This window comes from Oncorhynchus tshawytscha, linkage group LG31, assembly GCF_018296145.1.
Source record: "Oncorhynchus tshawytscha isolate Ot180627B linkage group LG31, Otsh_v2.0, whole genome shotgun sequence".
Taxonomy (NCBI): Eukaryota; Metazoa; Chordata; class Actinopteri; order Salmoniformes; family Salmonidae; genus Oncorhynchus; species Oncorhynchus tshawytscha.
In genome coordinates, this window is record NC_056459.1 from 8,149,169 (window position 1) to 8,291,133 (window position 141,965).

Genomic DNA, 141,965 nt, shown 5'->3' on the forward strand with positions numbered 1-141,965 from the left:
GCTCTGTCAAAAATGTTTACATTTTTGTCATTAGAAGAATTCTGGGATTCATTTTTACAGGGGTATAAAAAAAGTTACTCAGATATCAGTGTGCGCTCATTCCTTTTGGGCATGGTAATCTTAATGTATTTCATGAATCATCATAATGCCTTTTCCCTTAGTCCACCAAGTTATCTTAGATATTATCTCTGTCTCTGGTTCTTAGGCCAAAGAGGCATGCATGCACTATGCAGTCATCAATACTATAAATTGCCTCTTGGGCCAGCTAAGGCTAAATCCTGGCTTTTAAATCTAATTTAAATGCACGTGTAACAGGGGTCAGTCTGCTGCTAACAGCTTAGCTTCCTCCACTGTCCGACTGCCCCATACTGGGCTCGAACCAGTGATCCTCTGCTTCGCAACACACGTGACCGCCCTGCGTGACAACGTTCCAACGTGCTGAGCCTCCCAAAAGGTATCAATTGGATGGCTCCATCCGCAACATTTCAAGCTAGCTGTGGAGTGAGCTTACGGTACGTTCTTAACTCCATTACACATGCATTTCCTGTATGCACAGAATTAATGTATTCTAATGAGCTAGGGTCTTGTATTTTTTCTTTAGGGATTAAGTCGAGTGCATTTAGACTGGCAATTTTTACACCAAGCATTTTTGTGTAGTTTTAGTTTATAAAAGCAGTGATCAGGATTTGGGTTATGTCTGCGTGGGGGGAGTAATTGAGGTTGAAGAGTAAAGATTGTCAGGGTGTCCGGTGGTTTGCGCTCAGGTGGTGGTGCTCTCTGCAGTGGCATTGGGAACTGACGGGCTGATAGCTTTATCGGCTGCCTCAAGTGCTGCAGACAGCTCGGCGCCACTGGATGCCCTTTCTGGCGTGGTGACACCCATCAGGTCTTCTTCAGGGGCGTCGGCCTCAGACCGGGCCTGGGTCACGTAGCTGGGGCTCATGGCCGAGTCGGGGGTCCGGTTGGCACTCTGGTCTCCCTCTGGGATGATGGTGGCGGCCACACTGTCAGAGTTGTTGAGGAGCAGCTTGTGGGAGGTGAAGGTCTGGGGCACGTCCGTCTCACATTCGCTGTCCAACGGGAGGGTGGAGGAGTTGAACTCTACCCCCGAGTCGCTCATCTCCAGGAAGTTCTTGTCCGAGGAGAGAGTGTGGTAGCGACCTGCTTTGGATACCTCCAGACCCTGTGGGAGGAAAGTAACGTGGAACATGAATAATTCATTTCGTATGTGTCTGCAAATGTAGTCTAGGTACTGCTTGGCGCGGAGACTGGTTATTTTCAGCCTCTTATAGAAACATTACCCCAGCATTTCTGTTTGTTCATCTACAGTTAAAACATTTGCAATTATAATGGTGGGATGTGTTTTCCTCTTGCACTTTAACATGCTCACCGGTAGACCACTTCCCACCACATTATGTGTCCCGAGCCCTGCTTACCTTAATGGTGACCTCCGTGCTCTCTGTAGCATTGCTGTTGTCCCACGTAGACGTCAAAGTGGATTCCTCAGCGAACCGTGTATAGGCCTCTTGAACAACCTACCGACGACAACACACGAGGGTCGTATTTTAGCAGGAAGCCGCGGCAAGCACATTACAGTAGCAATCACAGGTTCACTTCACCATGTACGCTGCGAGTCATAACGAATACATACGGGTAAATAGGAGTTGGCACACAAAAAGCACATGTACTGCACGCGAAGCTCTTATATGGATTTATAAGATCATCAGGTGTATATATAGTGACACATTGAGAGACTGGAGTTGTTGGCTCGAAAATAACACCCTGGAAGTTTAGAGGAAAAGGCTTCAGGGAACCATCGTTCTTGAAGGACAGGGAATCGCATACTAGAGTGTGTCAGGAGAGAGATCGAGGTAGATCAATCGATTTTCATGTCGGAACACGCCGGAAACTGCTGTTGCAACCGCAAAGCCAATCAGACAAGCTGTCCAGGTTTGTCGCTTAGTCTCCAGAAATCTCTGGCTAAATCCATAATGAAGTGGGACATGAAGCCTCGCTGCATTTGAATAGTTTTGTCTAAACCTCCAGAGGGAACACCTTACAGGGGGATTAGAACAGTAGAGGCCCCTCACATCATGTCACAATATATTCAATACATGTAAATTATCTACGGTACACCACGCTCAAACACAAAAATGTATAGCATCAGGTGTACAAAAATTACACCGACACACACATAGACACAGACAAAGACGAACAAACATAGAAACGGCACACCTTTGACACAAATTCTGTTGGGCTAGTAGCTGATTAAGCAATATACGCCCCCCAAAAAAAATACATAATAATAATAATTGTAATCAAGAATAAGATCTTACATGGATGTACAGTGCCGCGAACTTTGAATAATTACTACAGTGCTTGAATTGGCCCGGATTTCCAAACCCAGATTAAGACAGTAACTGGACTAAAAATCACCCTCAACAGAGATACTCCATTGAGCATGCATTTTAGACCAGGAGTAATCTGTGTCCAGGAAACCCATCCAATGCACAATACTCTTGGTGCAGTAATTAATGTGTAGGTCTATACACTCACTCCACAGTATTCCAATACTAGAGAACACTAATTGCTATTATGCCAGAGTGTACGGCTGTGATAATCTTAGTCCAGGTGGCAACTTAATCCAGTGTACTATACAGCCTAATCCCACATTATGTCTGTGTACTCTGCATGTACTGTATGTGTGCTACTAACTACGTGTAAAAATCCTGCAATTCACAACGTACCACAGCATATAATCAAGAAAATAAGTGGTAGATCTAGTCCAGTATCACCATCCCAATTAATATGTTAATCGCTACTGCCCCGATCTTAGACAAACGCACAGCAAATACACACACACACACACACACACATCAGCACATACTCACACATACACATAAATACATGTTTACCTTGTAACTCCGCCTCCAACAACAATATATGTGCATGTGTGCTTGAAAATAGCTGAATCGTATTGGACGGCTGCATCTGTATGCTTATTTGCACTGAGGCTAGGACTGCAGTTATCATGAATAAGTAACTGCTGCAGTTATTTGTCCGTTTGGAGATTAGCGAAAGGAGGGAGGGGTGAGGAATGGATGGCACAGACAAATAATCACTGACGGTGGTAGGAGGCCCACACAGCATAGTGACGCTATGACCATCCTCTGAGCGTTAGTACAAACACCAATACAGATTCATCCACTTAACACTACGGAATGAAGCCAGAACACAGTTCTCTCACCAAGCAGAGGCTCCGTCGGAGGCTCCTTTAAGAGGGAGAAACGTAACGCAAAGGCAAAACGTTAACTAGATTTTCCCCCCAATTTGTAATTAGGCCGACATCTATTGTGTGGACCAATTGAGATTGAGATTAAGATGACGGGTGGACAATGGCAACATTGTGGGCTGCAGACAAAACATTTGAAATTACAACTATGATGGAATCTGCCATATGGAGAGAGTGATGACTGATGATATATGGGTGATCTCATTTTGTGTGATTCAAAGCACCACACATGCAGGAAGCCGACATTGGGCAGACCGGTTTTGTTCCTTGGTGAATTCCAGCAAATTAATCAAAGTAAATTAGGACCTGAAGTCTAATTAAAGCTAATTATCTGAGGTTTATAGGTCAAGACTAAAGACGAACACAGGAACGCACACTGCTGGAGGAAAAGAGAGCGGGACAGGCAAAGGTACACACAAACACACACAAATACAGTTAGATGTACACTGGCATCTTTCGTTGACCATACTTAAAAGGATAGTGCAACATTTTACAAAATTCCGTACTGGTTACCTTACCCTGTAAGCAGTCTATGGACAAGGTATGACAGCAACCCATGCTTTGGTTTGGTTGAACTTTTTAGCATTTGTGGCACAAATCCAATGCAAGTCAATGGGTACAACATTACAATTTTCCCGCTTCATCTTCAAATCATCTCTCAGTAACTACATTCATTTTCAAAACCAATTTTAAGATACTTTAGGATGGATTGGACATGAAGAGCGGAAAATACTAATGTTGTTCCCATTGACTTGCATTGGGTTTGTGCCACTGATGCTAAAGGGTTAGCAGTTGAAACAGTGGCCAGGTAAACAAAAGAAAAGCATGAATTGCTGTCATACCTTGTCCATAGACTGCATACAGGGTAAGGAAGCCAATAGGTCATTTTGTAAAATGTCTCACTATCCCTTTAAGAGGTCTTACCATCACCATTATTTATCTAACAATCACTTTGCAATCTGCAACTTGTGTAATAGGAATATGGCATTATCATTTTGGCATCATATTGAGCCATTGTCACAGTGTGCGATGGTCTACGAGTATATTAGGCCTGGAATCATAGTAACAGGGTTCCAAAATACATGAAAATGGCCGATAATTGTTCGTAAATTAAGTGTTTCGACGTGAGAATAGCATACATATATGATAAAGCAGATGCTGTTTAACTATAGTACAGGGGTTGGATCATGGTGTCTTAACGTTTCCCCCCCCCCGTTGAGGAGGCGTTAGGGTGAGTTACCTTGACGAATGCATCTCCATCCCCCTTGCCCGCCTGCTGGGCGATGAGGGCAATTTGCCGCGCCTTCTCCGCCCGACGGCGCACATTTATCAGGCAGGAGAGCAGACACACCAGCAAGAGGAGGACCAGGAAGCCCAGTAAGGAGAGGATTGCAACATACAGCGTGGGTAACTTATAGGCTAGAAGAGAGAGGAAAGAAGAGAGAGAGGATGGAGAAAGGAAAGACATAAGGGTAGAGGATGGACAGGAATATGATAAGGAAGATAGGAGAAAGACAAGCAGGCAGAAAGGAACACAAAGAAAAGAGGAAAGATGGATGAGAGGCGAATGTGGAGCATTACAACATCAAAACAAGAGAGTGAAATATACAGTGCCATCGATGACAAGAAGAAGAAAGGGAATGGAAAGACCATTAATAGAGGTGATAGATGGATCTATATGCTAAAGCCCTAGTCTCCTCCCTGACCCACGGTTTACCTTCCACCTCCAGGTAGATGTTGGTCACAGGGAACCCCAACAGGTCTGTCACTCTGAAGAGGCCCATGTCACTAACCCGGACCCTCTCCAGAATGCACACGGAGCCTTCTACAGTCAGCCTGCCGTCCAGTGAAGGGTCCAACGGCACCACCAGCTCTCCTTGCTCTAGTATGACCCGGTCCTTCCGGTCCCAGTCTGGAGTGTACATGAGGTTGACTTTGGTGTGGTCCACAAACAGGTTGATCTTCAAAGTACTGCCATATGATAGGTGGACGAAGTTCTGGTGCTCTTTGGAACAAAGTGGAAAGAGAAAAGGTTGTCAAATAATTCTGGTTGCTCTTATTTTGACTTGTGTCTTCAAGCTTTGTCAATCCTATTTTACCCACACCACTAACCACAATTTCAAACCCCCTAGATCAAGCATTATCTCCCTCTGAGATTGACCACTGCCTCTCAGACTATGGTCTTCCTCATCTCACCTTTCACGTTCAGGCATGACCTCCTCCTGACTTTCCCATCGCGGTCCAGTACGGTGAAACTTCCCTCGTCTGTCCCCCGCACCATGCCTAGAGTCACCCTTTTCTCGGACACACTCAGACGACCCTTGTACTCCTCTGGGGGGGTGGAAGTCTGGTTGAGCAATACCACTGCCGGGGGCTCCGTGGTCTGATTGGCCTGAGCTTGACTGGACCTGAACTCCAGGGTGATAGGGCCCAAGATGTCACTGAGTGGGATGTGGTATGTCTCACCGTACTTGACCACCTGCTCCAGCGCGCAATCTGCCAGAGAGCACACAACAGCACAGCACTATCACTCAGGGCTCTTTGGGAGTATTTTCTTCCTATACAGTTGCATTCGCATCAGAACAACGATCGTAATCGATTGCAGACCAAATGCAACTACGTCAATAATGCAAAGAAACGTTCATTTCGATTGACGTCTGCCTCTAAGGGTTACACAGTTGGCGCAGAGTTAGGATACAACCTTAGATAGTGAATGTGTTGGATAAACAATGGTTTTAAGAAGTATAGAAACAAGTCGATTTGCAACGTTGAAAAGTTTGAAGAATTAGAAGAGCTGAAGATGAATGAACTGTGCAGCAAGAAGAAGAACAGTACCCCTGACGATGAGGATGATGTGTTTGACATCGGCAGGCGCCTCAGTGTTCTTGATCACGTACATGCCCTCATGCTCCTCCCCCACATCCTCCAGGATGAGGTGCTTGAGGGAGTTGAGCTGGGCCCGGTGGCCCACCACCCGCCCGTCCCTCATCAGGACCACCTCGGCGGTGCGGTTGGAGGCGGGCTTGAACAGAACATCAGTGCTGACTAGGGATGGGAGTGGGATGTGCACATCCTCGCCGAAAAAAGCAATCTTGTGTTCTTCTTTGACTGAAGAGAGAGAATGTAAAAGAGGTAGAGATTGACAAGGGTATGCAGAGTTTAAGGAACAATATGTCAGAATCAGGGTAAAGTTACTGATGGTATTCATACTTCATCTTCAGGTTTTGACAGTCCCTGAAAAAAATCAGTAGATCATGCGTGACTTTACCTTTCAGGGATGCAGTCAGAACTGTAAAATAAAAGATAGGTTTATTTTAGCATTTCTTTACGTTCTATGGCAATGTTTCCGAAGATCCTTCAAGAAGTTAGAAATCATTTGTACTACTGGATGAGAAACTACTAAACCTTGCAAATAACACAAAACGTTTGCAATGTAAACAGCCTACATTCTCACTGCAAAAATAGAACTGCTGTCAACATCAAACCCTCCATAAATTATAAATTAGTGAGGGGGGAAAAAAAGGAGTAGATAATAAATGACTCGAACCATTTTGTACTCATTTCAATAAAATCTGATATAATCATGTGACTGTGTCAAACATTCTTTATGATCTTTCAGCCTCTCAACCTAAATCACTGGTGACTAATCCACCAATATGCTTACCAGTGCAGAACACGACTCCAAACACGGCAACACCAATTGCTTTCATCTTGATTGAATCTCTGAAAACACATAATACATTTTTTTTTTTACAGCAGGATATTCCTTATCTAAATATGGATTTAATTATTGTACATGCATGCACAGTATACAAATACCTTTCAAACTAAATTGTAGAGATACAGTATGAAGATTAACAACACCTAATAGGGAATAGTTTAAATCTGGACAAGCAGAGCTCAAATGTAATAATCTACTCCTAGTAAATTCTACTGTAACTGGGAGTCTGCCATGGTAATGACATCATTTCCTGAGGTTAATTAACAGGAGTGGTGTGTAGTTCCTCAGGGCATTAGTCAGCTCTTTTGTGTGATGAGGCTGACCACTATTAGACTAGAGTGGACATGAGCCTAGGCTTGAGCCACCATTCTGCCTACAGCGACAGGAGATGGGGAGTAGGAGAGGGGGAGGATCTAAGTGGCTCCAAGGATCCTAGTGTACAACCATGAAAGAACACAGAGTGATGTTTAATAAGCATTGTCTCTTTCAGTGGTATAAATGAAGAAATTACAGAACTGTCTATTTGCATCTCATTTTCGGGACACAGGCTGAAAAGGCAATGGGTTTCCAATGGGTTGTATTTAGTACACTAAAAACTAGGGGTTCAACAAGGGTTCTTCTAAGATGCTCAAAGTTCTTTGAAGAACCTTAGGGTTCTTGGGATTGAAAATGGCCCAAATGAGGAGGTGGGGTTCATTGAGGAACCTCCTTAGTTGGTGGGGGTTCTTGCAGGAACCTAACAGCCCAGATGAAACATTTGGATTCAAGATTGAAAGGACAGCAGGCACAGGTACTCAATTTAAGGTAAGGTCTGCCCCTCGTATGATCTAAATTCATATTGTTTTATGATGATACCATCTATCTTTTCATATTTGTGCAAATCTTTCTAAAACAGAAAAAGGTCACAATTCAATGGATATCAATGAACAAAGAGGTAAGAATATGTAGGCTATAAGAATATGTTGACGGCTAGCTGTGTAGATGCAGATGACTGAACTGCTCACTTTTGTGTCTGTGTCTTCAGGTATATAGTGGAGGAGGCACACAAAGGTATGTCAATTGGTATTGGTATGTTATACAGACCACATGTACCAGCTTCCTCCCTTACCTCTTCAATGAATATCCCACAGGCCTCTACATTATGGACAAGATGTGCGTATAAAAACCATTATCAAAACTGTTTTTTCATTCACATCTACCACAAAAACCAAGGTATGAATACTGTCGTATGCATGTTTTGTTAATCATCTGTATAATTACTCTTTTTTGGATTCACAGACTTCACCCTCCCTACAACTCTGATGAATATAACAGGAAACATGTTCGATCACCATGCACTGCAAAATCATTCTGGCTATGGATACGGAGAACATCAACACATTAACATCAACACGCCAGAGGATATACCCATTGGACTTGGGACTCTTCTGGGAGTTTACCTCATATTGAACATTTTTTATTTTGCCTTGCCTCTAAAATCATAATTAACACTGACAACTAAAATATTGTGTTATTGTTGTTATTGTTATGCATATTATTATTGTTAATAATAATAATAGGTGAGGGGAAGTAGTTCAGAAATGAACCCCAAAAGGTTCTCAAATGGTTCTTCGAGGATCCTTTAAAAGGGGTTCTTTGAAGAACCCTTTCAAATGTTTCGGGTAGCCTTCCACAAGCTTCCCACAATAAGTTGGGTGAATTTTGGCCCATTCCTCCTGACAGAGCTGGTGTAACTGAGTCTGGTTTGTAGGCCTCCTTGCTCGCACACATTTTTTCAGTTCTGCCCACAAATGTTCTATGGGATTGAGGTCAGGGCTTTGTGATGGCCACTCCAATACCTTGACTTTGTTGTCCTTAAGCCATTTTGCCACAACTTTGGAAGTATGCTTGGGATCATTGTCCATTTGGAAGACCCATTTGCGACCAAGCTTTAACTTCCTGACTGATGTCTTGAGATGTTGCTTCAATATATCCACATCATTTCCCCCTTCCTCATGATGCCATCTATTTTGTGAAGTGCACCAGTCCCTCCTGCAGCAAAGCAGCTCCACAGCATGATGCTGCCACCCCCGTGCTTCACAGTTGGGATGGTGTTCTTTAGCTGGCAAGCCTCCCCTTTTTCCTCCAAACATAACAATGGTCATTATGGCCAAACAGTTCTATTTTGTTTCATCAGACCAGAGGACATTTCTTCAAAAAGTACAATATTTGTCCCCATGTGCAGTTGCAAACCGTAGTCTGGCTTTTTTATGGCGCTTTTGGAGCAGTGGCTTCTTCCTAGCTGAGCGGCCTTTCAGGTTATGTTGATATAGGACTCATTTTACTGTGGATATAGATAATTTTGTACCTGTTTCCTCCAGCATCTTCACAAGGACTTTTGCTGTTGTTCTGGGATTGATTTGCACTTTTCGCACTAAAGTACGTTCATCTCTAGGAGACAGAACACTTCTCCTTCCTGAGCGGTTTGATAGCTGCCTGGTCTCTTGGTGTTTATACTTGCGTACTATTGTTTGTACAGATTAACGTGGTACCTTCAGATGTTTGGAAATAGCTCCCAAGTATGAACCAGACTTGTGGAGGTCTACAATTTTCTTTCTGAGGTCTTGGCTGAGTTCTCTTGATTTTCCCATGATGTCAAGCAAAGAGGCACTGAGATTGAAGGTAGGCCTTGAAATACATCCACAGGTACACCTCCAATTGACTCAAATGATGTCAATTAGCCTATCAGAAGCTTCTAAAGCCATGACATAATTTTCTGGAATTTTCGAAGCTGTTTAAAGGCACAGTCAACTTAGTGTATGTAAACTTCTGACCCACTGGAATTGTGTTACAGTGAATTATAAGTGAAATAATCTGTCTGTAAACAATTGTTGGAAAAATGACTTGTGTCATGCACAAAGTAGATGTTCTAACCTACTTGCCAAAACTATAGTTTGTTAACAAGAAATTTGTGGATTGGTTGAAAAACGAGTTTTAATGACTCCAACCAAAGTGTATGTAAACTTCCGACTTCAACTGTATCTCTTCAGTTTCACATCCCGTGTCGCTCTTCCTCACATACTCGCGCGCGGCATCTTTTTTTCTTCTTCTATCGCTCGGCGGTAAAACAGTGTACAGTCTGTACACCCCTGGTGCGACAAGGGCGTGTCACGCTTCGCTGCATGGGCTATCCTAACATGATAAAACACAGCTTTGGTAATGATGAGGAATATACTGCACTGAGGAATTTGGAAGACCTGGAGAGACCCCTTCTCGTTCCAGCTACGATTTCTGTCATCCATGTGGATTTTGGCAACGCTCGCACTCTCTTTTTTTTGCGCGCATCACACGCGCACAAATGCTCCCTTTCTCGCGTCCCCCGTTCACCCCTTCGCACGAGACCAAGTGCCATTGAAAAACCTGTATTCTCTCTTCAGTACATTGAGTATGTGACCAGACCAAACACTTACTTTTCGACTATGCAAAATTTGCCATCTGTCGTTCCCATTAATTACGTAGCCTAACGATTGGGTGTCCTGGCAGGGTATCCACGCATGAACGCATTGGGCAGGACGTCAAACAAATATTGAAGAATAACCCATTTCACATTCAACTACTTACCATTCGTTCATCAATTACATAAACGATTGAGGGGGAGGGTGGATCAAATGTAATAGGCTTATGATTTGTCTTTTTTATTCCCAGACCTATAATAAACTGCACCTTTGATGGGGAGAAGAATAGCCTAGAAAAAACGAACCCTCCTCATATTGTCTGTTCTGGTGTTCATTGTAAGGATATAGGCTAGAATCTGATAGGTGCAGAGACGCCGTTTAAGCTTTCGAAATAGCATAAATAGCCTATGAAATGCTGCCTGGTGTCCAACAATAGTCATTGTCCCCGTTTCAAATGTTCTATTATTAGCCTTTGTTTATGGGAAGTGCTGTACTTTACATGTAAAATAATCATGAGATTTTATGTTTTGTAGGTGAAGATGACGGTAATTACTGTCCTCCTACCCGTCTCTGCTGCATTACCGGTATCACGCCCTAAATGACCCATATTAGATATAGCTGTTAGACATGCATAAAAAACAACCAGATAACCTGCCAGCAAACGAAAAAACTGCAAAATTTAACCCATACATTTCTCGGTGAAATAAAAAACCAGTAGAACTGAGTAGATATAGACGCATCATAATTGCTGGTAATTACCTTTCAGACAGGCTTGGATCCGAAAACAGCAGATGGGATTTACGGGGTACAGAAAGTAAGGTTTTCTACAAAATGTTGTTTTTTTCCTTCTTAATATCTTCCCCCTCTCCCTCACCCCCAACCCGTCAAAGAAAGGGACTTCAATGGTGTTACGAATCGGGATTATCTGGAGAGCTTCGGTAGCTGTCGGCTTGTGGTCTGTTAATGATCGGTGGAGCTCGTGCCATTTCGTTAGAATCCGGATGTTCGGCTCTGGAATGCCGCCACTCATATTCATGTGGGATTATGATATGGTATTATGATTTCACATCTTGTTTGCCTTGATGTTTGATTAAATAACAACAAATATAACACATTTATTCCAGGAAAGTACCAACAAATTGAATATATATATATATATATATATATATATAAATATAATTCTACAATTTTAGATATCCTGTAAACTACAATATCTCAGGTATACAGTGCCTTGCTAAAGTATTCGGCCCCCTTGAACTTTGCGAACTTTTGCCACATTTCAGGCTTCAAACATAAAGATATAAAACTGTATTTTTTTGTGAAGAATCAACAACAAGTGGGACACAATCATAAAGTGGAACGACATTTATTGGATATTTCAAACTATTTTAACAAATCAAAAACTGAAAGATTGGGCGTGCAAAATTATTCAGCCCCTTTACTTTCAGTGCAGAAAACTCTTTCCAGAAGTTCAGTGAGGATCTCTGAATGATCCAATGTTGACCTAAATGACTAATGATGATAAATACAAATCCACCTGTGTGTAATCAAGTCTCCGTATAAATGCACCTGCACTGTGATAGTCTCAGAGGTCCGTTAAAAGCGCAGAGAGCATCATGAAGAACAAGGAACACACCAGGCAGGTCCGAGATACTGTTGTGAAGAAGTTTAAAGCCGGATTTGGATACAAAAAGATTTCCCAATCTTTAAACATCCCAAGGAGCACTGTGCAAGCGATAATATTGAAATGGAAGGAGTATCAGACCACTGCAAATCTACCAAGACCTGGCCGTCCCTCTAAACTTTCAGCTCATACAAGGAGAAGACTGATCAGAGATGCAGCCAAGAGGCCCATGATCACTCTGGATGAACTGCAGAGATCTACAGCTGAGGTGGGAGACTCTGTCCATAGGACAACAATCAGTCGTATATTGCACAAATCTGGCCTTTATGGAAGAGTGGCAAGAAGAAAGCCATTTCTTAAAGATATCCATAAAAAAGTGTTGTTTAAAGTTTGCCACAAGCCACCTGGGAGACACACCAAACATGTGGAAGAAGGTGCTCTGGTCAGATGAAACCAAAATGGAACTTTTTGGCAACAATGCAAAACATTATGTTTGGTGTAAAAGCAACACAGCTCATCACCCTGAACACACCATCCCCACTGTCAAACATGGTGGTGGCAGCATCATGGTTTGGGCCTGCTTTTCTTCAGCAGGGACAGGGAAGATGGTTAAAATTGATGGGAAGATGGATGGAGCCAAATACAGGACCATTCTGGAAGAAAACCTGATGAAGTCTGCAAAAGACCTGAGACTGGGACGGAGATTTGTCTTCCAACAAGACAATGATCCAAAACATAAAGCAAAATCTACAATGGAATGGTTCAAAAATAAACATATCCAGGTGTTAGAATGGCCAGGTCAAAGTCCAGACCTGAATCCAATCGAGAATCTGTGGAAAGAACTGAAAACTGCTGTTCACAAATGCTCTCCATCCAACCTCACTGAGCTCGAGCTGTTTTGCAAGGAGGAATGGGAAAAAATTTCAGTCTCTCGATGTGCAAAACTGATAGAGACATACCCCAAGCGACTTACAGCTGTAATTGCAGCAAAAGGTGGCGCTACAAAGTATTAACTTAAGGGGGCTGAATAATTTTGCACGCCCAATTTCAGTTTTTGATTTGTTAAAAAAGTTTGAAATATCCAATAAATGTCGTTCCACTTCATGATTGTGTCCCACTTGTTGTTGATTCTTCACAAAAAAATACAGCTTTATATCTTTATGTTTGAAGCCTGAAATGTGGCAAAAGGTCGCAAAGGTCAAGGGGGCCGAATACTTTCGCAAGGCACTGTAGGTGGGTTAGTTACAGTGGTGACTGATGAATTAAACAAATTCAAAATGGCCCTCCATTCACAACCTAATTAGTTTTTCTTTTATCTGTTTTGACTCCCCCCCCCCCCTTCTCCTCCTCCTGAGCTCTTTCCCCGCTGGTGGTGAACTGCTTGTACTAGCATCATTGGAGCCAAGGGATACTCCAATTCCATACCTGTTGTTTAAGAAGTACGATGTGACAAATACAATCTGATTTGTCTGTCACTGCTTATGCCTTTTTTTGGGCCCCATCACAGATCCAGGCGGAGGAATCCACATATTCTAATCTAGTGCTGGACAAGGTAGCAATATTTTTGGAAGAGCATTTGGGGTTGTCTGCTGTTTTCAAGTGCTTATTCATATTCACACTCTTCTATAATCACATTTGACTATTTTCTTTGCCTTTGCCCAACAGTTTATTGATTTAATATTTGTTTCTATTGACCTGATTTTCAAAATGTTGCAATGCAACGGTGTTACAGTAAGTGTTTCTTATAGATTCCTTGTTAGTGTATTTTTGCTTCATTATACCACACTAATATCAATATTTTCCTTCCAATAATAACAACAGAGAGAGGTTTTCTAAAAATGCCTTTTTATTTCTCCCCGGTGGCACCTTGCTTTTCACTTTCTCAAGGATCAAAACAATTATAATACTTTTTTTTTTAAACATGCAAGAAGGTTGCAGTTTCAGCCCTTCATAGTGCAGTACAGATGTCAACAATACCTGACACTATAGCAGGGTTTGGACATATAGACGAACTGGCTTGACCTAAAATAACAATGGCTTCTATTTGAAAATTTGTTCAATGTGTAAACATTTACTAAAATGTTCTGTACACACAAATTTGCTGAGGTTCTTTCAGATAATCTTGTTTCAAAACCTTGCTATTGTCTAATGGGATTAAATTCCTAGACCTCTCCATATTGTGTTCCAGGTCATTTTCAGATATGATCCTCCATTTATGGGTGTGCAATTGGGCTCCTCCTCTTCTCAGCTACGTATACTATTCCTCCGGTTTTCTTTTCGTACTTTTCTTGTTTTTCACTTTTTGTGGTATTTTGAATTTTTTTCTGAATTTTTGGAGGACTTTTCGTCATTCTTCCTCCACGCTCGTGTTGCTTCACTCCGTCTTTAAGCGTCCTCCTCAGCCTCCTCCTCAAACTCACCTTCCTCCTCGGCGGTGGCGTCCTGGTACTGCTGGTACTCAGACACCAGGTCGTTCATGTTGCTCTCTGCCTCAGTGAACTCCATCTCGTCCATGCCCTCTCCGGTGTACCAATGGAGGAAGGCCTTGCGGCGGAACATGGCGGTGAACTGCTCAGAGATACGCTTGAACAGCTCCTGGATTGCCGTGCTGTTGCCGATGAAGGTGACGGCCATTTTGAGGCCTCTTGGAGGAATGTCGCAGACAGCGGTCTTGACGTTGTTGGGGATCCATTCAACAAAGTAGCTGCTGTTCTTGTTCTGGACGTTGAGCATCTGCTCGTCCACCTCCTTCATGGACATGCGGCCACGGAAGACAGCGGCGACAGTGAGGTAGCGACCGTGGCGCGGGTCACATGCGGCCATCATGTTCTTGGCGTCGAACACTTGCTGAGTGAGCTCAGGCACGGTGAGGGCACGGTACTGCTGGCTCCCCCTGCTGGTGAGTGGTGCAAAGCCGGGGATGAAGAAGTGGAGACGTGGGAAAGGCACCATGTTGACGGCCAGTTTACGGAGGTCGGCGTTGAGCTGACCGGGGAAACGCAGGCAAGTGGTGACTCCGCTCATGGTGGCCGACACCAGGTGGTTGAGGTCTCCGTAAGTCGGCGTGGTGAGTTTGAGGGTCCGGAAGCAGATGTCGTAGAGAGCCTCGTTGTCAATGCAGAAGGTCTCGTCTGTGTTCTCCACTAGCTGGTGGACTGACAGGGTGGCATTGTAGGGCTCCACCACAGTGTCTGACACTTTAGGGGAGGGCACCACGCTGAAGGTGTTCATGATGCGGTCGGGGTACTCTTCACGGATCTTGCTGATGAGCAGGGTGCCCATGCCCGAGCCAGTGCCCCCACCCAGGGAGTGGGTGAGCTGGAAACCCTGGAGGCAGTCACAGCTCTCCGCCTCTTTCCTCACCACATCCAGGACTGAGTCCACCAGCTCTGCTCCCTCAGTGTAGTGGCCCTTTGCCCAGTTGTTTCCTGCACCGCTCTGACCTAGAAACATCAGAGGAAAGGAGGGACATAAAGACCTCAAACACCTGAAATGACAGGACTGTTTCATAATGACTTTTTTCCTTGTGTTTCATTATCCTATGTGCCAACTAAAAGTGATATGTCCCTTCAATGTCCAAGCAGTACTAAACCCAAACCCCTCTAGTTCCTTACCAAACACAAAGTTGTCTGGTCTGAAGATCTGCCCGAACGGTCCGGATCTGACAGAGTCCATGGTGCCGGGCTCCAGGTCCACTAAGACCGCTCTGGGTACATACTTGCCACCTCCATGAGAGACAACGATAGAGAGACACACACCAGCTCAATACTGCAGGGAACAATGGGTTATTTGATGTCAAGGGGAGAGGAGCTCCTGTCTGTCCACCAGGGGGAGGACAAAATACATCACGTCCTGCACACCACCACTAGTCCACGAATTGTGTGACCCTATCCAGTATCCCCTGCCACATTGAGATGTTCACCCATTACGTTACATTATGGATAGAATTGAAATTAATCTCAATTTCAATAGAATAAATGCATATATGTACATGTATGTTTGCATATATGTACATGTCCGTGTAAGCACCAAAGATGTTCTTTGGGTTGAAAAGTTCTTTGTAACTGTAGAGGGTAGAGATGTGCTACCTGAAGCCTCGTTGTAGTAGACACTGATCCTGTCCAGCTGCAGGTCACTGTCTCCATGGTAGGTGCCTGTGGGGTCGATGCCATGTTCGTCGCTGATCACCTCCCAGAACTAAAGAAGTCGAGACATGTCAACCGAGAGGCTTGAATTGACACAGGCCAGCACTGCTAAAATGCAGGTTGCGCTCAGTGGCTGAACTACCAACAGAATGTGGGGTGGTGTGAGGTCAAGTGGTTGGGAAGCTAGTGGTAGTACATTTGGTTATTGTTGTTACTATATTATTACATTAGAAATGTCATGAAAAAATGACTATTGCTGTAAAGGTGAACAAGACCCTATACCATACAAGGTATCCTCTACAACACATAACATACAAAACATCATGCAATACACTCTATTATGTTAAGTTGAATCATATACCATATGGATATTCAATACACAACATAATTCCCAAACTATTCAAAATGTTATCCGGTTGGGTTGTCTATCCTGGCACAGATGTGTGCTCCTGACCTCCCAGCTACCACAGGTGGAGGAAAACACTCCCTGAGATTTCTCTCAGGGAGTATAGAGGCAAATCCAAGAAATAATTGCCTTTGCAGTCACAAGGCATTGAGCAGCACATTCAAAATCGCATTTCTATAGCTGAATTGGTGCTTTTCAAGCTAGGCTACAGAGTCCCCCCCCCTTGTGCAACGTACAGTGCAATGACAGTTGTGGCGTGCTCGGCGTATTCGTTAGCTCAGCTTCGCAGTCACACTGCAAAGCTATGGTGTGTGTGTGGTATTTCGAAGTCTGAGAAGTGTGTGTAGATGCATGAGTGTGGATGTGATGCCTGCACACATCCATGCGTGCATGGTCGTGTCACTACTACTGATGTCACTTTTGTGACCTGGGAGGGCTGCAGTAACAACAAGGGTTTGGAGTAATGTGGAGAAACATCTAGCCTTGGAGTGAAAGACCAGCTCAAGAGATGGGCGTAAAGAGCTTCTTAAAACAACTCTATACTTACATTAGAATATCTACCGTCCATGAATACGTGTTATAAACGGCTGAACAAGAGAGAGAGAGAGAGAAGCAATACTCTGTAGGCTACCACGTGAGCGGGCAAAGTGGAACCATCCCAGAGGAATTAGCCTACTGGGACAGATTGATGCGAACTCAACTGACCCTAATCTGAAATAGAGAGAGCGAGAACCTTGTTCTATATGAAACACCTCTTTGAGCTTTCACCCCACTTTACCATCTATTCTTGAACCCCTCTGAATATCAAGAAATATTAGTGAAATGGCCCATTCTTGTTCACCGTGCTGTCTGGTAATACACATTTGCATTTAACACATCAACATAGACAGCATATTTAAAGAGAGTTATTGAGGCCTTGTGGATATTACATTATGTTGATGACGTTTCGCTGGTCCACTGGACATGGCTGGTGTTGCCAAATGGGGTTGTGTAAAATAACTAAAGTTGTGGATAAAAACATATAGGCTACACTTAAGTGTGTACTCGACTCCTTATCACAAGCATGAGTCATTTAAACGATGTCATGTGCTCTCATAGACCACAGCCTGCTCATATCCCACCACAGAAGTCCCCTTCACAGTTGTTGGCGTTTTAAATGTATTATTTAACTAGGCAAGTATGTTACAAAAAACAAAAATCGTATTTACAATCACGGCCAAAACTGAACGACGCTGGACCAATTGTGCACCACCCTATGGAATTTACAATCACAGCAGGATGTGATAGAGCCTGGATTCGAACTAGGGACTGTAGTGACGCCTCTTGCATTGAGATGTTGTGCCTTAGACCGCTGCGCCACTCGGGAGCCCGATCATTAATCTCTCCCTTGCCTGCTTCAGCAACTTTCCCCTTTTTTCCCCTTAAATGAAAGGACGTTGATTCAGCCCCAATAAGAAAGCTGTAGTGTCCCCGCTATTCTCTTTAAATCACCATCGCGTTAATAATGGTTTATTTTACTGGTCTATTATGCGTACTCAGCCAAGATGCGACGTGTCAATGCGCAAAAGGGCATGCGTTTTTGTTGTAAAAAGCCCATTACTCTTTTACAAGTTATGTTTAAAGTTTGACTCGTGCCACTGCCTAAAGATGACTCAATAGTATTATAGGAGGCTACCTAGAGACATAGCCTACTTAACTAAATGTGTAATGCAAGGGGATACACACCACAAAAAAAAAAGTCTCGAAAATGCAATCTTTGCGCGTCAACATCTGTAAACCGCGGGGGGTGAACTAGCCTTTGTGAAGCTATAGTTTTTCTACCGTGTCATAACTTTAGGACTAAGTGTCTTGTGTACAAATGTCTAGCTGTTTTTTCATCTGTGTTTTAAAGTCTTCATTTTAGACATCTCTTTTTCGTAGTCTATTGAAGAAAAGGCTATTCCAGACACGAAACAATGAGCGTGGCAGAAAAAGCAGACAGACGCCCAGCGATATCACGTCTCAATAGTCCCGGGGATATCTTACCATAATAAAATAACTGTCAGCGTTTTTCCAGTTGTGCTTTCTTCTAAGACTAGTTTACATTGGCAAAAGATAAATGTATATCCCATAAAGAACAAAAACGACGTAGAAGCTTTACAACTGGACTGAAAAGCAGACAACAAAAGGCATATTCATTCCGGCACTCTTCATCCATTGAGAACTTTAAATGGCCTCATGTTATAAAAAGACACCATAACCGAATATACTGCATTGAATGTTCATAATTTAGGCTAAGTGGATTTTTTAAAACTTAAAATACCCATAGCCTAGAATACAACTTTTTGAGAAGCAACAAATAGTTTTTACAAGACATTTTTTATTAATTCCCAAATGTAAGCCTAGACATTGTTCGTTTAAGTTTTTAATATTCTTACCTTGGCCCCAATCTGGTTACCGCACTGCCCGGCCTGAATGTGTACAATTTCCCTCATTCTGTAAGCGTGTAGTAATAGAAAATACAAGAGAATAAATTGAAGTGCTGTTATGTCGACGCTGTTGACACACTCACCACTTTGAAATATGTGGATGCCACCTTTGAGTAAGGCGGGACAACAAATGTAAAAGTCTGGACAGTGGCCAACCCGAAGTTTGCGATAATGATTGGTCAAGGACTTTGGAAACCCAATCTTGATTGGCTGAGGAAAGAAAATCAACGGGGTTTCTCTACGGTAAAGAAAGGGGCCGGAAGTCGAGAGGGAGTGCCGCGTCCCGTCCTGTTACACTGCCCTGTTGGAGCTGGCAGGACATGGAGCCAGCGCAATCGCTATCAAATATTTTCTAATCTAGATGATCATGAACAGTATGACTTGCCTCGAATCCTGTAAGACTCATATAAAATTGTCTATTAATGCAAAAAGGTATTGTTGGAAAATACCCCCCCCCCCTATTAGATGTGAAAGTAGTTCCTAGAATAAAACAATAAAACAGTGATATTATGTACAGCAATTGATTCCCTTAAATCAGATCAGCCAAGACAAATGACGTACATATTGATAACCTTACTACAATAAATCCAAAATGATGTTCATCATCCTACATTTTGACTTGAAAACAGATATAGTGATTATGCAGAATACTATCTTCTGCTGTTTGGTTATAACATCCAATGGCCAAATATATATATGTAACCATGCTACGTGTTGTGCTGATTACCCCGGTCACTGCGTCTGAGGCCTTAATAAGACAAACATTCAACGGGGTGGTTGTATGAAGCAACACATTTAAGCTCCACACCAGTCAAATGTATATATAAACCCTTTTTTTTTTATTCTTTTTTTTTTTTTTTACATAAGCAGATGTCACTAAGGGCTTATACAGAAACCACGCCTAAAACCCCAAACAGCAAGCAATGCAGATGTAGAAACGCGGTGGCTAGAAAAAAAACTCCCTAGAAAGGCAGGAACCTAGGAGGAAACCTAGAGAGGAACCAGGCTCTGAGGTGTTGTCAGTCCTCTTCTGGCTGTGGCGGTGAAGATTATAAGAGTACATGGTCCTTAAAGGCCAGATCGCTCTTCAAGATGTTAAAATGTTCATAGACGACCAGCAGGGTCAAATAATAATCACAGTGGTTATAGAGGGTGCAACAGGTCAACACCTCAGGAGTAAATGTCAGTTGGCTTTTCATAGCAGAGCATTCAGAGAGGTTGAGACAGCAGGTGCGGTAGAGAGAGAGGGGCGGGGTCACATCAAATAAACAACAAATAAAAAAGTGCAACTAAAGAGCAGAAATGCAATACTTTTGTTGATCTAGCTAAGTAATTCGATATTGTATCCTAAATACTGAAGTATTTCACACTGATCATTGAATGAAGTTAAATTCACCACCGCAACACCAGATGGCGACAGCACATTTTGTAATGGGCGTGAGACGATGGATAGACTCTTTTGACGGGAAGGGCTATAACGGGACAAACGCTTCATATATACATACAGTCATTGGACAGACGATAGCAAGAATAACGCTGCTGTATTTTGAAAGCAAAAACAAGTATCTATACATTTGCATTCTGCATTAGTTCATTCTGTCAAATTGGTAAGTGATTGGACATACTTCGCCTAATCATTCGATTGATTTGATGCATCTCGGATTGCAATGTATGTAAACAGCAGTGGGGTCTGGCAAAAAGGATAGTGGAATTGGACACATTTGTATCATTTGGTAACGAGTTGCTACACCCTTGCATGTTTTATTTATATCCTATTTCCATGTGTGTTGATACATTTGTTGATTCATATATTAGCTTATGCTCTTTATCAGCAAAATGTCCTGAGTGATGATGCGCAACATTTACGCAAATTAAATTAGCTATCAGTGTTGTCTCGAGAACTTTCTCAAGGCTCCTGCCCCCTTGGATTTTCATGGAGAAGATCACAATAGTTCTAATACTGACTACCAGCTCAAATTCGGATTCAATCTGAATTGAAATATAGAAAACGTTTAGTCACATGTTACTTAATGTAGCTATATGAAATTATTATTAGGCCTACTAATATAGATTCCAGTCAAAGCTGTCAAGCATGACTGATGAATAAAGCTAGAAATGTTTGGGCAATAGGCCAATGTAGGACTCTTAAGTAGCCCACTGTCAGGCCCATTGCCAAGCATTGAAGCTTGGTATATGAAATTGTTTAATTCAATTGTGTGTGTTGTTTTTTGTCTTTCTAGAATCTGAGGGAGAAAAAAAACATGTTCTACACATGTGGTCCAAATGAGGCTATGGTGGTGTCAGGTCCATTCTCTAATCAATACAATTCTATTCTCCATTTATAAACATATTACATTAAAGAGCTGTAAGATGGTAGAAATACTCGCATGTGTATCTCACCATCCTCTCGCTCTCTCTCGCTCTTCTTCTCTCGCTCTTTTGCTCTCTCTCGCTCTCCCTCTCTCGCTCTCCCTCTCTCGCTCTCTCGCTCTCCCTCTCTTGCTCTCTCTCTCGCTCTCCCTCTCTCGCTCTCTTCCTCTCCCTCTCTCGCTCTCTGTTTCTCAGGGCTCTGCCGTTCTCCTCCAGTAATGATTTCTGGAGGCAGAGTGTTTGTGCTTCCCTGTGTTCAGAAGATCCAGAGGTGTGGTCTCTTTTCCTGTTCACGTCTGCAAACACATATATTGGCCGTGCGTTGCCATTTGCCATTGTTTTGGGATATCATACTACAGCATTGTGGAATGACTATATCTCTCCCTCATTTCCCCTCCTCTCTCCCAGGATCTCCCTGAACACTCTGACGCTGAACGTGAAGAGTGATAAAGTCTACACCCGGCATGGGGTTCCCATCTCGGTCACTGGTATTGCCCAGGTTTGTCTCTCCATCTTTCTCTGTCTCCATTTCTTCCTGAGCCAATGTAACGGCACTATTCTGTTACATCACCTTTAAGCCTTGTATCAACGACCGCAGCACAGCTGTGCTCAAAAGTTTACCTCCACAGTCAGGTGGGCAATAATGGCCCTAGTTTTGAACACAAATGTAAAGGCTCTCTTTAAGTAAGTAGGTATCAAGTAGCTAATTAAAACATGCCAACTGTTTTGCTTATATCATTCATTTATACACAGGTCTTAAATGATTAAATACCTCACTCGCTTGTGCTTTGGACAGAACTGAGTAACCTTGCCTGTTGGGAGTGTTAGTACTCCTACTACTGCTGTGTAGTCGGGTAGTATTACAGCAGATGCTTCTGTTTGTTTAGCAATGTGCACACCTGAGTCATGCTCATTAATCACCAACAACAGACTAAAACAGGGAGGGGCTACCTGAACTTTCTCATAAAATGCACATTGTCTGTTTCAAAACATTTAAAAATGTTTTCGGTTGCGTGCCCTAATGAACTATTAACCTGTGTGCTCTCCTCCCTCCAGATGAAGATCCAGGGGCAGAACAAGCAAATGCTGGCCGCAGCCTGTCAGATGTTCATGGGGAAGTCGGAGGGCGAGATCGCCCAAATCGCTCTGGAGACGCTGGAGGGTCACCAGAGGGCCATTATTGCCCACCTGACTGTGGAGGTAAACTTGACCTTTTTAGCACAGCTGTGCTGCGGTCGTTGGTCCAAGGCGAAGTCGAGTACCTGCCGAGTACCCAATTACAATGCTTGTTTTGACCAACCTGTTGTAGAACATCTGTTTTGCAAGATGTCACAAACAGATCTGGGATCAGGCTACATTATAGCAACTCACTCATTTTAGTGCAATATAGAAACATTTTGGCACCATTTGCATTCTTCATGGTTGCATGAGGTTAACTGGATAGCACTCTTACTGGCCACATCCACAGTTACAGATAAACAAACAGCACATTATAGCAGATCACTGATTTCAATGCCAAAATACCAGCAACAGTGTGTGCAAACCTTGTGAAGACTTACAGAAAACATTTGACCTCTGTCAGTGCAAACAAAGGGTATATAACAAAGTATTGAGATAAACTTTTGTTATTGACCAAATACTTATTTTCCACCATAATTTGCGAATAAATTCATTAAAAATCCTACAATGTGATTTTCTGGATTTTTTTCTTCTCATTTTGTCTGTCATAGTTGAAGTGTACCTATGATGATAATTACAGGCCTCTCTCATCTTTTTAAGTGGGAGAACTTGCACAATTGGTGGCTGACTAAATACTTTTTTGCCCCACTGTATCAACATAGGCCCTAACTCTGTTATTTCCCCCCCATCAGGAGATCTATAGGGACCGCAAGAAGTTCTCAGAGGAGGTGTTCAAGGTGGCCTCGTCTGACCTGGTCAACATGGGCATCAGCGTGGTCAGCTACACGCTCAAAGACGTTCACGATGACCAGGTGTGCTTTCTCTCTCTACTTTCAATGGAGACTCCATTTTTCCGCTGATGCTCCAATAAAAGGTAAATAATGGACACTAGATGGATGCCAGGTAAATAATCGACCCTAAACTAAAAGCATGCTGTCGTCTTCCTCTCTGTGGTTCAGGACTACCTCCACTCCCTGGGGAAGTCCAGGACCGCCCAGGTGCAGAAAGACGCCCGCATCGGAGAGGCCCAGTTCAAGAGGGATGCTGTGATCAGGGTGAGCCACCTCTCCCTTCTCTCTAGTCTCTCATTCTTTCTACCTTCTCTTCCTCAACCCGTTATCCTTTACCTTGCTCTTGTTTATTTCGGAATTCACCATCATATTTTCTTTTGCTTGGTTTTCCTTATCCGTTCTTACTTGATTTTTTTTTTGGGGGGGGGGTAGACTAACTTGAATATTGCAGATAGATTGTAGTTTCCATCAATGTAATTGTCTGCATCATTTACAATCCCCCATATATATATATTTATATATATAGAAATATCTATATACATATATACATCTCCTTCCAGACTCACATTAAGCATCTCCAATCTAAAATTAAATCTAGAATCGGCTTCCTTTTTCGCAACAAAGCATCCTTCACTCATGCTGCCAAACATACCCTCGTAAAACTGACTATCACAGTGCCATCTGTTTTGTCACCAAAGCCCCATATACTACCCACCACTGCAACCTGTATGCTCATGTTGGCTGGCCCTCGCTTCATATTCGTCACCAAACCCACTGGCTCCAGGTCATCTATTTAAAAACATTTTTTTACATTGTACCTTTATTTAACTAGGCAAGTTAGTTAAGAACAAATTTGTATTTTCAATGACTGCCTAGAAACAGTGGGTTAACTGCCTGTTCAGGGGCAGAACGACAGATTTGTACCTTGTCAGCTCGGGGGTTTGAACTTGCAACCTTCCAGTTACTAGTCCAACACTCTAACTCTCTAACCACTAGGCTACCCTGCCGCCCCAGATCTAGAAGTCTTTGCTAGGTAAAGCCCCGACTTATCTCAGCTCACTGGTCACCATAGCAGCACCCACCCATAGCACGCACTCCAGCAGGTATATTTCACTGGTCACACCCAAAGCCAATTCCTACCTTGGCCGCCTTTCCTTCCAGTTCTCTGCTGCCAATGACTGGAAGAACTGCAAAAATCAATGAAGCTAGAGACTCATACCTCCCTCACTAGCTTTAAGCACCAGCTGTCAGAGCAGCTCACAGATCACTGCACCTTTACATAGCCAATCTGTAAACAGCCCATCCAACTACCTCATCCCCATACTGTTATTTATTTGATTTATTTTGCTCCTTTGCACCCCAGTATCTCTACTTGCACACTCATCTTCTGCACATCTATATCACTCCAGTGTTTAATTGATAAATTGTAATTATTTTACCACTATAGCCTATTTATTGCCTTACCTCCCTTATCCTACCTCATTTGCACACACTGTATATAGACTTTTTCTATTGTATTATTGACTGTACGTTTGTTTATCCCATGTGTAATTCTGTGTTGTTGTATGTGTCGCACTGCTTTGCTTTATCTTGGCCAGGTCGCAGTTGTAAATGAGAACTTGTTCTCAACTAGCCTACCTGGTTAAATAAAGGTGAAATAAATAGATACATTACTTTTCTCTTTCCTGGTACTCCATCTCAACCTTTCCTTGTCCAAACTCCTCTTGTTTCTTTTTCCCCTCTCTCTGTGTCTCTCGCTGTAGGAGGCCCATGCCATGCAGGAGAAGATCTCAGCCCAGTATGTAAATGAGATCCAGATGGCCAAGGCTCAGAGGGACTATGAGCTGAAGAAAGCATCCTATGACATCGAAGTCAACACCAAGAAGGCGGAGTCCGAGATGGCCTACCAGCTACAGGTATGTCCATGATATTACGCTAAGACACGGATGTATTGTAATGCACACCCAATCTCGTTATTTGTTTGTTCTCAAAATGGAAAGCAGCTCACCAAACCAATTGAAACAAAACAACACAAGAGATCTTGGTCTTACCGTTTGAACCCTCCCTGTCAGGTGGCCAAGACCAAGCAGCGCATCGAGGAGGAGAAGATGCAGGTGAAGGTGGTGGAGCGCTCTCAGCAGATCATGCTCCAGGAGCAGGAGATCACCCGCAGGGAGAAGGAGCTGGAGGCCAAGGTCAAGAAGCCCGCTGAGGCCGAGAGATACCGCCTGGAGAAGCTGGCCGAGGCCCAGCGGTGAGTAACGGCCACAGGGTCTCCAAATGACCTTTCACAGAGTATATATTGTAGTTTGTGATAGATGTATTGCATAGACAATGAAAATATACTAGATAATTAATGCGTTCTATGGAGTATGAGACAGACAAAAAAAAACACATATATAAACTATACTGAATATGTACAATGTACTATATCCGTAATGTATACCTCACTGGCCAACCAAGGTGTATGAGATCAAATAAATGTTTCTCTTCCCACAGTGCACAGCTCATCATGGAGGCAGAGGCTGAAGCAGAGTCCATTAGGGTCAGTGAGCATCACATTGTTCGAGATAGATTCTGAAAACGACATTGTTAGTATAGGACTGTTACTGTTCCAAGCTTGTTTTACCCCTAAAAGCAGCTCATTCTTGTGTCTGTGACTTGTATAAGCAGAGAGAACTTTAATGGTAATAGGAGAGGTCCACGTTCACCACACTCAAGCCATTTTGCTTGCTCAAATCAATACTACTAAATATTGCAGTCAACTTACGATAAGTTACACCCAAGGAGGCTGGAACAACATAGTTTGACCGTCATAACAAAATGTTCTTCTCTCTTTCTCTCTCTCTCTCTCTCTCTCAGATTAAGGGAGATGCAGAGGCCTTTGCTGTGGAGGCGAAGGGGAGAGCCGAGGCGGAGCAGATGGCCAAGAAGGCCGAAGCCTTCCAGCAGTACAAGGAGGGAGCCATGGTGGACATGCTGCTGGAGCAACTACCACTAGTGAGAAACAAACCTTTGAAGAGACGGAGCTCAAATACACATATGAGATGTGGACGTTTAACGATCACGTAAAATCCTGCATGGAATCGAAGATTTGCATGAAAAAGTCATAACACTGATAGAAAGTTAGTTCGTGCACATAGTTGTAGAGCCCAAAATCGGATCACCGGGCATAGAAACTGGACGGACACCTCTCGTATGTGCCTGTGTCCTCCTCTAGATGGCGGAAGAGATCAGCAGGCCTCTGGCACAGGCTCAGAAGATCACCATGATATCCAGCGGCGGCGGCGAGGTGGGCGCGGCCCAGCTCACAGGGGAGGTGCTAGACATCATGACCCGCCTACCAGCGGCGGTGGAGAAACTGACCGGAATCAACATCTCACAGGTGAGACAGCCTAACCAACGATGTGCGTGATGTATTATATTACAGGATGACTTCTATTTGTCTGCGTAACAACATTCTCAGTCGGTCTCCAATTAATTATACCAGTTGTTACCCCCCAAAATGATAATAATAATGTTTTATTGTCACATACGCCGGAGAGGTGCAGAGAAATGTGTTGTTTTACAAGGTCAGTCATGGTAGTACAGCGCCCTCGGAGCAAATTAGGGTTAAGTGGCTAACTCAAGGATATATCAACAGATCGGGTATTCGAACTAGCGACCTTTCAGCTACTAGCCCAACGCTCTAGAGTTATATTTCACAGGATAGGATATATGAATAACTTGCCAGATAACTGTGACAAACACGCATGTACATGTATAACTCTTCATTTGGCGGTTTATGAAGAATGCTAAAGGTTAGTATGTGTCATCGTAAGTACCATGTACAAGATAGCATAGCATATGCCGACTGCAGGTTAGTAATGTTTGTATTGTTGGTAAACCTAGTTGGCTAGCTCACTGATCCTACTTTGTGAGTCCTTACTCCTTCATTTCTCTCTCTCTCCAAACCCCCCCCAACCCCACCCTCTCGCTCTCTGTCTCTCCATCTCCCTCTCTCTCAACCTGTCCCTCCATCCTCTAGGTGGCGACTCGTATGGGCTGAGGAGAGGCTCCGGGTGCTCAGGTAGACCTATCATCATACCCCTGCCTGGCTGTAGTGTCTGCGTATGTGTCTACTGTCACAGCCTTACCTTCTCTCCTCAAGTACGTTATGCCAACGACATATCTGTTTCTATGATCAACCCTTTCTATCGATCCCCTCTTCTTTCCATGTGTCTTAGTGCCCCTTTTCTCTGCCTGTCTCACCTTTCACCTCTAACCCGTTTTCTATTTGGCCCTGGATTCCTCCTCCTAACTGCCTGTGTCCACTGCCTTGCTGCCAAGCCCTAAGTGCATCTTAACTGGCGAGTTCAATGCAAGCGCGCAATCAACTCGTCCATCCAGTATTGTCATTCTCAGCGCTCGGTCTTACTCATCAGAAGAAAAGGGGACCTGACCAAATCCATGTTTCAGTCTTTCATTGTTTTTAATGTTACTGGTTGTCGTTTTAGTCTGACAAAATGTAATTGGTTAAGAGAAAATGTCATGGCTCTGTGGGCACTAAGTTTGAGTAACAGTGAATGTAAAAAATATTCACCATTCAAAGTATCCAATATTCTAATCTATACCTGCAAAGGCTCTTGGGAGAAGTAGTCTGAATAGGCCAGTCAACTTGTTTCTCAATATATTATTATTTTCTATGGATTTCTATCTGTGAAATGTGTGCTTTCCCCATTGATGTGTGTCTACAGTCACTGTTACGACACATAACGTGCGTGTTTTTTGATGTTGTTTTCATTGTACTTTCTCACACTGAATTATCCTATTTAATCAATATTCGTTAGAAAGGACCTTCTAGTCAAGCAGATTATGTAGCAGTTTTCACAAATGTGACTTGCATTACTTTTGTCCAGAGTGCTAGGGGACTGGTTTACTGCTCTGTTATAGCTGTCAAAATGTAATATGACGTTATAATCTTGGAATTATTGCACTTCTGCCTAACGCTACGTACTGTAATGTCAAGCTGTACTATTTATGTTAATTGAGATGTACTGTTAGCATTGAAGCTACATTATTCTTAAGGTGGTCCTCAGATCAACGGAAATAGTAGCTGTGATAAAGAATAATAAAGGGAGTGATTTTCAGTTAGAAAAATGTTGATTGTCGTCAGAAGTAGAAAGAGAGGAGGTGTCATGTAAAAAGAAGAAATTCGGAAAGCATGTACTCTCTTTTTGGGAACCTTTTGAAGCCCAAACTAAAGCTAGCTGTGTCGTATTGTACTACTAATAGAAATAACTACTAATGGACATAACAGCATGATATACAAGCATTGAGTACATGGCACATACAGAATATACATCCATTGTTGCCCTCAGAACAGCCTAATTTCATCGGGGCATGAACTCCACAAGTTGTTGAAAGCGTTCCACAGGGATGCTGTTGTTGACTCCAATGTTTACCACAGTTGTGTCAAGTTGGCTGGTGGACCATTCTTGATACACACGGGAAACTGTTGAGTGTGAAAAACCCAGCAGCGTTGCAGTTCTTGACACAAACCGGTGCACCTGGCAGGCACCTACTACCATACCTCGTTCAAATGCACTTACATTTTTTGTCTTGCCCATTCACCCTCTGAATGGCACACATACACAATCTATGTCTCAATTGTCTCAAGGCTTAAAAATCCTTCTTTAACATGTCTCCTCCCCTTCATCTACACTGATTGAAGTGGATTTAATGAGTGACATCAATAAGGGATCATAGCTTTCACCTGGATTCACCTGGTCAGTCTATGTCATGGAAAGAGCAGGTGTTCCTAATGTTTTGTATACTCACTGTATTTCATGACACTGCATTTCACCAGAGGAAAGGCAAGTGGTCATTCCTCATCCCCATATGCATTGGCTGGTGCAATCAAGTTTCCCCTCTGGGGGATTAATAAAGTACTATCTTATCTTATCGTCCAATCAATGTCTCAGATCAGTATGTTCAATGGAAATCCTCCAGATAGCATAGCGTGCTAGCCCTGTGTGTCTCATGGCATTGTCGGGTCTAGTGAGATGACTGATTCAGCATAGGAAGTGAGGCTGACTACCAACTTGCCTTATCCCCCACACACTGTCACCCTTGACCTCATTGTCACCACACAAGATCGCGTCTTATGTACTGATGATGTTACACAGAAAAGTCTGGAATGTATTGAATTGTATATTTAATTTAATTGATTTTTCGTTGTTGTATATATATATATATTTTTTTTCTATGTAATTTGTCAGGAGCCTGAAGGCATGACCCATAACAGGTACTCCCGCTATGGATAAGTAACCAAACCAGGGACTGAACCAGAGGTTCAAAATATGTCCAAAGCATCAAAATAAGGGATATTTTGGATGTTGTAATTACTGTAGAAATGCCTCTACAGTACCTGTTTTAGTGAAGTATTTTAAAATGTGTGTTCAATTTAGCTTAAAACATGTTGTACTGTACTCAAAGATAAGAAAATCATATCTAAAATCAGCTGTTTATGTCAAGTTGTCACATTTATCATACTTTCTTAAAGAACCTTCTGAGCTCAGCGTCTTGGCCTGGCTTTGTCAAAAAGGGTTTACCTTCAGTTGCATCACAAGACAAGAGTAATCAAACCTCCTTATCCTGACTAACACAATGTTACCCTGTTTCTGTGTTGCATCTTACTATAACCAGGACATAATCTACTTTCATGGTTGTCTCTTGTTTTACCAAGAAATAATACCAACAGTTGCTGTATTATATATTCTTAAATGGCATGTTTCAGTGAAAACTAAACCAAGCTTGGGAAAAAGTTACATACTATACATTTAATGAAAATAATGAGATGAATTCCATGGCAAGCAGATTGTATCCAGGACTGGTTTCATGTCATTTTCTTTGAGTTATATTAGAATAGTGTGTTGTTTACTTTGTTTTTGAAGACTTGCCAAAATTGTAATGTGTCTCTGTAGTATTGTTTTCAAATGGCTGTGCACTAGTGTCATGAGGAACCTTAGACATTTGTATTTTGTGGGAAACATATACCCTTAAATGATATCAAATACAGAATTCCTTTGATTCTATTAACCACAAGCCTCGTCTTCTTTGGTGCTTGTGTGTAGGAAGGTTGTGAAATGGGCATGGCATAGGGGACACTAATGGCAAATTAGTGTCCCTAATGCAATAACCTAGCATACACAACATTCTACACTATTTCAATGTATAATTTACCTGTGTACTGTACATTGATACAATACCTTCAAACTGACTGGCCACGGCATGCAGGAAAAGGTGAATCGGACAGAAAGATCGTCATCTCCGACTGTCTCACTTTATTGTCCTTACAAGGAGAAACAGTCTGTTCATATGAATGTGTACTGTGCATATACAGCGAGTGTAGCATAAGGGTAGTTAATAACGGCATTAGGAGCGATAACAATAAGAATAATGAGAACTGTGTTATTTCAAAAGACACATAATGAAGTACAAGGAGTATACGTAAGATCACCGGCCAATCACAAGCCAGCTCAATAAATACACAGAGCAGAATAGAGCTCTGTGATTGGACAGGTTACAAATACATGTCAGCGATTCATACTTTAGAAGTTATTTTGTTTTCTTTTTCATATGTATTTAGATCTCTGTTTTTTCTTTACAGAGGCAGTACATCATTCCCTTTTTGAATGAAAAAAAGTCACTTCTATATACATACTCATTCCAGGGTTTTTCTTTATTTTGACTATTTTCTATATTGTAGAATAATAGTGAAGACATCAACACTATGAAATAACACACATGGACTCATGTAGTACCCTAAAAAGTGTTAAACAACAACTCATCCCAAACCATCTCAAATTAGGTTGAGGTCAGGTGATTGTGGAGGCCAGGTCATCTGATGCAGCACTCTATCACTCTCCTTCTTGGTCAAATAGCCCTTACACAGCCTGGAGGTGTTGGGTCATTGTCCTGTCGAAACACAAATCATAGTCCCACTAAGCGCAAACCAGATGGGAAGGCGTATCACTGCAGAATGCTGTGGTAGCTATTCTGGTTTGCCTTGAATTCTAAATAAATCACTGACAGTGTGACCAGCAAAGCACCCCCACACCATAACACCTCCTCCTCCATGCTTTATGGTGGGAAATACACAGGCAGAGATTATCCGTTCACCCACACATCGTCTCACAAAAACACGGAGGAATGGAACCAAAAATCTCCAATTTGGACTCCAGACCAATGGGCACATTTCCACCGGTCTAATGTCCATTGCTCGTGTTTCTTGGCCCAAACAAGTCTCTTCATCTTATTGGTGTCCTTTAGTAGTGGTTTCTTCGCAGCAATTTGACTGTTACTTAAACTCGGTGAAGCATTTATTTGGGCTGCAATTTCTGAGGCTAGTAACTAATGAACTTATCCTCTGCAACAGAGGTAACTCTGGGTCTTCCTTTCCTGTGGCGGTCCTCATGAGAGCCAGTTTTATCATAGCGCTTGATGGTTTTTGGCGACTGCACTTGACTGACCTTCATGTCTTAATAAAGTAATGATGGACTGTCATTTCTCTTTGCTTATTTGAGCTGTTCTTGCTATATTATGGACTTGGTCTTTTATCAAATAGGACCATCTGTATATAGGACCACCATTCTGTATTCCACCCATACCTTGATTGGGTCAATCACATTAAGGAAAAAATAAATTCCACAAATGAACTTTTATCAAGGCACACCTGTTAATTGAAATGCATTTCAGAATGCCAAGAGTGTGCAAATCTGTCATCAAGGCAAAGGGTGGCTACTTTGAAGAATCTAAAATATTAAATATATTTTGATTTGTTTACCACTTTTTAGGTTACTACATGATTCCATTTGTGTTATTTCATAGTTTTGATGTCTTCACTATTATTCTACAATATAGAAAATAGTAAAAATAAAGAAAAACCCTGGAATGAGTAGGCGTGTCCAAACTTTTGAGTGGTACTGCATATCTACATAGATAACAGTATCTTCCAATGGATAATAATGAGGATAACATTGATAGTTGCGTACAATAAGAATAACGAAGGTACTAATACTCTGTATGAAAGGTTAAAAATAAAAAATAAACTGTTAAAAGTACCTCATTGTTTCAACACAATCCGCCTTTCTACCCCATACCCCTTGCTTTGCAAGAATGAGTTGGGAATATAGAAAATGGTCATTCTTAAATACAAAATCTGCTCTGTTACTTGATGTTTCTTCTCACTCACTTTCCTTGCACAATCTTTTTACTTTCCCACGTCGTTCGTTAACACATTCCAATGTTGGTAGAAAAATACATACATATGATAATATACATACAACTAATAAATGAAACAATGAGAAACCATGAGGGTAAAAATACAAGATTGATCAAGTGCCTTCTTTGTATCAGCCCCCCTCCCATCTCTTTTCGATGTCTTCTCCTTTAAGTGCCTTCTTTGAACCATTCATAGATCATCTCTTCATTCAATACTGGACTATATATCCCATACTTCCTCTTCATCTCAGGTTTCCTCTTCACGCCCTCCTTTCCTTCTCTGATTGGGTCTTGCATCGCCAAACCTCATTCTTCCATCCATTCCTTCGCCAACCACAAGGCAGTGTCGCTTTTACTTAGTCCTTTCTCCCTGTCAGTGTAGGCTGGTGGGAGGAGAAATCGGAGAACGGCCTCATTGAAATAGCTGGAATCAAACACATTGATTGTGTTTGACACAGTTCCGTTTATTCCATTCCAGCCATTACAATGAGCCTATCCTCCCATTTAAAGTGACACCAGCCTCCAACTCCCTCCCTCCCTCTCCATTCTGTCTATCTTCTGCTCTGTCCATCCTCCTGCTCTATGAGTTCATGTGCTCCACCTGGATGGCTGAGGTGGACACAGTCAAGCAGAGGTCCTTATGGGCCGATAGATCAGCCACGCTGACTGGCTTGTACTGGATCTCGCCGGCCGACACCGTCTTGTACTGGTGCAGGTCGAAGGAGCATGGCACGCCCTCCGTCTGTGGGTAGCTGCCCTGTTGGGGGTTGTTGGGGTTCTGGGACTGGTTCTGCCCCGGGTTCTGGCCCGCCCCTCCAGGACCACCCACTGCATTTGCCCCGCCTCCTCCTCTCCCACGGCCCCTCCCCCTGCCCCCTCCTCCGGGGGTGTGGCCCTGAGCCTGCTGGGCGGCGATGGCTGCCGCCACCGTGAGGGGGTCAGGGTTGTGCTTCCGCATGTGTTTCATCAGGTAGGTCTCCTGGAGAAGAGAAGTGGGGAGAAAGATGGTGAGGGAGGTGGACAGTGCAGTGAACTCTTACTATGCAGTGGGTCTTGGGGACAAAATGCAAGGGATTGGCAGCACCTACAGCTGAAGTCGGAAGTTTACATACATTTAGGTTGGAGTCATTAAAACTCGTTTCTCAACCACTCCACAAATTTCTTGTTAACAAACTATAGTTTGTCAAGTCGGTTAGGACATCTACTTTGTGCATGACAAGTCATTTTTCCAACAATTGTTTACAGACAGATTACTTCACTTATAATTCACAATTCCAGTGGGTCAGAAGTTTACATACACTAAGTTGACTGTGCCTTTAAACAGCTTGGAATATTCCAGAAAATGATGTCATGGCTTTAGAAGCTTCTAACAGGCTAATTGACATAATTTGAGTCAATTTGGAGGTGTACCTTTGGATGTATTTCAAGGCCTACCTTCAAACTCAGTGCCTCTTTGCTTGACATCATGGGAAAATCAAAAGAAATCAGCCAAGACCTCAGAAAGAAAATTGTGACCTCCACAAATCTGGTTCATCCTTGGTAGCAATTTCCAGACACCTAAACGTACCACATTCATCTTTATAAGCAATAGCACGCAAGTATAAACACCATGGGACCACGCAGCCGTCATACAGCTCAGGAAGGAGGTGCTTTCTGTCTCCTAGAGATGAACATACTTTGGTGCAAAAAGTGCAAATCAATCCCAGAACAACAGCAAAGGATCTTGTGAAGATATCTATATCCACAATAAAACGAGTCCTATATTGATATAACCTGAAAGGCCGCAGAGCAAGAAATAAGCCACTGCTCCAAAACTGCCATAAAAAAGCCAGACTACGGTTTGCAACTGCACATGGGGACAAAGATTGTACTTTTTGGAGAAATGTCCTCTGGTCTGATGAAACAAAAATATAACTGTTTAGCCATAATGACCATCGTTATGTTTGGAGGAAAAAGAGGGAGGCTTGCAAGCCAAAGAACACCATCCCAACCGTGAAGCACGGGGGTGGCAGCATGTTGTGAGGGTGCTTTGCTGCAGGAGGGACTGGTGCACTTCACAAAATAGATGACACCATAAGGAACGAAAATTATGTGGATATATTGAAGCAACATCTCAAGACATCAGTCAGGAAGTTGAAGCTTGGTCACAAATGGGTCTTCCAAATGGACAATGACCCAAAGCATACTTCCAAAGTTGTGGCAAAATGGACAACAAAGTCAAGGTATTGGAGTGGCCATCACAAAGCCCTGACCTCAATCCTATAGAAAATCTGTGGGCAGAACTGAAAAAGCGTGTGCGAGCAAGGAGGCCTACAAACCTGACTCCGTTACACCAGCTCTGTCAGGAGGAATGGGACAAAACTCACCCAACCTAATGTGCGAAGCTTGTGGAAGGCTACCCAAAACATTTGACCCAAGTTAAACAATTTAAAGGCAATGCTACCAAATACATAATTGAGTGTATGTAAACTTCTGATCCACTGGGAATGTGATGAAAGAAATAAAAGCTGAAATAAATCATTCTCTCTACTATTATTCTGATATTTCACATTCTTAAAATAAAGTGGTGATCCCAACTGACCTAAGACAGGGAATTGTTACTAGGATTAAATGTCAGGAATTGTGAAAACTGAGTTTAAATGTATTTGGCTAAGGTGTATGTAAACTTCGACTAACCCAACTGTACATACAAACTCAGTCATTTGTAGTCTATGCAAATTACTGGAAGGAAATATGGGCCAAGCGTATATAAACTACAGTTGAGGGGGGAGAAGTGTTTTTAACTACATAGCCAAACGCCTACCTGTACAGTCCTATACAACACTATAGGTTACCATCGAGCCAAACTACTGGGTGTACTTGTTCATCTACTCTTCTACTGGTTGTTCAACTGTTTTCACTACCAACCAACTTACAGTAACCTGAAGTACTGTAGTCCTTCAAGTAATCTAATATTGCAGTTACTGAAAGAAGCACATACAATGAATTAATCTCCACCCTCACAATGCTCTAGCCCCTCCCCTAAAATATGACATTGCTGAACACCACTTTCATTCACCAGGCCCCTCACAAGTGGAGAGGCCCCGCATCTAGAAAGCAAAAGTGGGTGTGACTCTTTTAAAAAGGGTGGGACTTCATGTAGTTGAGGAGGAGGTAGAGGTTTTAGGGTGATTGGCAGGCGTACCGAGGTGTAGGCGCGGTTGCACAGGCCACAGGAGTAAAGCTTGGCGTGTTTGACCGTGTGAGTGGTCAGGTGCACCTCCAGACTGGCCGCATCTGTGTAACCGCGGTTACAGTTATGGCACTTATACGGCTTGTCTTTGTTGTGCTGCCGGCGGTGAGACTGGGGTAAGCAGCAATGTAAGAGTTAATACATTATGATTATTGTGACTATAACGTTATCATGCCTACATCATATCATTATGCTTATGTTATTAACTGTACATAATTCATTTAAAGATAAGTGAATTTTTGCTATGAGAAACTTACAACCAAATAAATTGAACGTGAGATGACTATTGTCCAAATTTGAGATCTATTGGACTTGTGAATTGGATGTAGAAGTCCTGCCTACCTGTAAGTTGGACAGCTGAGTGAATGCTTTCTCACAGCCAGGATGGATACACTTGTAAGGTCGATCCCCCGTGTGGATCCTATGGAAGTGAAACACAGTCTGTAATGAACTACAGCTCCCCGAAAACCCCAGTAGCCTGACTACTTTCATTACAGTGTCACTCACTCCAAGGAACTGACAGGAAAGATGGAAAGAGAGAGATCCAATCCCAAATCAACCACACTATCCAATGGTCTTTCTTGACGGCCCCTCATAGATAGAGTTTCTACCATAATACTTACTGGTAAATCCAACCAGTTTATTCAGATGTCAAAGTGTAAGGGATAAGTATATTGGCAACAGCCTCATGTCCAAACTGATGCTGACATGAGGGAGGAGCTAGAAAATGTAGAAAACTTTAATGAGACTTGTAATCACATCAATTTATCCTAAACGCTTTATTAAATAACTCTGTGGGTTGTTTTGAAATTGAGCAAGAAGATAAAAGAATGAGAGACAACGATTGAGAAGGAAAGAGAGAAAAAAGCAAAAAAAGAGGAGCAGATGGAACTAGAGAGGGTGTGTGATGACGTGACTGCCCACTGTCCCTGTTTAGTAGTGTTTACCTGTGGTGCTGCTGTAAGTGACTGAGCTGCCTGAATGTTTTCTGGCAGAAGGAGCAGGTGTAGGGCTTGGACCCGCTGTGGATGCGGATGTGCTGGGCAAGGTAGCTGGAGTTGGAGAACGATTTGGAGCAGTGGGGACACTTGTGCGGTTTGCCCTCAGTGTGGTTTCTAACAAGGGGATGGGGAGATGGAGAGAGAAAAAGAGAGAGATTTATAATGTATCAAATCAGCGACAAATTATCCTGAGATCAAATCATAATCAAATCACCCCAAATCAAGTTTAGAGCAGTTTGATTGACAGTGTGCACTTTTTTGTTGTTGCTGTGTCTGAGTTGCAAAACACAGTACGAAAACAGACAGCAGGCAGTCCCCCTTTCCTTTCTCTCTCTCTCTCCACCTATGGTGTGCTAACGATATTGTGTGGTAATTCTACAGAGGCCTACAACTTAGACATTTGAGTGAAGGCATGTGCTCGCCTTTCTCTTTGAAACATAAGGCAAAAAACTGTGAGGGGCATGTGAGGGAGGAAATGCAATAGAGAAGGCAAAGGGAGCACTTTATTCTAACAGAACAGTGAGGGTGGGAGGAAGGGAAAAGCAATTTATTTAATTCCTCAAACATTCAAGAAACCAAAGACTGGTTGAAGAGAACAGATAGAACTGAAAGTGTCAGGGAAAGGCATCCAAATAAAATGAAGAACTCAATATGGAAAGATGTAGTCTTTGGATATCTAAACGTACATATTATTTGTCTGAAATAAAAACATTTACGTTATGATGCTCTTTCAGGGATAGTTTACCAAAAATGACATCCTTTCCCCAAAGATGGACGTGACTTATTAGTCTTTGCTATGGTTCTCCAGCCATCTAAAAGGAAGAATGCAATCTGTCACTTTCAAAGAAGTTAACCCCTCTTCAGATCAAATGTGGTGTTCCACAGGGAGCGATGCTTGGACCTCTATTATTTCTATTTACCAAACGCATAAAAACTACTTTTTCAGATTGTGTTTGTCAATAACATAAGCAACTTTAATTCCCCCCAAAATCTGTAAACTACACATAAAAACTATAGCCTCCAAAATAGCAAACAACGCATACACTTATTGTGATCTCTCTTGAATACAACCACAGCACTCAATCTGTACTACACTTGAAGCCTGAACTGTGCTTTTTGACCTCCCCTACACATTTTGTTTTTAACCTAGCACTGAATGTTGTGTCAAAAATCTTTGTCTACGTCTCTGGTAATGGTTATATACGGTATCACTGTCTTCCATATGTTCCTGCTTGTATGTACAGTACCAGTCAAAAAGTTGGTCACACCTACTCAATCTAGGATTTTTATTTATTTTGACTATTTCCTACATTGTAAAATAATAGTGAAGACATCAAAACTATGAAATAACACATGGAATCATGTAGTATTCAAAAAAGTGTTAAATGAATCAAAAGATATTTTGCAATGATGACTGCTTTGCACACTCTTGGCATTCTCTCAACCAGCTTCACCTGGAATGCTTTTCCAACAGTCTTGAAGGAGTTCCCACATATGCTGAGCACTTGTGGCTGCTTTTCCTTCACTCTGCGGTCCGACTCATCCCAAACCATCACAATTTGGTTGAGGTCGGGGGATTGTGGAGGCCAGGTCATCTGATGCAGCACTCCACCACTCTCCTTCTTGGTCAAATAGCCCTTACACAGCCTGGAGGTGTGTTGGGTCATTGTCCTGTTGAAAAACAAATCATAGTCCTACTAAGCCCAAACCAGATGGGATGGCATATCGCTGCAGAATGCTGTGGTTGCCATGCTGGTTAAGTGTGCCTTGAATTCTAAATAAATCAGACAGTGTCACCAGCAAAGCATCCCCATACCATAACACCTCCTCCATGCTTTATGGTGGAAAATACACATGCAGAGATCATCTGTTCACCCACACCGCGTTTCACAAAGACACAGCGGTTGGAACCAAAAATCTCCAATTTGGACTCCAGACCAAAGAACCAAATTTCCACCAGTCTAATGTCCATTGCTCCCATTTCTTGGCCCAAGCAAGTCTCTTCTACTTATTGGTGTCCATTAGTAGTGGTTTCTTTGCAGCAGTTTGACCATGAGGACCTGATTCACAGTCTCTCTGAATAGGTGATGTTGAGATGTGCTTGTTACTTGAACTCTGTGAAGCATTTATTTGGGCTACAATCTGAGGTGCAGTTAACAGTAATGAACTTATCCTCTGCAACAGAGGTAACTCTGGGTCTTCCTTTCCTGTGGTGGTCCTCATGAGAGTCAGTTTCAACATAGCGATGGTTTTTGCGACTGCACTTGAAGAAATGTTCAAAGTTCTTGACATTTTCCAGATTGACTGATCTTCTTGTCTTAAAGTAATGATGGACTGTCGTTTCTCTTTGCTTATTTGAGCTGTTCTTGCCATAATATAGACTTGGTCTTTTACCAAATAGGGTCTTTTACCAAATATCTTATGTATACCACCCCTACCTCAAGCTGGTTTAGAGAATGCCAAGAGTGTGCAAAGCTGTCATCAAGGCAAAGGCTTTAGGCTACTTTGAAGAACTTGTTTAACACTTATTTGGTTGCTAAATGAATCCATATGTGTTATTTCATCATTTTGATATATTCACTATTATTCTACAATGTAGAAAATAGTAAAAATAAAGAAAACCCCTGGAATGAGGTGTATCCAAACTTTTGACTGGTACTGTAAGTGAACATGTGGAACCGAGAGCGGGGAAGCAGACAGTCAGAAAAGTCAAATGAGGGATAAGGATGAGATAGGAAGAAAAGATGGATACCACAAAATGAAGAGGGCACACGCAAAGAAATCAACAGAAACAAAAACATAACTGAACAAATTCATCAAATTTCACAAAAAGCAATTTGGCAAGACAAAACATGTCAAACAGCACACACTCTGCTTAGAAAAGTGGTGACATTTCGACAAGAGAGGAAAAAGGTGGTGCTGCTTTGTCATACGTCACCAGAAATATCACTATTGGGCTTGTTTATTCTAAATCTGCAGTCATAGATGAAGTACAATAAGACGTTTTTAAATCAGTATTCTTGGGGATAATAATGTATTATTTGCATTGTCAAAATAAAAACCCATGTATCTAATGCAGAGTAGTTACTCATATTGTAATGGTCAAATCCAAAGCCAAATGTGGAAAGGTACATTGGTATCAATATCCCTGAATTTGTAGTGATAGTCTTTACTACCAGCCCTTCATTCTTGTGTGACAGTCTATACTCTGCAGTCACACACCTATTCCCTGAAATCAATCATCACACACACACTCACACACGCCAGGGAGGCAGCAGTACCGTGTGTGCTGCTGTAAGTGACTGAGCTGCCTGAATGTTTTCTGGCAGTAGGAGCAGGTGTAGGGCTTGGCCCCGCTGTGGATGCGGATGTGCTGGGACAGGTAGCTGGAGTTGGCGAACGACTTGGAGCAGTGGGGGCACTTGTGCGGCTTGGCCTCCGTGTGAGACTTGGCGTGGATCTGCATGTCCGACTTGCTGAAGAACGTCACTGCACACATCCGGCACCTGGAATATGGGTATGGCAGAGAGAGTGGCAGGTGGTGGAAATGGAGAGAAAACAAGAAGAACAGAGATACTGTATAGACACAGGGATACGTTGAATGGGGAATAAATTACAGGGTCAACTTGGGTAACAAATTGTGAGAGTTAAGGGGTAAAAAGTATGTAAGCACAAAGCCTCTAATCTACCTGTATGATTTGGTCCCATCTTTGTTCCCATGCTCATCCTCATCATTTGATAAGTCATAATGGTCGGCAGTGTGGTGCTGTGAACAAACAATATTTGTTTTTATAAACAACACTTTGCTTCACTAATCCTGAAATAATGACACTACATTATGTAGTCTTAACCTATTTTATCACTATGGATTGGATTGACTGGGGAGTTGATCTAAACACAACATAATACTCAACATAATTTCTGTAGAGGCTTAGTTCTTATGTGACATCCCTTAGACTCTCAATCACCTGTCCCCCAGCAGCCAGGTGTGCCAGAATCAACGCATCACTTCCTGGGGGGAGGGTGGCGCCCGCCCTCGGCATCATTGACTTCTTCTTCCTGCCCCGCTTCCCGGGCGTTGGCATGACAGCAGGAGGGATGACCAAATCCTCTTTCTTGCCTGAAACGGGTACAAAAAAACGGGGTGGGGAAAGGAGGGAAGGGGAGAGAACGGGGGGATACAGCTTTGATTAAAAGACACCAAACACCACACTACATATCCCTTGGGCCTCTTCTTGGTGAGTATCATCCAAAACGGTGTCTCCTGGTATGCAATGGTGAAAGCAACAACGCGTGAGTGGTATATAACCCCATAACACTGAGGCATTTTAATCTCTTCGCCCATGTCATGACTGTCCTGTGAGGATCCGAATGGGTCATATCAGCTTGGCAAGGGATGACAGTAACCACAGAGGGGGGAGAAGGGAGCTGGTGGGTGGTTGATACCTCACACCCTGTTGTAAATTTAAGGAGAGGAGATCTAGAGTCTCCCTCTCCAAAATTCACACAGGAATGTTAAACGGTCTCTGGAGACAAATTTCCCGCTGAAACTCTTAACATGTTAACATAGAACGTGTGGAATGGTCAGAGATGATCTAAAGAATAATAATGTCATATGGGTTGTTATTTTGTGATGTCATTAAAAAGGTTATAAAGGAAATACTGTAACTTGAAAAGTATATACACTACATGTACGAAGTCTCCATCCTCTACTTTGTATATGAAATATGAAAAACGATTCATGTATATTTGTTAAGATAGGAATGTGATTTTAGGAGCCATAAGAGATCATTTATCTCGAATAAACTTTGCACAGTAAGTAGCCACGCCCCGAGTGAGGTCAGATAGCATGTCAGCTTGACAGAGCCATCCCTTTTGACATGAGTTCATAAAAGGATTGGTAAAGAAATTAACATTTAGTCCAGGAAAGACCAGGAGTTGCAACCCACGTCTAACGTGGTTTGAACCCTGAATCTCAACACGAGGTTGAAACAATAACGTCACCTTCCGGACAATCACTGGTACGGCTGATTAGCTGTTCGGAGTAAAATCTCTTCGAAAGTGAATTTAAGTGAGACTATTCTTTCAAATCACCATAGTGCGCTACTCTCATCACAGCACTGGAACCATCGACACGGCTGGCTAGCCTATCTTCAAAGAAGCTTCAGGAAAAAATGAGAGAACAGAGAAACACCTTTTGGACAATCAGAGCCTTACAAGCGTGCAGAGGAAAAGCCCAACACCCTTCCTAAGGAGGCCTGGTTCAGACAGAGAGATAAACGGCAAACGAAGGCATTCACATGTAAATACATTCATGATTTCTTACTCCAAACGGGCGGCAGTTCGTGTGCAAAGTATATGATTACTGTGAGAGTAGTTCCTAAAATGTATTAACGATAAGTGTCTCTTTCTCTCTCTCCCCCTCCATTCCATCTCCTTTGTAACAAGCCACCATAGGTTGTGTCAGTCCGCTAGGGACCTTTTCCTAATGTAGTAAGTGTGTATGTTTATCCTGTGTTATTTATTTACCAGCTAACTTAATGATAATTAAACCAATTTGTGTAGTACCGAATCAAAAGTAAGGCTGGGGTTTTGCAGATGCAGGAGGTTACGACTGTTCAGAATTACTTTCTTATTTAGCCTTTATTTAACTAGGCAAGTCAGTTAAGAACAAATACTTATTTACAATGATGGCCTACCGGGGAAGAGTGGGTTAACTGCCTTGTTCAGGGGCCGAATGACAGATTCTTACCTTGTCAGCTCGGGAGATTCGATCCAGCAAACTTACTGTCCCAACGCTCTAACCACTAGGCTACCTGCCACCCCTGGCTAGCTTGTCTTCAAAGAAGAATGATGATATGATATGAGGTTATGATTAATACGTTGACTGTTTTATGGTTTTGATAGGAAAAGACCTTTAGAGTTTAATTCGGGAGATGGTAACTCTTTAAATAGTTTACTCTCAACTGCCTATTTCGACAGCATTGCACAGTTACACAATTGCACAGTTACACAACTAAACAAAATTGATTTTGCTTTTTGAATGGGCCAGATACTGTAGTTTATATATTTTGGACATTAATCCAAGACAATGGTTTTGATCAATCTTTGGATGATCACATTCATGAATGGAATAGCACCACCAGAGAACATGGCGGTGTACTCCAGATCACTCCATTGGTCCTCCAGATAACTTGCTTGGACCATTAGTGGATGTGCATCAGATCATATTCCTAGACTTTCAGATATCATTTTTGGAGTCTTGGACTTACACAGTCAGATAACTCTACTAGACCATCAATAGGTCGCAGATCTGATCATCTTCATAATATGTTGTGAGATTTATAGTGTGAGCTTAAGTCCAGTAAAACATTACATCCAATACATTTTCTTTGCAGCTTATAACAGGCCTTTCAGCAGCGTTTCCCAAACTAGGGGGTCGCCTGATTTGAAAATGGTGTGGCGAAAGAAACTCTGAAATAAACTGCACTTGGTTCATAGAACTGGGGTTACGTCAGTAACCTCCGATAGCCGCTAGATGCGGTTGTAATAAACAGAGTGGTTTCTGTTTTCTCCCTACAATTGTGGCTCTATCTTTTGAACGATTTAAGCTACAACATATGACCCCATCACTGAAACATAAGACGTACAGTGGTTCCTCCATTAAAAGTTGTGAGCTTACACCACAGGATTTAAAGGTAATTTGTGGTTTAGTACGGTACCCTCCACGCAGACAAGTCATTTAGAAAGCAACTCAACTGCACATCCAAACCAGCAATCAAACAGTTCAGAGTGCAAGTAAACACAACACAACCACAAGACTGAACCTGGGCTAAGGTTGCAGGGCTTTGCTGCTAAGCAGTAGGGATGGTTGATGGCATATGGGGAGGGAGTAGTCAGCTAGGTGGGGCAGGGTGGAGGGGAGATGGAGGTGGGTACTCACTGTGGCTGTAGAAGTAGAGAGAGGAGTGCTGGCTGCTCTCTGACAGAAACCGAGAGAAGAGAACACACTCAACACACGGAGCTCACTACCCGGCTCGCTCCCTCTCGCTCACACCGCAGGTGGTGGGGGGGGCTGGATCAGGTCATGGGTTAGTGGTTGGCTGCTGGCAACGCGTTGCAGGGGTTAGCGCAAGCAGCAATGAGTGCGTTACTGTGTGTGTAAGTGCATGTCTGTGAGTGTTGAGTCTAAAAGACTTTAGAACGTGGTGCCCCCCTTGCTGGGCAAGCCCATATCAACCATATTTTTTTAATGCTCCAATGAATGTACAGTATGTGTGTATGTGAGTGTGTGCCAGTGAGTCTGCTACGGTTGTTTAATAGCCAGGACAGGTTTGCAAGCTGCTCAGGCACACAACCTATCACAATGTGGGGGGGAAAGGTAAACAGGTTTGGGGGAACGGGGTGGAGGTTTTACCTGTGTTTGTGGGGTGCAGTGAGGACACTATCATGGTGGTGGCAGGGGGTCCAGACACAAAAGATTGTGTGGAGGTGGGTTGAGAGACCAGGGTGCCTTGGGGAGTGGTTATCACTAGCCCCGCTAAGAGGGAGAGAGAGACTGTGACCTGACTGCACCACGCCCCTCCAAGAGAGAGCTGAGGCACACACTAGACACCCAATGAAATACAGAGAACGTTTGACAGTCACTATCACTATAACATGATTAAGCCAGACAGAAACAGGGAAGAGATACACATAGAACAACCACAGAGGATCGCCAGACAAACGGACACTGGTGTTTCGTCTTCTCACCTGCCGTCATGATGCCCGCGGACTGGACGGGCACCACCGTGATATTCTGTGAGGTGTGCGGCTGGTGCAGATGCCCACCTATGGCGTTCAATTGGACGCCTCCACCTTCCTGTTTGGGCACCACCCGGCCTCCAGCGTCCATGGTGAGCACGGCGGTGGGATAGTGCGAGGAGTGAGGGAACGATGGAGAACCCTTATTGTCTGGACTCAACTGCTCCTTCATCTTGTTCAGGAACATGGCGTTTTCAATCTATAGTGGAGGGGGAAGGTGGATAGGAAAGGAGAGGAGGGAAAGAGAAAGACAGGCAATAGAGAGAATGGGTGAGATGCCAAAGGGAAATAAGTAGAGGTGGTAGAGGTTGATAAGGGAAGTGGGAGAGAGGAGGGGTAGAAGTTATCATTTAGGGAGGCTCATTGTTTTGTTACTTACACATGAATTACAGTGAATTTTATGTTTTTCGATCCTCACCTAAGGTGTAAGCTCATTATTAGTGCCAACTAAAATGTATTATGTACAATTCAAGATAAGGTCCAGTAATAAGGTTTCTACCTGTCCTTGTACTGTAGGAACGGGAGACCAAAAGTATGATGAGTTGAAATGGGAATCTTCCATTATTTCTGTAATTGAAAAGCAACATGACTTATAAACACCTGCTCGCTCGTTGTCGTCAGTTGAAATGTGACCATGCCCATCTCAACTGATGTCTGGCAAAAGTTCTTGGTCTCTTGCAACTGCTAAGCATATCCAAGAAGTTGAGTAAAAGAAAGAAACAAATGTTTTTTCTTCACTGGTATGCATTTTTCCCACTGCCAATAATTTTAACTAAGATTTTTAAAAAGTGTGAGCCATATTGTATGGAGCCATATTGTATGTAAGAGTCCGTGGCCCCCGGACAGAGTGTTGCTGTTGGTCAGGATTGTAAATGGCATGTACAAGAAAGTATGTTTCATCAATGGCTACTTAAAACTTATAACAGTCTACAGTTGAGATAACAAAAAATGAGGGATACATTATATTGCATACATAATAGAATATTTAACAGAAATATTTAAATATGCCATGCATGGAGTGGGCACTATACATTTTAAGGAACAATGAATGTCAAGTCTGTCATTGAAAATCATCCAGCTAGTAGGTGTAGAACAGTGGAAGTTATTTATTGTAGATTTGTATCTCAATACACCAGCAACAGAGAGGTGTCTGCTAACCATTCTGAAGTGGAACATTGAGTTCTGTCAAGTTATAGTAAGTCCTATCCCAGGCCAGGGCACACACACACAAGACAGCTTGCCAGCCAACGGGATAGCCGCCGACCGTCACCTAACGTTACAATAAAACACTCGCCTACCCTTTCTTTCAGCTAAATGTCTGGTAGCAAGCTTGATAGACTGCTATTGATGTTATCTAGCGAGTTAATTATCTAGCAACAACAGAGGAGTGAAATCTGAGCTAGTTAGTTAACGTAGAAGCTAGCTAGCTCCTTGATGTTAGCTGGCTAGCTAACTTGCCTCCATTAATTTCAGCTTTTGTTAGCTAGCTTGCTACTATGCGGCCTATTTTTAAAGTCGACAATAAACAAATAAACTCCCGCTTGAAAACAACAATGCCACAACCCCTTAAGCCTCCATCCCTCTCCCTGTTCATCACACTGAGAAAATAAAAAAACAAAAAAAACCTCACGAATAAAAAAAACACAGAAAAAAAACGTCGGCGCCAATGCCCCTGTGCGAGATGCAGCTTCATGCAGACTTCCGGCTGTCCAGATAGAGGAAAGCAGCAGCTCGTATGAGCTGCTCTGTCACACAGAAATAATTAACGATTGAGTAATAACTCGATGTTAATTACCGGTGTTGTCGATTCCCTCTCAACCCCGGGGGTCCCGCGGGTCGGGACAGTTCGGAAACTCAGTCCAAATCCGCCCGAACCCTCAGATTCGCCGATTTTTTTCCACTAGATTTTTTTTCTTTTTCCCTCTTGTGGGTCTGCTCCGCTCTACACTTCCGGTGCCGATACATTGATTTCCGGTCCTTGGAGTCCTGTACAGAACTCTTAAAATGTATATAATCATATATTATATGAATATTTAGTTTAATTTCTGACTATATGGAATTTACTGTTGGTAGCCTTACACTATCAATGATGGCTAATACAGGTATGCCACAGTACAGGCAAAGACACTGGTCCCCAAACTGGAATCCTGGTCCAGTTTCCAACAAGGTGCAAGAAAAAAAAATATGCTCCCCCATCAGATATTGTTCCCCCACTATATTGCAGCGAACAGAGGGAGCGGGAAGTGCACCCTGGTCTCCGGCATGAATATCCTGGTCTCCGCATCAAGTCTATAGGTTTAACCCACTTGGTGGGAAATGTAATGTGGCTCATATAGCGAGGATTGCTACACTGCCCTCTCTGAACGGGAAGCCACGTCCCCTTAATTCGACTAGACTCAGCCCCCTCATGTCCCGGACTGTGTGTTACGATGACCCAACGGCCACCATCCCACTTCTGACACCAATGTAGCGAACGCAAAGAGCAGGAAACAAATCCTGGTCTCTGGCATGAAAGTCAAACACCCTAAGCATCGCCCCAATATGGTTAACCCACTTGGTGTAAATTGTACCATGGCTCATATAGCGAGGATCGCTACAATATACTGTTCTCTATCGGATACTGCTTTCCCATCATAAAGGCCTACAGTTGTTCCCCCATCATGGCCATAATTGATATTGCTGCATGTGAAATGAACAACAGCTGAACATGGCCTTAAACTGCTTAATTCCTGCTGAGACATTACCACGCACCAGGCAACCCTAAATAGCCTGGGATACATGGGTCCAAGTCAAGCAAAATATCACTAAACCCATCCAAATGCAAAACCACCTTCACCAAAAGACCTAAACCCATAATAACCTTACTGTGTATAGAATACGTGCCCCAGGTCACCCACCCAAGGAGCAACCCTGCTTAGCTTCAGGGGCAATCCAGCGGGTGGGGTGGCATGGCTACTGGCAATCTATAGGAAACCAACTCCAAACATTTTTTCCTCTGATGGCTCAAAAGACTAGGAGTTTCCAGGGAGGATCTCACCAATACTACTCTGGGTGCATCCACCTGACACAGTGCATATGCAACCCAAACAGTACATATGCAGCCCCAGCTGGTCTTTGATCCCTGTTATAGCTCCCTAACAAGAGCTCTAACAGAATGTGATAGGAAGTGTAAAGTTGTTATTGGGTATACAGGTATCTTAAACAATAGTAGCCTATCTGATGGGGGAACATAATGGGTGAACAGTATTTGCTAGGGAACAGTATATGATGAGAGAACAATGTATTTTAGGTCCAGTAGGTTTTGATAATTGTGAAAATGTATAGTATTTTATATCCATAACATAATAATCATAATAATTCATTCCCCCCAAAAAAGTTTGCCAATGTGTTGTGGAAATATTGTGGGTAAAAAAGCTAGATTTTAATGAGTTCAAACAGATAATGAAAACTGGTTTACGTAATAATTCAAATGTAGACTAGAAAGTGATTGTGTGAATCCATCTTTGTTTTCTCTCAATTCCTTCGACTGTATCTGACCGAAGTTCCATATTCATTTTGCTCATATGTCCATATTTAATTGAATATTGTTATTTTATAGAGCCAAGCTGATGATTCAGAGCTATATTTCTATTTTATATTCGATATCAGAATATATTTCATTGATCCAACGACTGATCTGATCAATGGATTTTCTGTATTGGGAATGGAATTGGCGAAAAATTGCCCATCCCTTGAACGACTATCATTTACATTGGATTGGGTAGTAAAGCAAAATGAAGGCGGGATTGTGTTTCCTGTAACGGGATGTTATAAAGTCAACCAATTACATTGGACGGTGTAAATTCAAACGGGTGTGGTGTCTGTAGCGAAACCAGTGTGAACGCGCGGATTGGTAAGTAAATATTGCTCAATTCAAATTTGTGAAATGTCTTGTTTATATGTTTGTAAGGCTGTTGAATTTTGTATGTCTGTTATGGCTTTACCGTTCCCTCAACTTTATCACGACTTGCTGGGTGTGTAAAGTTAGCCAACTAAGGTTGGCTATTTAGTTAGCTACTGTAAAGTAAGCCAGTTAATTTTAGTTACTCTAACCACATATTATTATAGTAAACTACACTCCTGCTAGCTTGCTATTTTCACACAACTAAAACATGGATCTCTAGCTACATGAATCTATACGAAGTTGCAGTTCGTAATTCAAACCACCATTCTACTTGGCTTGCTAACGTTAACGAGCCAATGGTTTCTTTTTTAACTAGCCCTATGTCATGCCATTGATTCCATTATGGTTAACGTTACATGTTGACCCCTCTGTTTAGGTACATACAAATGCAAGTCATATGAATAAAGAGGTGAGTGGGACTCTGATATAACTAGCTAACTATCAACCTAACGTTAGCTGTCAGTCTGAATTGGGTGATTTTGGATATCATCAAGCTTAGGCCAGGAACTAGTCAGTTTACTCTCTCTTTCTCTATTGACAACTACAGAAAAACATGTAGCTAAATGGAGTGCCTTCTGCAATCTGTTATCACGTTGTAACATTAGATTTAAAATATATATATATATATTTATTTATTTATTTCACTAACAAATATTCCTCCCTCTGCCGCCTACCAGTCATGTCTGGTAAAAGAGTCCTCCTCTAGCAACAGCAGTGAAAGCATGAACTCTGACCAACAACCTGTTCAGGTGTGGCGATCTTCTGCAAAACTGTAATACAGGCACTGATGACAAACATTCCTTTATACAGCACAAACAGTTAGATGTGTCCGGTTTCCAATGTGTCCTTATTTACCAGTGTAAAAAAAATCCTCCTTTAGAAAAAGATGCGAAGGGTTGATTCTGACCCAAAGATGAGACGGGCAGTTAATGCGATGGGAACAAAGAGGCCCCCTCCATCCAAGCGAACTGTTGGTGACTGGTCCTCTCAAACACTTAATTGACTGGCTTGGTCAATGTCATCACCTCTTGTTTCTTCTAGTTTTAGCACAGTCTTTCTGTAATTCCTGTATGTGGTTTAATTAAAATATATATATATTAGGTCTCTTGCTCCTTCCCTTCCTCTCTTAGCAGTCAAACTGATTCAGCCCACAAGAGCAGCCACTATAGCTGCTGCTCCGTCTAGAGGTGAGGTGCTGTGTATTGAGAAAGATATACATATATTTATAGCTAGCTGTACCAGTCTACTGTCTTGCTTGTAGGGCTGACCCAATTTAGTCGACTGGTGATTGTTTGGTCGATAGGCTGTTGGTCGACTGAGATTTCTTTAGTCGAGCAGTAGGGGGAAAAATCGCTGTGGGGGTGGCACAGGCCATCAGTCTAAGACGTGTTACTGAAATTGTAAACTCAGCAAAAAAATAAACGTCCTCTCACTGTCAACTGCGTTTATTTTCAGCAAACTTAACGTGTGTAAATATTTGAACATAACAAGATTCAACAACTGAGACAAACTGAACAAGTTCCACAGATGTGACTAACAGAAATGGAATAATGTGTCCCTGAATAAAGGGGGGTCAAAATCAAAGTAACAGTCAGTATCTGGTAGAGGTCGACCGATTATGATTTTTCAATACCGATTTATTGGAGTAAAAAAGGCTGATACCGATTAATCGGCCGATTTAAAATATAAAAAAAATATATATAAAAAAAAAAATTTAAAAAACATGTTTTTATATATATTTGTAATAATGACAATTACAACAATACTGAATGAACACTTTTAACTTAATATAATACATCAATAAACTCAATTTGGTCTCAAATAAATAATGAAACATGTTCAATTTGGTTTAAATAATGCAAAAACAAAGTGTTGGAGAAGAAAGTAAAAGTGCAATATGTGCCATGTAAAAAAGCTAACATTTATGTTCCTTGCTCAGAACATATGAACACCAGCTTTCATATGTTCTGAGCAAGGAACATAAATGTTAGCTTTTTTACATGGCACATATTGCACTTTTTAACATGAGTCTTCGATATTCCCAGATAAGAAGTTTTAGGTTGTAGTTATTATAGGACTATTTCTCTCTCTACCATTTGTATTTCATATACCTTTGACTATTGGATGTTCTAATAGGTACTTTAGTATTGCCAGCCAAATCTCGGGAGTTGATAGGCTTGAAGTCATAAACAGCGCAATGCTTGAAGCACAGCGAAGAGCTGCTGGCAAATGCAGGAAAGTGCTGTTTGAATGAATGCTTACGAGCCTGCTGCTGCCTACCACCGTGCTCAGTCAGACTGCTCTATCAAATCATAGGCTTAATTATAATATAATAACACACAGAAATACGAGCCGTAGGTCATTAATATGGTCAAATCCGAAAACTATCATTTCAAAAACAAAACATTTATTCTTTCAGTGAAATACAGAACCTTGCAGAAGGCACTATGAGCAGGAGCTGGCTACCCTGTCTGGTGTCAAAGAGCAGCTGACCATTGTAGCCAGTGAGAAGGCCTCCCTGGAGAAGACCCTTAAACAACCTCACTGAGGAGCACAATGTTCTTCTGGGCTTGAGAAAGAGCCTGAAGGCCGAGCTTCACAATGTGCAGGTAGAACATCTTCTTCGGTGGATTATTATGGCAGACTACAACCCAAAAAGGTGTAATGCCCCGACCAACTGGACAAGGGGGAAAAAATATATTTATAAATCCCGTACGTGACAGGATAAACATACTTAATCCAGCCAAAATAAAGCTATCAAAAAACACATTGACAGAACTTGTTCTCCCACACAAGAAGGGAAATAGCACGCAGGCCTACTCATTGTGACAACTGATCACCTTGACTGCTGTGACATGAGATGAATGGTGTATAGCTGTATTGAATGAGGCAGTCTTGCCTCTGCTCCTTGGTCAGAAATAGGAAGGAAGTCTGGCATAATCATTTTGTCCAGCCTCATTCAAACCCACTGCCATTACGTCTCTTTGCCAGAACCCCCTTTGCAGCCCAATATATATATATATATATTTTTTTTTTATGTGCGTCTGTTGGATCAATGTCTGACTTCTCTCTTCTTACCAGACCCAGCTCTCTGCAGGGCTCTACTCTTTCCCGTTGCTAGACAACCCTGAGGGAGACCCAGGACACGGTCTGCAACTTGGAGGAGACTGTGACCCGCCAGACAGGGGTGATTCACTGTGGAGAGATGGATCGCAGGGAGCTCCACAACGCAATCCAAGAGCTCAAGGCAAGGCAAGTGGGTCATACAGTAGGGCGAATGCTCAATGCCCTGAAGATAGGATTGCATACAATGAAATTGTCAATCTCCCGAGCCTATTGAATTAGTTTTTTTTCTCTTATATTTCTGCTTCAAACATACTATATGTTCTCGTTGGATAGGCCCCTGTCCATTTCAGCTCATAATAGGAACAAAACGTTGCAATGCTCTTCTCAAAATAATAAGACTCTGACCGCTCTATTATTTCTATAGGGAAACATCAGTGTTCTGCAGAGTGCGCCCCCTGCAGACCGGTGGGCAGATTGACCATATTCAGCTCCCGTCCCACAACAACAAGGCTCTCACACTGGCCAAGACTGTGGAGGTAACAATGACACACCTGAAGCACAATCTTGAAATAAGTCACTATATAATATAGTTTTTTGGTAATTGTATGTTTTTCAGTGTGGTCCTATAATCTTACTTTGCAAGTGTCAAAGACGGCAGAATTTATTTTCCTTATCACTCCCCCATTTCCATGTAGTCTCACATAGGGCGCTCTGGAGACACCCAGAAGAGCGACAACTTCACACCGGGTGTTTGGGCCCTCCACACAGCAACAGGATGTATTTGAGAAGATTTACCTCCTGGTGCAGTCAGCCCTGGACGGCTACGTCTACTGCTTCGCCTACGGCCAGACGGGCAGTGACAACCTACACCATGGAGGACATGCGTGAGGTCATCCCCCGGGCCGTGCAGCAGATCTTCCAGGCCTCCAAGAAATTACGGGAGCAGGGATGGCAGGTAGTGATGATACCATTGGTTTTCATCAGTATGCGTGGTAGCTGTCTCTTCACCTGAAACAGTTCTATTACACTGAGCACGGAATTTGAACTTGTTCATTTGACATTTACTGTATCAATGCGTTTCTGTTTTTCAGATTATGTATTTCCCATTGAAGTGGAATGAGTTGATGCTGGTGTAAATGCATGGTACTTGCAACATTTCACTTTTTTGACTGGATTCTTGTTCATTTTTTCCAGTTTACATTTAGTGCCAGTTTCGTTGATCTTCAATGGAACTCTGCGTGATCTCCTCTACACTGGCAAGGCCGACAAGAGACCGGAGCACAAGATTCGCAAAAGTGCCTACAAAGAGGTCACTGTCACCAATCTGACCTACCAGAAGGTCAACTCTGAACATGTGGTCATTTCAACACTCATATTAGCCTAAATTTGACTGTTAGATGTATTGTATTTGTACATTTTAGATTTAAAGGTAGACTCAATATGATGTAGATGCAGAAAAAAAACTCATAGTGGGTCAATTGTTTTGGTCTTGTGGCTACCATGTTGTAAAAGCGTGAAGCGTGCCCATGCACATGCGCAGATGCTGTGTGAAAGCGAAGTTGTGCATCTCACTCATCACAATATCTGCGGTGCTGCTTGTGGCAATGTAATTTTGCTGAGTCTACCTCATTTAGATGGTACATATCCAGAGAGACATGGAGAATTGTCTATAATTAAAGTATAGGTATGTACTAGTGATGGGGAAGTTGGCCTCTTGTTTTCACGACTGGATCATTTCGAAATGTTCCGTAAAAATAACGAATGGCGAATGATGACCTGAACATGAAAGAGTCATGATTCCACGAGCTTCTCGTTCAATATGTCTTTCACCATAGGGAGCTTATTGGAGCTGTCATTTGTGACTGACTTGTAAAATGTGTGCTTTAAACAATGTAGATTTTTTGATTGCTAGGCATACAAATATGATTATTTCTTGGTACATTTGAAACGAGGTCTAGTTTTGGCCGCAGCCGGACTATATTGTAAACCACTCTTGGCAGAATGCATTGCTTGTGAAAAGTAATCTCACGACTCGCACTAAATTATTCTGCTGCTCTGTTGTTCTCAACATGCATCTCATGATGCCGAAAAGAAACTAGCGTATGTGGGCGTGGCGTAGCATTTGGCTGGCTCAAGGAGTCTGGGCAGCCAGGCAAGGTGACGGACACAGTCATTTGCGAACTGCAGCCCCTCCAGGGATTTGTTTTGAGTTTGTTGAACGGAGTTGTGTCCATTATAACATTCAATAATCAATTAATTGCAGTCATCCTTACACCATTCGGTCCATTACCAGTTCTAAACATGTATTTTTTTCTTCTCTACGCTCATGATGTATTTTCCTGCGTGCATATGACAGACTGTTAGTTGGTGATCGGCGCACGTCTTGAGCCTCTGAGCTGGGGGAGGGTGTATCAACCCTGCTGTTGGAGTCACTGCGGCCAGCACTAGCAGGTCAAACGAACGACTAAAATGAACGAGTCAGTCAGAAAAAATGAATCATGACTCAAGTCTGTGAAAAGTAGTTAAAACTGCACATCACTAGTGTGTACAAATGCATACCAGTATTGCTCTACTATATACCATGGCTAACCCTGTAAAAAACCACACATTTCACTGCACGTATCTGGTGTATGGGACAAGAAAACATATATTGCAAAGTGATTTGAACCTCCACTACAGCTTTATCAGAGAACTGCTCTACCTCCCGTGTTTGACATGTAGGAAACTTTAACCACTATTGAGATCATTTATTTATCTATATCTATATCAGTGGGGCAAAAAAGTATTTAGTCAGCCACCAATTGTGCAAGTTATCCCACTTAAAAAGACGAGAGGCCTGTAATTTTCATCATAGGTACACTTTAACTATGACAGACAAAATGAGAAAAAAAAATCCAGAAAATCACATTGTAGGATTTTTTTATGAATTTATTTGCAAATTATGGTGGAAAATAAGTATTTGGTCAATAACAAAAGTTTCTCAAAACTTTGTTATATACCCTTTGTTGGCAATGACAGAGGTCAAATGTTTTCTGTAAGTCTTCACAAGGTTTTCACACACTGTTGCTGGTATTTTGGCCCATTCCTCCATGCAGATCTCCTCTAGAGCAGTGACGTTTTGGGGCTGTTGCTGGGCAACACGGACTTTCAACTCCCTCCAAAGATTTTCTATGGGGTTGAGATCTGGAGACTGGCTAGGCCACTCCAGGACCTTGAAATGCTTCTTACGAAGCCACTCCTTCGTTGCCCGGGCGGTGTGTTTGGGATCATTGTCATGCTGAAAGACCCAGCCACGTTTCATCTTCAATGCCCTTGCTGATGGAAGGAGGTTTTCACTCAAAATCTCACAATACATGGCCCCATTCATTCTTTCCTTTACACGGATGAGTAGTCCTGGTCCCTTTGCAGAAAAACAGCCCCAAAGCATGATGTTTCCACCCCCATGCTTCACAGTAGGTATGGTGTTCTTTGGATGCAACTCAGCATTCTTTGTCCTCCAAACACGATGAGTTGAGTTTTTACCAAAAAGTTCTTTTTTGGTTTCATCTGACCATATGACATTCTCCCAATCTTCTTCTGGATCATCCAAATGCTCTCTAGCAAACTTTAGACGGGCCTGGACATGTACTGGCTTAAGCAGGGGGACATCTGGCACTGCAGAATTTTGAGTCCCTGGCAGCATAGTGTGTTACTGATGGTAGGCTTTGTTACTTTGGTCCCAGCAGGTCATTCACTAGGTTCCCCCGTGTGGTTCTGGGATTTTTGCTCACCGTTCTTGTGATCATTTTAACCCCACGGGGTGAGATCTTGCATGGAGCCCCAGATCGAGAGAGATTATCAGTGATATTGTATGTCTTCCATTTCCTAATAATTGCTCCCACAGTTGATTTCTTCAAACCTATTGCAGAGTCAGTCTTCCCAGCCTGGTGCAGGTCTACAATTTTGTTTGACAGCTTTTCAATGACAGCCTGTGTAATGGGTTAACTGCCTGTTCAGGGGCAGAACAACAGATTTGGACCTTGCCAGCTCGGGGGTTTGAACTTGCAAACTTCTGGTTACTAATCCAACACTCTAACCACTAGGCTACCCTGGCGCCCCTGATAATATTGCATTCCAGACCTGTTGCAGATGTTTAGCTGAAATACTTCATTACATTTAAAAAAAATTAAAAAAAATAGGTAGGTAAGTCGGTTAATAAGGATCAGACCCTTTAAATCACATAGTAGTTTAGGCGCAATTTAGATGTTGTACACTGCTGCCATCTACTGTATGCAGCATTTTAGACTGATCCAATGAACCACTGCATTTCTGTTCAAAAATGTTGTGTCAAGTCTGCCCAAATGTGCCTAATTGGTTTATTGATACATTTTCAAATTCATAAATTTGCATGCTCCTCAAACAATAGCATGGTAATCTATCACTGTAATAGTGACTGTAAATTGGACAGTGTAGTTTAACAATAATTTACATTTTCTGCCCATACCAAATAAGTCTGGGAAATGTTCTTGTTATTTACAACCTCATGCTAATCACAGTAGCCTATGTTAGTTTATGCGTCCCGCCAAGCAGAACGCCGATCCCAAATGCTTATTTTAATGACCGCCTACTCCGGCCAAACCCTGACGACGCTGGGCCAATTGTGCGCCGCCCTAGTGGAAAAGTCGAAGCGAGAGCGCTCACTCTCGCCAAATTATGTCTAGAATAAACCCAATACGTTTCTTTGGGCTTAATATGCAGTCCTAAACTTGTCCCCTGCCTTCCCGTCTATGGTGGAGAGATGAGCATCTCGTCATTATATACACCTCTATGGTTTAATAAACATTTGACCAATTTGACTAAACGCCACAAGAGGTCGTATTTGTCATAGCTTGGTTTTAGTCGGCTGGTCAGTATGTCTGACATTTCGTCAAAGGCGGTGCATGACGGGTTGTCTGCCAAATATGATGGGAAACAAATCATATCATTGGAAATGTATATGTAATCAACGGAGAGACGATAGCTTGTCAGGATAGAGAGAGTCTGGCTTTACGTAATTGTTTCAAAGGTGCACATTCTAAAACGGTAAGTGGTGTTTAGCTTGCTAGCTAGATACATTTTAGCAGGCTAACGTTAGCTAGCTAGAGAGACATTTAAGGCAGTTTTTAGTTGTAGCTAAATTATGCTCTCATGATTGAGAGCTTGAAGCTACTTATCTATGCTTTGTCATGAGAGAAACTCAAAACACTGCCTTTTCAACGCATGTCCACCGTCGCAGACTGCTGACAAACCAGCTTGCTTTGTTATTCGCTATATTTAGCTACAAATGCTGGCTGGTTAGCAGGATTGATTGACTGCAAACATGTGCTAAGCTACCTAACGTTAACTAATTGCATTACAATATGCTATGCATGTGGCAAAATAAAGACTACTACGCATCACGTTTGTCTACTGCCAGTTGCTGTAGGCTGTTGCATTATTTATTAACAATATTGTTTTTTCCCCACAGTGTTCGTAAATGTTTTTGAGTCTCAAGCAAGGTGGTGTCTGTCATTCAGATACATTTGAGTCAGTGCATTATAAGAACGCATCAGTAGTGATTTTTAAAGCTTACATTAAAGGGGTCTTGATTGACCACCTAGAGCAATTTCATATGACTGTTTTGGGAATGTGGTTGACTTTTTTTTTTTTTTGTAGGCAGTAATAAGCACTAATAAAGGGTTGATCTCAGGAAAACAGTTAACTACTTGTAAGTAAATGAAAGGATATACACTTCATCCACCACGTCATGTAATGAATTATTCCTTCACAAACTACATTTTCCATCTCTTCAAAAGCCTAGATGCATTCTCTGTCCATGGGGCAGGGCTGTAGCAGCAGCAGCTCAGGTGCCCCCTCTGGCTCGGTGGTACAGGTGTGCTTCCCCAGCTCCCAGGCGTCTGTACTGGACAGCCTGAACAGGCAGCGCGAGGAGGGCCAGCTCTGTGACCTCTCCATCCAGGTCCAGGGGCAGGTGTTCAAGGCCCACCGCTGTGTGCTAGCTGCATCCTCACCCTACTTTCACGACCAGGTGTGTGTCGTTTTGTTTGCTAGGGCGTTGCATAGCCGGACTGAACAAAAATATAAATGCAACATGTAAAGTGCTGGTCCCATGTTTCATGAGCTGAGGAGGGGTGCCAAACTCTGATATACCCTCCCAGGCCCACCCACTTGGGAGCCAGGCTTTCAATTGACTGATTTCCTTATATGAACTGTAACTCAGTAAAATTGTTGCATATTGCATATATATTTTTGTTCAGTATAGTTTAACTCTAACAGCCACTGATTGTGTCTCATCTAGATGGTTTTCATCCAAGGCCGATTGCAACTTGCTACACTGATGTGAGAGTTTACATCAATAACTTTGATCCTGTGCACTGATGTTGCCAACCATCATTAACAGTCTCATCAACCCCCTCCCCCCAGGTGCTCTTGAAGAACATGTCCACCGTCTCCATCCCTGCCGTCATGGACCCACTGGCGTTCGAGAGCGTCCTGAGCTGCGCCTACACGGGCCAGCTGCGCATGCTCCGCGAAGACATCGTCAACTACCTCACCGTGGGCAGCGTGCTGCAGATGTGGCACATCGTGGACAAGTGCACAGAGCTCCTCAAAGAGGGGCGGGTGACGGGGAGTGGTAGTGCAACCCAGGGTGTCATTGGGGGAGCGCAGGGGAACCCTGGATGCAGTAGCAGTGAAAGCTCCCTAGGGGCTGGGAGTGCCCAAGCTGGGGGAAGCAACACCCAGCCAGCCCCTCCCCCTCCCAGCCGCCCGTCCCTGAGTGAGAGCCAGTCTCCCAGCAGCACCAACTACTTCAGCCCCAGAGACACTAACTTTGGAGGGGGAGCGGCGGCCGCTGGAGCTGCAGGGGAGGGAGGCGTGAACTCCACCCCCAGCTACTGCACCCCTTCTGGGGGCGAAGAATCTTTCCTCATCGAAGAAGAGGATGAAGAAGAGGAAGAAGAGCTCTTATACCATAGGAAGCGAGGGAGCAGCAGGAGGAAGCCGACGGCCTCTGTCTCAGACCAAGAGGTTGGAGTCAGCGACAGCTTCGGGGTGTCGTCCTACCAAGACGGGGATGCCTCCCCTCTCCAGAAGCGGCCCACATACAGCCAGCCCAGCATCATGCCCCGGAAGCAGTGGGTGGTGGTAAAAACAGAGAGGCCCCAGGACGATGACCTGATCGTGGTGTCGGGTGAGGAAGGACCAGATGAGGAAGAGGAGAGAGAGTTGGAGATGCTGAGGGAGAGGGAGAGGACGTTCAACATATCCAACATTAGGACTCTGTCTGGAGAGTTGAGCAGCAAAGCGGACCATGAGATGGAGACACAGGTTAGTCAAGCCCTTGATGTGAAATATGTTTGTCAGTGGACATGGCTAATTACCATTCTAACTTATCAGGAGGACAACTGTATTTGATTGGTGCATTTGGAATGAGTGTCAGTTTCTATATTTTTGGATCGTTACCAAACTGAATTCCTTTCTCTCATAGATGGATTACTGCCAGTCTTCTGAAGACTACCTCAAGTTTGACAGTGGTTTGATGGACCAGACTCCCCCACAGCACCTTCATGACAGCGCTGGTCAGGGTGGTGGCAGAACAGTCTCAGCCCTACTAGGCCAGGTCCAGTCTGCTGCTAGAGCTCAGCTCTTTCCCATAGACATGCAAGGCAACCAGATCCTCATGTACAGACAATCCTCTCTAGATTCCTCTCAACCCATAGGAATGGGAGGTGGTATGGCCGGGGCACCATTTAAAGGGCCAAACCTGGAGCATGGAGCAGTCCATTTGTCAGCACAGGGGGGTTTGGGCGGTGGCTTAGATGGACTGGACGGGGGTGGTGGCGGGAGTTCAGGGAAGGTGTTCATGTGCCACTGTGGAAAGACCTTCACCCACAAGAGCATGCGCGACCGTCACATCAACATGCACCTGGACCTGCGGCCTTTCAACTGCCCGGTTTGCGCCAAGAAGTTCAAGATGAAGCACCACCTGACGGAGCACATGAAGACCCACACGGGGCTCAAGCCCTACGACTGCCACGGCTGCGGCAAGAAGTTCATGTGGCGCGACAGCTTCATGCGGCACCGCTCCCACTGCGAGGGACGGAGCGGAGCGGCTGGCAGGAGCGAGGATGGGGGAGGGTCCGACCGCGCTGATGGGATCTCCCCACAGCATCTCCCTCATCTCCCTCTCTCGACCAGCGAGGCCGGTCACGGTGTCGTTGGTGGCAGGAATGGGAACTCTGTCTTGTCCCCACATCATTCCAGTACAGGTAGCAGCAGTAATGCGGTCTCTTGCCTGACTATGGCCAGTTCTGGAGTGCTCTTAGGGGTCAACTCTCAGAGCGTGATGCAGGGTCAAGGTTCATCTGTGTTTGGTCTGGGGGTCAGCCGAGGTGGGTGTGAGGAGGAAGTGTGTGAGGTTGGTGCTAATGATAGTGTCACTTAACCAAACGGGTGAACAACACGAGTGTTTAAGACAAGAGGCTTTGAAGAGGCATTCCAATGACCATTGGAAAGTGCCCCCCTTTGGCAAATGGCTCGGGACCATTGTACAGTTCAGTATACTCTTAAATGTCAAGTTTATTCCCTGTATGACTGTTTAGTGGCACATTCTATGTCAAGAAAACCAAAAATCAAGAGATAATAACTCACCAATGACAGCTTTGGCAAAATGTTAACTAGAGTTCGAGAGGAAAGTTGCTGTTGTAAGTGATGTGTCCTATGATATTATATGCATTTTCTGCCACAGAATGTGCATTTCAAGTAAGTGTCTGAAGAAGACACTTGCAGTACTGCCATCTTGTTTCACACTGGTGATGTGTCCACTATCCAATTGCAGTGTTATGGTACAGTATTACTGTAAATACAATCCTATTATCAGTTACTAATCTGTTACCATTTATGATAGGTGCAAAACTATACAGTGTATAGTGCGTTTTTACAAGTAATCCTCATAAGTATTGATGGTAGACAAAAGCATTAGTCTGGAGATTAGGTTTCTTACCGATCGTTCCTCACTCAAACTGCCAAATTCCAACGCCTGCCTTGAGACATTGACTACTATTAACAGTAGGGTGGATAAACAAAGCAGCATTCACCGTGATTCTGTATGTTTTTAACCGAGGTTTTACCTTCTATGAAGGCTCTGGATGTATTTTTCTGCAGGAGAAAAAAACAGGTCTGGATCTAAGAGAAAGACGTTGTTTTTAGTGTATACTTATCTGTTAGGTCAGGATTGGTCAAATGTATGAAAGATGTAGCTCTTGTTTGCAGCAGTTTGATGGATGAAATTTGATTTGAAGTGAGCTTAAACTAAGTGTATATAAAGATATTTATGTTTAGATAGATTTATCAAATAGGGAATATAGAACTATTTAACTCTAATTTATGTCATTTGACTGCCTTACTATAGCATACAGTGGGCGTAAGGTTAGAAATTGACACCCTTGATAAAGATGAGCAACAAATGACTGTATAAAGTAATTGCAATACTGAGCTATATTGTATCTCCCCCCCATAATAATTGGGAAATGATTTTATACTGATACAATTGTTCAGAGAGATTTTGTTTAACAAGTAATATTCATTCTCAAAAAGTAGGGCTCAAACTTATTGACACCCCTGTTTTCAGTACCTTGCGAGGATAACAGCACTGAACCTTTCTCTAAAATGGTTTATGAGTTGGAGAACACATTACGAGGGATCTTGGACCATTCCTCCATACAAAATCCACCCAGATCCTTGATATCTGTTGTCTGTGCTTTATGTCAAGTCCGGAGACAGACTAAGGTAACACGGCATCATGAACTTTACCCAGAACCAGGAAATGTATGCCAAAAACTTGGTTACCTCCAGTGGTGTAAAGTACTTTAGTATTCTTTTTGTGAATATCTGTACTTTACTATTAATGACAACTTTTACTTCACTACATTCCTAAAGTGAATAATGTACGTTTACCTCCATAAATTTTCCCTGACACCCAAAGGTACATTACATTTGGAATTTTTAGCAGGACATAGAAATTGTTAAATTCACACACTTATCAAGAGAACATCCCTACTGCCTCAATCTGGCGGACTCACGAAACACTAATGCTTCATTTGTAAATTGAGTGTGCTCCTGGCTTTTCATACATTTTTAAAAAAAGAAAATGGTGCTGTCAGGTTTGCTTAATATAAGGAATTTGAAATGATTTCTGCTTTTACTTTTGATACTTAGTATATTTTTGCAATTACATTTACTTTATATTTAAAACAAAATACTTTTACTCAAGTATTTTACTGGGTGACTTTCACTTTAGTCATTTTCATATTTAAGGTATTTTTAATGACTAAAGTATGAGTATTGGGGACATTTTCCACCACTGGTTGCCTCTGCCAGGAATATAAAACTTGTCCACAAGTGGATCTTCCAGCAAAACAATAACCCCAAGCACACATCAAAATCCACAAAGTAAGGGTTAATTAATTTTTTAAAATTTCAACAGCCATCTGTCTCCAGACTTAAACCATGTAAAACCTGTGGTTTGTATTGAAGAGGGCAGTCCATAAATGCAGACAAAGGATCCAGAAGGATCCTGTATGGTGGAATGGTCTAAGATCCCTCCCAATGTGTTCTCCAATTCATAGCATTTTTTTGATAACAGCTCAGTGCCATTATCCCCACAAGGTGTGGTATTGAAAACAGGTATGCATTTTTTACCCTTACTTAGAAAATTTAGTATTAAACAAAAAGCAACTTCTCTGAGCAATTGTATTAGTATACAATAATAATTTCCATTTCTTGTTACATACAATATAGCTCAGTATTTGAATTGTAATTTTTGCTGATCTTTATCAAGGTTGTCTAATTTCAGACTTCACTGTATATAGAGATAAAGTGCTTCTGGTCAATAGTGAGTATTGTATTGACAGGTGTGAGTCACAGGCTCAAAAGAAAGAAGTCTAGACTCCCTCTTAATAGTCAAGTTGGCTGCTATTTGTGTGGGACTGAAAGGGAATTCCATTGACTGTTCAATAACTTGCCTGGCTGCATTTCATAGTATTTACACCACATAATAATGAATTCAACTTCATGTACTGTAGCACCTTTTCATCAAATCTCAAAGTTCGTACCATTGTTTGAGGCTTAGCAGCCGTTATTCAGTTGTCATCTTCATGGCAGGACAAATATCTTTTTCATCAAGGGAAAAATGTAGAAAGCTTGTAGATGCTGCACACTAGGTCTGACACAACGCTACTGTTCTTTGCAGCTTCTGAATAGTGCATATTTTGGGTTACATTTTATTTGATATTGAACACATGATTGTTGTTGCACATGCTTAGAGCCGGAGGTGTCTTTCTTGGCCTACGGTAACAATGTCTAAGTACATCAATGTTATCTTTACTAATCTGTATCAAAAGGCAAAAATAAAACTGGTGTAATTTAGCAAGCTGTGCTTGTGTTCATGTGTGATCTATTTCAGGAAAAAAAAACTTATCTTAAAGCCCTTCAGTTGTCTTATACTCAGCTGGCCCCTCGGATTTCACGTTGAACGCTCTACAACAAAGCTTTCTTAGTCTCCAGCAAGCTTTCGCTGCCCTTAACCTTCTCCTAAACACCTCCAAAACAAAAGGTAATGTGGTTTGGTCAAAATGCTCCTCTCCCCACTGGTGTGATGACTACCTCTGAGGGTGTAAAGCTTGACAAGTACTTGGGAGTATGGCTAGACGGTACACTGTCCCCTCAGCACATATCCAATCTGTTCTTGTCTATTAATGTTTTGTATTATGTCATGTTTTGTGTGGACCCCAGAAAGAGTAGCTGCTGCTTTTGCAACCGCTAATGGGAATCCTAATAAAATACCAAAAGCTGCTAAATCTAGACTTTGTTTACTTTATAATAAATCGCTTTCACCCCAGCTGACAAACTAACCCCGATTCAGATGACCATCCTACCCATGCTAGATTAGAGACGTAATGTTCTTTACCATTCAGCCATCAGATTTGCCACCAATGCTCCTTATAGGACACATCACTGCACTCTATACTCTAAACTGGCCATCTCCGTATACCCATCACAAGACCCCGCTGGTTGATGCATATTCCAACAGTGACATTCTGTTAAAGGTCCTCAAAGCATACACATCCCTGGGTCGCTCCTCTTTTCAGTTCGCTGCAGCTAGCGACTGGAACGAGCTGCAAAAAAAACACTCAAACTGGACAGTTATCTCCATTGCTACATTCAAATCATGGACACTTACTGACACTTGTGGCTGCTTCCCGTGATGCATTCTCTACCTTTTTGTCCTTCGTGCTGTCGTCTGTGCCTAACCATGTTTGTGCTGCTACCATGTTGTGTTGTCTTAGGCCTCTCTTTATGTAGTGTCCTACATTTTTTATCCCCGTCCTCACAAGGAGCCTTTTGGCTCTTGGTAGGCCGTCATTGTAAATAAGAATTTGTTCTTAATTGACTTGCCTTGTTAAATAAAGGTTCAATAAACAATGGTCTTCAAAGTTAATTTCTGTCATCTGTATTAGCATGTCACTCTTCTTGTTTTCCAAATGTACAATTCATGTTTTACTTTACCTTATGCCTTTACCCACAAAGCACCTGGTGAGCGTTATCAAAGTTTATTTAAAAGGAAATGTGCCCTTTGCTTCTCAGTGTACTAAAAGGAAAAAATGGATAACAATTAAGCGGTCTTCCCCCGTAATCTTATTGAATTGGTAAAAACAAGGGAACCAAAGCATCTTAGGGAGATTAGAAAAATATTGAGTTTGATTTATCATTACCACTGTTTGCAGTCTCAAGCAAGAGGGATTCTGAACGTTCCTTTGATGCAAACCAACCCAAACACCACCTTACTACATGCTGAGATGGGCATTGTTAGAGGTGTAGTCCATCACACTGAACACAACTATTTCTGCAAAGTCGATGTGGGGGTTATGTCTGCATTAAGTAGGACACGGCTCTACAGTTCACGTTAATGCAAAGCTGTACCTGGTCATTTAGGTCAACGCATCTGCTTAATTGTATTCGTTTGGCATCTTGAACACAATTAAACTGACGGCCAGTCTGACAACATTGCGATTGCATATTACTTGGGTGAAATAGCGGCGTTCAGGCCACTAGGTGTCACTATGTGGACACAGCAACACCAAACGTACAACAAATGATCCATGACAAAGTTGATGTAGATCCTGTATTGGCCTTGTATAAATCTAAGTTACAATACTCCTGTGTTCAACTCGTTCATCTTCTATTGCCAGCATTCTAGCATACTAACCCCAGACACCCATTCATTCACCCATCTAAAATAATAGACAAAAAAAAATCTAAGAAAACAGGTCAAATAATATCTAATTGAACTCATTTTTACAGCTAAAATTAAAAAAATAACCTGACGTGATGCTGCTCCCTCCCTGCTCAATCCAGACACTGGGAGATAAAATTGGCATATAAATATGAATGTAAACATTGGCGGTAAACTACCACGTCCGTCGCCAGTTTAAATCTGTAGTGAAAGGTTTGCCCTCTCCCGTCTGAAAATGCGTACATTTTCTAGAGTTCACATTAGCAGGCACTAGTTTGGAAGTCAAGTGGCATAGCCTGGTCTCAGATCTGTTTGTGCAGCATAAACAGACCTGGTTTCAGACTAAGTAATGGGAAGCGTGAACACCCAGAACGGTGGGGGGCAGAGGTTATTCCGAGTCCGATAGGACGATCACTTCGTCCGGGTCACACTGGGTGGCCACGTTGACCTGAAAATGACACAAAATGGACGTTGGTAAGAGGTCTGCATACTGTACAAACAAAGGTTTTTAGTGACATGTCATGGCTGCGGAGCATGTGCATGACACACAGAGGTGACAGATTTTTTTTTTTTAGAGGGGCGAGACGTGTTTCAGTGCAAGGGTACGGTGTGCTGAGCATACGCGGGGAAAAATGTGTAGTGATATCATTTACTCTCACCTTGTTTTTCTTCGGTGGCGGGGTGGACTGGGAGCTGGTGACCATCTCCTGGGTGGGAGTGTCTGCCCTGGTGGAGTCTGCCTGCAGGAGGCTACTGGTCACCACGCCCATGTCCAGAGGGATGTCACTCTGACTGCAGATGGAGAGAGATAATTAATTAATTCAAGTCTCTACAGTTGAAGATGGATAGATATCGTCCATGGACTTTATTTAAACATAATTAAATGTGGGTGCTAGACTCACCTCCCATTGTGGTGCCTTAGATCCCCGTTGTGAAACTTCCTGGATTCCACCTCTTCTTTCCTCCTTCTCTTCCTGCCTCTGGAGGTGTCTTTGGGACTGGGTGGCCTGGGGCTGCAATTTGCTGACCTCGTCTCAGTGATGACCGTGCAGGAGTCCTCATTGGTCGAAATTAGCACTGGTGACGGAGGCAAAGAGACCTGATTCGCCGCCATGGGGGAGGCTGAGGAGTCCTTAGTTTCCACACTAGTGCTTACAGAGACAGCCGAAATGTGATTGGAGGAAACAACGTCTTCCTTTCTGAAGTTGGTATCGGATGATTCGTTCCCCTTGTCGGCCTCCATCGCCTCCGATTGGCTGGGGCTGTCTGTGGGGGATTGGTCGACTAAGGAGGAGATCCGCGGGGTGTCACCCCGGGAGACGGGGCTGATTCCTCTCGTCACAGAGTCTGTGTCCTCCTCAGCGTTCTCTTCTTTCTCTCCTCCAACCTGGTCTCCGTCACTCCCCCCATCAACCTCGGTTTCACTCTCGATTGCTGCCTCTACCTCGTTGTCCTCCTCCTCCTCTGAAAAAAATAAAACTCAAGTCAGTTGAAACTAGATTTTTATTTTATCTATCCATGTTGTCGCCAAAACCCAGGCCAACCAGTGTTAAAACACAATTTGAGAAAGGTGCTATGTAAATGCAAATGATCATCGTCACCTGGCCCTGCTTGTGCTTTGCTGGCCTGGATCTCCTCCTCGATGTCTGGATCAGACGACTCATCGTCTTCATCATCCTCTTCCTCAGCTTGTTCCTCACAATCATCCTCTCCCTTCGTCAAGGGATTGTCATCGGCTGTGGTGGCCTCCTGCGCCAATGACTGATACACAGAACAGACAGTGAGTGGTGTCGAGTGGTGACATAAGTCATTCATATAGAGTTGAAGTCAGAAGTTTACATACTCCTTTGCCAAATACATTAAAACTCAGCGTTTCACAATTCCTGCCATTTAACCCAAGTACAAATTCCCTGTCTTAAGTCAGTTAGGATCACCACTTTATTTTAAGAATGTGAAATGTCAGAATAATAGTAGAGAATGATTTATTTCAGCTTTTATTTCTTTCATCACATTCGTGGGTCAGAAGTTTACATACACTCAATTAGTATTTGGTAGCATTGCCTTTAAATTGTTTAACTTGGGTCAAACATTTTGGGTAGCCTTCCACAAGCTTCCCACAATAAGTTGGGTGAATTTTGGCCCATTCCTCCTGACAGAGCTGGTGTAACTGAGTCAGGTTTGTAGGCCTGCTTGCTCACACACTTTTTCAGTTCTGCCCACACATTTTCTACAGGATTGAGGTCAGGGCTTTGTGATGGCCACTCCAATACCTTGACTTTGTTGTCCTTAAGCCATTTTGCCACAACTTTTCTTGGGGTTATTGCCCATTTAGAAGACCCATTTGCAACCAAGCTTCAACTTCCTGACTGATGCCTTGAGATGTTGCTTCAATATATCCACATCAGTTTCCCCCCTCACGATGCCATCTATTTTGTGAAGTGCACCAGTCCCTCCTGCAGCAAAGCACCCCCACAACATGATGCTGCCACCCCAGTGCTTTTGTACCCGTTTCCTCCAGCATCTTCACAAGGTCCTTTGCTGTTGTTCTGGGATTGATTTGCACTTTTCGCACCAAAGTACGTTCATTTCTAGGAGACAAAACGCGTCTCCTTCCTGAGCAGTATGATGGCTGCGTGGTCCCATGGTGTTTATACTTGCGTACTATTGTTTGTACAGATGAACGTGGTACCTTCAGGCTTTCGGAAATTGCTCCCAAGGATGAACCAGACTTGTGGAGGTCTACAATTGTTTTTTTGAGGTCTTGCTGATTTCTTTTGATTTTCCCATGATGTCAAGCAAAGAGACACTGGTTTGAAGGAAGGCCTTGAAATACATCCACAGGTACACCTCCAATTGACTCAAATGATGTCAATTGGCCTATCAGAAGCTTCTAAAGCCATGACATACATTTCTGGAATTTTCAAAGTTGTTTAAAAGGCACAGTCAACTTAGTGTATGTAAACTTCTGACCCACTGGAATTGTGATAGATTATTTCACTTATAACTCAATGTGTCTAATCAATTGTTGGAAAAATCATTTTTAAAGCAGATGTGGAAAAGCTTTGGCTGATAATAACAGGTGACAATTACAGAATTGCCACCACGTTTCTCCTTCTACGTCTCTTACCTCTTTCTTCTGCCTGTCTCTCTCTATCCGTTTACTCCTCTCCTCCTCCTCCGTGTCGTCCTGCTTCAGGGCGTATTTGGAGATGACCTGCTCCAGGCTGGAGAGAGCCACCTCCCGGTTAGAGCGCAGCTTACGGGCCAACGTGGGGTCCAACAGGGCAGGGTCAGTAGCTGGTAAGAGTGGGCAAAATGAAAGAGGGACAAAAAATGGTGGGAGTTAGTAACTTTGTAGTCAAATCTTCCTAAATAGTTTTCCCACGTTCGACCCGAAATGAATTTTTGTTTTTTACTTTTATTTAACTAGGCAAGTCAGTTAAGAACAAATTCTTATTTACAATGATGGCCTACCAAAAGGCCTCCTGCAGGGACGGGGGCCTGGGATCTTTATTTTTTATTAAAATAAATGTAGGACAAAACACACATCACAACACTACATAAAGAGAGACCTAAGACAACACCATAGCAAGGCAGCAACACATGACAACACAGCATGTTAGCAGCACAAAACATGGTAGAAACATGATTGGGCAGTCAACAGCACAAAGGGCAAGAAGGTAGAGACAATGTACTGGTGCATACTGCTGTCACTGTATCAACTACCAGGTTTTCACAGCTTGGTGAATGAATTGTGTTACAGCTATTTTTAAATAATAAAATCGATACAGCAATATATCGGGATATTACCTTTTTTTTAAACGTTATATCGTATAGTTTTGACAATATCACAATATTATTTTTGCACTAGTTGGCTGTACCTGCACCAAAACTCCAGTATTTTTCCATCCTAGCTTGTTCTCCATCTTATTTTTAAATAGCCAATTGGTTTTCAGCACTTATTTCCATGACTGATCAAAACTCTCTCGTGGCTCTCTCTTGTCCCTCTGCTGCAGACAGATGGTGAACAATATGTTTGGAAAATCAGATTGTAATAAAATCACAGTATCTAATTGCAATACATAAATGGCGCCGGAAGAAAAAGAAAATGGCGGCGGAAGAAGAAATGGCAGCAGTTTTATGCCCAACCAATTGTGCTATTATGTGGGAGTTTATCACGTTATTTGTAACTTATTTTGTACATAATGTTTCTGCAACCGTATATTACGGAAAAAAAGAGCTTCTGGATATCAAGACAGCGATCACTCACCTCGGATTAGACAAAGATTTTTTCTTCAACAAGCAGGAAGCACAGGACCTTCTCCAAACACGCGACAGGACCAACATCCCCGTTATTTGCAAGAGGAGACGCAGGTAGAGGACACAGAGCGGGATGCCTCGTGAGGACCCGCAGGAGGCGAGTGGGAAAGCTGCCATTACCGTCAATATTACTCGCTAACGTGCAATCATTGGACAATAAATTAGATGAGGTACGACCACGAATATCCTACCAACGGGACATCAAAAACTGTAATATTTTACAAAATTGTGGCTGAATGACGACATGGATATTCAGCTAGCGGGATATATGCTGCACCGGCAAGATAGAACAGCACAGGAAGACGAGGGTGGGGGGTGGGGTCTGTGCATATTTATAAACAACAGCTGGTGCACGAAATCTAAGGAAGTCTCTAGATTTTGCTCGCCTGAAGCAGAGTATATTGTGATAAATTGCAGGCCACACTACTTGCCTAGAGAGTTTTCAGCTATACTTTTCGTGGCTGTTTATTTACCACCACAGACATATGCTGGCACTAAGACCGCACTCAGTCAGCGGTATAAGGAAATAAGCAAACAGGAAACCACTTGCAGAGGCGGCGCTCCTAGTGGCCGGAGACTTTATTGCAGGGAAATTTAAATCAGTTCTACCAAATTTCTATCAACATGTTAAATGTGCAACCAGGGGGGGAAAACAATTCTAGATAACCTCTACTCCACACACAGAGACACGTACAAAGCTCTCCCTCGCCCTCCATTTGGTAAATCCGACCACAACTCTATCCTCCTGATTCCTGCTTAAAAGCAAATATTAAAGCATGAAGCACCAGTGACTCGGTCTATAAAAGTGGTCAGATGAAGCAGATGCTAAACTACAGGACTGTTTTGCTATCACAGACTGGAACATGTTCCGAGATTCTTCCGATGGCATTGAGGAGTACACCACATCAGTCACTGGCTTTATCAATAAGTGCATCGAGGACGTCGTCCCCACGGTGACTGTACGTACATACCCCAACCAGAAGCCATGGATTACAGGCAACATTTGCTCTGAGCTAAAGGGTAGAGGTGCCGCTTTCAAGGTGCGGGACTCTAACCCGGAAGCTTGCAAGAAATCCTGATATGCCCTGCGACGAACCATCAAACAGGCAAAGCGTCAATGTAGGGCAAAGATTGAATCATACTACACCGGCTCCGACGCTTGTCTTATGTGGCAGGGCTTGCAAACTATTACAGACTAAAGGGAAGCACAGCCGCGAGCTGCACAGTGACACGAGCCTACCAGACGAGCTAAATCACTTCTATACTCGCTTTGGGGCAAGCTGCACTGAGGCATGCATGAGAGCATCAGCTGTTCCGGACGACTGTGCAATCACACTCTCTGTAGCCAAAGTGAGTAAGACCTTTAAACAGGTCAACATACACAAGGCTGCAGGGCCAGATGAATTACCAGGACGTGTGCTCTGGGCATGTGCTGACCAACTGGCAGTTGTCTTCACTGACATTAACAACATGTCCCTGATTGAGTCTGTAATACCAACATGTTTCAAGCAGACCACCATGGCCCCTGTGCCCAAGACCACAAAGGCAACCTGCCTAAATGACTACAGGCCCGTAGCACTCACGTCTGTAGCCATGAAGTGCTTTGAAAGGCTGGTAACGGCTCACATCAACACCATTATCCCAGAAACCCTAGACCCGCTCCAATTTGCATACCGCCCAAACAGATCCACAGATGATGCAATCTCTATTGCACTCCACACTGCCCTTTCAAACCTGGACAAAACAAACACTTATGTGAGAATGCTAATCATTAACTACAGCTCAGCGTTCAACACCATCAAAGCTCATCACTAAGCTAAGGATCCTGGGACTAAACACCTCCCTCTGCAACTGGATCCTGGACTTCCTGATGGGCCACCCCCAGGTGCTGATGGTAGGTAACACCACATCTGCCATGCTGATCCTCAACACTGGAGCCCCCCAGGGGTGCGTACTCAGTCCCCTCCTGTACTCACTGTTCACCCACGATTGCATGGCCAGGCACGAGTACAACACTATCATTACGTATGCAGACGACAACAGTGGTAGGCCTGATCACCGACAACGATGAGACAGCCTATAGGGAGGTCAGAGACCTGGCCGGGTGGTGCCAGAATAACAACCTATACCTCAACGTAACCAAGACTTAGGAGATGATTGTGGACTACAGGAAAAGGAGGACCGAGCACGCCCCCATTCTCATCGATGGGGCTGTAGTGGAGCAGGTTGAGAGCTTCAAGTTCCTTGGTGTCCACATCACCAACAAACTAGAATGGTCCAAATACACCAAGACGGTCGTGAAGAGGGCACGACAAAGCCTATTCCCCCTCAGGAAACTAAAAAGATTTGGTATGGGTCCTGAGATCCTCAAAAGGTGCTACAGCTGCAACATCGAGAGCATCTGGTTGCATCACTGCCTGGTATGGCAATTGCTCGGCCTCTGACCGCAAGGCACTACAGAGGGTAGTGCGTACGGCCCAGTACATCACTGGGGCTAAGCTGCCTGCCATCCAGGACCTCTACACCAGGCGGTGTCAGAGGAAGGCCCTAAAAATTGTCAAAGACCCCAGCCAGACGGTTCTCTCTACTAACGCATGGCAAGTGGTACCGGAGTGCCAAGTCTAGGACAAAAAGGCTTCTCAACAGTTTTTACCCCCAAGCCATAAGACCCCTGAACAGGTAATCAAATGGCTACCCGGACTATTTGCATTGTGTGCCCCCCCAACCCCTCTTTTACGCTGCTGCTACTCTCTGTTTATCATATATGCATAGTCACTATACATTCATGTACATGCTACCTCAATTGGCCCGACCAACCAGTGTGCTCCCGCACATTGGCTAACCGGGCTATCTGCATTGTGTCCCGCCACCCACCACCCCCTCTTTTACAGTACTGCTACTCTGTTCATCATATATGCATAGTCACTTTAACCATATCTACATGTACATACTACCTCAATCTTCCTGACTAACCGGTGTCTGTATGTAGCCTCGAACTATATATAGCCTCGCTACTGTTATTTTTCACTGTCTTTTTACTGTTGTTTTTATTTATTTAATTACCTATTGTTCACCAAATAAATTTTTTGCACTATTGGTTAGAGCCTGTAAGTAAGCGTTTCACTGTAGTATTCGGCGCACGTGACAAATAAACTTTGATTTGACATCGTATCGTGAGGTCCCTGGCAATTCCTAGCCCGTGTGTGTAATTCTCTTTATTCTTTGACACAGAAAGACAGAATAACACATACACACACCCAACCAGGAATGTAGAGATGTGTGTATACTACATTCTCTTACCGGGTTTGTAGAGGTCTGTGAGGTGCGAGCCGAAGTTGTAGACCATGTCGAGGTGGCGTCTCTCCTGCAGTCGGTTTCCAGTCTCGCGGAAGGCATCCTGGGAGATCTGGGTCAGCTGCTTTCTGCTGAGGTTGAGGCCGTGGCGCTCGTTGGCCCGACGGACATGCTGCAGGATGTCCGTGTAGTCGGGGGGATTCAGCTGAGCCTCGGGACTATTGATGAAACGCTCAATCTGGAGGTGGGAAAGGGTCAGAGTATATCGTTATGTTTTCATGCATTTATTTCCTAGTTATACTTATTTCCTTGATTTCTCTCCTACTTGGTTAGTTATAAAGCTCATTTTCACCCGTAGTCTATTTAACTAAATGAACAGTGGTCAAAAAGCATTGGGTTGTCAAACAATGAGTCGGTTGATTATGTCACGTGTTGGTTACCTTTCTGTTGACCTCAGGGTAGCGTGTCCCTTTGTATTGGATCCTCTGCTCGATCACTCGGCCTGTCAGACTGCTGCAGCCCTTCAGCTCACAGAGCTTATCATAGATCTTCATCATCTGTACGAGAGAGAGAGATTTTCAGTGACTCAAAAAACAGTTGTTTCGCAGATACTTCTATCAAAGCCACGTACAGTTAACACATGTATTACTATGTGGCTCATGCAGGAATCAAACAAACCTCTGGTTTTACAAGCACCACACTCCAACCAACTGAGCGATTGGCCTTGGTGATCTGACCTTTCGTTTTAGCTTGTGCTCCTGGATATAGCTGGAGTCCTCCTCCTCCAGCTCGTTGACGCTCAGCTCCTTCTCCTGCAGCCGCCGGATCTCATCATTGTACATCTTCAGCAGGTTCTCCAGGTACGCAATCTGAGAGACCGAGAGTGATGGAGGTATGCCTGGTATATTTCATCTAGACCAATACAATGCTTTTAAACCCTTGAGGGTGACCAAGTGCACACTATCAAAAGAAAATGAATGGGGATAAAGCTATAGAGAACTCATGGACACTGTCCATCTATGGTACTGCTGACCTGTCTCCGGGAAGCCTTCTTCGTCTTCTTCTCCTTCTCGTCCTCCAACGCCTCCTCCTCCTTCTCTTCCTGCTGCCCTGAGGTAGACGGTAGCTCCTCTGTCGGTGCCTCCTCTTCCATCTCCTCCTTCTTCTCCCCAGCGGTAGGCCCCACCTTCACAACACTCTGCCTCCTCTTGTCCGAGTGCTGTTTGAGGACGGTACACAGCTCGTTGATGTAGACGAAGGTCTTGGTGCGGCTGGCCTGGGCGCGCGTCAGGCAGCGGCCCAGCGTGTTGCGGAACTCCACCGAGGACAGAAAGTCCGGTGACGCCTTGGAGTGCTTTGCGTGCAGGAAGGTCATGACCTCGGGGCAGTCCTGCGTTTGGGCCGAGCAGTAATCTACAAACTGAACAAATGGAGGCAGGGGAGTGAACGAGGGAGAGAGGTTTAGAGGAGTGTTCTTCAATCTTTGCACTGTTTGGGACAGGGGGGCGGGGCCGGAGCGGGGGGGCCCCAGGGTGGACCCACAGAGTGGGTGCAGACTTCTGTTCCAGCTCAATACAAGGGCTTAAGGTTAGTGGATTAGTTATAAATCAGGTGTGTTAGTGCTGGGCTGGAAAAGAAGCATGCACACACTATGGGATTCGAAAAACACTGATTAAGAAGTTCCAAATTCGAGAGTATCACACACAATCACGTTATGATTTCAGTGATCTGACAACATTGTGATGAACTAATAGCCAGCAAAGACTCAGTCACATTAGAAGTGCTGCTTGCCAGTGTTGCAGCGCAACTCATGTATTTGTAGTGTGACCGTACCAATCATCCCCACTATCCATCCATTAATGTACCCTCTTACCTCAGTAAAGAGCTTCTGGTTCTCTGCTTGAAGAACATGGCTCTCTTTCTTCACCATGGCAAAAGGAGATTGGGTGATGTGAGTAGGAGCGGGCTGCTGGATTTTGGGGGGAGTACGCTGATTGGCTGAGAGTTTAGAGGAGGTGCTGGAGGAAGAAGGCTGAGGCCTCTCCTCCTCTTCATCATCATCAAGGATTACAATACTGTCCATCACTGCTGCTGAGGCAACCGCCATCAGATAGGGACTATTCTTTGCTGAGGAAAGGCAAAAACAATGGTGTTAAAATGATGCCTCAGGCAAATTCAAAAGTAACATAGCACTGTTATCACTGTCATGCAATCTGAAACCTAGGCCTATATCCTGCTCTGTTCAGCGATTCCTACTGTAGTTCAAATAACACGGTGTTGGTTTAGTGAGTCTATCTAATGCCTACGCCCTTCAACGTTTTGTTACATTTATGGTCAACCATTTTTACAATATGAGAATGACACAGGATCAGGCGCAGTCACAAACACCCCTGGATAGCTCTGGCTAGGCCAGGGCTTGCTACACATTATCCAATGCAATCTCCACCCCTGTCTTTTTTTCACACGCCCGAATCACAACAAATATAACAAACATTGTTTGTACGCTTACGTTATCTACAACGAAAATAGACTGGACACGGACCATCAGCTAAGACAGTCAGTAACGTTAACTAGCTAACTTAGCTAGCTAAACGTAAGGAACTCTTGCTAGCTAACTTAATTACTTAGCGCGTAACGTTAACAGCTAAAGTGGAGAAGTATTATGTGATTAAACAAGAAGGCGCTGATTGAAACCTATCAGGAAAATACCACATTTACCAGATTGTTTACTGTCAACCTCAACTGCATCAACACTCCAAAAACCATTGTTGTGTGTGCTGATGACTAGCTAGCTAGCGTGCTAACGTTAGTTAGCAACAAGCTAACTTTAGCTGGCTGGTCAGGAAAGCGCCAACATCTCTGGGTAAAATGGTATCGGTGTGACAAAGACAACATGTAAACAAATTCTTTGACTATCTTTATGTATGAAATGCAGATGTATATAATACAGCTACTGTTTTCAGACAGTGGTTAGACGGTTAGCTATGGACAAAACAATGATAGTCAACTTACGCGCTCGACACCGAAATTTCTCCCAGCGCGAGAACATTCATGCCTGCCATTGGTTGGTTGTCATTCAGTAACGTCGTCGATCATTGGCTATTCACTTGTTTTTTGTCCAAAGTGTCTCCATTTGCCGGTCAGGTTTTTATGTTTCTGAGACTGACAAGATACATATTAATAGCATTAACATAAAATATTATAATAACATATATATATATCTATATTCCTACATATTTATATATAAACTACCGGTCAAAAGTTTTAGAACACCTACTAATTCAAGGGTTTTTCTTTATTTTACTATTTTCTACATTGTAGAATAATAGTGAAGACATCAAAAGTATTTAGTCAGCCACCAATTGTGCAAGTTCTCCCACTTAAAAAGATGAGAGAGGCCTGTAATTTTCATCATAGGTACACTTCAACTATGACAGAAAAATGAGCCTCTTAAAGAAGAAGTTAGAGGTCTGTGAGAGCCAGAAATCTTGTTTGTTTGTAGGTGACCAAATACTTATTTTCCACCATAATTTGCAAATAAATTCATTAAAAATCCTACAATGTTATTTTCTGGATTTTCTTTTCTCATTTTGTCTGTCATAGTTGAAGTGTACCTATGATGAAATTTACAGGCCTCTCTCATCTTTTTAAGTGGGAGAACTTGCACAATTGGTGGCTGACTAAATACTTTTTTGCCCCACTGTAAGTATTCACATCCTTGAGTCAAGTTGTGTGGAAGCAGAAGCACCCCTAGTCAAAAGATCCTAGGATTTTCATATGATAAGTACTTCTTATCTACTCATCACATGACCAATAACGCAAATTAAACAGGCGAAACTGTTCTGAAGATGAACAAAGGCTTTATTACATCCCATCACAAATAGTCTTCATTTACTCAAAGTTGTTGCTCATTCCTGACGACACATTAACCTAACAACTCTGATGTGATGGTAGGAACATCAATAAGAAAAAAACGATTCACAGTAGCCTATACTGTCTATACAAGGCAAGATATCATTAAATATTACCAAAACAAACTAAATGTAAACAATATATAAACACACTTCCATGATGAAAACAAATCTATATTCTAATTGAAAAGATTACCTTCAGAATCCATAGAAAGCAAATAATGACAGGGTTCAATCTTCAAATACAGGGTCCATTAACCAATTAGAACCACTAATAACACAACATAAAATTATCTGCATCCACATATACACACGCTCATATGCACAAGTCTCTTAGTCTCCTAGTGGTTAGAGGGTTGGGCCAGTAACCGTAAGGTTGCTGGATTGAATCCCTGAGCTGACAAGATAAAGAGCTGTCGTTCTGCCCCTGAGCAAGGCAGTTAACCCACAGTTCCCCGGGCTCCGAAGACGTGGATGTCGTTTAAGGCAGCCCCCCCGCTCCTCTCTGATTCAGAGGGGTTGGGTTAAATACACAAGACACATTTAGGTTGAATGCATTCAGTTGTACAACTGACTAGTCCCCATTTCCCTTTCCCCTTCTTTGAGAGATTAATTTTCATACTGTTATAAAACAGTAGTTTAATTTGTCAATATTTAAATCAGTCATCTATTAAAATACGTTTTACAACTAAAATATTTTTTACAATATTCTTGTCAGGTAAATTCATTGTCAACTGCTGTCAGAAACTAAATATCTTATTTCCATGTACCACCTTCCACATCCTTCCACAAACTTTATACTTTTATTCCTGAAATTCCAGCTTTGTTCCATTACACACTCACCTGGAAGTCCCAGGTGTTATCACATTTACTTAACTTTCTGTAATTGAGAGAGGATGAGGATGACCCCAATGTGTGTAAACTAACAAAACAGACAATGGGAGAAATCCAAAGATCACATTCAAAATTCACTAATACACAAAAGATAATGTCGTCATATTATATAGTAATCCAGGGGCTGGAGTTTTAACTAGAGGGACAGAGCTTGAGATAAAAACAGTTTTGGGCAAGACAGTGTAAGCTGGGAAATATACATAGATACAGTGTATTTGGAAAGTATTCAGACCTCTTTGTCACGCCCTGACCTTAGTTATCTTTGTTTTCTTTATTATTTTGGTTAGGTCAGGGTGTGACAAGGGTGCTTTGTTTAGTTTTTATATTTGTCTAGGGTTTTTAGTATGTCTAGGGTTTTTTGTAGGTTTAGGGGTTTTCTAGTCTAGGTGTTTATAAGTCTATGGTTGCCGAGATTGGTTCTCAATCAGAGGCAGCTGTTTATCGTTGTCTCTGATTGGAGACCAAATTTAGGTAGCCATATTCCTTGGGTATCTTGTGGGTTGTTATTCCATGTTTAGTTGCCTGTCTGCACTAGCCATATTAGCTTCACGGTTCGTTTTGTTGTTTTGTATAGTTTGTTCGTTCATCTTTCTTCAATAAAGAAGTATGTACGCTTACCAAGCTGCGCCTTGGTCTCCTCCATATGACGACCGTGATACTCTTCCCCTTTTCCACATTATGTTACTTTACAGACTTATTCTAAAAGTTATTAAATAAACATTGTCCTCATAAATCTACACACAATACCCCATAATGACAAAGCGAAAACAGGTTTTTAGAAATTTAATAAAAAACAGAAATACCTTATTTACATAAGTGGTCTCCATCATTCTTAAATGGAAGAAGTTTGGAACCACCAAGACTCTTCCTAGAGCTGGCCCCCTGGCCAACCTGAGCAATCGGGGGAGAAGGGCCTTGGTCAGGGAGGTGACCAAGAACCGGATGGTAACTCCTACAGAGCATCTGAGTTCCTCTGTGGAGATGGGAGAACCTTCCAGAAGGACAACCATCTCTGCAGCACTCCACCAATCAGCTCTTTATGGTAGAGTGGCCAGACGGAAACCACTCCTCAGTAAAAGGCACATGACATTCCATTTGGAGTTTGCCAAAAGGCACCTAAAAGACTCTCAGACCATGAGAAACAAGATTCTCTGTTCTGATGAAACCAAGATTGAACTCTTTGGCCTGAATGCCAAGCGTCACGTCCTGGCACCATCCTTACGGTGAAGCACGGTGGTGGCAGCATCATGCTGTGGGGATGTTTTTCAGTGGCAGGGACTGGGAGACTTGTCAGGATTGAGAGAAAGATGAACGGAGCAAAGTTTAGAGAGATCCTTGATGAAAACCTGTTCCAGAGCGCTCAGGACCTCAGACTGGGACGAAGGTTCACCTTCCAACAGGACAACAACCCTAAGCACACAGCCAAGACAATGCAGGAGTGGCTTCGAACATCTCTGGAGAGACCTGACAGTGACACTCCCCATCCAACCTGACAGAGCTTGAGAGGATCTGCAGAGAAGAATGGGATGAACTCCCCAAATACAGGTGTGCCAAGCTTGTAGCGTCCTATCCCAGAAGACTCAACGCTGTAATCACTGCCAAAGGTGCTTCAACAAAGTACTGAGTAAAGGATCTGAATTACTACTTACAGTATGTAAAAATAATATGTCTTTTTTTAATTTTATACATTTGCAAAATTTTTTGCTTTGCCATTATGGGGTATTGTATGTAGATTGATGAGGGGGACAACACAACCTAATCCATTTTAGAATAAGGCTGTAACGTAACAAAATGTGGAAAAAGGCAAGGGGTCTGAATACTTTCCAAAAGGCACGGTACATAGTAGTTACATGTAACTACAAAATATGTCTGACAACATTTATTAAAGCGTAATTACCTTTTCTTGTGTGTTAGCAACATCGGACCCTATAAAGACAAGAAAAGGACAAGCATTAGATTGACAAACAAGATCCAAATGTATTCTTTGGATGGACACAGTCGCTTTACGGCTTCAACATCGTACGTTACATTAGTGTAGTTTTTGTGTATCTTAATTCAAACTGATTGTTGTTACCAGAGCTAAAAGTCCAGGAGACGACCTGGATCAAACCATAGATCCCCAGGGCCACAGCAACCATCGCCATATAGTCCTCAATGGAGGGAGCACTGACACCTGATTGGGGTGAAGAGAGAGGGAGTACATTTAAGACATATGCATGAGTGTTGTATTAAATCAAATGTATTTGACTTTTCAGATCAACATAATTGCATATCAGTAATTATACTAGTATGCCAAGAGACACTGACCATAACCACAGATCTAGGATCAGATGACCTTACCCCAATCATAACCTTTGCCTTTACAGGGATATAAATATCTGCCTCTGAATCAGTGGATAGGGGTAACATCCATAAACTTAATCCAGCTCTATTAAATTCTCTCACCAGCGATATTGAGGGTGACGCTGGCCCGCCGGGTGCCTCCATGGTGGGCGGCCACACAGGTGACCTCCCCGCCCAGGTCCAGCTTGGCTGAGTCCAACTCCACACGGCTGGTCTGGCTGAAGGTGCTGTCTGGACCCTGTCTGTGGCCTGTCACGCTGCCCTGACCCAGGGGCCTGACCTTACCGTCCGGCCCTGTTAACATCCAGCGGAACTCCAGGGAGAGGGGGTAGAATCCTGACGCCTCGCACTGCACCGTCACCACCTGGCCGGGCATGGAGAGAGGGAGCGGGGAGGGGAAGATGGAGAGGAAAGGAGGCTCTGGTAGAGATAGAGGGAGAAAGAGGAGGGAGAGAATGAGGTAAGATAGGATAATACACTGTCATGACGTTGGCCTGGGGGGTAGGTTTATGACAGTCATAAATACCTCTTCCCCCCCTTTTCCTCTCTCTACCCTACTGATGTTACATTTGCAAAACCCTTGGTTAACATAGAGATTCTGGGAACATCAGAAGGTGGTGGGAAATGAACTATATTCTGGTAATCTGACCAATTGAACATATGCGGTGGTACTTAATGAATATGATGTCAGTTTGGTTGTTATCTGAGACATTCTCAGATGACATAAACTCTACCGTGGAAAGTCTACACATCAGAGTTATCGGATTCACATGGAATTGTTGTTCAATTTAAATGTTGAATATGAAATTATTCGTGATGGGATGAAATGTGATTTTAGCTTCTAAAATGTGAGATTTGGGTTTTCATAAAGTAGGGCTCTGCTCAATCAGTGACCCGTCCCTGTGAAGGGACATGGGCTATAAAACTTTTCAAACACGCCCTCCTCTCCCTTCCTATATAAAGCCTTGACGACAATGTAACCTCCTGTTCCGAGGACGTGAGGACGACGGTCCGATGTCAGAATGGTTCAGATAATAACTACAGAACGAAGCCAACATCAGCGTGAGCTTTGGTTGAGAATGGTATGAAGTTTGAACTCTTATTCACTACAGAAGTGATACCTCCTAGCCGTTGAGTTAGCAACAGCTGCTGCAAACGATTGTTAGGAAGGAACAGACAGAGTATCCTGTCTTTCACACAACGATGTTACTACAACTTATCCAATTGACCACCAGAGACATTCTTCAAAGGACAGATGACTCGGTTTGGCAACACAGTCTTCCATCTACCACCAACCTACTGAAGTGCAGCTCAGAGTAAATATTTATTGCATTTTCCTTTTCCAAATGGGCGGTAATTTAGAATGCATAAGATACTGTATTCACGATAGCACAGCTTCGCCCTTTGTTCCTCAGTCTTCCCGCTCTTTCACAACAAACCCAGCCCTTTTCTTTTGTGTAACAAGCTGTCATATATCGGTTCCACCCGCTAGGGACATTTTCCTTTATGACATAATTTGTAATCAAGTTACGATTTAATTATGTGTATGTGTAATTCTGTGTGATTAGTTAGGTATTTAGTAAATAAATAATTAAACCCAATTTTGTATTGCTGATTCAACCTGTTAGCCAGGGTTCGTGCAGATAACCAAGAATTTACAACTTTCAGATGAGACTGAATTAGGATGACGATTAATATTGACTGCTATTGATGTAAAATATTACTAGGTCTTTAAGAGTTTATTCAGAAGATAACAGCTCTATAAATATTATTTTGTGGTGCCCCGACTCTCTAGTTAATTACATTTACATGATTAGCTCAATCAGGTAATATTAATTACGGAGAAATTATTTTATAGAATAGCATGTCATATCACTTAATCCGACATAGCCAAAGACACGACAACACACTTATGGCATGTAATCGAATGACATTTAGTTAACCATGACATACCATTATAAGACTGTACTGTATAAGGAGTTGCAGTAGTTATTTCAGTGAATAAATATGTAAAGACAAAGGGGTTGAGATTCTAAACATTGCAATGGTTTAGTATTGGCCGACTAAACAAGCGTTTTTATCTCTCCTCACCTACAATCTCCAGCTCCACTGCCACCTGAGCCAAGAGATAGGGCAAGTACACCGTGCAGATGTAGGTTCCTGAGTGGCGCACTTGAGCTTCCTGCAGGATCAGTGATGCATCTCCTGTCTCGTGCAGAGCCGTGACGTCTAGCCCCACTCCCTCTTCCTGGGTCTCTGCAAATCGGTCACTCTTGCCGTCGTAGGCCAGGACCAGACGGCCATCGCCCCTGAACTGGTAGCGCCACTCCACGGCGAAGCCAGAGCCAGAGAGAGGAGAAGAGGCATCCACCCAGAACCCACAGTCTAGAACAACTGGTTCCCTGAGTCTGGAACGGATCATGAAGGTTCTACTGGACACACTGAGCACCACTGGGAGAGAGGGGTAGGAGAGAGACATTACACTTTTAACACTACATTACCTGTGACATTACGTGGTAATAAACATCACAGGTGTCTATACTTCCTCATGGTGTATGAAAAATTCATTTCAATTATGGTTAATAATAATTCATTATCACTGTGGTGTTGGTCATCACTTGTAATGGTTATATATGACAATCTGTCTGACGTTTACAACCCTTGCTCAAGAAGAACGTCATTCCTTTTCAATCATACCCTTGGGTTCCTTGGTTGCCGTGGGAGCACGCATGACATTGGAGAGGCGCAGCTGTCTGTCAAAGCCCTGCAAGGCAGCAGTGTACCAGTCGGCTTGCAGGTAGATCGGACTGTGGGCAGAGTCCATGAGTGGGACTGTCCATTGGACAGTGGATGGCTGGGGCATGAAGGGGTTGATCTCACACAGTGACTTCTGGACTGGGCCTTCTGATGGGTGCAGAGAAGAACTGCAGAGGGTAGCTGCTGGGTCTTAGGAGAGAGGGGGAGATTTGTCTATCGAAGTTATCCTTTCAATTAAATAACATTTATTTTTCTGAAAAGCTCTGCCTAAAATGGCAACGCTCTTGGAGCCTTGTATAATTTAAACGACAGGCTTGGTGTCACACCAAATTGACTGACTGCACCTGTAACAGCCACTGGTTTGTCACTCAAATCAGGCATAATTTCTAAAGAGATTGTTCTATTTAATATAAAACAATAAGTACTGACCAGTGACGTAGTAGACTCTATCATGGTCTGTAGATGGTCCCTGCTTAAACCTGGTTTCTTCACTGTCTAGGTCTGTATTGATGTAAAGTAGTGACTTATCCTGGCTCATAGCAGCATGGAAACCCCCACCTGGTTTCTCCTGGACAAACCAGCACTCCAGAACTGGACAACTTGCTCCATAGACTGGAAGAGAGAAGGATGAGGGAGTTGTGTGAACGTGAACCCAACCAACGTGGGTATGTGAAAAAACAGAATGAAATAGAACAAAACGGTAGCTCCATGAGTGAAGTAATGTAGACTACTGTAGAATAAGGATGGGTATGAAAAGGCAATCAGAATAGAAACTAGTTATTGAGTAATGATACACGCTTAGCATTAAGACTGTGGAAATGACTCTAAATCTCTATAGCGTTATGTAGGGCTGTTTTCCCCGTGTGCATTTTCTACAAGGTATATACTATTATGCAAAGTATCTATTCTTATATCAGCAGTTAAACCAATAACAAAGGGACCTCCCCACCACTTATTCAGGGGAATGGGCCTGGAGAAATGCGACCACTCTCAAATTCAAAGACAGAGTTATGGATGCAAGGACTGACCATCCATGATAACAAAAATTATAGTTGTACATGTTTTTTAGGCTATACAGTGTTTGTTTACATTAATTTTGTTGACAAACATTGGAGTAAAACAAGATTATATTTTGTGTTCTGATGGGATAAGACAGTTGAACTAAGCTCACGATCCATTTATAAATGACATTCTTCAAGAGTCAATGGGTACATACAGTATCATTAACTTATAAGTCCAGAAATGGACGTAGCATCTTCTGATTGCCCCTTTAACTCAACAAAGTGTTTTTGTTGTAATTAGCTACAACCTAAAGGTTAATTGAGTATACAGAAGATACAGTAGCTGTGCCACCAGTAACACATCCACCACCAAATCAAATGTGCAGTAAGAAAAGCTGACCAATTTACCGTGCATAACGTAACTAAAGGCAAGAAAGGATTGCAATATTATTGATATATTGGTCATGTTAGTTTTCGACAGTGTCCTCGACTATTCTGTAGTCTGATGGATGAGAACAAATATGGAGAAATATGTCTTCAGAGTTTCATTGTAACTCCCCACAGCAAACTCTACTTTCACTTTCATTTTGCAGACAGACACTGACATGCGCATAGCCAGACGAGGAAGAGACAAAGCACCATGGTATACAGTAAAACCAAAAATAGTCCAGTATGTACGGTTTAGAAACTACGGAAGAGTATTAGGGCCAAGTGAAGAGAAAAAAAAAATAGTGACAGATGGTACTTGGATTATTATTTTTTGCAATATAGTACTTTTAAAAAACTGGAAATATTTCTAGAATAAAGTGGCAATATTTCAACTTCGAGAATAAAATTGAAATTACATTTCATAAATAAAGTGGCAATATTTCAAGCATAAACTCGACATTTAATTTCGTGAATAAAGTCAAAATGTTTAGAATAAAGTCGCAGTTCTATTTCAATATTAACATTAGGGTATTTGGTTAAATGCATGTCTCCCTGGCTGCCTTTTGCTGTGCGCGCCACCGTTGAAATGCCTGAGGTTGTCTCTTTTAGCACATAATAACCATATGATTATAAGTAGGCCTATTAGGACCTGGAAGAAGTTGTGAAGAAATAAAGAAACTCCGTGGTAAAACTAAGTCACCACACTGATTTTATGAGGGACAAATGCAAAAACGTGAAAAATAAATTGAGTTCCAAACTCAGAGAGCTTGTGCACACATTGCAGAGTGCACAATGAACACAAGATGGCGGTCCAACACTACACTGCTCACCAGAATGGTCAAGATCACATGATTTCTTAGAAACAAGGATTTAGGTCATCTGAGGACAACAAACGGAACAGTACATAGCTCAAGAGAGCTATTTCATGTCGCATGCACACCCAGATTTGTGATGACAGGCAGCTTCTACGTGACGGAGTATGGTGATGTTGTCTTTAAAAACGCTGATCTTAGGTCAGTTTAGAATCTTCCCCACAATGGTTAAGATTAGGGGGAGGAGAAGCTGATCTTAGATCTGTACCTTGAGGAAACCTTTCCACGGAGCTACAAAGAGAACCAAAAGTCCACCCAAGTGCTATATACTAACTGAACCTGATTTGTTTATCCCCATCACATACCAGAACACACTGTGGGAGTGGCAAAAATTCCAGAACACATTTTAATAGGGGAGAAAAAAAATGAGAAAATATGACCATAGATTGCTTGACCATAGAAACACTGTCACCAATGATAAATCCACCATAATTGAGAATTTCAATAAGCATTTTTCTACGGCTGGCCATGCTTTCCACCTGGCTACTCCTACCCCGGACAACAGCACTGCACCCCCAACAGCAACTCGCCCAAGCCTTCCCCATTTCTCCTTCTCCCAAATCCATTCAGCTGATGTTCTGAAAGAGCTGCAAAATCTGGACCCCTACAAATCAGCCGGGCTAGACAATCTGGACCCTTTCTTTCTAAAATGATCTGCCGAAATTGTTGCCACCCCTATTACTAGCCTGTTCAACCTCTCTTTCGTGTCGTCTGAGATTCCCAAAGATTGGAAAGCAGCTGCGGTCATCCCCTCTTCAAAGGGGGGACACTCTTGACCCAAACTGCTACAGACCTATATCTATCCTACCGTGCCTTTCTAAGGTCTTCGAAAGCCAAGTCAACAAACAGATTACCGACCATTTCGAATCTCACCATACCTTCTCTGCTATGCAATCTGGTTTCAGAGCTGGTCATGGGTGCACCTCAGCCACGCTCAAGGTCCTAAACGATATCTTAACCGCCATCGATAAGAAACATTACTGTGCAGCCGTATTCATTGATCTGGCCAAGGCTTTCGACTCTGTCAATCACCACATCCTCATCGGCAGACTCGACAGCCTTGGTTTCTCAAATAATTCCCTCGCCTGGTTCACCAACTACTTCTCTGATAGAGTTCAGTGTGTCAAATCGGAGGGTCTGCTGTCCGGACCTCTGGCAGTCTCTATGGGGGTGCCACAGGGTTCAATTCTTGGACCGACTCTCTTCTCTGTATACATCAATGAGGTCGCTCTTGCTGCTGGTGAATCCCTGATCCACCTCTACGCAGACGACACCATTCTGTATACTTCCGGCCCTTCTTTGGACACTGTGTTAACAACCCTCCAGGCAAGCTTCAATGCCATACAACTCTCCTTCCGTGGCCTCCAATTGCTCTTAAATACAAGTAAAACTAAATGCATGCTCTTCAACCGATCGCTACCTGCACCTACCAGCCTGTCCAACATCACTACTCTGGACGGCTCTGACTTAGAATACGTGGACAACTACAAATACTTAGGTGTCTGGTTAGACTGTAAACTCTCCTTCCAGACCCATATCAAACATCTCCAATCCAAAGTTAAATCTAGAATTGGCTTCCTATTTCGTAACAAAGCATCCTTCACTCATGCTGCCAAACATACCCTTGTAAAACTGACCATCCTACCAGTCCTCGACTTTGGCGATGTCATTTACAAAATAGCCTCCAATACCCTACTCAACAAATTGGATGCAGTCTATCACAGTGCAATCCGTTTTATCACCAAAGCCCCATATACTACCCACCATTGCGACCTGTACGCTCTCGTTGGCTGGCCCTCGCTTCATACTCGTCGCCAAACCCACTGGCTCCATGTCATCTACAAGACCCTGCTAGGTAAAGTCCCCCTTATCTCAGCTCGCTGGTCACCATAGCATCTCCCACCTGTAGCACACGCTCCAGCAGGTATATCTCTCTAGTCACCCCCAAAACCAATTCTTTCTTTGGCCGCCTCTCCTTCCAGTTCTCTGCTGCCAATGACTGGAACGAACTACAAAAATCTCTGAAACTGGAAACACTTATCTCCCTCACTAGCTTTAAGCACCAACTGTCAGAGCAGCTCACAGATTACTGCACCTGTACATAGCCCACCTATAATTTAGCCCAAACAACTACCTCTTTCCCAACTGTATTTAATTTTTATTTATTTATTTATTTTGCTCCTTTGCACCCCATTATTTTTATTTCTACTTTGCACATTCTTCCATTGCAAAACTACCATTCCAGTGTTTTACTTGCTATATTGTATTTACTTTGCCACCATGGCCTTTTTTGCCTTTACCTCCCTTCTCACCTCATTTGCTCACATTGTATATAGACTTGTTTATACTGTATTATTGACTGTATGTTTGTTTTACTCCATGTGTAACTCTGTGTCGTTGTATCTGTCGAACTGCTTTGCTTTATCTTGGCCAGGTCGCAATTGTAAATGAGAACTTGTTCTCAACTTGCCTACCTGGTTAAATAAAGGTAAAATAAAATAAATAAAATAAAATTGCTTGTGCAGGCCTGTTACTGTAGTTATGGTCAAAGAGTTTCAGCTAGTATCCACTGGCTCTGTTCTAGTTCTTTCAGTAACCTGAAGTCATTGTGACACAAAAACACTGAAAATAATGTAGGCTAACAAAAAAATAATGTGTCAATGTAATAGTCCAACATCTCACACAGCAGTTTGGGTATGAAAAACCATGTACTGTATAGTCTACTAGAACTAGATGATGTGTCAGTGTGTCGGACATCTCACTATTGAGTGCAGATAGACACAAGATGGCTGCATCCTGACGCTCATACAGGAAAGGGTGTAGGATTTACCTCAACAGTGTTTGACTCCACCTTCCTCTGTATGTTTGTGTGTGTGTGTGTGTGTGTGTGTGTGTGCACTGTACTTTCCATTGCATTTCTATGCTGTGTTATTTTGTTGCTGTGTTTTTCAGTGTGATGATATAAAACAATTTAATATCACATGGAGCTAGATCCAACATGATGCACCTCCTTCAATGGGTCATATAGAGTACCTCAAATAAAGCTCTATAGACCCTAGCCTGAGATAGCTCAATTGTGTCATCCTCCCAAACCACAAGCCCTCTGAGAATACTATAGAAATAATAAATTGTTCTCCTCTTTCATGTCAAAGTAATCCCCCTCCTAATTTGAGTCAAGGCCATTGTAAGAACTAGGCCTACAAGACGTAGTTGGTTCCCGAGTGGTGCAGCGGTCTAAGGCTCTGCATCTCAGTATAAGAGGTGATACTACAGTCCCTGTTTCAAATCCAGGCTGAATCACATCTGGCTGTGATTGGGAGTCCCATAGGGCAGCACACAATTGGCCCAGTATTGTCTGGGTTTGGCCAGGGTAGGCTGTCATTGTAAATAAGAATTTGTTCTTATGACTTGCCTGGTTAAGTATAAATAAAGACCTCCCCGTATTTAGGTCTACCACAATACACTTGCAGGTTATCTAAACTGGCTTGTTTCCGTTATCCCAATAAATCTGGTATATGCCAAACAATGACTTTTCAACACTTGGTGGTGAATTTCAGTGATGGGGAAACTGCAATTACATGTACTCAGCAAAAATGAAGATATGGCTTCTCATTCACAAGTCTGGTTATAATACAAGGTCTTTCTAAAGGGTGTAAGGACCTCTCAGTGAGGTGGTGGCCTCTTACTGTATGTTTCTGTTTTAAGACCATGTGTCTATCATAGACTTGGTATAATTACATTATGACTGTTATAGACCATTTTCTTCTGTTTCAGATTAAGTACAGTTTTCAGATAGTTTGCTTGTCTGTGTGTCTCAATCTTCTGTCTGTCTGTCCGTCCTCATTTGTCCCTGCAACTTGTGCTGTGTTTTCATGACGTATTGATACTGAAACCTACAAACTCATATCCGTTCTGGGGTGATGCTGGTTGGGACGCTGCTCTGTTTAGATACATGATCTCAGTGTAACAGAAGGAGGAATAGAACAGAGATGAACAACAGCCTCAAACTCTGGTGCTGATGACCATGAAAATGAATCAGCATACTCTAATGTAGACGTTCAAGGGGCATGTGAGGTAATGACATAGATATTGACATAAATAATAAATAACATTATTGATATTGGTCATTTATAGGCCTTTAGTTTCTCACTATCTTTGAACCTGCATGCACTATCTGGAGACATAAACTATCAAGAGTTGCAACTAAGCCCTCAAAGTTAGTGAAAATATCTAGACCCCCTGCTCCATACACAAGGAGAGCACTGTTTTGGGCCTAACGGTTGACTGACATTCATACAACATACTTTGATTTTTGTCATAAAAAAAATGTAATAAAAAATCTATCTCTGCTGGTTGGTTCCACCTGGATTTTAAGCTACTGATGGTTGAGCCAGCTAAATTCTCATCCGCTCAAAAACGATATACAAGCTAATATCGTGGTGCAAAAAAAGAAAGAAGAGAATTTGGGCCTGATGTTTAATAAAACCTTCATTCAGCCAAGAAATCCATATTTTAATTGATGGACTATTCAATAAACTGAACAGTCATGAACTAATGAGATGAATTAGTTGCATTGCAGTTATGTATGGTGTTGATGCCATTCAGATTTATCCAGCCTTGATTTGGAATGAATCAGTAACTGACAAAATACCTCAGCCTTAGGACATCGTTAGGGAAAGAGGTCACACTTCCATTTTGCACTAATCGTTATTTAACTTGCGGTAATACAGAGATACAGACTGTATAAAATCATACATTAGCTCTCTAAACCTCCTCTTTACTGTGTCTTAATTGAAAATGAAAGCATTGTCTTCCTTTATTCACCATTTCAATAAGGAAACAGCAATACCAGTATAAATAACCAGCAGGCTCTGACAATATCCAGAAAGTATTAACACTTCAAGACCCTGTGGTCAGATGGCTTTTCATGAAGACGTCCTGGTAGATAATGGAATCGAATAACTCTATCTGGGGGGGGCACAGAATCAGTGGAGGCAGCAAGAGGCAGGTAGCAGTTAGAGGGGTCCAGGTGGGATTGGGCCAGGCATGTCCAGGTGTCAGGCCAGGGTGTCCTCAGTCACGGTCCTAGAGCCTCAGACCCTCCGGAAGGGGAGACAAAGAGAAAAGATGAGGGTTAGTGAGAGCATGGCTAAGACCACAGCACACCACATGCACTGGGGGTAGAAAATAATCAATGGTGTTGCTGTGGACACTGGATAATCAGACTAACACACACCTGTTTGATACCTGTGATACTGTAGGACTACTTATGTTACCTCTCTCAGTCAATTCAGGTAACATTCAATAGCCTGCATATTTGTTAACCATGGCAGCCAGCATTGCACGTAGAGATGTGCAGAAACATAATCGTCCTCTGTGTCTGTGGATTCTTTCCCATTAATGTATTTTTCATGTCAGCCAGGACAATATTTTTAAAGAAACAATCTCTAGTTGAGTAAAACATCTACATTTTGTTCTGGTCACAAAATAATCCAGAAAATTGCAGTAAAACAGCACCACACTCAGGCAGAAAACGTAATGTTATATTCTGGCCAGACATAAATATGGAAACACCACATCATCTCTATTTGATCCAAATCAGTAGTTTTGTCATGATCACCAGGAAATCCTAATATTTCAGGTAAAGAGCACCACAGCCAGGCAGAAAAATCTGAATGTTCTATTATAAGGTGAGTACAATTCATTTCCCTGTCTGTTAAATGGCTACTACTTAGAAATACTATAAGAGTAAATTAATAGATTACATTTAATTTTAATTTTTTTATGTTATTGTCCATCTCTTAAGGGACATAGTCCCCATACCGCAGGGGCAGTTTTATTTTAACCCTTGTCCTAGTGTAGCATGGGCACCTCTGGGATCCTCAGGGCCACTCCTCCACATCCTCCTGAAATTGTGGAGGCACGGTCGGCAGAGATAACTGCCCTGGTGGGGTCTTACCTGTCTCCTGCCCACACCATCCAGAGGATATTCACAGTCTTCCCACGTGGCCCTCCTGTGCACTATGCTCTTCTGAACTGGGCGTGTGTCCTTCCAGTTCCTTCGGTACTTCCGGCCCCTTACTTCCACTTCATATGAGGTGACAGGAGCACTCTGACAGCTTGGCGTTGTTGTATTGACTTGCACGTTTGTGAACCTGAACATCCCTAATGACCTTTGGTGCTTGTTGTTGTTAGCTATTCTAAAGTGAATACTGATACTGAAAGAAAACACTTCATTTTAAAGTTGTTCACCATTTATCATCCGACTGTGGATATATTATGTTTGACTGTATCCTTTTTAGACTGTGATTTTGTCTCTTTCTTGTAGCCTCCGATGTTGGTTTAAACTCTTCCAACAACTCTTCAAAAGACATGAGGTTTCTCTCTCACTAATCAAACAGGTGAACATCTTTCTGCGTGTCTTTGAAACACCAACGTCAACTTTCTCACCAATCCCTTATTGACGTGAATTCATGTCATGATGTACTCAGGTTTGACTTACTAGTGGATATCTCAAGTCAGGATTTGTCCCAAGACTTTTCGGTGGAATATTGTCACGGCGGAAATGACTGGACCAAAGCGCAGGGTGGTGAGCGTACATTTCTTTTTATTTATGTAAATGTCGCCAACAAAACAAGAAACAAAAAAAACCGACTGTGCCGCTTAACTTGGGCAACAATGCCACTAACAAAGTCAACTACCCACAATAACAAAAGAGAAAAAGGCTACCTAAGTATATTTCCCAATCAGAGACAACGATAGACAGCTGTCCCTGATTGAGAACCATACCTGGCCAAAACATAGAAATAGAAAAACATAGAAATATAGAAACTAGAATGCCTACCCTAGTCACACCCTGGCCTAACCAAAATAGAGAATAAAAGCCTCTCTATGGCCAGGGCGTGACGAATATGCTTTTATTTTTTTTATTTTTTTATTGCTTATGTACTATTTTCACAAGTATGTGGTGAATTTTGAAAACTCATAGTACAAAACTCCAAACTGGTAACACTTGTAATGCTGCCAGTCTCACATAAACCTTTCATTGTATAATGAGTACATTGGTTTAATCACCAAAACATAACAATATCTTTGCAATTGAGTTATTTCAACGAGTTAATCCAATGGCAAAAAATATAAGATACATGTTCCAAAATTACCTTTTAAATGTGGTATGCTACAGTACTGTAAATTACAGTACATTACACAGTTTCACATTAGGCAACACACTTGCCTACCCATAAAAAATGACTGAACATCACATTTCCATCCCATGTGTGATCAAAGGTATGATCATTGAAGACATCATTCAAAATGTAATTAAATGAAAGAAATGAAAGAAACAATGTTTAGCAGGCACTAGTTTGCATCAAGCCTGTCTTGAGCATTTGGCCACAGGTTCACATTGAAATCGCAGTAAATATCTTCATTGTTCATGCATCTGGGCAAACACCTTTTGGCATGGCGAATCCAAGTATGATATAGGTCTGGACTGAAATCAATGCATGCCTCATCCATGGCCTGAAGGAGGGCGGTACGCTCATGGGAATGGCAGTCATACACCTTCCACTTGTATTGTGATGGTCTTGAGAGAATCTGTTTGTAAGAGCATGGCTCTAGCAACACTAGAGCTGTAGGTTCGATTCTCACTGGGGTCACATACCAAAATGTGTGGGGCTATTGTTATTTTTGAAAAAAGTATCTGCTACATAAATGGCATTATATTACAAAATTACAGTACTGTATTGGCCAATGCAAATTTAGTCACATACCCAAAAAATGTTTTGGCTTTGTCATTATGGGGTACTGTGTGCAGGTTGATGAGGGGGGGGAAAACCATTTAATCCATTTTAGAATAAGGCTGTAATGTAACAAAATGTGGAAAAAGTCAAGGGGTCTGAATACTTTCCAAATTCACCGTATGTGATAAAGTAAGTACACCCCCTGGAAAGTTGATGTTTTTTTTACATATTTGGACAGATTCATTTGTAATCTTGACAACACTATTGACAGATAAATTAACATTGTTTAAAAAATGGCACTGAAAGATTATACTTTGCAATCATTTATACATACAAAATCAACAGAAATGCAATTCGATAGTGTCAAAAAAACAAGTACACCCCTAGCTGCAATAGCTGGTGTTGCCCCTTTCGGCTGAAATAACTTAACATTAGCCTTTTACATCTAGCTACATTATCAGGGCACAAGGCGAGACCCAAATGAAGACACGGGAGGCAGATGGTTTGAGTCTTGATATTTATTAAACTATCTTAAAGGGGTAGGAAAGAGAATGGTCGTGGACAGGCAAAAGGTCAAAACCAGTTCAGAGTCCAGGAGGTACAGAGTGGCAGGGAGGCTCAGGGTCAGGGCAGGCAGAATGGTCAGGCAGGCGGGTACAGAGTCCAGAAAACAGGCAGGTCAAAACCGGGAGGACTAGTAAAAGAGATTAGACGCAGTAGTACGGGAAACGCGCTGGTTGACTTGAAATGCAAACCAGACGAACTGGCACAGAGAGACAGGAAACACAGGGATATATACACCAGGGATAATAAGCGACACCTGGAGGGGGTGGAGACAATCACAAGACAGGTGAAACAGATCAGGGTGTGACATACATATTGAACTTCCATCCTCTCAGGCCAGGAGCACAACAGTGTATAAATTAATGGTTGGATTAGAATTGTCATTATAGTCATTGGCCAGTACAGAGAATGAAGTCAAATCAAAAGTTCAAATCCCTATCTCCACCCGTTGCTAATTTAGGAAAGGGCCAATTTTAGCTAGCTGACTAGCTAGCCACCGGAGGACAACAACATAACAAGATGCAACAAATTCAAGTTTTTCTGTCAATGACATATGCTCTAAATGGGATTTGATAGGAGTGACGCCAAATCCATGCTGGCTTCTCTTGACACTTTTTTGTTGTTGTCCCAGGACCATTCACTGTAGAGCTCAATGCTGATTGGCACATGTTTTATACTTATTTTATCAAGGGAGGCGAGATGCTAACTGGCTTCTCTTGCATTCAATGCTACGGGCGGCAACAATGTCATACTCGTTTGAACCAGACAGCATCAGATAGATGGCCTACACGTAGAGAAACAGAGGGACGCTATTTTGCTCGCTCGGATGCTTTCTCCTGTGAGATCAATTTAGCTTCTTGCGGATTTAAGGAAAATTATGAAACACAAGAGAGACGAAAGATATGTATTTTTATTTTTATTGGTAAAAAAACGTTGGGTAAATTGGCTTCCCTTGGCATCTATAAATAGACACCCCTGCTCCCATATGTTTATGCAGTCTCTTTCTGACAGTTGACTCATGCACTTCGACATTGTGGCCAGAGAAGCCTGTAAGATCCCTTGATGTTACCCTGGGGTTCTTAGAGACTTCTATGAGCATCTTTCGATCAGCTCTTGGGCTGAATTTGGTGGGACGACCTGTCCTAGGTAGATTACCAGTGGTCTGGAATTTTCTCCATTTGTAGATGATTTGTCGGACAGTGGAAGGATGTACTTCGAATTTCTTGTAAATGGATTTGTAACCCCTCTCAGACTCACGGGCATCAATAATCTTCCTTCTGAGGGCCTCGGATAGGTCTTTTGAGTTTGTCATGATGTGTTACCACACACCCGTATGGTTAAGACCAAACCAGAACAAGTTTCTAATCTTTATGGAAGGCTGGATCCTCCCCAAGTTACTCTCTAAATCATGTTCTAATCATTTGCACCTGTTTGGGTTCACATTATTCAATTTTTTTTACATTTTATGTGATGGCAAAGGTAGTGGTGTACTAACTTTTTCCACGTGAAGAAATAGCTTTTTTTTTTTATTTGAATGATTTTTTAGATTTGTTAAATTGGTATAGCTTTATCAATTACTGTGGTTGGAATTTAGCCTAACCCCCCTAAGGACTAGGCTACAAACATTTGCATATGGATGTCCATAGAATTTCTCAAATGTTCGTTAAATTAAAATCTAACCGGTCATGTTGTCCGGCACCAAATTTTCCGAAAGGACACTGAAGTGGCATATTGTTTTTATAAAGATTTTAGAATATTCACATGAAAATCTGTCACCAACTGGATAAAAACCTAGCTATAGACACCCAAAAGACTTTGGCAAGTGCGCTAGTCCAGTGTTACTTTGATTATGTCACGTTATGACCTTAGTTCCTTTGTTTTTGTCTTTGTTTGAGTATGGTCAGGGCGTGAGTTGGGATGGGCAGTCTATGTTCCTTTTTCTATGATTTGGGATTTCTGTGTTTGGCCTGGTATGGTTCTCAATCAGAGGCAGCTGTCTATCATTGTCCCTGATTGAGAACCATACTTAGGCAGCCTGTTTTCACCCTTTAGTTGTGGGTGATTGTTTTCTGTTGAGTGTTTGTATCTGCACCAGACAGAACTGTTTCGGTTTGGCACGTTGTTGGTTTTGTTCAGTGTTCTATTTCTTTATTAAAAATATGGACACTTACCACGCTGCGCATTGGTCCTCACCTTCTTCCATCCACGATGACCGTTACAGATTATGCCTGCACGTCATGGTTCACCAGCAGTCCCAAACATCTAAAGAATGAACTACCATTCTAACAAACTCGTAAAAATTCTACTTAAACTCCCCCCTCATATTCATCTGGAGGTTGAGCATTTTTTGGTCTCTATCTCTATAAAGGTACTTTATCTATGTAATTGTATATTTATTTATTTGAAAAATAGGGCTAACAATGGAAATAAGTCCCCAACGTTATTGTGCAATCCCGGTCACTTAAAAAAAATATTTGTGTATATACAAAATTATTCAAAATAGCTACATTGTATAGTTATCATTTTAAAAAATCTAATTGCAACTGCAGTATTAAACTATAAACTTTGTGAGAAAACCCTAAAATTGTTCCTCAGCTAGAAATGTTACACCCTCTCATGCCGCCATGTTGAGCGCCCATTGGTGGCGGTAATGCACCTAATTTATGAAAGTTGCCAATCACAATATAAAGTCAAGAGAAGAAAAATCCTGGAAGGAGGAGAGATGACTAGAAACGGTTGACCTTTTTATGTGTGGATTAATTGGCGGAGTAGAGGACCTTGTGCATTTCTGGTAAAATAACAGCAAATGTTTATATCCCAGGATAAATTAGCTGGCAACAGCAAGCTAGCTAAAAAGGACAAATTAGCTATTAAGTGCAAACTAGCTAAATTGCCATAAATGTTTAATGTTTTTTGACCTGTCCTCAAATGAATGTAATTGGTTCAGAGTTTGTTTGATATTTTAACCTGCGTGTCGTGATCGCGTTTGGTGTGGGGGGACAAAATAAATGTATGCACAATGGAGCACGCGCGCAACTGGTTTTGGTTCCGTGTTAGATTAACACGAATTTAAGCTTTTAACCGATATAAGACACTTGTGTGTACCTACATGTTTAATATCCATAATTGTTATGATTATTTATTTGAATTGCCTGCCCTCCAATTTCACCGGAAATTGTAGCCCTAAGAAGTTGTCATTCTTTGCTTGAAACCTCAAAGTTGTATCTTTCCATAAATTATCTCTACGATTCCCACTAATACTAACTAATTGGCTGACAGGGACAACATTTTTGAAAACCAGTTACAGTAAAATAACATCTTGTCTCTATGCAATATTGACCCATTATTCCATATAAAACATCTATGAGGTGAAAAGTTGTGTTTATACAGCAAAGCCCACCATATTAAAGCCTGCATGTGAAAAGCTGCCAATTTCACTACAATTTCATTGTAGTTTCCCCTCACCTCTTTTCCAAATTAAAAAAGTATCTGCTGTTCTTTTCCACCTTTTTCAAGCCATTGTTTTCTGGATCTTGTGAACGCTCCTCTAGCCCTTCCCTCATAAAATGTATCTATTTGATCTGTAAATCATTCAACTTAGCTTTCTCATTAAGATAAAGATGCTCCATCTCTGTGATATCCGCAATTTTCTTAGAGAGCTACCTCACATCTCCTTCTTAAAGCAAGCCGTATCCCATAAGTAATATACAGGCTGAGCGATTTTACATTTCAGCATTTCCCAGTATTTACCATATTCTGCATTAGATGTAGCTAAACTCCAGTAAACAGAAATTAGATTCTTAATCACATTTTTAAAATCATCATGCAATAACGAGTTATTTCATTTCCAATAACCACCTGAGTAATTCTTATCATTATTGCACATTCTTAGTCAGCCATATGACTTTATGATCCATCAGGACTGGAGGAAGTATTACTGTGTTGGACTCAAGACGAGAGGTTATCACCCACAAGTCAATTCTTCATTGTAGTGAGCAATCTCTGTTACTCTATGTGTACTGTTTCTCTCCAGGGTTTTCAACTCTCCATATGTCAATTAAGTCCAGGCTTTGGCAGAAATTCACCAATTTGTTTAGCCTATTTGGCAATCTATCAGTCTCATTATAATAAACCATATTCCAATCCCCAACTATAATCTGACTGGATGGATATTTTCTCAGAAGACTTTCCTCCAGAACTAAGTCATTTGGAGGACATTTTTTTAAATTTAACTAGGCAAGTCAGTTAAGAACAAATTATTATTTACAATGACAGCCTAGGAACTGCCTGTTAAGGGGCAGAACAACAGATTTGTACCTAGTCAGCTCGGGGATTTGAACTTGCAACCTTCCGGTTACTAGTCCACCGCTCTAACCATTAGGCTACCCTGCCACCCATATATACAAAATAGCAGTGGTGATTTTAGCATGTACATCTTGGTGGGGCAAACTCCTCAAAAATGTTTGAGATGCATACCAGCAAAGACATTACACAACACAACAATAAACAATAAATTAATTGCACTATAAGGGTGGCAAGCGGTGCCCACAAATTGTTAGGGCCTGTCACAGGTTCTGTTTGTTTGATTGTTGTTCCATTGGGTGACCACTAGAGGGCACCTTTGCCATGTTTTCTAGTTTCCAGGTTGCCCAAATGATTACTTATTGGTTCCACTTGGTTTTGATTACCTTCTCTGTGCACCTGGTTGCCTTATGTTTTGTTTAGTGCACTCTTGTGCTGTGGCCTTGTTTCTGTCAAGACTTTAAATAAAGGTCATCCAGGTCATCTATAAGTCTATGCTTGGTAAAGCTCCGCCTTATCTCAGTTCACTGGTCACGATAACAACACCCACCCGTAGCACACGTTCCAGCAGGTATATCTCACTGATCATCCATCATTTGGCCGCCTTTCCTTCCAGTTCTCTGCTGCCAGTGACTGGAACGAATTGCAAAAATTGCTGAATTTGGAGACTTTTATTTCCCTCACCAACTTTAAACATCAACTATCTGAGCAGCTAACCGATCACTGCAGCTGTACATAGTCCATCTGTAAATAGCCCATCCAATCTACCTACCTCCATAATGGTTTTATTTCATTTACTTTTCTGAATATGTACATATAAATATATATGGATGAGCGATGGCCAAGCGGCATAGGCTAGATGCAGTAGATGGTATAAAATACAGTATATACAGTACATATGAGATGAGTAATGTAAGATATGTTAACATTATTAAAGTGCCATTGTTTAAAGTGACAAGTGATCCATTTATTAAAGTGGTCAATGATTTGAGTCTCTATGTAGACAGCAGCCTCTCTGAGTTAGTGATGGCTGTTTAGCAGTCTGATGGCCTTGAGATAGTAGCTCTTTTTCAGTCTCTCGGCCCCAGCTTTGATGTACCTGTACTGACCTCGCCTTCTGGATGGTTGCAGGGTGAACAGGCAGTGGCTCGGGTGGTAGTTGTCCTTGATGATCTGTTTGGACTTCCTGTGACAACAGGTGCTGTAGGTGTCCTGGAGGGCAGGTAGTTTGACCCCAGTGATACGTTGTGCAGACTGCACTACCCTCTGGAGAGCTTTGCGTTTGAGGGCAGTGCAGTTGCCGTACCAGGCGCTGATACAGCCCGACAGGATGCTCTCAATTGTGCATCTGTAAAAGTTTGTCAGGGTTTTAGGTGACAAGCCAAATTTCTTCAGCCTCCTGAGGTTGAAGAGGCGCTGTTGCGCCTTCTTCACCACACTGTCTGTGTGGGTGGACCATTTCAGTTTGTCTGCGATGTGTACGCCGAGGAACTTAAAACTTTCCACCTTCTCCACTACTGTCCCTTCGATGTGGATAGGGGGTGCTCCCTCTGCTGTTTCCTGAAGTCCACGATAATCTCCTTTGTTTTGTTGACATTGAGTGAGAGGTTGTTTTCCTGACACCACACTCCCGAGTGCCCTCACCTCCTCCTTGTAGGCTGTCTCGTCATTGTTGGTAATCAAGCCCACTACTGTTGTGTCGTCTACAAACTTAATGATTGAGTTGGAGGCATGCATGGCCACGCAGTCATGGGTGAACAGGGAGTACAGGAGGGGGCTGAGCACACATCTTTGTGGGGCCCCAGTGTTGAGGGTCAGCGAAGTGGATATGTTGTTTCCTACCTTCCCCATCTGGTGTTGTGACGTGGCTGGTTTTCTTTTTGTAATCTGTAATTGCTCAAATTCTCAAATAACTGAGAATTCTCTTGGGAGATAATATGGTTGGCATTTGATTGTAAGGAATTCTAGGTCAGGTGAACAGAAGGACTTGAATTCCTGTATGTTATGAGTCGTTAATCATGGAGCATACACCCCTGCCCTTCTTCTTCCCATAGAGATGTTTATTTCTGTTGGCGCAACACATGAAGAAACCCGCTGGCTGTAACGACTCCGACAACATATCCCGAGCCATGTTTCTGTGAAACAGAGAATGTTACAATCTATGTATCTCTGCAAGGCAACCATTGCCCTAATTTCGTCCACCTTGTTGTCTAGAGACTGGACATTGGGGAGTAGTATACTAGGAAGAGGTGGGCGTTGTGTACGCCTTCGAAGTCTGACCAGGAGGCCGCTCCATCTACTTCTTCTGCTGCGATGTTGTTTTGGGTCGACCTTAGATCCAATGTCCTGGGTGGTGATCCGAACAAAGGATCCGCTTCGGGAAAGTCGTATTCCTGGTCATAATGTTGGTAAGTTGACGTCGCTCTTTATATCCAATAGTTCTTCCTGGCTGTATGTAATAACACTTAAGATTTTTTGGGATAACAATGTAAGTAATAATGAATTTAAAAAAAATACTGCATAGTTTCCTAAGGACTTGAAGCGAGGCGCCCATCTCTGTTGGCACCATTTTAACAGCATATACAGTGCATTCGGAAAGGATTCACTTTTTCCATATTTTGTTACGTTACAGCTAAAATAGGTTAAAACACAAATGCCCTCATCAATCTACACACAATTTCCCATAAGGACAAAGCAAAAACTGGTTTTAGAACTCTTTGCAAATGTATAAAAAATACAAAACTGAAATATCACATTTACACCTTCGGAAGCGATTACAGCCTCAAGTCTTCTTCGGTATGATGCTACAAGCTTGGCACACCTGTATTTGGGGAGATTCTCCCATTCTTCTCTGCAGATCCTTTAAAGCTCTGTCAGGTTGGATGGGGAGCGTCACTGGACAGCCATTTTCAGGTCTCTCCAGAGATGTTCAATCGGGTTCTAGTCCGGGCTCTGGCTGGGCCACCTAAGGACATTCAGAGACTTGTTCCGATGCCAATCCTGCGTTCTCTTGAGTGTGGGCTTAGGGTCATTGTCCTGTTGGAAAGTGAACCTTCACCGCAGTCTGAGGTCCTAAATGCTCTGGAGCAGGTTTTCATCAAGGATCTCTCTGTACTTTGCCCCTTTCATCTTTCCCTTGATCCTGACAAGTCTCCCAGTCCCTGCCGTTGAAAAACATCCCCACATGAAGCATCTTGGTTTCATCAGACCAGAGAATCTTGTTTCTCATGGTCTGAGAGTCTTTAGGTGCCTTTTGGCAAACTCCAAGCATGCTGTCATGTGCCTTTTACTGAGGAGTGGCCTCCATCTGGCCACTCTACCATAAAGGCCTGATTGGTGGAGTGCTACAGAGATGGTTGTCCTTCTGGAAGTTTCTTCCATTTTACAGAGGAACTCTAGAGCTCTGTCAAAGTGACCATCGGGTTCTTGGTCACCTCCCTAGCCAAGGCCTTTCTCCCCCGATTGCTCATTTTGGCTGGGTGGCCATCTCTAGGAAGAGTCTTGGTGGTTACAAACTTCTTCCATTTAAGAATGATGGAGGCCACTGTGTCCTTGGGGACCTTCAATGTTGCAGACATTTTTTTGTACCGTTCTCCAGATCTGTGCCTCGACACAATTCTCTCTCAGAGCTCTACAGACAATTCCTTCAACCTCATGGCTTGGATTTTGCTCTGACATGCAGTGTTAACTGTGGGACCTTACATACAATAGACAGGTGTGTGCCTTTCCAAATCATGTCCAATCAATTGAATGTACCACAGGTGGACTCCAATGAAGTTGTAGAAACATCTCAAGGATAATCAATGGAAACAGGATGCATCTGAGCTCAATTTAGCAAAGTCTGAATACTTATGTACAGTATATCACAAAAGTGAGTACACCCCTCACATTTGTGTAAATATTTGAGTATATATTTTCATGTGACAACACTGAAGAAATGACACTTTGCTACAATGTAAAGTAGTGAGTGTATAGCTTGTATAACAGTGTAAATTTGCTGTCCCCTCAAAATAACTCAACACACAGCCATTAATGTCTAAACCGCTGGCAACAAAAGTGAGAACACCCCTAAGTGAAATTGTCCAAATGAATGTCCACTCAGTGGCCCTACACATTGCACACCCTTTAGATTGTCCATTATAATCTCACACGTTTTTATATGAATTTTTCAAACTTTCTCATTTCAATAGCTCCTTGGTCATGTGACCTACTGGACTCAAACAAGATATATTGTGCATGCCTAGTAATGATCACCACTTTACATGTTGCGTTTATATTTTTTTCAATGTAGTTTGTATTCTGAGTAAATGATCCCTTAGGTATTTAAGATGGTATATTTTTTAATTTTTTAAAATAATAATAAATAATATTTAACCTTTTATTTAACTAGGCAAATCGGTTAAGAACAAATTCTTATTTTACAATGACAGCCTACCCCAGGCAAACTGTCCACTAACCCGGACGACGCTGGGCAACTAGTGCAACTATGGGACTCTTGAACACAGCCGGTTGTGATACAGCCCGGAGCCCAAGTGGTATAGTGTGTGTTTTGAAACAAAAACACTTGTGCCCAGATGGACAATGAGGTTCAAAGTTATTTATGCTAAGAATCCAATTTGGTGTTTGCAAATGGCTTTGAATTACTCTGCAGTATTTTACACGTATCATCAAATTCATTGCAGCTTTCAAGTTTTTCAGTGGCATGTTGAAAGAGTCAAACAGTAGTTGAGCATCTCAACTTATTTATACTTCTCTGTACAAAATATAATTGGTTAATTGGTTTGACTTGATTATGTACATTTGGGGCAACGGCCATTCAGGGGAATGGATATTTACAAAATGTTCAGGTAGAAATGCATTGTGTAGATCAAATATGACTGTCAGATTGGAATAGTATAGAATTAATTAGAGGTCGACCGATTTAATCGGAATGGCCGATTTAATTCGGGCCAATTTAAAGTTTTCATAACAATCGGTAATCTGCATTTTTGGACACCGATCATGGCCGATTACATTGCACTCCACAGGGAGACTGCGTGGCAGGCTGACTACCTGTTATGCCAGTGCAGCAAGGAGCCAAGGTAAGGTGCTAGCTAGCATTAAACCTAGGTAAGGTGCTAGCTAGCATTAAACCTATCTTATAAAAAAACAATCAATCTTAACATAATCACTAGTTAACTACACATGGTTGACGGTATTCCTAGTTTATTTAGCTTCTCCTGCATTGCATATAATCGGTGCGGTGCCTGTTAATTTATCATTGAATCATAGCCTACTTCGCCAAACAGGTTATTTAACAAGCACATTTGCGAAAAAAGCACTGTTGTTGCACCAATGTGTACCTAACCATAAACATCAACGCCTTGCTTAAAATCAATACACAAGTATATATTTTTAAACCTGCATATTTAGTTAATTTTGCCTGCTAACATGAATTTCTTTTAACTTGGGAAATTGTGTCACTTCCCTTGCGTTCTGTGCAACAGTGTCAGGGTATATGCAGCAGTTTGGGCTGCCTGGCTCATTGCGAACTGTGTGGAGACTATTTCTTCCTAACAAAGACAGCCAACTTCGCCAAACGGGGGATGATTTAACAAAAGCGCATTTGTGAAAAAAGCACAATCATTGCACGAATGTACCTAACCATAAACATCAATGCCTTTCTTAAAATCAATACACAGAAGTATATATTTTTTTAAACCTGCATATTTAGTTAAAAGAAATTCAAATAAGCAGGCAATATTAAACTAGGGAAATTGTGTCACTTCACTTCTCTTGCGTTCATTGCACGCAGAGTCGGGGCATATGCAGCAGTTTGGGCCACCGAGCTCGTTGCAAACTAATTTGCCAGAATTTTATGTAATTATGACATAACATTGAAGGTTGTGCAATGTAACAGCAATATTTAGAATTATGGATGCTATCTGTTAGATAAAATATGGAACGGTTCTGTATTTCACTGAAAGAATAAATGTTTTGTTTTCGAAATGATAGTTTCCGGATTTGACCATATTAATGACCTAAGGCTCGTATTTCTGTGTGTTTATTATAATTAAGTCTATGATTTGGTAGAAGTCTGCCTGAGCAATGGTAGGCAGCAGCAGGCTCGTAAGCATTCATTCAAACAGCACTTTACTGTGTTTGCCAGCAACTCTTTGCAATGCTTCAAGCATTGCGCTGTTTGACTTCAAGCCTATCAACTCACGAGATTAGGCTGGCAATACTAAAGTACCTATTAGAACATCAATAGTCAAAGGTTATTTTCCACCATAATTTGCAAATAAATTCATTAAAAATCCTACAATGTGATTTTTCTCATTTTGTCTGTCATAGTTAAAGTGTACCTATGATGAAAATTACAGGCCTCTCATCTTTTTAAGTGGGAGAATTTGCACAATTGGTATATATATATAATATATATATATTTTATATATATTGTATTGAAGGACCAAAAAAAGACAATACCGATTAAATCGGACGGTTTTATATTATAATATATATATATATATATATATTATATATATATATATATATATATATATATATATATATATATATATATATATATTATAATATATATATTATAATATATATATATATATTATAATATATAAAATATATATTATAATATATATATTATAATATATATATATATTATAATATAAAACTGTCCGATTTAATCGGTATTGTCTTTTTTTGGTCCTTCAATAATGGGTATCGGAATTGAAAAATCATAATCGGTCAACCTCAAGAATGAATAGACCACACAATCTCCCATCTTCAACATGCATTTCCAGCTACAGCCCTGTCATTAGTTGAAGAGATTCCCTAAAAACTCAGCACTTTGATACAGCTATGACTTTTTCATAGTGTAACGGATGTGAAACGCCTAGCTTAGTTAGCGGTGGTACGCGCTAAATAGCGTTTCAATCGGTGACGTCACTTGCTCTGAGACCTTGAAGTAGTAGTTCCCCTTGCTCTGCAAGGGCCGCGGCTTTTATGGAGCGATGGGTAACGAGGCTTCGTGGGTGACTGTTGTTGATGTGTGCAGAGGGTCCCTGGTTCGCGCCCGGGTATGGGCGAGGGTTACGGTCTAAAGTTATACTGTTACAATAGCATGTTAGGATAATTAATATAGCAGGTTAGAACCTGGATGGCAGGGAGCTCGGCCCCAGAGATGTACTGATGACCAGCCTTTCAAAGCACTTCATGATTACAGATGTGAGTGCTACGGGACGATAGTCATTTAGGCAGGTTACCTTGAAGTTCTTAGGAACAGGAACAATGGTCAGCTTAAAACATGTTGTGATTACAGACTGGGACATGCAGAGGTTGAAAATGTCAGTGAAGACGCTTGCCAGCTGGCCTGCGCATGCTCTGAGAATGTACCTTTGTATTCCGTCTGGCCTAGCGGCCTTGCAAGTGTAAACCTGTTTAAAAGTCTCACTCGCAGCGGCCTATAGCTTTCTCAGTAACAGCACTGGGGCGCTACTGACATTCATAAGAGGCTAAAAGTCCATTCTGCCACCTTTGAGAAACAGAATTGACCATTTACCTTCCTCTCTGAATATGATGTCAGCAACACCCCTAGAGGACTGTGAACAATGACAGGTTTTGCACATGGACTCTGCAGTGTTATTCCTACAATAATCAAGAAAATTGGTTCTCCATGCCTGATACACAAAATGTCTAATAACGAGGGGTTGCATGTTGTCTTTGAAACTCCTTGTAAATGTCATCCTGCAGTTGAACAAAAACACCTATTTTGTTCAAAGTAATATTCAATAAACAACCAGTTTATTAAAGAGTAGTGTGGAGAAACTAAAAAGTGAATATAGAGAAAATGTAAACCTCTGTCTAGTCTACATGACTTTGAAAAACAATTATCTGTTCAGAATTCAACATTAACATGTACTTTTTCCCCTTAGGGACTCACTCCCTGGAGCATTTCTACACTGCATCTTCTGAATTTCATAACTTCCCAGAGTTTATGGTTGTGGGGATGGTGGATGGTGTTCAGATGGTTCACTATGACAGCAACATCCAGAAAGCGGTGCCCGAAAAGGACTGGATGAAGCAGACAGACACAGAGTTCTGGGAGAAGGAGAGAGAGAATTTCTTTTATTCCCAGCAGTCATTCAAAGCGGAAGTCGCTAATCTAAAGCAGCATTTGAACCAAAGTGGAGGTAAGTCCTTCATCTTTACCTCATCTGATCAGTTGTGTTTGTATAAACTGTCAAAATCCCTTATTCTAGGAGACAATAATTAATCAGGATTAGAGAAGTGATCAGTAAAGTTACAGATCTAGAATATCAGGGATGTACAGATATGCCCCTCCTTCCTGTTTCCTTCACACACTTACCACACAGCATCATTAGCTGACTTCAGTATTAGAAAGCATCTAACATGGACTCTTTTGTTTCTCAGCTTATGTTTACTGTATGTATGGTCCCACTCCCGGACACCAGCACAGCATTCATTTTAAAAACTACTGTGTGCTGCTTTAAGTGTGTGAAGGACAGATGACTATGACCAAACCACTACTGTAAATGGAATCAAACTATAAGCATCTTTGTGCATTGGTACGGTCAATCTCCAATTACCCGAATGGCAGGTTGGTGAATGTCAGATCTCTGCTTGAGATGCATGTGCTAGTTTAATTTGTCAGTCAATACCTCAGTTAGTCCTTCTAGTCTGCTCCCTGGGGCTTTCATGCTGTGTGTGTGTGCCCAGCTGTCCCCCACAGTAGAGCTGTAGTCTCCTCAGTCTCTCTGAGTGTCTCTCTTATCTGATGGGACAGTGAGAGAAGCAGAGGAGCAGAACATGGTGATGATGATGTGTTTGGCTTCTCTGCTCTGGACCAAAGCTCCCAGTGACTCCCTTTGGGCTCTGCTGCATGAGCTGATCAGGCCTCTCAGGAGAACTCTCTACTAGAGGTCGACCGATTATGATTTTTCAACGCCGATACCAATACCGATTATTGGAGGACCAAAATAGCAGATACCGATTTATAAAAAATATTTTTTCTTTCTTTTTTAAGTATTTGTAATAATGACAATTACAACAATACTGAATGAACACTTATTTTAACTTAATATAATACATAAATAAAATCAATTTAGCCTCAAATAAATAATGAAACATGTTCAATTTGGTTTAAATAATACAAAAATAAAGTGTTGGAGAAGAAAGTAAAAGTGCAATATGTGCTATGTAAGAAAGCTAACGTTTCAGTTCCTTGCTCAGAACATGAGAACATATGAAAGCTGGTGGTTCCTTTTAACATGAGTCTTCAATATTCCCAGGTAAGAAGTTTTACGTTGTAGTTATTATAGGAATTATAGGACTATTTCCCTCTACCATTTGTATTTCATTAACCATTGACTATTAGTTGTTCTTATAGGCAATTTAGTATTGCCAGTGTAACAGTATAGCTTCTGTCTCTCTGCTCGCTCCTCCCTGGGCTCGAACCAGCAACACAACGACAGCAGCCACCATCGAAGCAGCGTTACCCATGCAGAGCAAGGGGAACACCTACTAGAAGGCTCAGAGCGAGTGACGTTTGAAACGCTATTAGCGCGCGCTAACTAGCTAGCCATTTCACTTCGGTTACACCAGCCTCATCTCGGGAGTTGATAGGCGTGAAGTCATAAACAGCGCAATGCTTGACGCACAACGAAGAGCTGCTGTTTACGCGCCTGCTTCTGCCTACCACTGCTCAGTCAGATACTTAGATACTTGTATGCTTGTATGCTAAGTCAGATTATATGCAACGCAGGACACGCTAGATAATATCTAGTAATATCATCAACCATGTGTAGTTAACTAGTGATTATGATTGATTGTTTTTAAGTTTAATGCTAGCTAGCAACTTACCTCGCTTCCTGCATTCGCGTAACAGGCAGTCTCCTTGTGGAGTGCAACGAGAGAGAGGCAGGTCGTTATTGCGTTGGACTAGTTAACTGTAAGGTTGCAAGATTGGATCCCCCGAGCTGTCAAGGTGAAAATCTGTCGTCCTGCCCCTGAACGAGGCAGTTAACCCACCGTTCCTAGGCCAACATTGAAAATAAGAATGTGTTCTTAACTGACTTGCCTAGTTAAATAAAGGTATATAAAATAATCTGCAAATCGGCAGCCATAAATACCGATTTTCGATTATGAAAACTTGAAATCGGCCCTAATTTAATGGCCATTCCGATTTTTAAATCGGTCGACCTCTACTCTCTACAGACACACACACTCACTCACCTGTCACCCTCATGATCTGGGGATCACACACAGCTCCAGTAGTCTTATGTTATTGAGAGAGAATCTTCCTCATGTTAGTCTCCATCTCTCTCCTGTTGTTTCTGACTGAACAGAGGATCCTCTCTCTCGTCCTCTATTTATCTCTGACATCATCACTAGAGGACAGTCTTCATTTGTCAATAGTGTTTTATTCATTTACACACCTCACTGAACTACAGTTCTACACAACATCCATTTGTTAGAATAACACTACTGTACTGAACACAATGTGTATCTTCAACACAGTAGATAGAACCATGCCAACATCAGCTGGTGTAGAATAGAGCCACACTCTGAGTCTCCTCATCACCTCTCTGTCTCTGTGGTGAAGGTGTGACATCATCATCACACTATAGAGTCTGAGCTGATCTGTTTTATTCCTGTCTGGTTGAACAACTAATACATGATGATGGAGATCCCACTGGCAGACTGAATCTGGAGAACAGATTGCACAGTGTTGTTGACCCTCTTTCTCTCTTTCTCTTTCTCTCTTTCAGTCCACATTCTCCAGTACATGTATGGCTGCTCACGGGATGATGAGACTGAACAGACAGAGGGGTTTGGACAGCTGGGTTATAATGGGGAGAACTTCCTTGAGTACGACATGAAGACATTAACTTGGAAATCTCGTAAACCGCAAGCTAATTTCATGCAGGATGAGTGGAACAGTGACATCAGTAGACTGGGCTTCTGGAAGAACTACTTCTCCCAGACCTGCATTGATTGCCTGAAGAAGCAGGTGGACAATGGGAAGAGCACTCTGATGAGGACAGGTAAACATTCAGAAATGTCACATTTTTTATGCAACACTTGACATCTACCACTACATAATTGTAGATGTGTCACTTAGGAACATTGAATGGTTATGGAACAACAGTGAAATATGTTTGGTTAATGATCCAGAATGCACCATATTGTTGTGACATTCATCTATACCACCAACATCCTTTATCTTTACTGATTCTGTGTTATCTACAGAAATCACCATTTATGGTATCATTTGGATAAATGTAGATGCTTTTAGTCTGCGCTCATTTCAAAATATCACCACTGAAATGTCGGAATTCTCTCATTCCCTCCAGTCCCTCCCTCAGTGTCTCTGCTCCAGAAGACCCCCTCCTCTCCAGTGACCTGCCACGCTACAGGTTTCTACCCCAGTGGAGTCATGGTGTTCTGGCAGAAATATGGAAAATACCAACATGAAGATGTGGAGCATGGAGAGATTCTCTTCAACGATGATGAAACCTTCCAGAAAAGCACCCACCTCACAGTGACGCCTGAGGGGTGGAAGAACAACAACAAGTATCAGTGTGTGGTTCAGGTCACTGGTATCAAGGAGGTCTTCATCAAGGTTCTGACTGAGTCTGAGATCCAGACCAACTGGAGTAAGAGGGAGAGATTAAAATACACACTATACCTAACCCTCTTACTAAATGTACCCAATATTCCTCATTTAAGTTCACTCATGTGCTCAGTAAAGCTACCTGTCTGACTGCATGTTCTCATTGACCTCCTGAATTGTTATTATAATTTGTTTCTTTACATGTAGGGGAATGCTGCTTGGATTTCATTTCAGATGGAAATGTGTTATCTTGCACTGTAGTCTGAATGCTCTGTTCTGATGATTACAGAGGACCCATCCCCCAACATTGTCCTCCACATTGGAGTGGTGGTTGCTCTCCTCCTGGTTGTTGTTGCTGTTGGGGTCATCATTTGGAAGAGTAAGAAAGGTGAATGAGGAAAGAAGGAAAGATATTATCAGCAGTGATTCACGTAGTAGTTTAGAAGTAGTAGTCAGGTCATAGTACTGGTTTAAAAGCATTAGTATAGTAGTGATGGTAGAAGTACAGTCTGTTTGATTTTAATCTGTTTCATGTAAATAAAGACTCCTGTCACGAAGGCTTTATGTCAAGTCTGCAGTAGGATATGCAGAAGGAATACAGGATTCGGCATCATCTCAAACATTATATTCTCTTGTATTCCAAAAAAGCAAGCTATCAGAGTCAATAATAACGTCATGTTTATATCGGTTTCAGGGTTTGTTCCAGCCAGCAGTAAGTACCTCAGTTCATATTGTTCGCTGTTATGAAAATATCACATATTTTTGTTTTGTGCTTGACTGTATCCATTTGTGGTTGTCTCTTTTCCTTGTAGATTGTGATGCTGGTTCAAACTTGGATGTCAATTGTTGTAGCTACTTAGTTAATATGGATGGTTTTATTTACTGTGAACCATGCATTAGGAAGTTGTAAATTAACCTGAACTCATATCTTTCAATCAGTCTCTATCTAACATTGGTGTTTTATTTCTGTTTTAGCTTCCTGACTGGGACAACTCTGGGCAAGGTTTCCTGAAGATTTGAGAAACCTCTGCACCTCTGCTTCTGTTACATCAGACTAAGCCACTTAAGATGTCCTCATATTAATGAGCAAACTAGAGATACAACTACTACCACACTGGAACATACTGCTTACTGTTTGGAATGTGTTTATGTGTGTAACCTCTCTTTTCTCATGTGTTTTAGGAAGCAACAAACTTCTCAAAAACATGACATATACGTATACTTACACATCAGTCACACACACTCCATATACAGTGCCTTGCGAAAGTATTCGGACCCCTTGAACTTTGCGACCTTTTGCCACATTTCAGGCTTCAAACATAAAGATATAAAACTGTATTTTTTTGTGAAGAATCAACAACAAGTGGGACACAATCATGAAGTGGAATTACATTTATTGGATATTTCAAACTTTTTTTAACAAATCAAAAACTGAAAAATTGGGCGTGCAAAATTATTAAGGACTGCATTTTACTTTCTACTTAAACTGTTGCTAATGAGGTTACTTGACCTTTTAGTAGGCTAAAGCATTTGACTGAACCTCTTCAAGTTACTGAGTTGTCAAGTCACAGCTCTCATCCCACTTTAAAGAGCAAATTAAAGTCAAGGTTTGTATTTGTCACGACTTCTGCCGAAGTCAGTTCCTCTCATGGTTCAGGCGGTGTTCGGCGGTCGACGCCACCGGTCGTCTAGCCATTGCCGATACATTTTTCATGTTCCATTTGTTTTGTCCTGGTTTCAATTCCCTAATTACATGTATATGTTTCCCCCATGTCCTTGTCGGGAATTGTTTATTGTAGCACGTGTGCATTCTGTGATTGGTGCGATACGGGTTTTGTGCCCATGTGTTTTTTTTGTATACCGATAGTCATGTATATTAAAAATGTCTGGCTATTTACCAAATTCTGCTCTCCTGCGTTTGACTTCCCTGCCACCAGTTACGCACCCCTGACAGTATTAAACAATCCTACAAATGTTTTCCAATAACTGGCACTAGGAAATAACTTGTAGATTATCATATGCTGTACATTTGAATCAACCTGGTCTCAGAGCATTTTGTATTATTCTGTATGTAAACCTGAGATACAAACATTTTTAGGCATGTAAGACCTTCAGATTAAACAATTGAGGCAAGAGTATGCAGTTTGAAACTGTCTTTCTTTGGAGCAGTGTTGGGATCAGAACATAGTGTCAGTGTCTGTGTAGTTATGAAGGCTGATCTGGGATCAGAACATGTCCTTCCTGTAGCAGTGGCTCAGTTCTGACACTTCAATGATACTCAAAAATGTTGGGAACCATGAAGATGAAAATGTAGGCTATAAAATGGAGAGGCCCATGCCTCTGTATCCCAGCAACATGTTACACAGCAGCTTAGAGGCTGCAGACACTGAGATCCTCTGCTTGTTCCTCAGTTTGTACAGCCTGAGACACAAAGAGATGGAGGGTCACTGTATGAGACAAGGCAGTCAGAGTGCTAAAACACTGGTTCTTCCAGATACATTTTAACACCCCAGAGACATGGAGGCATTAATGTGGCTTGGAAGCATATCATTAAAACCAATACAGGAGAGGGCTAGTCTAGATAAGCATTATGGCCAACACGTTAAGTAGATGGTAACTACAGAGTTACTGGTTGATATTGATATAGTTGTGCGGTGCTTACTTTATTTTCCATGTATTTGTATTGAATGTATAGAAATTGATTGGTTCATTTTCTCTTCATCCACAGTAGTGGTGTGTGGGTAAAATCACCAGGGAAGCCAAGCCAGGGAAAAAAAGCCATATTACAACCTATGTTGTGTGATAATTGCATTGTGCTCTATAACCTGGCAGTTCATATGCCTTGCGACTGTGATATATACAGTGGGACAAAAAAGTATTTAGTCAGTCACCAATTGTGCAAGTTCTCCCACTTAAAAAGATCAACTTTTTTTTTTGACTGTTTGAGGTTGTGGACAAGGTGTCTTTTATACTGATGACAAGTTCAAACAGGTGCCATTAATACAGGTAACGAGTGGAGGACAGAGGAGCCTCTTAAAGTTACAGGTCTGTGAGAGCCAGAAATCTTGCTTGTTTGTAGGTGACCAAATACTTATTTTCCACCATAATTTGCAAATAAATTCATGAAAAATCCTACAATGTGATTTTCTGGATTTTTTTCTCATTTTGTCTGTCATAGTTGAAGTGTACCTATGATGAAAATTACAGGCCTCTCTCATCTTTTTAAGTTGGAGAACTTGCACAATTAAATACTTTTTTGCCCCACTGTATACACGTATAAGGCAGAGACAATAAGAAGACACAATGGCAGAATAAATTCAACCAAATCTTTGTTTCATCATAAAACCAGAAATCAAATCAAATCAAATTTATTTATATAGCCCTTTGTACATCAGCTGATATCTCAAAGTGCTGTACAGAAACCCAGCCTAAAACCCCAAACAGCAAGCAATGCAGGTGTAGAAGCACGGTGGCTAGGAAAAACTCCCTAGAAAGGCCAAAACCTAGGAAGAAACCTAGAGAGGAACCAGGCTATGTGGGGTGGCCAGTCCTCTTCTGGCTGTGCCGGGTGGAGATTATAACAGAACATGGCCAAGATGTTCAAATGTTCATAAATGACCAGCATGGTCGAATAATAGTAAGGCATAACAGTTGAAACTGGAGCAGCAGCATGGCCAGGTGGACTGGGGACAGCAAGGAGTCATCATGTCAGGTAGTCCTGGGACATGGTCCCAGGGCTCAGGTCAGTTGAAACTGGAGCAGCAGCATGGCCAGGTGGACTGGGGACAGCAAGGTGTCATCATGTCAGGTAGTCCTGGGGCATGGTCCTAGGGCTCAGGTCCTCCGAGAGAGAGAAAGAAAGAGAGAAGGAGAGAATTAGAGAACGCACACTTAGATTCACACAGGACACCGAATAGGACAGGAGAAGTACTCCAGATATAACAAACTGACCCCAGCCCCCCGACACATAAACTACTGCAGCATAAATACTGGAGGCTGAGACAGGAGGAAAGAAAGTAACCTCTGTCCAGTGAAGTCCATAAAGCATATTGCATGTACAAACAGTTACATGACCGACAACATGGTCAAGCAAGTTAATGTTTCTGACATTTTCGGACTAGTGAACAACTATTTATTTAGAACAAGTTGCAAAGAAAACAGGAGATGCCTCCACTATTCCAGGACCATTTCAACTTCATTAAATCACCCATGCTTAGTCTAATACAGTCACAACTAAAATATTCTAAAAACAATTGGGTCAAATCAACATATGCTAAACATTATGTGGCTGTCCATGGTACTGATTTCTGTTTGTGTGTGTGTGTGTAGAAGTTAAACACCCTACTTGTAGAGAAACACCAATGCCATCCTCCTCTCTTTCATGTTGACGAAACGGTCTGTCACCCTGTCATACCGTACACTTTTTTTTTGTTGTCCTAGTCTACCTGGCTAAAATGCTTGCTCGCTAGCCTAACTTCCTTTCATGCATGGTAAATGATTATCCAGCTAGTTAACATTAGCCTACTACATTGAGCTACATGTCCCTGATTGAGTCTGTAATACCAACATGTTTCAAGCAGACCACCATGGCCCCTGTGCCCAAGAACACAAAGGCAACCTGCCTAAATGACTACAGACCCGGAGCACTCACATCCGTAGCCATGAAGTGCTTTGAAAGGCTGGTAATGGCTCACATCAACACCATTATCCCAGAAACCCTAGACCCGCTCCAATTTGCATACCGCCCAAACAGATCCACAGATGATGCAATCTCTATTGCACTCCACACTGCCCTTTCTCACCTGAACAAAATGAACACCTATGTGAGAATGCTATTCATTGACTACAGCTCAGCGTTCAACACCATAGTGCCCTCAAAGCTCATCACTAAGATAAGGATCCTGGGACTAAACACCTCCCTCTGCAACTGGATCCTGGACTTCCTGACTCACCGCCCACAGGTGGTAAGGGTAATTACACCAGTGCCATAATTACTGTATATATGTGATAACCTTTGTATGCTTGCAATGCGCAATGATGGAAAAGTACTGGGTAAATGGAGATGTACTGCTTCAGTTCTCAGGCTGAGAATCATCTGCACCTGCTGATAGTAACACAGGGTCAAGGCAGAGATAGTAGAGTGAGAAACCACAGTCTAGACATGTTTTTCTCATCTTAGATACTTTGTATCTAATCCAATGCAATAATGTTAAGATATGATTGACGGTAGGTTGTATAAAGAGTGTGGTCTCCTGTTTCGCCACACAGATCTTTACTATAGACTACTGAGGTATTCTGTGTGTGAAACTCTGTCTGCAATTTTATGACTAAAGAGTTTTATACCAAGGTTACTGTGTCTGTGTCATCTATCTGGAAGACTGATTGTTGAAGGAAACTTACATCACCCCCATGCAAAGGACCGCACAACATTTGGCGAGCTTGCCGGAGTGAGTGACCGCTGCGTCTGGATGATCTTCGTCCCACTGTGCAGCTCATCAAATTATAAAGTCAAAAGTCTGACTGAAAAAGTGTGCACCGTCGCTCCCATAGCAACGATTAAAACATTCCCTAACCAGAAACCGTGGATTGATGGCAGCATTCGTGTGAAACTGAAGGCACGAACCACTGCTTTTAATCAGGGCAAGTTGATGACTCATTCCAGAACGTAAGTGGCACCTCACTCATGGGGTTGATAATTACAGGAACAGTCGGGTTACAATTTTCTCTGATTCTGCTTATGTAATAGAGGTTTGTCTCTCCTGGTGTGGTGTTTGGAGGAGTAGGGGTTTGTCTCTCCTGGTGTGGTGTCTAGAGGAGTAGGGGTTTGTCTCTCCTGGTGTGGTGTCTAGAGGAGTAGGGGTTTGTCTCTCCTGGTGTGGTGTCTGGAGGATTAGGGTGCGTTCTGAGGGTTTGTCTCTCCTGGTGTGGTGTCTAGAGGAGTAGGGGTTTGTCTTTCCTGGTGTGGTGTCTAGATGGAACAGAGTAGGGGTTTGTCTTTCCTGGTGTGGTGTCTAGAGGAGTAGGGGTTTGTCTCTCCTGGTGCATCCTGGTGTCTAGAGGAGTAGGGGTTTGTCTCTCCTGGTGTGGTGTCTGGAGGAGTAGGGGTTTGTCTTTTCTGGTGTGGTGTCTGGAGGAGTAGGGTTTGTCTCTCCTGGTGTGGTGTCTGGAGGAGTAGGGGTTTGTCTCTCCTGGTGTGGTGTCTGGAGGAGTAGGGGTTTGTCTCTCCTGGTGTGGTGTCTGGAGGATTATCTTGGGGTTTGTCTCTCCTGGTGTGGTGTCTGGAGGAGTAGGGGGTTTGTCTCTCCTGGTGTGGTGTCTGATTTGAGATTTAAAGTCAAAAGTCTGTAGAAAAAGGGTTTGTCTCTCCTGGTGTGGTGTCTGGAGGAGTAGGGGTTTGTCTCTCCTGGTGTGGTGTCTGGAGGATTAGGGGTTTGTCTCTCCTGGTGTGGTGTCTGGAGGAGTAGTGGGGTTTGTCTCTCCTGGTGTGGTGTCTAGAGGGTGTCTGGAGGGGTTTGTCTCTCCTGGTGTGGTGTCTGGAGGATTAGGGGTTTGTCTCTCCTGGTGTGGTGTCTGGAGGAGTAGGGGGTTTGTCTCTCCTGGTGTGGTGTCTAGAGGAGTAGGGGTTTGTCTCTCCTGGTGTGGTGTCTGGAGGAGTAGGGGTTTGTCTCTCCTGGTGTGGTGTCTGGAGGAGTAGGGGTTTGTCTCTCCTGGTGTGGTGTCTGGAGGAGTAGGGGTTTGTCTCTCCTGGTGTGGTGTCTGGAGGAGTAAGGGGTTTGTCTCTCCTGGTGTGGTGTCTGGAGGAGTAGGGGTTTGTCTCTCCTGGTGTGGTGTCTAGAGGAGTAGGGGTTTTCACAATGCATGTGGAAGTCCTATTCGTAATAGAACTATGGTTTTAGATCTCTTGGAGGCTATGATGCTGCCCTCTGCTTTGGCTATTGTGAAGGTTGCTGGTCACACTGGGGGGAAAGATTGTGTGAGTTTGGGTAACGCCATGGCAGATGAGGCTGCTAATTTGGCTGCCTCAAAGTGTCATAGCCACTCCATGTTCTTCTCTGCTACTGTTGGGAAAGACACTGATGATTTGTCATCTAAACAGGCTTTGAATGGTGGTTCTCATTTGGTATGGCAACCGCGGGATTGTAAACTTGACCCCGTTTCTAAAATTTGGAGACAGACTGTCTGGTTTATTGCCTCTGTTTGCCAAGTGGCACATGGTATAGAAGATTTGTCAAGGGGGGGTATGCAATTTCTTTGGATTGGTTTTGTCCAAATTTGACTCAGCATGTGAAACAGTCTCTGTTTCGATGTGCTACGTGCATGAAAGGAACACCTCTGAAACCAGGTAATTTCCCTACGCCAAAAGGACCATACTGTTTAGTCCTTATTGACAGGTTCACCAGGTGGGTGGAAGCATTTCCGACCACACACCCTAAAGCTAAGACAGTAGCAAAGCTACTAGTGAGGGAGATAATACCTGAGGTTTTATCTGCAGACAATGGTACCCACTTCACTGGTGATGTAATGAAGCAGGAAGCCATAATGATGGGAGTGGACCAGATGTTTGTGTCTAACTACCACCCCCAGAGTAATGGGGTTACCAGGAGAGCTAACCAATCCATTAAACAAGGGTTAGCTAAGGCATGCCACTCCAACAAGAAATTTTGGGTGGATTGTTTACCACTGGTGTCAAAATAAAAATGCGCAGTGATGTTAATAAAGGCCTGGGGTGTTATTAAAGGCCTGGGGTGTTAATAAAGGCCTGGGGTGTTAATAAAGGCCTGGGGTGTACACCACATTAAATGTTGACAGGAAGACACATGAATGTTCCTGCACACAGACCTATGACTGACAGACAGCTAGACCTCACTCTAGCTAAAGTAGAACACTTAGAGTACATGAAAGAACACTCCACCACACCCTTTATCTGGTGAGATGTAGATATTGTAGGTCATCATTTACAGCCCATTAGTTAACATCCTAAATCATCATGTGAGAAACATGCAGTTTAATGTCATTAGCCAATGGATTGGGAAAGGAAGATGTTCCGTCCATCACAATAGATCAACACATGATTCATATCTGTTTTTTGTATCCCTAAATATATTTTCATTGTTTTCACAGTCCTTTAAGTAATGACAATAAGGACAGTGACTGGAGTAAAGGTAGTATGCATGTGTAACGATATCCCTCATCATCTGAGGAGGAGTAGGAAGGATCGGACCAATATGCAGCGTGGTACGTGTCCATGTTAATATTTATTAAAACTGAACACAAAACAAAATAACAAGAGAACGAGCGAAAACAAAACAGTTCTGTCTGGTGCAGACACAGAGACAGAAAACAACTACCCACAAATCATAGTGGGAAAACAGGCTGCCTAAGTATGGTTCTCAATCAGAGACAACGATTGACAGCTGCCTCTGATTGGGAACCATAACAGGCCAAACACATAGAAATAGAAAACATAGAACACAAAATATAGAATGCCCACCCCAACTCACTCCCTGAACAAATTAAAATAGAGACATAAAAAGGAACTAAGGTCAGGACGTGACAGCATGTGTGATATGCCTACTGCTTCCAGAATTTAGTCAGCTAAGATGATTATAAGAAACGTTTACAGTAAATGTCATTCTGTCTGGACCATGGATGACAGGGCTAACAGTTTTAAACATATGGCTCAGTTGGTATGAGCAATATGAATACTTATATGCCAACAAAAACAAATAATCTTTATTTACAATATTATGAATAGGATATATACATAAAATCAACTGATTGCGGCATTACTGAAAAAAAGGAAGAGGCAAGTGAAAAGGGAGAAAGCAGAGAACTTGTCTGTTAACACTAAATTAACGACCAAAATATGAAAATACAAATAGGAATATATTTTTTAATTGAAATGTGCATAAAGTTGGGAGATGTCCAATGACATTAGGGTGTCTGTAACACAAATGTCTGTATTAGGACTATAGTATAGTTAGGAAATTAACTAAAATACTACAGTAACATATACTGCCATGCAGTTAAATACCATCACATGCATGTGATAGCATGTGGCCTACATACACAAAACAATTCATCTCCACCCGGCACAGCCAGAAGAGGACTGGCCACGCCTCATAGCTTGGTTCTTCTCTAGGTTTCTTCCTAGGTTCTGGCCTTTCTAGGGAGTTTTTCCTAGCCACCGTGCTTCTACACCTGCATTGCTTACTGTTTGGGGTTTTAGGCTGGGTTTCTGTACAACACTTTGAGATATCAGCTGATGTAAGAAGGGCTTTATAAATACATTTGATTCGATTTGAATTAATTTGACTATAATTCATCTTTCTAGTGTTTTGGGGTTGATTATACTAGTGACAGGTGTAGTGGACTACTAGCTGAACCAGCAAGGACGATGAGGAAATATATGGCCTTTTGGTTATCAGTGGAGTGAAGAGAAGTGGACCCACCAAAAAAGTCTCCACGGGAGGATACCCAGTAGAAACCACAAAGGTCTGAAACAAAGAATGTGACTTTTTATACATCATAGCAGTTATATGGCCCATAGCCTTTCCCCTGCATTCACAAACAGGTAGGTGCTACTACTTTGTAGCACAGCCCCCACAACACCTCCCCTACAGTAATGTAGGTGAAATGTAATTAGTCGACTGAACATGTGTCAACAACCCTGTTTTTCTTGTTGCTACAGGGTCTTCTCCAGTTGCAATGTGTTTGCAGAAGCGTGTTTTTGGACAGACTTTGGAAAATGACCTTCAAATGATTGGGGAGAATGTAGACCCACCGGCTGATCAGGTGTGGATGCAGCAAGGGGTCTGGGGGGTTCCGAAGGTCTGCTAAGGCCAGACTGTTCCTCAACACGTCTAGGGGGCACTGGAGGTCGACTGGGACCCGGCTGGCCCTCACCACGTCTAGGGGGCACTGGAGGTCAACTGGGACCCGGCTGGCCCTCACCACGTCTAAGGGGCACTGGAGGTCGACTGGGACCCGGCTGGCCCTCACCACCTCTAGGGGCACTGGAGGTCGACTGGGACCCGGCTGGCCCTCACCACTTCTAGGGGGAACTGGAGATCGGCTGGCCCTCACCACTTCTAGGGGAACTGGAGATCGACTGGGACCCGGCTGGCCCTCACCACTTCTAGGGGAACTGGAGGTCGACTGGAACCCGGCTGGCCCTCACCACTTCTAGGGGGCACTGGAGGTCGACTGGGACCCGGCTGGCCCTCACCACTTCTAGGGGGCACTGGAGGTCGACTGGGACCCGGCTGGCCCTCACCACGTCTAGGGGCACTGGAGGTCGACTGGGACCCGGCTGGCCTTCACCACGTCTAGGGGGCACTGGAGGTCGACTGTGACCCGGCTGGCCCTCACCACTTCTAGGGGGCACTGGAGGTCGACTGGAACCCGGCTGGCCCTCACCACTTCTAGGGGGCACTGGAGGTCGACTGGGACCCGGCTGGCCCTCACCACGTCTAGGGGGCACTGAAGGTCGAATGGGACCCGGCTGGCCCTCACCACGTCTAGGGGGCACTGGAGGTCGACTGGGACCCGGCTGGCCCTCACCACGTCTAGGGGGCACTGGAGGTCGACTGGGCACTGGCCCTCACCACGAGGGGGCACTGGAGGTCAAATGGGACCCTGGCTGGCCCTCACCACTTCTAGGGGGCACTGGAGATCGACTGGGACCCGGCTGGCCCTCACCACTTCTAGGGGGCACTGGAGGTCGACTGGGACCCGGCTGGCCCTCACCACGTCTAGGGGGCACTGGAGGTCGACTGGGACCCGGCTGGCCTCACCACGTCTAGGGGGCACTGGGGGCACTGGACCTCACCACGAGGGGGCACTGGAGGTCAAATGGGACCCGGCTGGCCCTCACCACGTCTAGGGGGCACTGGAGGTCGACTGGGACCCGGCTGGCCCTCACCACTTCAAGCTCCATAGGAGACGTTGCTTTTAGCAGTGCAGCCCCCCAAAATAGCAAACAAAAACATATAAAAACTGGAACGAATCTCTGATTTATTGTACAGATGTGGTGGTGCAAAACAGCGGGTGCTCTTTCACCAGCTCCACGGGCTACAGTTCTTCAATGACATAGCAAAGGCGAGCACACAACGTTGTTTCACTATTTAACCAGATAGTCAACTGACTAACAGGCCAGATACAGTAGGTTATAAACACACGTGACCCATGACTGTATCAATATTAAAAATATATTATATTCCACATATAATATTATATAATAATATATAATAATATACGCCATTAAGCAGACACTTTTAAGCGACTTAGTCATGTGTAGCTTAACCTAAATATGCTTTACGTAATGAAGACTGCATGTGTAATAAAACAATTCACTTTTAAATAGTTCTCTAATTTAACATTACGGAATACCCAAGTCGACTGCTATATTGGTATGACATGCATTACCTAACTGGGATTGTGCCCAGGTGCGTCTCGTTATGTGACTCTGTAATATTGGTGCTTATTTGTAAAGGCTGGCGTGCCTTGAGAGGACAAGAGAAGTGAGGTGCCTTAGACCAAATTTCCAGTACTGGCTGCCTGGTAGTTGAATCGTAAGTATGGAAAAAGTATGACCTCTAGTCAGAATCAACTCTCCTTCTCCCTGGGCATGTCTCCCTAAACCTATGACCTCTAGCCAGGATCAGCTCTCCTTCTCCCTGAGCACGTTTCCCTAAACCTATGACCTCTAGCCAGGATCAACTCTCCTTCTCCCTGGGCACGTCTCCCTAAACCTATGACCTCTAGCCAGGATCAGCTCTCCTTCTCCCTGGGCACATCTCCCTAAACCTATGACCTCTAGCCAGGATCAACTCTCCTTCTCCCTGGGCACGTCTCCCTAAACCTATGACCTCTAGTCCAGGCACGTCTCCCTAAACCTATGACCTCTAGTCAGAATCAACTCTCCTTCTCCCTGGGCACATCTCCCTAAACCTATGACCTCTAGCCAGGATCAGCTCTCCTTCTCCCTGGGCACATCCCCTAAACCTATGACCTCTAGCCAGGATCAGCTCTCCTTCTCCCTGGGCACATCTCCCTAAACCTATGACCTCTAGCCAGGATCAACTCTCCTCTCCCTTCTCCCTAAACCTATGACCTCTAGTCAGAATCAACTCTCCTTCTCCCTGGGCACGTCTCCCTAAACCTATGACCTCTCAGAATCAACTCTCCTTCTCCCCAGGACCTCTAGCCAGGATCAGCTCTCCTTCTCCCTGGGCACATCCCCTAAACCTATGACCTCTAGCCAGGATCAGCTCTCCTTCTCCCTGGGCACATCTCCCTAAACCTATGACCTCTAGCCAGGATCAGCTCTCCTTCTCCCTGGGCACGTCTCCCTAAACCTATGACCTCTAGCCAGGATCAACTCTCCTTCTCCCTAGGCATGTCTCCCTAAACCTATGACCTCTAGCCAGGATCAACTCTCCTTCTCCCTGGGCACGTCTCCCTAAACCTAAGACCTCCAGCCAGGATCAACTCTCCTTCTCCCTGGGCACCTTTCCCTAAACCTAAGACCTCCAGCCAGGATCAACTCTCCTTCTCCCTGGGCACCTTTCCCTAAACCTATGACGTTTGTATGTATTGCTGTTTCTATTTTAAAGTGAAAGCTAATAAGTATGTGTGGGTGATAGGATCATTGTATGAGCGTTAGCGCTGAAGATTGTGTGATATTATTGCTGAGCGCTCTAATAGTGAATATAGATATGTGACTCAGTAATATTGGTGATGAAAGATATTGGTGCTTCAGAAAATAAATCTGCTGTCTATTTGAAATCTATCTCAGGCACATCAGATACAACTTATTGCATTAGGCTGTATCAGGTGTGATAGTGCCGGGCTGGATGAATATGCTTTGGTACTTTGTACTTACATAATAACTGCTATGTAATTACAGTTGGTATTGGTTGTTAGAGAACAACCAACATGTTTCAGAACAATGTTGATACAGCATTTATTACTGTGTACTAGATATCTAGGTTTGAGGGCAGCTTGATGCATTGTGACTGGATACACTGTCATTAATACAGTGTATAGGCATCCATCTCACTGCCGCTAAATGATTATGGATTGATAAGTGATTTGTAGTGAACCTCATCGTTTTGAGTAATAGATTTCTAAATACATTTCACTTATGATTCAAACCATGGACCTCATCCCTGTTAATTACTCAGTAGTGTTCAAAAACCTTCCTCAACCATGAATGGTTATTGTCAGACGAATCCATACACCTCCTCCCCCTGGGCAAGATCATCTAACATCACAAAGTTTACTTCCACTACTATGCTTATGACACACAGCTCTACCTCTCCACCAAACCCACCACTCCCCTCCCTCCCTCCCACCTCCTCATCAGCTGCCTTCAAGACATGAACCTCCTCAAACTCAACATCAACAAGACATAGGTCATGCTCATCCGCTTCAAATCCACTCTCTCCAAGCGTCACCGTAGATGGTTTCCCAGTCCTTCTGTAAACACAAGTCAAAAGCCTCTGTGTCTCCCTGGATAGTTCCCTCTCTATCAAACCCCACATAAAAACCAGCACCCAGACAGCATTCTTTCACCCCCACAATATCTCCAGGCTCTGCCGCTCACAGTCAAGCTCCACCACCGAAACCCTCATCTATGCTTTTGTTACTTCCTGACCCAGTACCACTGTAACACTCTCCTCATCGGATCCCCATCAAACTCATCAATAGACTGGGTCTGAACTCCGTTGCCAGAATCCACACCCACACCAGATCAACAGAACACATCAAACCAATCCTCACCAATCTACTTTGGCTCTCTGTACAATCCTGTATTAACTTTAAAACACTCCTCCTCACCTACAAAGCCCTCTACATCCTGGCACCCACCTACCTCTCTGATCTTCTCCCAGTCTATGCCCTCTCCTGCTCCCTCCCCTCCTCCTACTGCTGGTCTCCATGTCTCCCCCCCATTCCTCCTCTCTACCATGGGTGCCATGTAGCTCCTATTCCCAACCCTACCACCTTAAACCAAACCCTTACCCTAAACTGTGTACCCTACCACCTTAAACCAAACCCTTACCCTACCTACCTACCACATTAAACCAAACCTTTACGCTAAACCGGGTACCCTACCACCTTAAACCAAACCTTTACCCTAAACCTGGGTACCCTACCACCTTAAACCAAACCCTTATCCTAAACCAACCCTACCACATTAAACCAAACCTTTACCCTAAACCGGGTACCCTACCACCTTAAACCAAACCCTTACCCTATAAACCAACCTTACCCCCTAATACCAAACCCTTAACCTAAACCAACCCTACCACTTTAAACCAAACCCTTACCATAAACCAACCCTACCACCTTAAACCAAACCCTTACTCTAAACTAACCCTACCACCTTAAACCAAATCCTTACCCTAAACCAACCTTACCATCTTAAACCAAACCCTTACTCTAAACTAACCCTACCACCTTAAACCAAATACCCTAAACCAACCTTAAACCCCTAAACTAACCCCCTAACCCGGGTAGCCTACCACCTTAAACCAAACCAAACCTTTACCCTAACCCGGGTAGCCTACCACCTTAAACCAAACCCTTACCCTAACCCGGGTAGCCTACCACCTTAAACCAAACCCTTACCCTAACCTGGGTAGCCTACCACCTTAAACCAAACCCTTACCCTAAACCAACCCTACCACCTTAAACCAAACCCTTACCCTAACCCGGGTAGCCTACCACCTTAAACCAAACCCTTACCCTAACCCGTGTTTGTATCCTCTTCCCAACCCCTCCCTTCTCTTTTTAATTGTCCTGTTTTGTCTGGTCCTTTGATTTGAGATTGTTTAGATGTTATATTCCACTGTTGATTGATGCACTTGATTTTATGACTTCATGTATCACACTTAATTTTATATAGAACCTACTTTTAATGTAAGATGTCCTTGAGTGTCCTGAAAGGCATCCGGCAAATTAAAATGAATTATTATTAGTGAATCGGGAAAAAATAAAAAATAAGATGTCGTTGGGCAGATAATATCGCTTTTAAATAATACTTTTACTTTAAAACGCCTTTAAAAAAAGAATCCAGCAGGAAACAGTCTTATTTGAAATGAGGAATATATCATATTTTTCTGACTAAAAAAGGAATACTCTGGAAAAACTCATTATTCCCTCCATTTCATACCTTAACTACAGACACATGTAGTCCTCTAGCAGCCTCTGTCACCAAGGCTGACTGCCTCCTTTTCATACCCCGTTCATGATAAGACACAAGGGTATCCCTGATGTTAGCCGTTATGAGGTGTCTCCTACAACAAAAAGAAAGATATACAAAATATTACATTTTAACATGGGTGTATGTAAGTGATTCCTAGTCTTTGAACTAGAGCCTTCAGTCCTTTGATTTCACCGACAGGGAATTAGCCTTTGCCAGCAAGACCAAAAGCCCTTGGTCAGGGTAGTAGGAGCCAGTCTTTTCATTATACTGCACTAACATAGATAACGTACTGCAGGTTACAATATGAAGCAGTAGAAACAATAAGGGGTCTTCCATGTCCCTGTTTTGGTAAAAAGCTGCGGGCCTGGAGAAATGTTACCACTCTCAAATTCATAGACAGAGCTATGGATGTAAAGGACTGACCATCCATGATATAGCTTGAGACATATAGATATTATAACTATAAACAAGCTATAATGTTATTTATTCATCAGTATCATCATTTAACACCTCAATAATCAATTACATTTACTAGCATTTCCTATTGGATCATAAGTGTTGGACTAGTAACCGGAAGGTTGCGAGATCGAATCCCTGAGCTGACAAGGTAAAAATCTGTCGTTCTGCCTCTGAACAAGGCAGTTAACCCACTGTTCCTAGGCCGTCATTGAAAATAAGAATTTGTTCTTAACTGACTTGCCTAGTTAAATAAAGGTAAACATTTGTTTTTTAAATAATGCAGAGAAACAAGGTTGCCAGAAGGATTCCATGACCTGGGACTTTTATCTGATAAACAAGGCAAGCTCGGTCTCTGCTCTGGCCATCTTACTTCCTGGTGTGTGCCCAATCAAATGCCAGTTCTCTGTTGACAATAAAGATGGACTATGCCAGAGGGAGTTGGTAGAAGTTGATACAGGGTCAGATATTTCTTTCACCACGCACAGCTAAGGTCAGGATTGTGGGAGGATAATCTGATCCTAGATCTGTACCTTGTGGAAACTTTACCCCGGAGCGACAGAGACACACAAAAGTCAAGTGACTCATCATGTTGAATAACAGAAGGTCTTGTATGCACCGTTGTGTCACTCCTTAAAGATTACATTTGATGGCTAAACATTAACAAGTTATGACCCTGTTTGTTTGCCATGATGGAGAGAATAGTGAAAGAAAGTATACAGTTGTGTTGTTCAACCCATTCGTTACCATTCATACCATCTCATCTAAACCGCTAAAGAAATGATTTCCTTCTGTCTCTTGTTTCTCTGGATTCCTATAACGTCTGCAGGTCAGTACAGATATAATGTGGCTAGAATCATGTTGCTAGAATCATGTTGCTAGAATCATGTTGCTAGAATCAAGTTGCTAGTTATTTGAACTTCAGAAAACTACTTGGTCAGTACTTAGGCTCCAGACTAAGTGACATGTTTACTTCATCTCACTGTAGAGTGAGGATCTGTGTTTAAACATAGTCCGAGCCGTAGGTATTCAATCAATTGACAATAGGGGTTTTACAAATATGTCAGAAATGACAGAAGACATGCAGATCATCTATGTTACGTTATTGAATTATAGTATTATATTCACAGCTCCATATTGTATGATATTACATGATCAATCATATAATTATTATATTATATTCACAGCTCCATACTGTATGATATTACATAATCAATCATATAATTATAATATTCTATTACAGCTCCATACTATATGATATTACATAATCAATCATATAATTATAATATTCTATTACAGCTCCATACTATATGATATTACATAATCAATCATATAATTATAATATTCTATTACAGCTCCATACTATATGATATTACATAATCAATCATATAATTATAATATTCCATTACAGCTCCATACTATATGATATTACATAATCAATCATATAATTATAATATTCTATTACAGCTCCATACTATATGATATTACATAATCAATCATATAATTATAATATTCTATTACAGCTCCATACTATATGATATTACATAATCAATCATATAATTATTATATTATATTCACAGCTCCATACTGTATGATATTACATAATCAATCATATAATTATAATATTCTATTACAGCTCCATACTATATGATATTACATAATCAATCATATAATTATAATATTCTATTACAGCTCCATACTATATGATATTACATAATCAATCATATAATTATAATATTTTATTCACAGATCCCCACTCTTTGAAATACTTATACACTGCAGTCTCAGGTGATACTGACTTCCCAGAGTTCATGGTGGTGGGTTTGCTGGACGACCAACAGTTTGTGCACTTTGGCAGCAACACCAAGACACTGGTCAACGACGCTGAGTGGATGAATAAGACAGAAAAATACTACAGGGAACTCTACACTGAGCCCCTGATTAACCAATATGAAGGCTTCAAAAACCTCATTACGTTTGCAAAGAAGCAGTTTAACCAAACCCAGTCAAAAGGTAGCAGAATGCACATGGGCATGCAAACACAACACACACACACACACACACACACACACACACACACACACACACACACACACACACACACACACACACACACACACACACACACACACACACTTACATAAATGAATAAAGCAGTTTATAGCTAGTATTACATGGCCGTTGCCCAGGTAATAAAGGTTTACTGAAGATAGACCTCTCTCTCACTCTTTCTCAGGTGTTCACACAATCCAGAACTTGTACGGCTGTGAGTGGAATGATGAGACTGAACTCCAAGATTATTTCCATCACTATGGATACGATGGTGAGGATTTCATTTCATTAGACATGAAGACCGTAAGATGGATAACCTCCGTACAGCAGGCAGACACCATCAAACAGAAGTGGGACGACAACAGCAAGGATCTGCACTATCTCAAATGGTACTTCACTAAGGAGTGTATTGACACTTTGAAGAAGTATGTGAACTTCGCCAGCAGCGTCTTGAAGAAGATAGGTACAGAGACACTGTCTGAGACACATGGCATCCTATTCAATCAAAACCTATTACCGGTTGTTTCCGGCTTGAGGCACAACAACATCATTCCCCAATGCTAGATGCTATTTTGAATTCATATTTCGATCCCTCTTCTTTCCTCTCCTTACTTCTCTCCAGTCCCTCCCTCAGTGTCTCTGCTCCAGAAGACCCCCTCCTCTCCAGTGACCTGCCACGCTACGGGTTTCTACCCCAGTGGAGTCATGGTCTCCTGGCAGAAAGATGGGCAAGAACAGCATGAAGATGTGTTGCATGGAGAGATTCTCCCCAACGGTGATGGAACCTTCCAGAAAAGTGCCCACCTCACAATCGACTCTGAGAAGTGGGAGAACAACAACTACACCTGTGTGGTTGAGCACAAAGAGAACATCATCGCCATCAGACTGAATCAGTCTGTGATAAAAACAAACAGTGGTAAGATTAATAACATCTTACATTATGACAGAGAATTACGTAACTTACTGTAATATTCACTGTGTGTTCATGGGTGTCTGTTCCTCAACTCAGTCAAGCCTCTTGAAACTGTCCCCATCATTATTGGAGTAGGAGTAGTAGCTGTCATCCTCCTAGTCTCCTTCATCATAGCTAGGTTTATTATGTGGAACAGGAAGAGTACAGGTGAGCAACAACATAAATAATATGTGATGAGTACAGTACATTACAAATATTTCTCAAGCTGTCTTAGTGTCACATATGGAGGTGAATAAGCCTGGAGAAGCCCACATTTATTTGAACCTGGCGTGGGTTGGTATGTACAGTGTTGATGCTTAATTCAGCTTTTAAAGTAGTCTAACTCTTTGGCTCCCTTCTGTTTTGTATTAGCCTCTGATGATGGTTCCAACCCCTCCATGACACAGCAGAACCAGATGCAACTTGAGGTTTCTCTCTCACTAATCAAACAGGTAATGTACTGTATCTATAAAGGTCCAGTGGCATCAAGTGGTTTGTACTCCTATTAGATTATGCTTGTCTGTCTGTCCGTCCTTCTGCAAATCAAATCTCAATTTTTCCTTTATCTACCCAAATGTTTGTCTCTTTGTCTGTCTGTCTGTCTGTCTGTCGGTCTGTCTGTCTGTCTGTCTGTCTGTCTGTCTGTCTGTCTGTCTGTCTGTCTGTCTGTCTGTCTGTCTGTCTGTCTGTCTGTCTGTCTGTCTGTCTGTCTGTCTGTCTGTCTGTCTGTCTGTCTGTCTGTCTGTCTGTCTGTCTGTCTGTCTGTCTGTCTGTCTGTCTGTCTGTCTGCCTGTCTGTCTGTCTGTCTGTGTCTCTCTCTCTCTCACACAGGAGAGAAGCAGAGAAAAGAGGACCTTTATTGAAGGATAGTGAGGCCAGCTGAAAAGTGCTACCGAACAATAGGATGTTTCATCTCATGATTAACACCATGTCTGCTCAAATCCGACATCACAGCTCTTATGAATATACCACACAGTACTTGAATATAGGAAAAATCCACCGTCACTGAAATATTCTTTAAGTTTTCATGCATTTTTTAGCAGCAGAGATCGGAACAAATGGACACGTTTAGGCGGAAGCTTCGTCAGCGTTTGGAGAACAATCAGCATTCACCCATATTTATAGATGACATCATATGGCAGTACTGCTTGTTTCTTTTTTTACAAACATTATTTACATAATTACTTACATTCATTATTTATATTAATTATTTCAATGAATTATTTACATACATTATCTATTATTTTCCACAAGATATTCAAAATCTACCACAAACTATTCATGACGGCAGATTACCATGTTTTTCTATTATGTAAAAGGGATTTTCAGCAATAAAATTGGATTGTTAATACCATGTTGTGTATTTGTACATTCTGGTCAATGCAATGAGCGTGAAATTAGCAGCAACTATCTGACCTCTGGAATGTCATCATGAATTACCTGAGCTCATGTGTACTGTAGTGTGTCCTGTGTAGATCATCACCAGACAGGAGGACTACATCAGGCTATATATGTTCTCTAGATTTTCTTGAGTTTCTGTTACCACCTAGAACAGTCAAATGACATCACTTTATTAAGTTGTAATTAATGTATTATATGGAGATTGTGATGACGCAAAAGAACATAACTTATTGCCACAACACACAAAGTGCACCATAGGTGTTATTGAGTGTCAGCATCTGCATTACTTAATTCAGTAGGCTTCAGAGACACCCATTTTTACTTCCTGTTATATGTATTGTGACCCCTCCCCCCAGTGAGCAGCAGCTCTTATTCCTGTGGCCTGACCAGAACTAACACATTGCTGTATACAGCGTTTTATATTCTGTTGCTGTCTAGGGACTTCCCAGGTCAGGCAGCAGGCTTCAGACTTCACCTACTAGCTTTATACACTCAGGGACTGACTACACAGCCTTACAGGAAGTCCATGAAGCTGTGTGTAGGATATTTTGTAATAATGAACGGCATACACTCAGCTCAGCAGAGGAGTGATGTTATTTGAGACGCTGTTCTGTTTAGAAACATGATCTTAATGTAACAGAGCAGCAACAGAACAGAGGTGAAGAACAGAACACTGTGTGTGACAGAGCAGGAATAGAACAGAGATGAAGAGCAGAAGACTGTGTGTAACAGAGCAGGAACAGAACAGAGATGAAGAACAGAACACTGTGTGTGACAGAGCAGGAACAGAACAGAGACGAAGAACAGAACACTGTGTGTGACAGAGCAGGAACAGAACAGAGACGAAGAACAGAACACTGTGTGACAGAGCAGGAACAGAACAGAGTGAAGAACAGAACACTTTGTGTGACAGAGCAGGAACAGAACAGAGATGAAGAACATAACACTGTGTATAACAGAGCAGCAACAGAACAGAGGTGAAGAACAGAACACTGTGTGTGACAGAGCAGGAACAGAACAGAGATGAAGAACAGCACACTGTGTGTAACAGAGCAGGAACAGAACAGAGATGAAGAACAGATCACTGTGTGTAACAGAGCAGGAACAGAACAGAGATGAAGAACAGCACACTGTGTGTAACAGAGCAGGAACAGAACAGAGATGAAGAACAGAACACTGTGTGTAACAGAGCAGGAACAGAACAGAGATGAAGAACAGATAACAGAGCAGGAACAGAACAGAGATGAAGAACACTGTGTGTGAAAGAGCAGAACAGCAGGAACAGAACAGAGACAGAAGAACAGAACACTGTGTGTAACAGAGCAGGAACAGAACAGAGATGAAGAACAGCACACTGTGTGTAACAGAGCAGGAACAGAACAGAGATGAAGAACAGAACACTGTGTGTGACAGAGCAGGAACAGAACAGAGACGAAGAACAGAACACTGTGTGTGACAGAGCAGGAACAGAACAGAGACGAAGAACAGAACACTGTGTGACAGAGCAGGAACAGAACAGAGACGAAGAACAGAACACTGTGTGTGACAGAGCAGGAACAGAACAGAGACGAAGAACAGAACACTGTGTGTGACAGAGCAGGAACAGAACACAGACGAAGAACAGAACACTGTGTGTGACAGAGCAGGAACAGAACAGAGACGAAGAACAGAACACTGTGTGTGACAGAGCAGGAACAGAACAGAGACGAAGAACAGAACACTGTGTGTGACAGAGCAGGAACAGAACAGAGACGAAGAACAGAACACTGTGTGTGACAGAGCATCAACAGAACAGAGACGAAGAACAGAACACTGTGTGAAAGGCTGACAGGTGATCAAACCCTAAACATTGAAACTGAACCCTCAACATCAGAATATATTCAGCATGTTTATCTCTGTTTCAGGCATTATTCAGGACAACAGTAAGTGGCAGCCTTTATTCTGCTTCTGACATCATCACTGAAACTGAAAGAAAATGCTTCATCTTGTAGTTGTTCATTATTTATCATCTGACTTTGGATGTATTGTGTTTGACTGTATCCATTTTACAATGTTGTTGTGTCTGTTTTCCTTGTAGCTTCGTCTCATGGTTCTCTCTCACTAATCAAACAGGTGAATGTCTTTCTAGTTGTCTGTTTTGAAACATCAATGTCAACTTTCTCCTATTGGCGTGAATGCATGTCATGATGTACACAAGTTTAAGATACTAGTAGATATACTACATGTCCAAACATGGATGTTGACATTGACAACTTGAACATCTCATTCCAAAAACAGTGGCATTAATATGGACTTGGTCCCTCCTTTGCTGCTGTAACAACCTCCACTCTTCTTGGAAGGCTTTCCACTAGATGTTGGAACATTGCTGTGGAGACTTGCTTCCATTCAGCCACAAGAGCACTGGTGAGGTCTGGCACTGATGTTGGGCGATTATGCCTGGCTTGCAGTCGGTGTTCCAATTAATCCCAAAGTTGATGATGGGGTTGAGGTCAGGGCTCTGTGCAGGCCAATCAAGTTCTTCCACACCGATCTCGAAAAATCATTTCTGTATAGACCTCACTTTGTACATGGGGGCATTGTCATGCTGAAATAGGAAAGGGCCTTCCCCAAACTGTCGCCACAAAGTTGGAAGCACATAATTGTCTAGAATGTCATTTTATAGTGTAGCATTAAGATTTCCCTTCACTGGAACTAAGGATCCTAGCCTGAACCATGAAAAGCAGTCCCAGACCATTATTCCTCCTCCACGAAACCTTACAGTTGGCTCTATGCATTGGGGCAGGTAACGTTCTCCGCAAAACCCAGAATTCACTGTCAGACTGCCATATGGTGAAGCGTGATTCATCCCTCCAGAGAATGCGTTTCCATGGCTCCAGAGTTAAATGGCTGCGAGCTCTACGCCACTCCAGCCGACGCTTGGCATTGGGTATGGTGATCTTAGGTTTGTGTGGAAACCCATGGAAACCCATTTCATGAAGCTCCCGACGAACAGTTATTGTGCTGACATTGCTTCCAGGCAGTTTGGAACTCGGTAATGAGTGTTGCAACCGAGGACATTTTTACGCTCTACGCACTTCAGCACTCGCCGGTCCCGTTCTGTGAGCTTGTGTGGTCTACCACTTCGCGGCTGAGCCGTTGTTGCTCCTAGAAGTTTTCACTTCACATTAACAGCACTTACAGTTGACCAGGGGATCTCTAGCAGGGCAAAACTTTGACGAACTGACTTGTTGGAAAGGTGGCATCCTATGACAGTGCCTCGTTGAAAGTCACTGAGCTCTTCAGTAAAGGTCCATTGTACTGCCAATGTTTTTCTATGGGGATTGCATGGCTGTGTGCTTGATTTATACACCTATCAGCAACGGGTGTGGCTAAAATATCCAAATCCACTCCTTTTGTAGGGGTGTCCACATCCTTTTGTATATATGGTGTATCTCAAGGTGGGATTTGGCACAAGTCATTTCAGTGGAATATGCTGTATTAGATTCAGTCATCTTATTAACCGACTGTCTTTCTGTCTGTTTGTCTGTCTGTCTGTCTGTCTGTCTGTCTGTCTGTCTGTCTGTCTGTCTGTCTGTCTGTTTACATGAGAGAAGCACAGACAAGAAAATAAATCAATAAAACTATTCTAGAAGTCTGAGTCAAAGTAATGTTCACCCAGCCACAAAGACACATTTCTCTAAAACATAACTTAACATAACCTGTCATAATGTGGTCATAACACTTTCATGACCCATATATTTACACCTTTTGTGACATATATTGTGTCACTTTATGGCTGGTTATGACACCTACATAAGAGTATCAGAACCCACATTTATTCAACTTAATGTTTTCACTGCCATGAAGTTTCCTTTCGCTTTGTTTTTGTTGTAATGAATTCTTTCAGTCATGTTTTTTCCCCTCATATTTTACTGTAGAAAATACACTTTATGACACTGTCAAGGAGCATTATGAACGTCATAATCATATAAACCAGATAGGCCTATCACATACAAGCCCTTACATCAGTCATCAGTGAAATAAAGGGTTTCTTGTTCTGCTCCTGATATCTGCTCCTGCATTCATCCCGTTCATCAGCAACAGAGCATAGGGGTAGGTGCATGTCTGACATCAATTTGTGCGCAATTTGTGCGCATTAACATACTGTTGACACATAGGCTATGATGTAGTGAAATGTTTGTGAGGTTTGTGTGGGTTTTGTGGGGTTTTACAGTCTTGTGTAGGTGTCACAACCAGCCATAAAATAACGCAATACATGACAGGCCTAAAAAAGGCCTAAAAAAATGTGTCATGACAGTGTTATGTCCATATTATAATAGGTGATGACAAGTTATTTCAGCTGTTTTGACATATTTTGACAAGGTCATGACCCTGTCATAATGTGTTATGAAGCTGGGTGTCAAGGAAATTGTTACAACTTCTTGTAACTAATAACTGCACAACTAAAATCTACAATGACAGAAATCTTCTTTTAATTATTATTATTTTTTTTTACAATAACTGGGTCTGATATTGGGGTTATAGGTTTTAAAATGGTTTGAAAATCAAAAACAGATGGGATTTTACTGAAAATTAGTTCTTTTTACTTTTGCTAACCTGTGAAGTTGTTAGATGTTACAAACTAAGTTCTAAAACTATAATGTGCTATACTGTCAACAACCGTGAATAAAGAACATCACTTTTGTCTTAATAACAGACAATATTAATAACTTCAGAACTTTTGGATTATCTTTCTGCTACACAGGTAAACCTGGAAGTGTTAACATCAATGTAAAACTAGTGATAAAACTATAATAATGCCACCTTTTTAGACCCCATGTATCCCTGGGTTTTTGGGATCCGTACTCCATGCTGTTCAGTAATGCTCTACTACATCATTCAATAGCCGTTTTATTCTTAACAATGGTGTACAAATGATTTTCTCAGATCTTTACAGTTTTATAACGGACATATTGGAGGTGGCCTGAGTGCCCGTATGTTTGTCTCTCTGATTTCAGAGGGGTTGGGTTAAATGCGGAAGACACATTTCAGTTGAATGCATTCAGTTATGTAACTGACTAGATATCCCCTTCCCTTTTCCTTTCACTTTCTGCTATCATGCCAAGGAGTTGGAAACTTAGTTTTATCTTTTGTGTGATTACATTTTCAATATACAGAATTCTTCAGTGGAGGATTACAATCATAAATCTGTATATACAGTTGATTAAAAAAAGGTTTCTAACTTACTGAATGTGTCTTTGTGCTTCATATTGTTGTCAATGAGCTTTGAGGAGCTTCAATCAGCAGCCAAACAGAGGACATGTGCCCTGGTCAGATGCTGTAGTGCTGAAGAGACTTAATTCACTACTGTTTGTTACTGTGAATGTACAGATGTTTCATACTAGACATCACACCTCATCAGATACCCCCCCCCATTCTCTGGTACATACAGTTGAAGTCAGAAGTTTACATATACCTTAGGCAAATAAATTTAAACTCAGTTTTTCACCATTCCGGACATTTAATCCCAGTAAAAATTCCCTGTTTTAGGTCAGTTAGGATCACCACTTTATTTTTAAAAATGTGAAATGTAATAGTAGAGAGAATGATTTATTTCAGCTTTTATTTCTTTCACATTCCCAGTGGGTCAGAAGTTTGCATACACTCAATTAGTATTTGGTAGCATTGCCTTTAAATTGTTTAAATTGGGTCAAACGTTTCAGGTAGTCTTCCACAAGCTTCCCACAATAAATTGGGTGATTTTTGTCCCATTCCTCCTGACAGAGCTGGTGTAACTGAGTCAGGTTTGTAGACCCTTGGGGTCATTGTCCATTTGGAAGACCCATTTGCAAAAAGTTTTAACTTCCTGACTGATGTCTTGAGATGTTGCTTCAATATATCCACATCATTTTCCTCCTCATGATGGCATTTATTTTGTGAAGTGCACCAGTCCCTCCTGCAGCAAAGCACACACACAACATGATGCTGCCACCCCGTGTTTTACGGTTGGGATGGTGTTCTTGCAAGCGTCCCCCTTTTTCCTCCAAACATAACGATGGTCATCATGGCCAACAATTCTATTTTTGTATCATCAGACCTGAGGACATTTCTCCAAAAAGTACGGTCTTTGTCCTCATGTGCAGTTGCAAACCGTAGTCTGGATTTTTTATGGCGGTTTTGGAGCAGTGGCTTCTTCCTTGCTGAGGAGCCTTTCAGGTTATGTCGATATAGGACTCGTTTTACTGTGGATATAGATACTTTTGTACCGGTTTCCTCCAGCATCTTCACAAGGTCCTTTGCTGTTGTTCTGGGATTGATTTGCACTTTTCGCATCAAAGAACGTTCATCACTAGGAGACAGAACGTGTCTCCTTCCTGAGCGGTATGACGGCTGAGTGGTCCCATGTTGTTTATACTTGTGTACTATTGTTTGTACAGATGAACATGGTACCTTCAGGCGTTTGGAAATTGCTCCCAAGGATGAACCAGACTTGTGGAGATCTACAATTCTTTTCTGAGGTCTTGGTTGATTTATTTTGATTTTCCCATGATGTCAAACAAAGAGACACTGAGTTTGAAGGAAGGCCTTGAAATACATCCACAGGTACACCTCCAATTGACTCAAATGATGTCAATTAGCCTATCGGAATCTTCTAAAGCCATGACATTATTTTCTGGAATTTTCCAAGCTGTTTAAAGTCACAGTCAACTTAGTTTATGTAAGCTTCTGACCCACTGGAATTGTGATACAGTGAATTATAAGTAAAATAATCTGTCTGTAAACAATTGTTGGAATAATTACTTGTGTCATGCACAAAGTAGATGTCCTAACCGACTTGCCAAAACTATAGTTTGTTAACAAGAAATGTGTGGAGTGGTTGAAAAGCGAGTTTTAATGACTCCAACCTAAGTGTATGTAATCTTCCGACTTCAACTGTAGGTTATACTGTAGTCCTCTCTGGTCTCCTCTCATCTATTTACATGACCTTTGACCCCTCAGGCCAGTCACCAACAGGGCTGTTAAGGCACAGTTACTGTAATCACTAATCAGACATGTATGAAAAGAAAACATACAACGACAACCCTCATAGACAGGATTTTAATGACCAGTTGCCTACTGGAGAAAGGCTAGTGGACTTTGGGAGGCTATGTTAGAATTATTGAGGCCTATGTTTAACATATTTGTTATATATAACTATAAACAAGCTATAATGTGATTTACTCATCAGTATCACTCTTAAAACATCTCAATAATCAATTATATTTACTTGTGCTTTCTATTTCAACTTATGTTGCTCAGTTTACCCTGGTGCCTGATGATATTGTACTTCTTTCATCTCCTATTGGATCATAATTCCTCCACTGGTGTGTTTTCATGTCACCTACAACATCATACCCAGCAGTCAGTCCTTATTCCATGATGTTTTCTTTTTATGTGTGCATTATGTGTGAAATAACAAACATAACACCATAGCAAACATTATATATTTGTTTACTTCTAAAGCCATTCAAATATGGCTTAATATGTTCTGTATGTCCAGTTAACAGAGGAAATCAGCTGCCTTTTCATTCTTCCTGAGTTGTAATGTCACATAATTTCCTGACTGTTTCCAGAATGCAGAAAAACAAGATGGCAAGAAGGATTCCATGACCTGAGACTTTTATCTGATAAACAAGCCTCTGCTCTACCCAGCTTACTTCCTGGTGTATGTGCCAAATCCCAGTTCTCTGTTGACAATAAAAACTGACTATGCCAGAGGAAATCTGTAGAAGTTTCCACCAGCCACTGATACAGGGTCAGATATTTATTTCACCATCCGTGGTTCATGTTAGGAAGTAGGGTACTCAGATTCAAGATTTGTGGTGAGAGGCAACTTCTACTTTGAGCATGACAGAGATGGAGCAGCGTGAAGTTGCCCTAATATGCTGATCTTGGGTCAGTTTTGCATCTTCCCCACTAATGGTTAAGGTTAGGATTGGGGGGGGGAAGCTGATCTATAAACTTTACCCAGGAACGACAAAGACACCCAAAAGTCAAGTGACTCATCAGGTGATTTCTCTGAAACAGTGTTGAGGAGAGTTACAGTCTACCTGTAGATGGCACTGTGGCATTGTTCATCCTTCACTGTAGCCTATTGGACTGATGGTTTGTCCATTCACAGACTTATTAGCTACCTGATCTTGATGTGGTTATCCCCTCCACACACATACCAGAACACACTGTGGGAGTGGCAAGAATTCCAGAACACATTTTAATTGTGGAGAAAAAAATGAGAAAATATGACCAAAGATGACTTGGTTAGACGTGCAGGCCTGTTACTGTAGTTATGGTCAAAGAGTTTCAGCTAGTATCCACTGGCTCTGTTCTAGTTCTTTCAGTAACCTGAAGTCATTGTGACACAAAAATACTGAAAATAATGTTGGCTAACAAACAAATAATGTGTAAATGTAATAGGCTTACCTCCCACAAAGGGTGTTTGGATATGAAAACCATGTACTGTATAGACTCCTAGAACTAGATGATGTGTCAGTGTGTCAGACATCTCACGAATAAGGGCAGATAGACACAAGATGGCTGCATACTGACGCTCATACAGGAAAGGGTGTGGTACTTACCTCAGCACTCACTGTTGGACTCCCCCTCCTTGTCTGTGTATGTTTGTGTGTGTGTATGCATGCTCTGCTCGTGTTTGTCTGTGTGTGTGTGTGTGTGTGTGTGTGTGTGTGTGTGTGTGTGTGTGTGTGTGTGTGTGTGTGTGTGTGTGTGTGTGTGTGTGTGTGTGTGTGTGTGTGTGTGTGTGTGTGTGTGTGTGTGTGTGTGTGTGTGTGTGTGTGTGTGTGTGTGTGTGTGTGTGTGTGTGTGTGTGTGTGTGTGTGTGTGTGTGATTTTGTGTGTGTGTTGTTTGTGTGTGTGTTTGTGTGTGTGTGTAAAACAATGTGCACAGTACTTTGATTGCATTTCTATGCTGTATTATTTTGTTGCTGTGTTTTTCAGTGTGATGATATAAAACAATATCAAATGGAGCAAGATCCCAAAATCAAATCAAATCAAATCAAATCAAATCAAATTTTATTTGTCACATAACATGGTTAGCAGATGTTAATCAGTGACGAAATGACAGTGCTTCTAGTTCCGAACAATGCCGGCCGAACAAAGTAATAGAAAAACTAACAATGCCCACCCAAAAAACTACTGTCTTATAACACAGTGTAAGGGGATAAAGAATATGTACATAAGGATATATGAATGAGTGATGGTCATCTTCCCAAAGCAGCATAGGCAAGATACAGTAGATGATATAGAAAGAATACAGTATATACATATGAGATAAGTCAAATCAAATCAAAACCAAGTGGCATAGTTAAAGTGGCTAGTGATATCCAACACTGTGCACCTCCTTCAATAGGTCATATTGTTACGTCCGTCGTTGGATGAAGACCAAGGTGCAGCGTGGTAGGAAACATTTGACTTTATTTTAAAATGACACGAAAAAACCAACAAAATACAAACGATCGTAAAGCTCTGTAGCGCTAAACAGCAACTATGCAAAGACAAGATCCCACAATCTGAAATGGGAAAAACATATGAGATAAGTATGATCCCCAATCAGAGAAAGTGGCTAGTGATAGACAGCTGCCTCTGATTGGGAAGTATCAACGTATGCCAACAAAGAAATAGAAAAACTAGAATGCCCACCCAAATCACACCCTGACCTAACTAAATATTTAAAAAAATGAAAAGGGCTCTCTAAGGTCAGGCATTGACATATATAGTATGCCAAATAAAGCTCCATAGACCTTAGCCTGAGATAGAAGCTTTGATATTGTGTCATCTTCCCAAACCACACAAGCCCTCTGAGAATACTATAGAAAGAATACATTACTTCTCATCTTTTACATCAAAGTCATCCTCCTCCCATGTTATTGATTTGAGTCAAGGCCAATAACTAAACCTACAGCAGCAGGTTGCTGCTAGACCTTCCTGTATTTAGGTCTACCACAATACGCATCCAGTATCTACACTGGCTTGTCTTCACGATCCGGAACAAAAATATAAGCGCAACATGTTTTGGTCCCATGTTTCATGAACTGAAATAAAAGATCCCAGAAATTTTCCATACACATAAAAACACTTATTTCTCTCAAATGTTTTGCACAAATTTATTTATATCCCTGTTGGTGAGCATTTCTAATTTTCCAAGATAATACATCCACCTGACAGGTGTGGCATATGAATAAGCTTATTAAACAGCATGATCATTACACAGGTGCACCTTGTGCTGGGGACAATAAAAGGCCAATCTAAAATGTGCAGTTTTGTCACACAACACAATGCCACAGATGTCTCAAGTTTTGAGGGAGCGTGCAGATATAAAAGTAAAAACCTGAAATATCACATTTACATAAGTATTCAGACTCTTTACTCAGTACTTTGTTGAAGCACCTTTGACAGTGATTACAGTCTCGAGTAGTCTTGGGTATGATGCTACAAGCTTGGCACACCTGTATTTGGGGAGTTTCTCCCATTCTCCTTTGCAGATCCTCTCAAGCTCTGTCAGGTTGAATGGGGAGCATCACTGCACAGCTATTCTCAGGTCTCTCCAGAGATGTTCGATCAGGTTCGGACTCTGGCTGGGCCACTCAAGGACATTCAGAGACTTGTCCCGAAGCCACTCGTGTGTTGTCGAGAGTGGTCTGGAGCAGGTTTTCATCAAGGATCTCTCTGTACTGACTAATCTCCCAGTCCCTGCAGCTGAAAAACATCCCCACAGCATGATGCTGCCACCACCATGTTTCACCTTAGGTCAGGCCAAAGAGTTCCATATTGGTTTCATCAGACCAAAGAATCTTGTTTCTCATGGTCAGAGAGTCCATTAGGTGCCTTTTAGCAATCTCCAAGTGGACGGTCATGTGCCTTTTACTGAGGAATGGCTTCCGTCTGGCCACTCTACCTTATTGGTGGAGTGCTGCAGAGATGGTTGTCCTTCTGGAAGGTTTTCCCATTTCTACAGTGGAACTGGACTTCTGTCAGAGTGACCATCCTGTTGTTGGTTACCTCCTGACCAAGGCCCTTCTCCCCGATTGCTCAGTTTGGCCAGGCAGCCAGCTCTAAATAGAGTCTTGGTGGTTCCAAATTTCTTCCATTTAAGAATGATGGAGGCCACTGTTTTCTTAGGGACCTTCAATGCTGCATGGTACCCTTGGTACCCTTCCCCAGATCTGTGCCTCGACACAATCATGTCTCTACGTACAACTCCTTTGACCTCATGGCTTGGTTTTGGTCTGACATACACTGTCAACTGTGGGACCTAATATAGACAGGTGTGTGCCTTTCAAATCATGTCCAAGCATTTGAATTAACAACAGGTGGACTAAAATTGTCACGACTTCTACCGAAGACGTTGTCACTCCTTGTCTTCTAGCCATCGTTGATCCATTTTTCATTTTTCATTGGTTTTGTCTTGTCTTCCCACACACCTGATTTCAATCCCATTCATTACCTGTTGTGTATTTAACCCTCTGTTTCCCCTCATGTCTTTGTCAGAGATTCATTTATGTCAGTGTAGTTTTAGAGTTGTATAGGTGCGCGACGGGTCCTTGTACCCATGTTTATTTATGTATGTACATATTAGTGTTTGGAGCATGTCATGTTCTGACCTTTATTCCTTTGTTTTGTCTTTATTTAGTATGGTCAGGGTGTGAGTTGGGGTGGGCAGTCTATGTTAGTTTTTCTATATGATCTATTTCTGTGTTTGGCCTGATATGGTTCTCAATCAGAGGCAGCTGTCTATCGTTGTCCCTGATTGAGAACCATATTTAGGTAGCCTGTTTTCCTTTGTGTTTTGTGGGTGGTTATTTTCAGTCTTTGTGTGTCTGCACCAGATAGAACTGTTTCGGTTGTCACGTTGTTGTTTTGTATTTTTGAAGTGTTCAGTTTCTTATTAAAAAGATTAACACTAACCACGCTGCGCTTTGGTCCTCTTCTTCTTCCCAAGACAACCCTTACAGGGCATTAATTAAAAGACTCAATTTACACTCCGTTTGACTCTCCTGCGTCTGACTTCCCTGCAACCTATACACACGACAGAATCTCTGACCAAAAATATGAAGTCAGCAGGAGAAGACACTTCGCTCATGGAGGTGGAGGAACGCGTCATGGAACAAGCGGAGATGGACAGTCTGAGCGCTGCCATGGATCGCATTGTCCAGAATATGGACCACTGGGAGAGACGGGGAGCTTCTCCAGCGCCTCCTCCACCACAACCGGGATCTCCCTTGAACGCTTTTTCTCCTCCTGAACCTAACAAGATCCATTTATCCCTACCTATGGGATACAACAGAGATACTGCCGGCTGCCAGGGTTTTCTCCTTAAACTGAACTTGTATCTGGCCACGGTCTCCCCAGTACCATCGGACCGTGAGAAGAGTTGCGCCCTCGTCTCATGCCTCACCTGGAAAGCCCTGGAGTGGGCCAGTGCTGTGTGTAGAAGGGAGGATGCGGCGTTGGACCATTTTGAGGAGTTCACCTGCCATTTATACCATCCACCCGAAGGCAAAGCGGCGGGTGAGCTCCTCTATCATCTGAGGCAGGAGACGAGGAGTGCACAGGAGTTTGCTCTGGAGTTTAGGACCCTGGCTGCAGTCGCTGGATAGAGCGACAGGGCCCTGTTCGACCATTACTGCTGTAGTCCACGTGAGGACGTCCGTCAGGAGCTGGCCTACAGAGACACCACCCTCACCTTAGACCAGCTGGTGGACATGTCCATCAGGCTGGACAACATGCTAAGCTACTCGTGGACGTCTAG

The 141,965-nt window shown here is 42.4% G+C and overlaps 9 protein-coding genes, 1 long non-coding RNA gene and 1 pseudogene across 33 annotated transcripts; 5 read left to right on the forward strand and 6 right to left on the reverse strand.

Annotated features, from left to right (window-relative positions):
* Window positions 1-707: 707 nt before the first annotated feature.
* Window positions 708-11,373, reverse strand: LOC112229821. Its single transcript, XM_024395899.2, has 9 exons — window positions 11,207-11,373; window positions 6,957-7,015; window positions 6,561-6,581; window positions 6,128-6,400; window positions 5,489-5,788; window positions 5,010-5,297; window positions 4,533-4,711; window positions 1,437-1,535; window positions 708-1,183 (listed from the first exon to the last, which is right to left on the reverse strand). The coding sequence occupies exons 2-9, from the start codon at window positions 7,000-7,002 to the stop codon at window positions 761-763; spliced, it is 1,629 nt and encodes a 542-aa protein (XP_024251667.1). The 5' UTR covers window positions 7,003-7,015; window positions 11,207-11,373; the 3' UTR covers window positions 708-760.
* A 2,522-nt stretch (window positions 11,374-13,895) lies between these two features.
* LOC112229820 (tubulin beta chain) lies at window positions 13,896-19,209 on the reverse strand. 2 transcript variants are annotated; one of them, XM_024395897.2, is made up of 4 exons: window positions 19,040-19,209; window positions 16,160-16,268; window positions 15,686-15,799; window positions 13,896-15,514 (listed from the first exon to the last, which is right to left on the reverse strand). In XM_024395897.2, the coding sequence occupies exons 1-4, from the start codon at window positions 19,094-19,096 to the stop codon at window positions 14,457-14,459; spliced, it is 1,338 nt and encodes a 445-aa protein (XP_024251665.2). In that variant the 5' UTR covers window positions 19,097-19,209; the 3' UTR covers window positions 13,896-14,456. The 2 variants fall into 2 exon arrangements, with proteins under 2 accessions (XP_024251665.2, XP_024251666.2); XM_024395898.2 differs by having other exon boundaries at window positions 15,686-15,796; window positions 19,040-19,208.
* Window positions 19,210-20,540: 1,331 nt separating this feature from the next.
* LOC112233293 (flotillin-1) lies at window positions 20,541-28,817 on the forward strand. 2 transcript variants are annotated; one of them, XM_024400814.2, is made up of 13 exons: window positions 20,541-20,697; window positions 21,331-21,394; window positions 21,656-21,731; window positions 21,869-21,959; window positions 22,517-22,660; window positions 23,332-23,451; window positions 23,599-23,694; window positions 25,194-25,346; window positions 25,503-25,684; window positions 25,930-25,975; window positions 26,293-26,430; window positions 26,651-26,815; window positions 27,458-28,817. In XM_024400814.2, the coding sequence occupies exons 2-13, from the start codon at window positions 21,352-21,354 to the stop codon at window positions 27,476-27,478; spliced, it is 1,275 nt and encodes a 424-aa protein (XP_024256582.1). In that variant the 5' UTR covers window positions 20,541-20,697; window positions 21,331-21,351; the 3' UTR covers window positions 27,479-28,817. The 2 variants fall into 2 exon arrangements, with proteins under 2 accessions (XP_024256582.1, XP_042166352.1); XM_042310418.1 differs by lacking the exon at window positions 21,656-21,731 and having other exon boundaries at window positions 20,542-20,697.
* A 3,485-nt stretch (window positions 28,818-32,302) lies between these two features.
* Window positions 32,303-46,683, reverse strand: LOC112233294 (zinc finger protein 384). 8 transcript variants are annotated; one of them, XM_024400822.2, is made up of 12 exons: window positions 46,526-46,683; window positions 45,230-45,297; window positions 44,758-44,929; window positions 44,345-44,467; window positions 43,871-43,909; window positions 40,896-41,047; window positions 40,617-40,693; window positions 40,209-40,433; window positions 36,874-37,041; window positions 36,269-36,347; window positions 35,879-36,037; window positions 32,303-33,673 (listed from the first exon to the last, which is right to left on the reverse strand). In XM_024400822.2, the coding sequence occupies exons 2-12, from the start codon at window positions 45,290-45,292 to the stop codon at window positions 33,275-33,277; spliced, it is 1,656 nt and encodes a 551-aa protein (XP_024256590.1). In that variant the 5' UTR covers window positions 45,293-45,297; window positions 46,526-46,683; the 3' UTR covers window positions 32,303-33,274. The 8 variants fall into 8 exon arrangements, with proteins under 8 accessions (XP_024256590.1, XP_024256584.1, XP_024256586.1 ...); XM_024400816.2 differs by having other exon boundaries at window positions 44,680-44,929; window positions 46,526-46,682; XM_024400818.2 differs by lacking the exon at window positions 46,526-46,683 and adding an exon at window positions 46,029-46,397 and having other exon boundaries at window positions 44,680-44,929.
* A 1,740-nt stretch (window positions 46,684-48,423) lies between these two features.
* LOC112233296 lies at window positions 48,424-53,437 on the forward strand (annotated as a pseudogene).
* A 2,629-nt stretch (window positions 53,438-56,066) lies between these two features.
* LOC112229815 (zinc finger and BTB domain-containing protein 22) lies at window positions 56,067-61,902 on the forward strand. 3 transcript variants are annotated; one of them, XM_024395880.2, is made up of 5 exons: window positions 56,067-56,800; window positions 57,413-57,464; window positions 57,553-57,785; window positions 58,181-59,086; window positions 59,247-61,902. In XM_024395880.2, the coding sequence occupies exons 3-5, from the start codon at window positions 57,558-57,560 to the stop codon at window positions 60,201-60,203; spliced, it is 2,091 nt and encodes a 696-aa protein (XP_024251648.1). In that variant the 5' UTR covers window positions 56,067-56,800; window positions 57,413-57,464; window positions 57,553-57,557; the 3' UTR covers window positions 60,204-61,902. The 3 variants fall into 3 exon arrangements, with proteins under 3 accessions (XP_024251648.1, XP_024251649.1, XP_024251650.1); XM_024395881.2 differs by lacking the exon at window positions 57,413-57,464; XM_024395882.2 differs by lacking the exon at window positions 57,413-57,464 and having other exon boundaries at window positions 57,558-57,785.
* A 2,450-nt stretch (window positions 61,903-64,352) lies between these two features.
* LOC112233298 (death domain-associated protein 6) lies at window positions 64,353-75,781 on the reverse strand. Of its 2 annotated transcripts, none has more exons than XM_024400830.2 (11): window positions 75,678-75,781; window positions 74,539-74,792; window positions 73,699-74,085; window positions 73,403-73,534; window positions 73,106-73,222; window positions 72,672-72,903; window positions 68,179-68,348; window positions 66,653-66,812; window positions 65,954-66,515; window positions 65,711-65,843; window positions 64,353-65,499 (listed from the first exon to the last, which is right to left on the reverse strand). In XM_024400830.2, the coding sequence occupies exons 1-11, from the start codon at window positions 75,712-75,714 to the stop codon at window positions 65,440-65,442; spliced, it is 2,244 nt and encodes a 747-aa protein (XP_024256598.1). In that variant the 5' UTR covers window positions 75,715-75,781; the 3' UTR covers window positions 64,353-65,439. The 2 variants fall into 2 exon arrangements, with proteins under 2 accessions (XP_024256598.1, XP_024256599.1); XM_024400831.2 differs by lacking the exon at window positions 75,678-75,781 and adding an exon at window positions 75,384-75,402.
* Window positions 75,782-79,250: 3,469 nt separating this feature from the next.
* LOC112229280 (tapasin-like) lies at window positions 79,251-84,150 on the reverse strand. The gene is made up of 7 exons (XM_024395112.2): window positions 83,980-84,150; window positions 83,000-83,182; window positions 82,511-82,759; window positions 81,905-82,264; window positions 79,916-80,233; window positions 79,545-79,643; window positions 79,251-79,396 (listed from the first exon to the last, which is right to left on the reverse strand). Exons 1-7 carry the CDS (start codon window positions 84,035-84,037, stop codon window positions 79,353-79,355), a joined length of 1,311 nt encoding a protein of 436 aa, XP_024250880.1. The 5' UTR covers window positions 84,038-84,150; the 3' UTR covers window positions 79,251-79,352.
* A 15,626-nt stretch (window positions 84,151-99,776) lies between these two features.
* Window positions 99,777-110,733, forward strand: LOC112233300 (BOLA class I histocompatibility antigen, alpha chain BL3-7-like). Its single transcript, XM_024400834.2, has 7 exons — window positions 99,777-99,888; window positions 105,409-105,666; window positions 108,265-108,540; window positions 108,850-109,152; window positions 109,399-109,497; window positions 109,804-109,821; window positions 110,085-110,733. The coding sequence occupies exons 1-7, from the start codon at window positions 99,822-99,824 to the stop codon at window positions 110,090-110,092; spliced, it is 1,029 nt and encodes a 342-aa protein (XP_024256602.2). The 5' UTR covers window positions 99,777-99,821; the 3' UTR covers window positions 110,093-110,733.
* A 9,454-nt stretch (window positions 110,734-120,187) lies between these two features.
* LOC121841474 lies at window positions 120,188-137,725 on the reverse strand. Of its 12 annotated transcripts, none has more exons than XR_006080497.1 (8): window positions 137,621-137,725; window positions 127,793-127,915; window positions 127,633-127,673; window positions 127,441-127,541; window positions 123,803-124,411; window positions 121,312-123,572; window positions 121,225-121,279; window positions 120,188-120,979 (listed from the first exon to the last, which is right to left on the reverse strand). It is a non-coding gene; the product is annotated as an uncharacterized LOC121841474 (long non-coding RNA). The 12 variants fall into 12 exon arrangements; XR_006080502.1 differs by adding an exon at window positions 121,123-121,177 and having other exon boundaries at window positions 121,366-123,572; window positions 127,441-127,673; XR_006080506.1 differs by adding an exon at window positions 121,123-121,177 and having other exon boundaries at window positions 121,225-121,272; window positions 121,359-123,572; window positions 127,441-127,673.
* LOC112233299 (major histocompatibility complex class I-related gene protein-like) lies at window positions 125,006-128,415 on the forward strand. Its single transcript, XM_042310066.1, has 6 exons — window positions 125,006-125,605; window positions 126,526-126,789; window positions 127,013-127,291; window positions 127,451-127,744; window positions 127,838-127,948; window positions 128,153-128,415. Exons 1-6 carry the CDS (start codon window positions 125,557-125,559, stop codon window positions 128,287-128,289), a joined length of 1,134 nt encoding a protein of 377 aa, XP_042166000.1. The 5' UTR covers window positions 125,006-125,556; the 3' UTR covers window positions 128,290-128,415.
* Window positions 137,726-141,965: the final 4,240 nt, after the last annotated feature.

Bases quoted from the DNA above. Each gene is read 5' to 3' on its own strand.
- LOC112229821 (XM_024395899.2), bottom strand. From the start codon at position 7,002: ATGAAAGCAATTGGTGTTGCCGTGTTTGGAGTCGTGTTCTGCACTG. The intron at 4,712-5,009 runs GTAAACCGTGGG...TCTCTCTTCTAG, and splicing joins CATCTACCTGGAGGTGGAAG to CCTATAAGTTACCCACGCTG. The intron at 1,536-4,532 runs GTAACTCACCCT...TGTCGTCGGTAG, and splicing joins ATGGAGATGCATTCGTCAAG to GTTGTTCAAGAGGCCTATAC.
- LOC112229820 (XM_024395897.2), bottom strand. From the start codon at position 19,096: ATGAGGGAAATTGTACACATTCAGGCCGGGCAGTGCGGTAACCAGATT. The intron at 16,269-19,039 runs GTAAGAATATTA...CGACTTCTTTAG, and splicing joins GTAACCAGATTGGGGCCAAG to TTCTGGGAGGTGATCAGCGA. The intron at 15,800-16,159 runs GTAGCACATCTC...TTGTCTCTCATG, and splicing joins CTACTACAACGAGGCTTCAG to GAGGTGGCAAGTATGTACCC.
- LOC112233293 (XM_024400814.2), top strand. From the start codon at position 21,352: ATGTTCTACACATGTGGTCCAAATGAGGCTATGGTGGTGTCAG. The intron at 21,732-21,868 runs GTGTGGTCTCTT...CCTCTCTCCCAG, and splicing joins TGTGTTCAGAAGATCCAGAG to GATCTCCCTGAACACTCTGA. The intron at 25,685-25,929 runs GTGAGTAACGGC...CTCTTCCCACAG, and splicing joins AAGCTGGCCGAGGCCCAGCG to TGCACAGCTCATCATGGAGG.
- LOC112233294 (XM_024400816.2), bottom strand. From the start codon at position 45,292: ATGGAAGATTCCCATTTCAACTCATCATACTTTTGGTCTCCCGTTCCT. The intron at 41,048-43,870 runs GTGAGTACCCAC...TACCCGTTTCAG, and splicing joins TCTCTACTTCTACAGCCACA to GCAAGAAAGAGGATTTGGTC. The intron at 36,038-36,268 runs GTAGGCAGGACT...TGCTTACCCCAG, and splicing joins CTCAGCTGTCCAACTTACAG to TCTCACCGCCGGCAGCACAA.
- LOC112229815 (XM_024395880.2), top strand. From the start codon at position 57,558: ATGCATTCTCTGTCCATGGGGCAGGGCTGTAGCAGCAGCAGCTCAGGT. The intron at 57,786-58,180 runs GTGTGTGTCGTT...CCCTCCCCCCAG, and splicing joins CACCCTACTTTCACGACCAG to GTGCTCTTGAAGAACATGTC. The intron at 59,087-59,246 runs GTTAGTCAAGCC...TTTCTCTCATAG, and splicing joins ACCATGAGATGGAGACACAG to ATGGATTACTGCCAGTCTTC.
- LOC112233298 (XM_024400830.2), bottom strand. From the start codon at position 75,714: ATGTTCTCGCGCTGGGAGAAATTTCGGTGTCGAGCGC. The intron at 66,813-68,178 runs GTAAGAGACGTA...TCTGTGTATCAG, and splicing joins GAGACAGGCAGAAGAAAGAG to TCATTGGCGCAGGAGGCCAC. The intron at 65,844-65,953 runs GTGAGTCTAGCA...CTCCATCTGCAG, and splicing joins CTAAGGCACCACAATGGGAG to TCAGAGTGACATCCCTCTGG.
- LOC112229280 (XM_024395112.2), bottom strand. From the start codon at position 84,037: ATGACCAATATATCAATAATATTGCAATCCTTTCTTGCCTTTAGTTAC. The intron at 82,760-82,999 runs GTCAGTACTTAT...CTCTCTCCTAAG, and splicing joins TAGAGTCTACTACGTCACTG to ACCCAGCAGCTACCCTCTGC. The intron at 79,644-79,915 runs GTGAGAGAATTT...CACCCCAATCAG, and splicing joins CGTCACCCTCAATATCGCTG to GTGTCAGTGCTCCCTCCATT.
- LOC112233300 (XM_024400834.2), top strand. From the start codon at position 99,822: ATGTCCTGGGTGGTGATCCGAACAAAGGATCCGCTTCGGGAAAGTCGT. The intron at 108,541-108,849 runs GTAAACATTCAG...CATTCCCTCCAG, and splicing joins GAGCACTCTGATGAGGACAG to TCCCTCCCTCAGTGTCTCTG. The intron at 109,153-109,398 runs GTAAGAGGGAGA...TGATGATTACAG, and splicing joins TGAGATCCAGACCAACTGGA to AGGACCCATCCCCCAACATT.
- LOC112233299 (XM_042310066.1), top strand. From the start codon at position 125,557: ATGATTTCCTTCTGTCTCTTGTTTCTCTGGATTCCTATAACGTCTGCA. The intron at 126,790-127,012 runs GTAGCAGAATGC...ACTCTTTCTCAG, and splicing joins TAACCAAACCCAGTCAAAAG to GTGTTCACACAATCCAGAAC. The intron at 127,949-128,152 runs GTGAGCAACAAC...GTTTTGTATTAG, and splicing joins GTGGAACAGGAAGAGTACAG to CCTCTGATGATGGTTCCAAC.